General features: G+C 34.7%; 1 protein-coding gene across 3 annotated transcripts; it reads right to left on the minus strand.

Moving 5' to 3' along the window:
• Window positions 1-4,680: 4,680 nt before the first annotated feature.
• On the minus strand, window positions 4,681-75,989 carry CGRRF1 (cell growth regulator with ring finger domain 1). 3 transcript variants are annotated; one of them, XM_051978104.1, is made up of 6 exons: window positions 75,729-75,989; window positions 40,814-40,953; window positions 14,486-14,663; window positions 14,173-14,320; window positions 6,325-6,432; window positions 4,681-5,883 (listed from the first exon to the last, which is right to left on the minus strand). In XM_051978104.1, the coding sequence occupies exons 1-6, from the start codon at window positions 75,830-75,832 to the stop codon at window positions 5,548-5,550; spliced, it is 1,014 nt and encodes a 337-aa protein (XP_051834064.1). In that variant the 5' UTR covers window positions 75,833-75,989; the 3' UTR covers window positions 4,681-5,547. The 3 variants fall into 3 exon arrangements, with proteins under 3 accessions (XP_051834064.1, XP_051834066.1, XP_051834065.1); XM_051978106.1 differs by having other exon boundaries at window positions 75,875-75,987; XM_051978105.1 differs by lacking the exon at window positions 75,729-75,989 and adding an exon at window positions 64,533-67,747.
• Between the last annotated feature and the right edge of the window lie 26,116 nt (window positions 75,990-102,105).

Consider the following 102,105-nt stretch of genomic DNA (forward strand, 5'->3'; position numbering starts at 1 on the left):
TTCAGTTTTCATAGTTCTCTCTCTAGATGCAAGTAGCATTTTCCATCCAGTTTACAAGAATTGCCTTGGATCACTGAACCACTGAGCAGAACCAAGACTATCATAGTTGATCACTTACAATCCTTTGGTCACAGTTCCAAATTGCTCTTCAGAATGGAATGGCTAGATCATTTCACAACTTCACCAACAATGCATTAGTGTTCCAGTTTTCACACATTCCCTCCAACATTTGTCATATTTTCCTGTCGTTTTAGCCAATCTGAGAGATGTGAGATGGTACCTAAGAGTTGTTTTAATTTGCATTTCTCTAATCAAGTGATTTAGAGCACTTTTTTCATATGACTATAGATGGCTTTAATTTCTTCATTTGAAAACTGTCTGCTCATATTTTTTTGACCATTTATCAATTGGGGAATAACTTGTAATCTTATAAATTTGACTCAGTTTTCTCTACATTTTAGAAATGAGGTCTTTATCAGAAATACTGGCTGTAAATTTTTTTCTCCAGCTTTCTGCTTCCCTTCTAATCTTGGCTGCATTGGTTTCATTTGTGCAAAACTTTTTTTTTTATTTAATGTAATCAAAGTTCATAATGTTCTCTGTTTCTTCTTTGGTCATAAATTCATCCCTTCTCCAAAGATCTGATAGATAAACTATTCCTTGTTCTCTTAATTTGATTAATAGTATCACCCTTTACGCCTACATTATGTATCCATTTTGACCTTATTTTGGTATGAGGTATGAGATGTAGGTATGCCAAGTTTCTGACATAAATTTTCCAGTGTTCCCTGAAATTTTTGACAAATTGTGAGTTCTCATTCCAGAAGCTGGAATCTTTGGATTTATCAAACAGTAGCTTATGACAGTCATTGATTGTTGTGTGATTTAAAGAATGATTTAACACTCATGAATGTATCTAACCTACTGGTCCACCATTTTATTTCTTAGTCAGTACCTGATAGTTTTGATGATTTCTGCTATAAAATTATAGAATTTTAGGCCTGGTACTGCTAGGCCACCATATTTTGCAGTTTTTCTCATTAATTCCCCTCATATTCTTGACCTTTTCTTTTTTCCAGATGAATTTTGTCATTTTTTCTAACTCTACAAAGTAATTTCTTGGCAGTTTAATAGGAATGGCATTGAATAAATGGATTAATTAGGTAGAATTGTCATTTTTATTATATTCATATATAGTATATTCAGGGTGCCCATGAGCAATTGATGTTTTCACTTGTTTAGATCTGACTTTATTTGTATGAAAAGTGTTTCGTAATTGCGTTCTCTCCCATTTTTTTTACCCAGAGCACCACCAGTTAGATAATCTGTTAAATACTTTATTATGTATTAAAGATTGTATTAAACATTAGGGAAACAAATACAAACAAGATAATTTCTGGGCTCAAGAAGCTTAGATTCTAATGATATAAGACAACACATTCAAAAGGAACTTGAAGAAAAGTAGAAGAGGAGGAGTATTCATAGAACAATATTGGTTGGAAATGACTTCAAAATGTGGCTGAAGTCTGATTATGGTGAGATAAGCTCAAAGCTGTTCCCTTTTGTGAAGATACAAACCACAAAAATTTTTAAATACCACTAATAAATTTATAGTATCATGGTAATTAGATACAGCTGTAGAAAAGACAAATATCAAAAGAGAATTATAACTATCCTACCTATAGATTATAAAGTATTAGTTCTTTCAGCTGTATTTATTTAAGCTTATATTTCTATTTATTTATTATATTCCTATATATTTATTATATATAAATTATTATATAATACATAAATACATCTATTATATATAATATATATTTATAATACATAATATATAACATATAATATATATTTATATAATATTAAATATACTTATATAATAGTATATATTATAAAGCATATATTAAATATCACATATTTACATCATATAAAATTATTTATATATAATCATATATTTACATATTATTTTACATATAATATAATATATTAATATATCATATTATATATTTATATTAATTTTAACACAACATTAATGTTATGTATATTATATGTTAATATATTATGCATAACACATATTATATATTTATATATAATTACATATAGCATATATAATTTTATATAAATTATATTTATTATATATAAAATTATATATACTTATATATTCCTACATATTTATTATATATAATAATATATTTATACATATGGCTATATTTATATATTAATACATATACTTATAATATAATAATAATTATTATTATATAATTATATAATATAATCATAGGCTATATTTATTATATATAAAATTATATATACTTATATATATTCCTATATATTTATTATATATAAAGCATAGATTCCTTTTTTGTTGCAATTTTTAATCTTTTACATGTGTTATTCTATTTTATTATTGCTAATACTAATGTCATTTCCCCCCCTTATTTAAAACTATTTGTCAACTGGGACTTTGAATTATATTATTTTTAATAATAACAATAGCATTTAACTTTTAAGTTTTGTAAAGCACTTTATATCTTTATATATGTTAACTCATTTATTTGATCAACAAAACAACTGAGAGGTAAGTGCTATTATTATTCCTATTTTAGAGACGAGGAAATTGAGGAACACAAAAATTAAGTGTTTTACCCAGACTCACCCAGTAAAATATCCAATGCAACATTTTACCTCTTGTCTTTACAGAGTGATCTTTTCTATTGTTTGCTTAGAAACTTAAGAAGATCAGATTTGAGGAAATATATATAAAATTCCATGGCCAAAAATTCTACAGAAGAACATAATACAAAAGAAATTAGGGAGCTTTCAAGAATAAAATCCTGAAAACACAAAACAGATAAAATTTTAATAAGAGAAACAGGGTTGTCTACACAGAATGATGTAAGAACCTAATCACATTGAAAATAAAAGACTTTTTAGTTTCTAGGGGAACAAGAGGAAGATCACAGAATAAATAGGAACACTGCTTAGCATGAACAGGACAATCATATGGACGGGAGAAAAGACAAAACGACTTATGCATTTCTTCTTCCATGGAAGATGAGCTTTAGACTGAGAAGAACAAAATAAAATCCATTACTAGGAGTTGTAAAACAGGTCAACCTCATTTCATTTTCTCTTTGATAATTTGTTAAAATTGTCAAAAAAAAGAAATACAGTAGGAATAGTATATTCATGTCAACAAAGCACTAATGCTATACTTACAGAAAAGATGGAGGTACAGGGGTCATATAATTATATATTCAGGAGTATTTGCACGTACTTGAATAACCATTTCTAATAGTAGTCATTAATAACTATGTCAATGAGAGGTGGTTGCAACTCAGGGCTCTGGACTTTGTTTCTGGTGCTTTGACATTTTTACCAATGACTTAGTAGAAGACATGCTCAAGTGTTCATATGACAGAAAGCTGAAATGGTTAGCTAACATATCAGATGACAAGATTCAAAAATATCTTGACAAGTTGAAATATTGGACCTATGAAGTCAAAATTTAATAGAAATAAATATAAAGCCCTATAGCTGGGTTGCAAAATCAACTTTAAGGGTAACATTACTAGACAACAGTTCATATAAAAAAGTCCTGGGTGTTTTAGCTACAAACACAAGAGTGTAAAATGGAAGCCAAAAAATGCTAATAAGATCATAGGCTAAGTAAGTTTTTAGAACAAGAGAAAGAGAAGAATTGATATACTCTGTATTCTAGTTAGAATCCGTATTGTGCTTAGTTTAGGGAAATACATGATAAAAGGACTGGAAATTATGTTATATGAGGACTGGATGAAGGAACTAGGAATATTTATCTGGAAGAGAATGCATAGGATAGACTGTTTTTATGTATCTGTATAGACTGAGATATATATATATATATATCTGTATAGACTGATAGCTGTTTTTATGTATCTGAAGACTTATAGCATGCAAACTTGTTCTACTTGGCCCCAGAGGATAGAACTATGTCTAATGGTACATTTACTACATTGGCAACTTTTGACTAGATTTTAGGAAAAAATTTCTAACAATGAAAAACTTAAATGGAAGGGGCTATGAGACAGTGAGTTCTTCACTAAAAAATTGTAAGCAAAAATGTAAGACCACTTATCACTAATGATTTTTATTTAGATATAGGTTGTCACGTGACCCTTGAATCCTTCCAACTCTGAGATTCTGCAGTTCTGTAAGGCAGGGTACTAGGCCATAAGAGAGGAGACAATGATAAAGATATGATTCATATATTTAAGATTCTTAAATTCTAGTAAGAGACAAGACCATATACAAATAATTATAATATAATATACATATACTTGACTCACATTAAGGCTCACTGTTCTTCAATCACATAAAGGAACTAAAATCCAATCAAACAAAACAGTGTTTCTATGTACAATACCCTATGCTGAGTAAAGACGCTGCAAAGTTAAGATTTCCCTGAGGAGTTTACTATAGGAATAAACCATTTATAAATACTGTATTTTATTTATATTTATCCTGTACTTGTATTTCTCATTAAAATGTAAGGGCCTTTTCAAAAGGAATTGCAGTGAGGAGTTTTTATTAAGGACTTAGGAAGTTCTGCTTTATCTTCATCTTTTTAATAATAATGAAACTAACCCACTTGATTTCATTACCTTTAGAAAAGTCAATAAATAAATCAAGATACTCAACTTTCATAAGGGTTTGGGATTTATTCATGAATTAAAAACCACACAATATTAATTTTTATTTCTTCTTTAGGTGCATTTTGGTGGCTCCAAAATCTATTCTGTGGTAGACAGACAGTAGAGGAAAAACAGTGAAGTAATGCATCTCAACTCTTACAGGAAAAAAAAAAAAAGATTTACATTAATCGCACTGTTATTTTATAAAATGTGTCATTCTGATGCTCCGATTTTTTCTTACAGGAATTATTTCATTGCTCAAATTTCTTATCTGGTTCAAAAATGTTAATAGCTGATACAATGAAAACATTTTAAATACAGAATACTGTATTTCTGATATAGAACCTGCATCTAAAAACTGATTTATGTATATAATTATACTTGTATGAATATCAGTTACATTATCAGTACAAACATAATGGTATATTTAAAAGCTAACCAACTTTTAGGAAAAGGATTTGGCAAGATTTAGAACACTCTCTATTCCTCTTTCATATAATATAAGTATACAATTATTTTGTAATTAAATTTTCTCCTAATTACACATTAAAGAGAAAAAACTGTTAATGAGAGAAAATTTAATATTCCCTATTGTCTCTCTAAGTTTTGGATATCTCTTTAAAGAATGATTTAACACTACATGAAGTTATCAAACATATTTTTCAAAATGGCTGTATTTTTTATGTAATATTGTGAGTGACTGCTATTCTGATAGATTACTGAGAAGAATGCAATTTATATTGTAAACATATAGTGCAAATACGAAGTTAGAAGGTAATTCTTATCACTTACCAGCAACACTGCACAGACTTTAAATTATGATTGATTTAAAGCAAAAAAAAAAAAATGTCTCCAACTTCAGTAGACAAAATCTTTAAGAAGGAACACTCCCTTCACTTTTTGGTGAATCTTTATCTTGTTCTTTTTGACTGCAAAGTGCAAAATACTCATGGACAAATTGTCTACACATAGGGCACTGTTGAAAATACTTAACACAGCCATCACATAAGCATGTGTGTCTACATGGTAAGAGTACCCAATTCACCTTCCCGTTCTGGCAAACAACACAGTCTTTGCTATTTTCTTCATATTGTTCCATTTCGCTTTCAGCCAATCCAGCTTTTTCCAACAAATGTCTGTCAGTACTTTGTTCCCCTGGAGAAGATTTACTCAAGGATGGTGTATTATTATTTGCAGACATGAAAAGTTGCTGAAAAGCAAATAAATACATTTAAATATGATTAAAAATTCAATTCAGTATTTATAGTCAAAGATTATAAGATAGCCAAAATCAACCATGACCTAGGAAATGGATGATTCTTCAAGGTAGGAAGAAATGAAATGTGAGAAATTATTTCTTCTTCAGAATAAATCTCAATAGTGTAATCCCTATATTTTTGGTGAGTGAATCTTTTCCCTTTAAAAATTCAATTTATTATTTTTAATCTAGGCACACAGGTAATAGTACTGATAAGATTTATATTGGGCATGCATCATATGAAAATAAACTTTATATTAAAATTTTGACTCACAAAATCTACCAAGCAATTTCTACTAAAAGCATATAATTACTGTAAAACCCAATTATTTCAAATCATTATTCTGCTATTCTTGAAGACAAAAAAAGAATTATATATAAGACACAGCTTACCTTAAGGTCATGGAACTGACCTTGAGCCAGTAGTACATACTGATATAATATTCTGCAGGAAAGTTTGTATTTGTTATCAGGAATATGAATCACAGTCACCATTGAAATCTAAAAGCAAAATTAGTATTTTACTTTCTACTTGCATTATTCTACATATGCAGGGAAATAAATAGGTCAAAAATAAAATTAAAATGAAGATATATCAGAAATACTCTAAATTATTTTAATGGTTTCTTTGGAAATTAATTGACTCTTGACTATATTTTTAACTGTATTTAAACATTCTAAATAAATATTTTATTACAAATTAATTTAAAGGGTCTGTTTAATGTTAGAGTTTTTGGTACAGTGCATAGATTGATGGATTTAAAATAAATAAATCTGAAAGTTGGCTTCAGACAATTTACTAGCTTTGTGAACCTGGGCTAGTTACTTAATCTCTTTCCAAGTTTCTTCATTCTGTAAAATGGGGATAATAGTGCCTACTTCCCAGGGTTGTTGGGGCACAAAATGACAAAGATTGAAAAGCACTTTGCAAGCCTTAAAGTATTATACAAATGCTAATTATTATTAATATTTTACAAATATTTAAAAAAGTTACATCCCCTAAAATTAAATATAAAATGCATGCACTGAAAACATGACCTTTTTGAACACAAATAATGTTTTAAAAGAAAAAAAAAGGAATAGATTTCATAGATAAGGAATCAAATCCAAAATTCCAGACAATATGATTCTCTGGCAAGTAAGTTATCACAATCACATAGACATTAGAGAATTTATAATCAATCCTAATGATAGAAATTTCTCTATATCACTACAATAACTTTTGTGTTTTGTTCTCACAAGAATAGTCAACAAAAATTAAGGAAATTAGATAGTAAAATATGTAAATAGAGTTGGCTTCTATTATTTAAGAAAATAGATTGATACCCCTGAAAAATAAACCATTAAAATTTTAGTATTTTGCTTTTCCATTTTATAATAGTTTTGAAGGAATTCACCAATTTGGCCAACTTTATTATACTGTGCAGTTATGTCAAGATATATTTCAATGCTTCAATGTTTCAAGGAAAGTGTGATTTCAGTGACATGAATAATCTTTTTCAGCAGTGCATATCACAAGTTTTTCATGTCTTCTTATTCTAGATAGTTCTTGTTCATGTCCTTTGATAAAATCTTCATGAGGGATTTGTCCAATGTGCATGGGGCTTTTGTTCAACTTGTTTAGTATTTTGAATCTTACATGAATGGAAGCAATTAGTAATATAATTTGAAAGTGTAAACTGTCTGTTATGTTGCTCTTTTAATAACCCCTAATAACATATGAGAGACTTCACTTTTTATTTCTGAACTGTGATAGATTTGTAAATAATTATACTGGTCACTATAATTATTTAAGGCAATTTATGATGAGACAAAATAGTCAAGTCAATAACAAATCAACATTTATTAAACACTATGTGCTACATACTTTGCTGAGCACTGGGAATACAAAGAAAAACAACAAAACAAAAATAGTTCTTGTCTTCAAGGAGCTTACAGTCTTGTAGGGAGACAACAGCCAAACATAAATTGGAAATAATCTTATAAAAATATTTTCCCCCCATTTATTCTTTCTTTCTCTCTGTCCCTCAAAAGTGTGGTGGGACTAGCCACTGTCTCCCCCAACATGCCTTCTCTTTTATCACCTTCCCTACCTTCCCCATTTTCCTCTTATTTTCCTGCAGAGTAAGATTTCTATACCCATATTGAATATGTATGTAATTTTTTCTTTCAGTCAATTCTGATGAGATTAAGGTTCATTCAGTGCCCTTCTCTTCTCCCTCCTCATAAAAGCTTTTTCTTGCCTCTTTTTTATGGCAGATAATTTGTACCATTCTGCTTCTCCCTTTCCCTTTCTCCTAGTACATTCCTCTCTCACTCCATTAATTTCATATTTTACTCACATCTGTGCTTGCTATCTATCTATACTTCTAGCTGTCATAATAATGAGAAAGTTCTATTGAGTTACAAGTATTATCCTCCCATGTAGGATTGTAAACAGATAAGCTTTATTATATCCCTTATGATATCCCTTTGTTGATTACCTCCTTATGCTTCTCAGAGGCCTGTATTTGAAAATCAAATCTTTCTCTGATCTTTTCATCATGAATACTTGAAAATCATCTATTTCATTGAATGACCACTTTTTCCTTTGCAGGATTTTTTAAAAATAGATTTTTGTTTACAAGTTATATGTATGAGTAAATTTACAGCATTGACAAACTTTTGTTCCAATTTTTCCCCTCCTTCCCCCCATCCCCTCCCCTAGATGGCAGGATGACCAGTAGATGTTAAATATATTAAAGTATAAATTAGATACACAATAAGTATACATGGCCAAACTGTTATTTTGCTGTACAAAAAGAATTGGACTCTGTTCTTTGCAGGATTATACTGTTTCCCTGGGCAGGTGATTCTTGGTTGTAATCCTACCTCCATTGCTCTCTGAAATATCAGATTCCAAGCCCTCAGGCCCTTTAATGTAGAAGCTGCCAAATCTTGTGTCATCCTGACTGGCTCACTATACTTGTTTCTTTCTGGATGCTTACAGTATTTTCTCCTTGACCTGGAAGTTCCAGAATTTGGCTGTAATATTTTGGGATCTTTTTCAGGAGGTAATTGGTAGATTTTTTCAATTTCTATTTTACCCTCTGGCTCTAGAATATTGGGACAGTTTTCCTTGATAATTTCTTGAAAGATGATTTTTTTTTTGATCATGACTTTCAGGTAGACTAGTAATTTTAAAATTGTCTGTTGTGAATCTATTTTCTAACTCAGTAATTTTTCCAATGAGATATTTCACATTTTTTGCTCTGTTTTTTCATTTATTTGGTTTTGCTTTATTGTATCTTGATTTCTCATAAAGTCATTAGCTTCCATTTGTTAAATTCTATTTTTTAAGGAATTATTTTCCTCAGTGACCTTTTGTATCTCCTTTTCCAATTGGCTGATTTTGCTTTTTTTTTTTTTTTTTTAAAGCATTCTTCTCATTTGCTTTTTTTATTTCCATCTGTACCACTCTCAATTCTTTCCCCAATTTTTCCTTTACCTCTCTTCCTTTTCAGAATCCCTTTTGATTTCTTCCATAGGCTGAGACCAATTATTAGTTTTGCCAGAGGCTTTGGATATAAGAACTTTGACTTTGTTACCATCTTTTGATCTTCCTTTTTACCATAATAACTTTCAATGGTCAGAAACTTTTTCTGCTTATTTTCCTACCCTATTACTCAGGTTTTAACTCTTTATTAAAGTAGGGTTGTTTCCAGGGTAGAAGGTGCACTGTCCCAAGCTTCAGAGGTTTTATGCAGTTGTTTTCAGAGATCTCTTTTAGGAACCTGACCACAAGCACTCCTTTCTTCCCTGGAGCTGTTAGAAGTATCTCTGCCTCACTGTAGTTGTGAGATTTAATGTACTAAAGCAACAGAGTCCTGATTTTCTGAAGCTGGGCTGAGTCTGGGGTTAGGGCTGGAGCTGGAGTTGCATTTGTATGGCCTGAGCTGGGACTATACCCTGGACTCTCAGCCCAGTGCCACAGACTTTTTCTGCTGACCATCCAAGTCCTTTCTGATGTCTCCAGGACAAGAGGTCCAGAAGCCTCCAGCATAGCTGCTGCTTCAGAAGTTCTGCCTCGTTAATGTTGGGGCCTAGTCTGGGGCCAGTGTTTTGCTGTTGTGGCCTTTGCTAGGATTAAGCTGGTTCCACAAACCTTTTCTGTTATTCTCCATGGTATTTCTGGGCTGAGGGATCTGGGAGATGCCAGTACTACCAGTCATTCAGAAGTCGGGGCTGGGGCTACACTGGTTTGGCTTGCACCAGGACTGCATGCCAGACTTCCACTCTGATGTCACAGATCTTTTCTGCTGACCTTCTAACTTGCCTTCACATGGAAAATGTTCTCCTCCATCTTTTTGGGTGTTCTGGTGCTCTAAAATTTGTTTACAATTTTAAAAGATATTTGGAGTGGTTTGGGGGAGAGGCTGGATGAGTTCTTGCTTTTATTCTACCATTCTGGTTCTACCTCTTAGGAAAATATTTTGAAGGCAAATTCTTTTTGGCCTTCATTTCCAAGTTACATTTCCAACATGTAACATACACAGAGCTGACATGCATAACTATGTAGTATATGTGCTATAATTACTGAAAATGTTGATTAGGGTAAATCAACTATGTCACATGAGAAATATTTAAAGTCATTTATAGTTCTCAATCTTCAAAGAGTTACTGAGTTTAGACAGTTGTGAAGGATGAGATATTGTCTTCTTTGAAAATAAGGCAAGACTAAGGAAACAGGGTACTGAAGAAATTTCTGTATATGCCCAATATTAATCCTATTAAATCTTTTTAGAAAATTCATACTATGATTAAAATGTATATGCCTAGTGAAATATGCCTCTCAAAAACAATGAATATGAATTTATTGAGTACCTCTGAGTAACAATTTGTTAAAAAGCAGTATGTTAAATATTGGGCAGGGTATGATGGGGCGGGGATAGAGACATACATGGAAGGAGGTTACAAAAAATAAAAATTGGCCCTCAAAGAACTTATGATCTTTCAGACATTTAAGATCTTTCAGATAGAAGACAAGTACATAAATATCATAAAAAGCTCCATAAGGGTAATACAAAGAGCGTTACACATAGTCCCATTATTCTGAATTACTTGTGTGTATGTAGACATGCATGTTTTTTTTTTTTTTTTCCTGATACAATGCTTTAATTTTTATCTTTCAATGTCCTAGGATTAGCAGTGCCTGGAATATAGTAAACAATAAATGCTTGTTAATTGAGATATCATATAGTTTTGATTTGATTTGGCTGGTAGGCATAGAGAAGTTATCAAGGAAGACTGATAAAGTAGTATTGGAAGGCATTTTGATTAAATCAAATTTTGGTTTGCTGACTTTATGAGTCAGAATATGATAACCATGGAAGGATAATTTGATTTCTAATTTTTTTTCCTGAGACAATTGGGGTTTAAGTGACTTGCCCAGGATCACATGGCAAGAAGTGTTAAGTGTCTGAGGCCAGATTTGAACTCATGTCCTCCTGATTTCAGGGATGGTGTTCTATCCATTACACTACCTAGCTGCCGCAATTTCTAATATATTTTACAACTCAATTCTCAAAATGTCTTGACAGACACCATCTAATTAATACTGATAATACCTCTTGAGACGTAGACAAGCATAATTAACTCAAAGATATCCAATAGTATTTGAATTAAAATCTTTGGTCTCTTGACTAGTTCAGTGTTTTAGAACAGTAGTTTATCAAATGGGGACATGACTAGGAACTGTGTGATCAGTCAAGCAGAAAGCAGGAAGATGGATCATATTTTCCATTCCTCTCAATAATCAATCATATTATACATAACACAACTTCATCTACCCTAATCTTTTACAATACTCTTCTGTAGTGAGTTCAAATGTTGGAGTTCTTGTTCTTCTCAAAACACAGCCGGTTTAGCTTAGACCCCTCCGGATGTCTCCAAATCCAAAGGTTCTGTCCTTCAGCCTCTGCCTCTGCTTTCTTCAGCCTCCGACCAGCACAGAGATGGAATGAATCTCTTGTCTCCTTCACTTGGGGCTCGGCTAGCTTTCTGGTGAGTCTTTCAGACCAGCTTGGTCTCAGTGGGGAAGTGCAGGAGCCCAGCCACCAACTACAGTGGTGTGAGATGAAGATGAATCTGGTTGTCCACTGAACTCTCCACTCATAGCTTTATCCTCTGAAAACTCTTCTTCTGCCACCAGCCAGCCAAGTGGAATATATTCTGCCTTGCCTCAGAAAGAGGGCTTCTGGCATAATTCCACTGAAATCCGTCAAAGTGCTCTCTGTCTGCACCAGAGTCGCTCCTCTCGAGTCCAGCTGAACTCTCCTCTGCGACCAGCCAGCCAAGAAGAAAATGTATTCTGGAATAGATCTCTCATCATTGGCCTTATATCTGACTCTTCTGAGAGAATGGGATTATGGGTTTTCTCCCATAGTGCTCTCTGGCCCAAAGAGCTTCAAGGGAGGTGTGAACTCACAAAGGTACAAAGTTTACTTTGTGAATCTGGCAAACTTGTGAACTCCAATGAGTAAAGGTGTGAACACAAGCCTTGTATTAATTAGTTCTACTTAGTACCTTGTTTCAGGTTCTGCCCAAAACATCTTCTTGTAAGATTAGATCAACTCTAATTAGTTAGCAGTTTGTAAGGATTCCAACACTCTTCCACTCTAATCATTTCTTATATGCTCCTAATTTGAGCCTTGCCTTAGCCCTTAAAGAAGTTATAATATATCTGCAGCAGCTGTGCAGCTACCATTGTGCTCTTCCCTTTTCATTAATGTAAAGCATTATCTTAGCCTCCATTATTTAATCATCTTGTGGCTGTGGAAAGTCCTAGGATATAACTAGGAAGAACCTGTCTCCTCTCTCTTGTTTATTTTTGGGGGTGGGGTGGGATGGGGTGGGTGGGGAGTGGGAGTGGAACAGAGAGTAGGACAGGATAAGTAGGCATGGATGAGTTATCATCAATCTCATTAAGTTCTATTTTTCTTCAAATCTATCTATCTTCCAAACCTCCCAATTACTGAGGCGCATCATGCCTGAAAGTCACCTTGACACACAACCACTATCAACCTTCCTTCATCTTCCTGACCTTATATATCTAATTAGTTGCTAAATCTTTGTAGAGAGGTTTCCATTGAATGATTAGGTTAAAGGCCAGATTGCCAAAGGTTTAAAAGAGACAAAGTGGAGGACCAATTATGTATTACTTTCTCAAGAAGTTTAGCCAAGGAAGAGGGGAGATATAGGACAATAGTTAGCAGGAACAGTAGGAATAAGTGAAGGTATTTTTAGGGATAGAATAACATGGACATGTTTATAGGCAACAGAGAAGAAATCAGCAGATGAAAGAAATGAAAGACTGGAGAGTGGGGATAATAGTAGGGACAATGTGCTGGAGAAAATGGGAATGGATTTGAGAAAGGACATATGTAAGGAGTTGACCTTGGCAAGGAGAACTTCTTCATTAGATACTATGTTGTTTGCCCCAGTTATTAGAATTGCTAGTTACTCAATTCACCAGGATCTTTTGGGCTCCCTGATTTTAAATAGCAGTTACAGAAGAGAAGGTTTAGACTGATGAGTAGGTTCAAGCTAGTCAAAAGCCAATATCTGATCCAAAGTAGAGACTAATAGTAGGAAACCTGACTTTCCATATCAAAGTCTCCTGATAGGCTGCAAGTGGGTCATAGCTGATTGGATTCATTGGAAGTGCATTCCATAGTTTTTATTATTTATAAAATTTTTGTTGGTGCTACCCAGAAGTTACCATCAGAGGCATACTTATATATATAGTTAATATATACAACCCAAAACATATATTTTAATGCAATGTAAATAAGAAATTATTGATACACAGTGAAACTGTGCTTATCTTAGATTAAAAATAATAGCTATGAAGGATACAACTTATACAGAAGGAAAAATGTAGAAATAGAGAGTATTTTAATAAGGAGTTTTAAGTTTTAAACACCTAAATTTTAATAGTAATGCTAAAATTTCATTTAAAGTTTACTTTCAAGTAAATAAGAAAAAAAGCAAGCTACATCAAGAATAGTTGCAAACATATATGTCACACAGATTCTAAAAGTGATTTTAAAAAATCCAAACTCAAAGAAGTTCAAGTTTCAAAAGGAAATGGAACTAGCCAAATCTAAGGGTGAAAATAAGGGTTTCTTTATTTAACAAAATAAAAATTAAAAACTATCACTGTAACATTAATACTCCATGGGAATTTTAAAAATTACTTACAATATCATATAGTCCTTGGGAATCTTCATCAGCTAAAGTCAATAGTGCCACCAGTGGATATTGAGATCTAGGAACAACGCCAAAATCTTCAATTTTAGCATTATCTGGTAATTGACAATATTTTTCTTCTTTGCTATTCTTTTTAACACTTTTTTGGGTACATGTAAAGGGAAATTAACCACTGCCATTGCAAAAAATGACATGTAATAATTTAAAAATAAGAAAAATTCATTTAGCAAAGCCTCATTTTACCCACAAACTTCAAAGTCCAAAATATTCACAGTATTTATTATATATAAAGTCAAAAGGATACAAATGTTGTTCTCTAAAGATATATTTGCTATATATAGCATCTTCTAGTGCTTGTGGAGTATTTATTCTGGAAACATAAACATGTTTCTGCAGTGCTTCATACAATTCTTGAACATCACAACCCCAGTAGCAAGTAAGGATGCTTTCTTCTATACAATCAGGTGTTAATGCTATACCATCTATTAAAAAAAAAAATAGAACAAGAAAAAAAATCCCATTTCCTAATATATCCTTAGATGGAATTACACATTGTGAATGAGAATAATCCTTGACTTTTCTTGGTTAGGCTAATACCAGCTCTCCCAGCAATACAGAGGTTTGTGTTTCCTGAGTTGAATGAAAAAGGGCAAAGGCTACGAATTCTTGTCTCTCTCCTAGTTTGGTCCCCACAGATAAAACGTTGTCACCGAGACCTAAAGAAGAATTCCATTAACTTCATTTCAGGTAACAATCTCTACCTGTAAACTCTAGATGATAATTTGCATGTAATGAGCCTGAAAACAAGCATTTTTTTCCCCCAGTGTAAAGTCCCACTCATCATCACAATTGTTTTTCAAAAGGCTTGATTTATTTTTAAAAGCACTGCAATATTAACAACTGTTGTTTATGTATACCAATGGTATGTATTATCCAAAACAGTGTATGATATAAAAAAAATCATTTATACTTGTTTTTAAAATAATTTTCCCTTATATTTGAATATGTTTTCCTGGCTCTGAATACCTGGAGGCTAGTTGTAACTATGGATAACTTACTTAATTTCTGAGCTTGTTTAGTCGTATGTCAAAAAAAAATAGAGAATAATATTTAAACTACCTATCTCATGAAGTTGTTTTAAAGAAAAGACCTTCAAGTGCTATATAAGTGAGAACTATAACACAAGTGTGTATTATGATCATTTAATTTTGCATTTAATTCATATTAAAGAAAACAGTGACATAACACATATGTTCAAGCAATATTTACAGAGGGCCTATAACCATGCTATGCTTTGAGAGCCATTAAAAAATCTAGATAAGACTGTACCTTCTTACAGTTTGCAGTATTTTAAAGGGAAAGACATGTGTATTATGTGTCTTATAGAGTTATAAACCTGAAGTCCTATATAAGGCTTGAAGGAGAAGGGAGGAAGGAATAGATCAGTCAGGGAAAGCTTTATGGAGGAGGTGGCATTTGAATTCTGCTTTAAAAAAAAAAAAAAAAAAAAACCCAGGAATTGGAGAGTTAAAAAAAAAAAAAAAAAAGAAGGGAGGACATTCCAGGCATAGAGAACAGCATAAAAGAAAAAGAGGGCTAGTATAACAAATGTTGTGGGGTAGGAAGGGCAGAGAGATTGGCTGGAATATAGAGTGCATAAATGTTAGTAATACGACAACGTAAAGGTTGGATGTAACCAGAAGTGATCTTGAATTTAAAGAATAAAGAAGATTCTGGAGTTTTTAAGTAGAGGAATTATAAGATTTGACATATAAAGAATATTCTGATAAGAGGATATGATGTGTGTAATGCACAGGGAAAAGAATGGAGGTCAAAAGACAAGTTAGGAGATTGTTGAAAAAAATCAAGTCAGGTGACAATGGAGGGCTCTCTGAGGATGGTAACATTAGAAACAGTGGAAAAGTTAAATATAAGAGATTCAGAAGTGAAACTGACAGGACTTGGTAACTAAATGATAGGCTATGAGAAGCTAAGGAAAGGAAAAAATCAAAGACTTACAAAATGGATACAAAAACAAGGAACATAAACGGAGGTACCACAAACAATTATGAGAAATCAGAAGTAGATTAACTGGAAGAAAAGTTGGCTTTCAGAATGTTGATTTAGAGATATCAGGGGGTATCTTGGATAGAGATCTCTTATAAGCAAGTTGAGGTATGTGTCAGGAGGTCAAAAAAGGTCCAGCTTGGGATTTGAGCCTCAATTGCATATAGTTAGATTTGAAATAAATGAGATTGCTAAAAGAAGGAGTTAAGAGAAGAAAAAGATCAAGGTCAGACTACTGAAAAATATCCACATAAAAGAGTTCTGAAAAAGGATAAACATAAATTAATAAAAATAAATAAGACTTAGAAGTAGTTCAAAATCTGTTCATTTTTCCCTTCTCTAAAACTTTCTATGATGAGAACTTTTAAAACACCAAAACTTCTCTACAAGAGAAATACTAGTTAGTGGAAAGAATGTTCTTGTGGAAAAGCAAAGAATGCAGCTAAGTCATGTTAATAGAGATCTATCTGTCTATCTGTATATCTATCTATCTCCATTCAAGAAAATATATAATTAAGCAGAACAAAAATTAAGATTTTAATTTTTTAAGTACATGGTTAAAGGATACAATACTTTTCGATACTTCGTGAAATCGCTGTCTTAGCAATACTCACTCAACCAATGCAGATTTATCTATTCAGCCACAATTTATCCATCTATTGTTATGCTATATAATTTCTCCACAAAAGATACAACAAATATACTTGGGACCCTTCCTCTTATCTTTAAATTTTATGGTTAACAGTTCTAAAGACATGATTAGCCTTTTCTGTTCATATATGTATGTTTTTTATGCCACTTTGGCCATGAAAGCATGGTACATCAAAATAGATGTCTTCCCCTCCCTCCCCCAAGGCAATTGGGGTTAAGTGACTTGCCCAGGGTCACACAGCTAGGAACTGTTAAGTGTTTATAGTCCCATCTGAACTCAAGTCCTGCTGACGTCAGGGGTGGTGCTCTATCCACTACACCACCTAGCTACCCCTGTACTTTTTCTTAAAAAATACACTGAAAACTGTAGAGGGAAAAAAGATGAATGACAAATACAATGACTAGGATAAATAGATGAATTAAAAAATTGTATTAAGTGCTTATTTTATATTAAGCACTACAAATAGTAAATTAAAACAGCATGTACTTTCAAGGAATTCACATTCCAACTGAGAAAAAAGCATTACATAAAAGAGAGTTCAATTGCATTAGGGATGGGAAGGCCCAGTGATGCAGCTGAAATCCTACTAGAAGGTTCTTAAGAGTACACTGCAAGTTCAGGTGGTACCCAAGAGTCTAGAGGGCATAGAGCCAAGGAGGATTTGTATAAGGCCTTCAGATCCTTACTGAAGACTGCATATATTTCACATGCTGAAAGAATGAAAGAAAGACACAACAAAGGTAGCATTATAATGTACCTTTTTTCGGGCCAAAATCCTTTTTTTTTTTTTTTAAATTAAAGCTTTTTTATTTACAAAGCATATGCATGGGACATTTTTCCAATATTGACCCTTGCAAAACCTTTTGTTCCAAATTTTCCTCTCTTTCCCCCTACCTCCTCCACTAGCTGGCAGGCAGTCCAATACATGTTAAATATGTTGAAATACATGTTAAATCCAATATATGTATACATATTTATACAGTTATCTTCTGCACAAGAAAAATCAGATTAAGGAGGAAGAAAAAGAAAAACTGAGAAAGAAAACAAAATATAAGCAAATAACAATAGAAGGAGTGAGAATACTATTTTGTGTTCCATACTCTGTTCCCATGGTTCTCTCTCTGGCTGTAGATAACTCTCTTCCTCACTGAACAAGTGGAACTGGTTTGAATCATCTCAATATTGAAGAGAGCCACATCCATCAGAATTGACTGTTGTATAGTCTTATTGTTGACGTGTATAATGATCTCTGGTTCAGCTCATTTCACTTAGCATATAAATCTCTCCAAACCTCTCTGAAATTATCCTGCTGGTCGTTTCTTACAGAACAATAGTATTCCATAGCATTCATAAACCTAATTTATTCAGCCATTCTCCAATTGATGGGCATCCACTCAGTTTCCAGTTTCTTGCTACTACAAAAAGGGCTGACACAAACATTTTTGCACATGTGGGTCCCTTTCCCTTCTTTAAGATTTCTTTGGGACATAATCCCACTAGAAACACTTCTGGGTCAAAAGATATGCACAGTTTGATAACTTTTTGAGCATAGTTCCAAAGTGTTCTTCAGAATGGCTGGATCCATTCACAGTTCCACCAACAATCTATCAGTGTCCCAGTTTTCTCACATCCCCTCCAACATTTGTCATTATTTTTTCCTGTCATCTCAGCCAATCTGACAGGTATGTAGTGATATCTCAGAGTTGTCTTCATTTGCATTTCTCTGATCTTTGGAACGCTTTTTCATGTGACTACAAATAGTTTCAATTTCTTCATCTGAAAATTGACTGTTCATATCCTTTGGCCATTTATCAATTGGAGAATGGCTTGAACTATTACAAATTTGAGTCAATTCTCTATATATTTTAGAAATGAGGCCTGAAGATCCTTTGGATGTAAAAATGTTTTCCCAGTTTATTGCTTCCCTTCTAATCTTGTCTGCATTAGTTTTGTTTATACAAAAACTTTTTAACTTAATAAAATAACAAAATCATTATTGATAAAACCCCTTATAATTTTTATAGTCATAACTTATAAAACAATAACCAAAGCATGATTGTGATAGGATGTTTTTGGTTCAAGGTTTCTAAAAATTCAAGGACAGTGCTGATATTGTTATTCATAATTCTTTTCAACCATTAATCAAGGAAGTTATTTTGCCTTTATAACAATTATAGCAGAAAACTATGTTTCACACAAATAAGGTGCTATAAAGTAGTAAAATTTGTACTGCTTTGTTTGATGAACCAGAAAACTGCTTATTCATGTATAGCCAAAGCTAATAAGAAGATTTAAACATTTGTTTCAATGTAATATCAAGATAAGCCTAATGTTCTTATTTAGACTATAGTGTAAGACCAAATGTTCTATATATCTGAGACAAATATAGTTCCTTATCCATCCATGTTGAGAAAATATCTATGTTTTTTAAATAAAATGAAAATTATTTCTGCCAATGGGATAAGTGACCAATAAACTGGCCATGCATGACTTTTACAATTTTGCATGCAGAGCAAATATTTTGTAAATTGGTAAACATAAAAAAAACATTGGTTGATAAATCACCCGATTCTATCTTTTTCATAAATGCATCATTTTATCTCTCTGGGTGATAATACGAATTTGAAGACTGTGCAATGATTTGTGTACTAATTTCTTTTCAAAAATACCAAATATGCAGATTTTTAGGAAGAAAACTTATCAATAAGTGAATTTACTTAAATTATTTTCATCAAGAAAAAGTGGCATTTCTTTTTAAATTCAAACATGTTCCCCAAAGTAGGAAAAAACAGCATGTTTCACAATAATGCCTTTAGTACCTAAATGCTCCCACAATTTTGCAGAGTCTACCTTTTAAAAAAAATATCCATTTGCTATTTTTTAAAAAATAAAATTGACTTTCTTGAATTTGAAAAACAATACTAATTGTTTAATTAATATATCTCTGAACTTTTAGACATTTCCAAATGATTCTTCTGTAGTTATCTCAAATTCAATAAATTCAAACAGAATGTTATTTTTTCTTCTAAATCAGACCCTTTTCTTATTTCTTTTGAGGGTACCAGCATCCTCCTAGTTGTTTAGGTCTACTGGTTTGGAATCATATTTAACTCTTCATTTTCTTTAAATCACTTATTTAAGTAACTAACAAGTCTTACCAGTTTTGCCTCCACATCTCTCCAAACTACTTCTTTCTCTCTACTTACTTGGTCATTCCCTTTTTCCCTACTTATTTTTCTCCTGGATTATTATAAGAGTTTGTTAACTAGTACCCCTTCCTCCAGCCTTACCGTCACCAAAGCATTCTCCATATAGCTTCAAAAACGATATTCATAAAGCACAAGACTGACCATATCATTCAGCTTTTTCAAGAGGTTCCAGTGATTTCCTATTTCCTCAAAAATAAATAAAAACTCTTCTGTTTGGAATTCAAAGCTCTTCACAATCTAGTACTACCTTTGTAGACTTATTAATCAATCAATCAATCAATCCACATTTGTTAAGCATCTATTATGTGTCCACTGTGCTAAGCACTGAGGATACAAAGAGGCAGAAGATGGTCCCTGACCCTCAAAAAGCTTGTAATCTAATGGGGGAAACAACATGTAAATAAATACTTACAAAGTGCGCTATATAAAGGATAAATAGGAAATAATTACCAGAGAGCAGAATTAAGAGGATTTGGGGAAGGTGGTATTTTAGTTGGGACTTAAAAGAAGCCATGGAGATTAGTCACAGCAGAGGAGTTGAGTATTCCTGGCATAGAAAAAGCCAGGGAAAATCCCAGAAGCTGAAAGATAGAATATCTTGTTCGTGTAACAAACAGCAGGCTGGTGTCACTGGATGGGAGAATACATGTTGGGCAGTAAGGTCTAAGAATCCTATTAAGGTAGGAAGGGCCAGGTTACAAAGGGTTTTGAGTGTGAAACAGAGCATTATGCATTTAATCTCTGAAAAAATAGGGAGCCACTGGAGTTTATTGATTAGAGGGGTACCATGATTATAAATTTAGAAAAATCATTTTAGTGGATAGAGAATGGATTGTATACATATTACTTCATTTCACTAGTCTACTTGCTATTCTCCAGATACAGCTTGGAATGCACTCCCTTCTCATTTCTGCTTATTAGAACCCCTTAAAATCTATTCACATCTTCAAAATGAGTCTTTCCTAATCTCCCTTGTTTGTTGGTACATCAATCCCCTCCCCAATTAATTTGCATTTATTCTGTATATACTTTCTATCTACATGTATATATATGTTTTATATATATTTTATACAACTAATTAAATGCTCATATCCAAATGCTATGTGCTCAACTCAAATGCTATGTGTTATATGCAAAAACCAAACATTTTAGTTTCTCAAATAGCTGCTCCTGGACATCCTCAGACATAAAGGCAACTCTCCTTCCTATCAGACATAAAGGCAATTCTCCTACCTATCATATTATCTATGAATGTAATGAAAGTTGCCTTGTGATCTGACAAGCATAATTTCAACCATATCGATACATTTACATTGCATCAATGCTTCTTCTGGCTAACAAATCCTTTTTACATTTAGCAATTATATGTGTGAAGGGCACTTAATCCTGTTTGCCTCAGTTTCCTCATCAGTTTTTTAAAATGATCCACAGAAGAAAATGGCAAATCATTCTATTATCTACCAAGAAAGCCCTAGTGTCAGGAAGAGTCAGACACAACTGAAATGAATTCACAACAACAAATTATAAACTTCTAGATCTATATTTATGATTGTAAGAGTCTGTAATTCTTGGTAGCCTTTTAGCAGTTTGAGGACTTTCTTTTTTCATCCAGTTGCCTAGGAGATACTTCCATATGTTCCAAAGGCACCTTAGATGTAATGCGTCCAGAACTGAACTATCTTCTTCCACAAAACACTTCACAAGTTTTAATTTGAATGAATGAAAAAGGTGTTTTGTACACTTATTGTACACTAGGCACTGGTAAAAGTAGACAATTTTTAAAAAGTCTGTTCCCATTTTTCCTATTCTAATAAGGGAAGATAACATATCTAAGTGGTCCAGGACTGATGCTTTAGTATAGGAAGTGATAGTGGAATTATAAAATGGAAGGATGGGTAGACTGATACATCTTTTCCAAAAGTGGTAGTTTTTAGATTAATTAATGTTCTTAGAGCTAAAAATGGAAAATACGGAAGGGGTTTGGGAGAAACATAACCCAGGTGGGGGGGGGAGGTTTATATCAAATTTTTCTGAAAAAGATTTTAAATCCATGATATATAAAGAACTAAGAGAAACAAGATTCACACCTGTAATTAAGCGATCTAAGGATATGAACAAGTAGTTCTCAAAGGAAGAAATACAAGTTTTGATAAACTAATGGAAAAATACTCTCAATCATCAATAACTAAAGAAATGCAAATTAAAACAAACTTGGGGTTCTAATTCACTTCCACAGGATCGACAAAGATGAGAAAAAAGGAAAATAGTTGTTGGAGTAGGGGAAAGACAAGCACACTAATGCAATGTTAATGTATAATTAAAAAGCAACTTTGAAGTATATGCAAAAAGTCATTAAACTCTAACTCTGACCTAGTGATAGCCCTACTAAAACAGATACTCTTGGGAGTATATATTTGGTGAACCTGCTTCTAGACGTTAGTGATGATGCAAACTGTTTAGTGAAGAAAAGTCTTCTGGGGGCTGCCCGAAACCAAATGGGTTCCAATTCAATGCGAAGTAAATACTAAAAAGACTCCCACAGGAACAACTTCCTAACTCTCATTCCTAGAGATGCATGAAGCAAAAACTGCCATAAGACTTCAGGTGGAGAAAGGAGATAGTGCTTGCAACTTGTAACACAGACTATTTTTTATGAAGATATGAGTACATGGTTCTTTTATTGCTGCTTCTCCTATGGTGTCTGTTCTTTTCTGTCCTAATTGAAGAAGTAATGGAAACAAAACTGACAAGGGTAAGAACCCTGTGAGCTTCAAAAAACTGAGAGAGCTTTAAGGGTCCAGAAAGTGTTTACATCAGAGTTCCTGTGTAGTTGAGCTTGAAGAAGCAGCAACCTGATTGATTTCAGTCCATCAGTGGATTAAAGGCAACCAAAAAGGAATGATATCTACTGGTCATGTCACATTCAGAAGTGAACTTGGTGGAAGACCAAATGTTTTACAATAACTGATTTAATTTTAAACCCACTTTCCCCAGGAATAAAATCATGTAGGAAACAGTATGCCTCCAAGTATTGGGGGAAAAGATTTATACGCCTTACTATTTCTCCTAGGTAAAAATTCTTTTGTGAAAATTTATTGATTAAATGATACTGAGACACTAATGACTGAGGACATCAATGATATAAGGGAGATACTGACACTCATGATTGGTATTGGGGAGAAAACACCTGAATAGCAGCTCAGACTAAAAGTAGTGAAAGTAGTCTCACAGTCAGTTATTCCAGTATGTTTCCTTAAAAGTCAGACCATTCTTTTTGTGATAAAGTGTTTTCTGAATGTACACATTTTTTTTAATTGTACTCAGATTACTTGCCTTACTATGGGAACATTATATACCCACCTGAAAGTCCAAAGGATAATATTTGCCAGTGGTCTAGAAAAACTGAGTAATAAAAGCATGTGTTTAATTCCCTTTTGGGATCTCCCTATTTCTTTAAGGATTTTGCTTTTTTTTTAAGTTAACTTGCTTGTTTTAGAGAGGAGTGAAATCCAGAATTTTGGTGTATCCTGTTTAGAAATGTAGACCAAGAAATTTTGTCTGGGATAGGTTTCCTTTTATGCTGTTTACAGATGTAGAGGACTTTTACTGAACTAACCCTATTCTGTGAGTCTAGGTGGGAGTGCAATAGAGAATGAAGATCCTTATTACAAGAGAAAGAGCAAAGTGCTCCATCCCTCTATAGCCTTTTGAGTACTAGAGCTAGTTTTCAAGATCCAAACCAAATCAATTTAATTTCACTAAAGGTGAAGAGATGACTGCTAGCCAACTTTTAAATCCTAAGAGAACTCTATAATCTCCCAGAAATACCCTCTAGAATCTTAAGTAAGAGATTTCTGGGAATCCAATTTGCTAGTGAAAGAAGGTTTGGATTAGGATCTCCCAGAATTTATAAAAGTGTGTGTTAAAAATATGCCTAAATGGTCTGTGATCTTGCGGACTTGGAAGCTCCCTCCAATAATGCAGAGTTAATCAATCCATGCATTACCATCTTGCGTAAATCTTGTTCAGTCTTCCCATAAATTCACCAAAGGGCGATAACTCAATATGCTGGGGGCCTTTATCATTTTCTACTGATATGAAGGGAATACCAGCAGAACAATCTGGCTATCTTCACTATCATCATTCACTATTGCTATGTGACCAGCCCATCCTCTGTTCCTGTCGCACAATATTATGATAATGTCTTTTATTCCTATTCTTGGGAATTCCTCACTGATCTTATGCTGCAACTTGATCACCCCTAATGAGCTTTTCCACTGTCCTCTATGTAGGATTAATTTTTAATTCATTAGAAGCCACTTTATTTTATATATTATCTCCATAAAGCAATATCTATAGAATTTGGCATATTACATATTAAATGCAAAGTAATTTTCAAGAGGAAATGGCAGCAATAGAAAAATATAATGAATGGCCTCATTTAGGAGATGATGTATAGGATGAGCTTTGAAGGAAATTTGGAATTCTAAGAGGCAGAGGTGTGAAGGAAGGAATTTTAAGGCATGAGGGAAAGCAGGAAAAAAAAAAGAATATCATATGTGAGGAATAGCAAAAAAGCCAACTTAACAATACTATGGACTATGTGAAGGGGAGTATATAAGGACTGGAAAAGTGCATTGGAACCAAGGTTATAAAGGGCTTTAAATGCAAAACAGAGAAGCTTGTATTTAATCTTAGCAATAATAAGAACAATTTTTATTAAGAAGGGAAGTGACATGGTTAGAACTATTTTATGAAAATCAACTTAGCATCTGTGTGTTGGATGGAAAGGAGAGGAACAGATATGTAGAGAAATGATTCAGTATATAGCTTCTGCTGTAATATTAATAGTATACTAACTTCTTCTCAGCTTCCTTTGCTGGATTCTCATCTGGCATTAACTTCAGGGGATGGTAGATCAAGTGAAGATTTTTTTCAAGCTAGAATGAAACTTTGGTATATTTGTAGGCACCAGGGAATGAGCCAGAAGATAGAAAAATAGAAGATTAAAGAAAGGGAATTAATGTAGACTAAGGCTGCATTAGCCTTTTTGGAGGCTCTTTTTATAAGATCCATATTGAACTTTTCAGTGGTACCTAAGACAAACCTTGATTCATATTCAGCTTATCTCCTTAATGACCTAAGTGTTAAATGATTATAGTCTAGTGGTAATACTTACCCTCTTCCCTTCCTCTGCCTTTGATGTTTCATCCAATATGACAGAAATTTCATAACCAAAAGGGAGATATCTTTGGATAGGTAGAATAAAAAAAGACAGTTGGTTTTCTGTTCTGAAAGTATATTTATTTTTAAAATCACATTTTCTTAAATGGACAGAATTATGTAGGCATCCAGTAGATATTTCAGAAAGAGCCCGCTTACCCTTTATTATTCACAAAATAAATAGATCTCCAGTCTTTTGCAATGAAAAAGATAACTATACTGAATTACCTGATAGAGAGGAAAGGGATTATTACTAAATTAAATTACTTGTGAGAAAAATACAAAGGTCTCCATGCAAAGTATAGCCCATAGGAGTCACTAACATTTAAAAGTTGAGCAAATTCAATTCAGGAAATAGTTATTTATCTCCCTTGGATTTAGAAGATTCTGCTAAAGTGACATTTTATGTAAATACAGTACATCAATTGTATAAAGCCTTTAGGCAAAAAAATCTGTAATCTTATCTATTAACAAGTTTCCAGCAATGAGGCAGATTATAATTCATTTATGCTTATTTGTCCAGTGCATAAATTTACCACAGACCTCATCCTATATGACAAAAGTCTTTATCACTTTTTCCTGATGTTGCCAAGATACCAGTGGAGAAAACTAGCTGACCATGCATGTGACTAGCTTATTTTCTTTTTCAATGTTACATTTCTGTTATCTCTTATTCATTTTCTTAGAGAGTCCTTTTTTATTATATGTTATAATCTGATAAACCTGTTATAGTCCTCTCAATTCTCCCCTATTTGACGCTAATATTTAGTTCTTGAAAAACTGGGGTAAAATGTTGGTATTAAAAAATATGGGCTTTTGTTTCTGAGAGAAGGTTTAAATTTCCTGAAAAGTAATCTAGCCTTCCTTTAAGACTGGGTAAAACACATTGCTTACTTGTACTGTTTGCGAATGAATGAATGAAAAAGCATGTATCAAGTGCTTACTATATGTAAAGTGCTAAAGAATGGAGATATAAATATAAAAGCAAAGATACTTTATGCTCTCAAGAAGCTTACCTTCTGAAAAGGAAAACAACATCCACAACAGTAGTGGGTAGGGAATTTTTGGTTACAGAAGTGACCACAGGGGAGTAATTTGACATACTCCATGAAAACAATGGAGAAGTTGATTTTATCTTGGTTTGTAATTTTAGAACTGGAGGAATAGGAGGTGAGTAGGCAAGGAAAGGGTATATTCTGTGGCAAAGTAGCCATCAAAGCTGGTTTTTTTAATGATGGAAAAGAAAAGAGGAAAGTCAAAGTATGGTTACAGCCTTTTCTGAAATAAATGTTCTGGGAGAAGGAAAGTTTGGGACAGATATTTTTCCAGCACATGGTGTCCAGGGTAGGGTACTGAGTGCTTACTGAAGAGATATGGGAGTAGATGACCCCTAGGAGAGAGTTTGTCAGAGACAGATACATAATAGAAAGAAAGGGGAAAAAAAACCAAAGAAAATGAAAGGAAAAGAAAAGAAGAAAAGAAAGAAAAGAATGAAGAAAGGAAGACATAAAGAGCTGTACTGATGCTTGTGGGGTTTTTCTTCTTTAAAATATAATGGTTCTCTTTGAGAAAGAGCAGGTTTCTTGGGGAAGTTTTCTGGAGGTAGCCTTAGTATCAGTTCAGATCAATAATTACCCCAAATGCAGCCAGGTGTTAAAAGTTCAGATCTTTTATTGCTTCCTCCAAAATAGTCTGGTTAGCTTACAGGCCTCTCTCTCTGCTTGGCTCCAAGAACTCCCTCTGAATGGCTCCAAATCCAAAGATTTGTCCTTCAGCCTCCAGCCAGCCAGGTGGAAAATGGAATGAATCTCTCTTGCCTCCTAGAGAGGGCTTATGGGCTTCCTTACAGAGTGCTCCTCTCCAACCCCTGGCAATGTTCTGAAGTAATTCATTTGACTGGCTCCCTGAAGCTCTATTTATTCTCCTTCTCCAAGAGTGGATTGTGGAATACGAGGGAGTGGGATTATGGGTTTCCTCCCAGAGTGCTCTCTGGCCCTAAGAGCTTCTTGCTTATATGAGCTCTCTAAAGGTGTGAACATAAGCATTATTGTCTATCAGTTCTACTTAGTGCCTTGTTTCTTCTGGCCCCTAACATCTCCTTGTAAGATCAGATCAATCATACTGAACCATATTAAATTAGATAATTATTGTCTCTATCAACTCTAATGACTTAACAGTTTGTAAAGATTCCAACATTTCCCGCTTTCTTTTGTTTTAGAACATAAGGTGGTCATAACCTCCCTGACTTCTCAAGGAGGTGAGAATGCCAAAAAGAAGGTGATCATGCCTTTCCTGACTGCTCAAAAAAGGAGTGAAAACACCATAAAAAAAAGGTGGTCACGCCCTCCCTGACATCTCAGGAAGGGAGATGAAAACACCAAAGGAAATAGAAAATCAAATCAGATTAGTGGGTTTCTGAAGGGGCTCACTTGAAACAGGTATATATAAATCCATCAATATGAGAGGCATTACACATAATTACATAAAATACATAAGCACATAGCAATATAACACAGGCTAGTAGTAATATAACAAATAACATGAATGAACATGAAAATTTAAGTACTGCAATAGTCTCATCAACAATTTTTCATCTCAAGAAATCCAATGATTCTTGCTAGTTTTCAAGAACTGAAAGAGTCTTATCTTGTGTTAGGAAATCCAATGATACCTGAAGATTTTGTTCTTAGGTCTTCTCCTTTGCTTCCAGATTTTTCTCTTTTTCTATTTCTCTCTGATGGACAAGGCAAATATGGCTTGTTGGTACCCAGCTGATTCCTTCTCCACCTGTAGAGATACAAGCAAACCCTCTTTCCCAAGCAGTTAACCTATCTGGTCCCTTCCATTCACCACTTTCTGGGTCTCTCCACATCACCTGGCGATTATCTAAAGATAGTGGAGCTGCTCACACTGGACACTGCTCTTCTTGTGGGTTATAAAACCTGTCTGCTGGAGCCAGTGCATTTTTATCAAATTAAAAAATTAATGATATAGAGAACTAAATTTAAAAGTTCTCTAAGGTTACCCGTGGCTCCCCCTTTCTTTTGCTTTTGGAGGAGTGTCTTAATGTCTGTTTCTTCTTTTTACAATTGCCTGACCTTGAGGATTAAACGGTAAAATCTTATACTGTGCACAAAAGTGTTCAAAATGTTTGGAAGTATATGTGAGTCCATTATCTGTTTTTATTTCTTGTGGCACACCCATAATTGTGAATGCTTGGATGAGGAATTCAGTGACCACTCGGGCTGTCTCTTTTGCTGCTGGTATTGCAAAAGTGAATCCTGAAAAGGTGTCTACTACAACATGGACAGACGACCAAAAGATTTATAATGGGTCACATCTATTTGCCAGATTTCATTGGGTCTCAAACCACGAGGGTTCTTCCCTGGAGGGAGCGTAGGAGGGTGGAAAGGAAGGCAAGCTGTACAGCTTTTTATTATACTCCGAGCTTCCTCTTTTGTTATCCCAAATTGTAAATGTAAAGCTTGAGCAGCCTGATGGTATTTAGAATGGGATTCGTGGGCTTCCTGAAATAAAGGAGTACTGACTAACATAGTTAAAAGGTTATGTGCCTTTGAATTTCCATCAAAAATAGGACCTGGAAGTCCACTATGTGAGTGGACATGCAAGATATAAATTTTTCCTGGATGCTTTCTCACTTGCTCTTGAAGTTCCTTAAAGAGCTGATATATATTAGAAGCTGCAAATTTTATTTGGGCTGTGGCAATTCTTTGTACTGAATAGGCTGAATCAGATATTATGTTTATGTCTCCTGGGTAATAAATGAGATCGCATATAATTGGTTCTGCTGAGTGGATTGAAAAGGAGTTCTGACTACTCTTTTTATGGTTAAATCATGAGAGTATACAGCACAAATATTTTGTTTGGCTGCATCTCTAAAAATAGTTGGTCCTTTAAGAGGAACCTTAGAAACCTTCTCAAAAATCCATTGCCAATTATGCAATAGTCTGGTTATCTTTAATGGAGACCCATGTGCAAAATTTGGAGCCGTGGCCAATATTAGGGGTATGTAACAGTAAGCCTGATGCTACTACTTCTCCTGGTTGATAAATCACAGGTTGTCTACCTGTGTTAGTGATTAGGATATTAGCTACAAATTCTCCAGTTTCCCACATCAGTGTGCGGATGGCCACTGTTTTGTAAGCATCCTCAGGAGGTGAAATGGTCAAGCCTACTGCCTGGAGGCAAGGGATCCATAAGCTGGACAGGAACAGATTTCACCTCTCCAGGGGATATCTCAGTAGTCTTCACTACATATAACTCTGTTTTTCCTAATTGCAATTCCCCCTTTCCCCTCCAATTGCCTTTTGGCTGATTGATTGTGTAATCTCCTTCTTTCATCTGTAACCTCGGCTGCCATCTTGCCCCACTTGGGGCCCTGAAGTTGGGCCCTCCCTCTCATTTCCCTGAGTCAATCTACATTCAGAGGCCCAGTGAAAGCCTCAGTTACATTTTGGACATGGAGTTTTGGGTTTTATTCTCTCACCCTGTCTTCTCATTCTATCTCCATATCTACAATGAGCTCTCAAATGTCCAACTTTTCCACACTTAAAAACATCTACGAGTTTCTCTAGAAGTCCCTTGCCAAGAGGGACCTTGTCTTCCCATATTCATCATAGTTTGGGCATAATAAGCATGTGTCCACTGTGGCACAGCGTCTTATGATCTCCTCTAAAGGAGCATCTTAGTCTAGTCCCCATATAATTCTTTTGCAAATCTCATTGGCATTTTCCTTAGCCAGATGTCTAGTCATTATTTCTGTGGCAGCATTGTGTCCAATGGTTCTTATTACAGCTGTTTGCAAACGTCCCACAAAATCTGCAAAAGTTTCCTTGGGACCTGGCTCTATTTAATTCCAAGCTTTTACTGCAGCCTTAGAAATTTGCTCATACATCTGTTCTGAATTTTCTCCATACTGACCTTCATCAGCTAGCTGATCAAAAGTTATTTGTCTAATAGCTCCTGTTTGCCTATTGCGTTGGGCTTGAATCCTACATAATTCATGAAACTCCGAAAGCCACAACAAATTTTGTCCAGGTTCTAAACATGTCTTAGCTATGGATTTCCAATTATTCAGGATTAAGATTTCATAAGAGAAATTATCTAGTAACATCTTAACATAAGAGGATGTAGCCCCATAAAGAGTGCAACCCTTTTTCAAATCTTTAATTTTTTCCAAATTAAAAGGAGTGTATTTTCTCTCTTTTTGACCTGAAGAGTCAAGCTTTTCAATCACAGGATATGCATTTATAAAATCAGATATATCTTCTCCTTCATTTTTTGCTTTAATTAATACCTCTTCTAATCTTGTCATATTCTGCTTCACAGGAGATGCCTTAATAGGTGGTTCTGATTGCATTACTCCCTCTTCCCCTCCCCCTTCTTCTTCCACCCATGAAGGGTTAATTGAGGGGAGAAGGTCATGAGATGTGGAATGATCTAATTCCTCCCACTGTGAAGTATCACACTCAGAATTGTACTTGACTCCATTCTAATCTGATTCTTCCTGCTTTTCACCTAGTTTAGTTGGCACCTCTCCCTGTTGCTGTTTCTTCTTTTTCCTTATTTTAATACTTATAAAATTTCCTAAAGCCAGTTGTATTAAATTATATGTATTAAGTATGTCTTTGGATATTGAGTTAGGTCCATTTTTATTATAGAATTGATAAAGATCCTTTCCTACTAATTTCCATTCATCTGGATCCAATTTTTTTTTCCCAGAGAGAAACAAGGACATATGTTCTTTACAGTTTCTAAAAGTTCAGTGATCTGCTCCAAAATTATAATCAAACCTTGGCTTTCCATAACTTTGACAATGCTCTCTAAACATTTTCCTTGAACAGAAACAGAAGGCTATTTTCTGAACATCTGTCCCATCTTAGCTGAAATTCTACTTTAACTCTTTTTAACAAAATTTCTTTGTTGTACTTACCCTAATTTCTGGGTTGAAGAGTCTTTTCCACTGGATTAGGATCACAGGCTTTTCCGCTGGATCAGGATCAGACTTTTCCACTGAAATCCACTGAGGGTCCTCTCGGCCCCATGTTGGGTGCCAAAATAAGGTGTTTTACTTCTTTAAAATATAATGGTTCTCTCTGAGAAAGAGCGGGTTTCTCAGGGAGGTTTTCTGGAGGCAGCCTTAGTATCAATTCAGATCAATAATTACCCCAAATGCAGCCAGGTGTTAAAAGTTCAGATCTTTTATTGCTTCCTCCAAAATAGCCCGGTTAGCTTAGAGGCTTATCTCTCTGCTTGGCTCCCTTCGAATGTCTCCAAATCCAAAGGTTTGTCCTTTAGCCTCCAGCCAGCCTTAATGTCTCTGTTTCTTCTTTTTACAATTGGAATGAATCTCTCTTGCCTCCAAGAGAGGGCTTGTGGGCTTCCTCCCAGAGTGTTCCTCTCCAAACCCTGGCAATGTTCTGAAGTAATTCATTTGACTGGCTCCCTGAAGCTCTATTTATGCTCCTTCTCCAAGAGTGGGATTGTGGGATACAAGAGAATGGGATTGTGGGATACGAGAGAGTGGGATTATGGGTGTCCTCCCTCTCTCTGGCCCTAAGAGCTTCTTGCTTATATGAGCTCTCTAAAGGTGTGAAGATAAGCATTATTGTCTATCAGTTCTACTTAGTACCTTGTTTCTTCTGGCCCATAACATCTCCTTGTAAGATCAGATCAATCATACCGAACCATACTAAATTGGATAATTATTATCTTTATCAATTCTAATGACTTAACAGTTTGTAAAGATTCCAACAGATGCTCTATGTCTATCTTAGTACATATCATAAACTGAGCAACAGCTATTATTAATCTAGGTTTTTTTCTTCCTGATAACAGTTAAAAAAAATTAAACATCCTTCCAGAATTGGTGGGAATTTCCAATTTGTAGGAAGTAGGACTAAAGATGGAATCAGCTATAAACTCCAAATAAATCTCCAAAATGTCCACTTGGAGCTTGTTAACTAGTTGAGCTTCTCATTTTTTAGAGGTTTCTTGGAAAGTAGTTAAAAAAATATCATCAATATTAGTCTAATAAAAATATTAAGATCAAGTTTTTAGTTACCTACTATTGATGTTAAATGTAGGTCATGTGTAGGGAATTCTAATTTAGAAGACTACTTCACTTGTTTAAATGTTTTAATGAAGAGTAAAGTCTTTTATTTTATATACATAAACTCTGAAATTATTGTTTTAATGATAGCTTGTTGAATTGAAAGAGCCTCTCCCCAAATAGTAGAAATATTTTTTAACACCATCTTCCAAAGCTATTATATCCTTAAGAATGGCTGAATAAAATAAGAAAAATATGACTGATATTTCCTGTCATCAACCGATAATACAACAAAAATTTCACAAGTTAACATAAAAGATTATTTCAAGAGTGTAAAGATAGTTGCAATTCTATGAAAAAAATGAAGCCTACGGTGCCACACTGTGGTCTAAAGCCAAACTGGGCTTCTAGAAGTACAATTGTCATGGAGCCAAAAGTTCAAAATTCCAGATAAGAGTTTTTTGACCTTGAAGAATAATTGTCACAGCTAAGATTTCTTGTTAATTCGGCTTTAGCACAGCAATGATGGAAACATTCACAAAGTTTCATAATCCTTTCTCTATGCCAATAATTTCTTTTTAAAAAATTAATATTTTTGTATTTGAAAAAATATACTTTCTATCCCTCCCACCTCTTCTTGGCTTGAAAAAAAGGAAAAAAAAATCTTTGTAATAAATATGCAGTCAAGCAAAACAAATTGTGATAGATTTATACAAAATAAAATGTCTCAATCTCTGTCAGGAGTTGTACCAATGAGGTATACTTAATTGCCAAAGTGATGGTCTCTTCTCAGTCCTCAGCCTTTTTCTGACTGTTCTCTCTTCCAGATGCTCCCTTCTTTTTTTTTTCATGATATGGTTGCCCTATTAGCATGATCACTCCTCAATCTCTTTTGTTGGCTCATCATTCATATCATTAACCATAAAAGCTGTTATTCCTCATAGCGTTCCTAGACCCTTTTCTCTGTTTTCTCAATACTCTCAGTATTTAACTATTATATGTGCATACCATCCCTAGCATCTCCCCTGAGTTTCACAGATCCCACATGAATTATTGAACATTTCAAATTAGATGTCCTAGAGATATATCAAACTGAACACTTTCAAAACTAAACTTATTTTTTCTCCTTAACCTCACCTCTTTTAAACTTCCTTATTTATTTTAAATACATGATATCTTTTCAAGATTCCAGATTATTCTTAGTGCCTCACTCTCCCTCAATTCACGTATTAACAAGTCTTACTATTTCTACGCCATAACATCTCTTGAATCCAAACCCCACAATCCCTTCTTTCCACTCAAATTTGGATCAGGGGCTTGTTTTTTCTAACCTAAATAATTAACAACTTCCAAATTGTCTCCCTACTTCATGTCTCTCACCACTTCATTCCACTGCTGCCAAAATAACTTTCTTTAAGCATAGCTCTCTTTATATGAGTCCTCTATTCACCCAACTCCAGGGCTTTCTCTGCCCTTCAGAACAGAAATTATTAATCTTTTCAGCAGAATAGTGTTTTTAATGCATAAAATACATTGGATTCTAAAGAAAGTCAATTACACTTAAATACAGTTATCAAAATATTTTTAAAAAGCAAGTTCATCAACCTTAGGTTAAACTTGTTCCCTCATCACTGCTCTAGAATTAAATGTAAACTCTACCCTCAACTAATCTTTCCAGCTTCAATGGACATTTCTTCCCTCCCATAAGGCATTCTACCTTCCATCTCTGTGGGAGATTGTATTGGCCACTTCCCCAACTTTGCCTTAAACTACCTTTTTTAAATTAAGATGCAGTTCAAATACCATCATCTCCATGAAGATTTTCTTGATTCCCTCAATTACTAATGTTTTTCCTCTCAAAATTTTCTGTATATTTAAGTTTATATATGTTCTTGTAATTTCTCTTCTTCACATGACAACTTTATGTTAATTGTATCAACGCCTATAATACTATAGAACTTCCTCAATGAGAGCTATAATGGATTTGTTTCGCCAATACATGTTAGAAAAATTTAAATGAATGCCTGTTGTCCAGAATGACATGCATGCAGTAAATGGGTAGACCCTTGAAGTGAGCAGACTAGATTGGATTTGGGAAACCATTTGGTACTTTCAATAATCCTAAGTAGTTGCTCCTTGACACATATACAAAATTTTCTAAACAAATATTAATTCTATACTAGATAACTGCATATCATAGAACACCATGATTTCTAAACTCACATCACTAAGAACATGGTTCCATTGAAGTGCTAAAATATGCTATCAGTTACTGCTAGAGATCTTTCTTCAGGACTCTGTCAAAAGATTGCTTTCTTAATAGATAGCATGAAAATCATATTTCAACCTTAGTAAATATCTGAATTTTGCAGAGTTTCAATTATAAATGAATAATATCAGGAGCAAGAAGGGTAGGTCATCAAAATGTAATTACGATTTCAAGATTTTCTCCCTATAAGCACTCATATCTGTATCACTCAGCTAACAATTACCCACTACATGTAAATATGCATTATATATATATGTTATATGACCTCAACTAGGTTATACATAAGAACAAAGGCCAAATCTTGCACTATGTGCAATAGGCATTCAAAAACATTTGCTAATCATTATGTTAAAATGACATAAAAACGATATTACATTGTGCTTTGCCACTATACCCTACTGACCATGGAGCTTTTCCATCTAGTTTGCAGTTGAAGCTTCTTAAATGTATTATCTTGATGATTAAAATGTAATTTATGTGAGCATTGGGCTACCTCCATTTTCTAAATGAATTCCCAGCATTTGGCTCAGTATTTTACATATATACTAAGAGCTTAATAAATGCTTTCTTATTCATTCATTCATAAAGTTATGTTTCTTTTTGATGGTACAGTGATTGTGATTAAGATCTGAAATAACTATTGCAGGAAATCAAATGAGATAGTGTGAACAAAAAGACTAAAAACTGTTAAACATGATATAAATTTAAACTGGTTTAAAATTTTATTGTTTTTTTTTTTTTTTTTTTTTACTGTATTTGTGTTTGGAAATCTCCATTATAATAAACTTTTCATGTTTGTACTGCTTCAATATTTATTAATTTCTACGGAATAAACTGCATTCTTGATTTTATTCTTTAAGCCAGGTAAGAGAATATCAGAAAGTTCTTGACATGTGAGGAAATATGCTAATTTTAATGCAATATGGTCCCAATATTCATTTCATGTTGTTCCCTTTGCTTTAGCATACGTGATACTGCCCTGAGTCATACCTGTTCACTCTCATATCACAGTCATATCATCTTAAGAGTTAGACATGATCTCTGAGATTATCTAATGCAATTCTTTACCTGAAATAAATACATAAAGGAGAAAATAGACTCACCATTGTCAATTTGGCATTATACGGATTCTCAAACAAATTTTCACAAAAGTTTTAAACTGTCTTATAAATGTTTTAGGAAAGTTGTTTTTAAAAAATTTGTAAGACAATTTATAATAGTACATGATAGAATCAGAGCTGGAAAAGATCTTAAAGATCACCTAGTTTCAACTCTTCATTTTTTACAATGACTTGACCAAGATCACAAAAACATAAGTAGACTCGAAAACTCACGTCCTCTGATTCCCTATCTAGCACACATTATACTGTACCACACTATCAATTTAGTCACTGAAATAATTAATTTAATTATGTTGACTTTTACGAACTATCACAATAATACTGCTAGTGAAATAGTACTGCTAGTGAAAACATCTTTCTATCTCTTGAATGAAATATTCCTTTCCTGCTCTGTGAAGTTTCTAGTCTTTTCTTCATCTGAAGACAACAATATCCCCCACCCACCCATTTTACAGAGAATAAAACTGATAGGTAAGGATTTCCCAAATGACTCAAGAGACAGAATCCAAATAGAAACTATCTTCATATGCTACATTTATAAAATCACAATTCAAAATGGGGGAAAGGGGGATGAACCTCTGCTCTGTTTAGAGTTTTTTTAAAAAACCTTTTAATAATGTATTATAATCAGGAACTTGAAATAAAATTAATTTTGATTAGCCCTCATTCTCAAATATTATAAAGTTGTACAAGTTTAAGGTTTACAGAATAACCAATAAATACATCTAATTGAAAGTAAGCCACTGTTTAATTAAATCTTTGTATTTAGCACAACCCTATATTAAACAAGTACCTTTGGCATATTAACATTATTAATGAGACCATCTCCTTCTTAAATTATTCTGATTCCTCACTGCCTCTAATCTAAATTTATCAGGATATACGATTTCAACCATGTGAATACTACTTCCATTGAGTCAAAATGCATGATTCAGTAAAAACTTTCCTAAGTTACTCTGACAGGAAAATAAATATCAATCACTCTGAAAGCCAACCTTTTTTGAATATCACTGATCTGGTTTTCTACTGACAAACACAATCTGTGTGGCCATACCTGAAGAAGCCTTTTCTTTTTGTTGTTGTTGAGTTGTTTCAGTCATGTCCAACCCCTTGTGACACCATTTTGAGTTTTTCTTGGCAAAGAACTGGAGTGGTGTGCCATTTCCTTCTGCAGTTCATTTTACAGATGAGGAAACTGAGGCAAACAGTTTTAAACCTTTTCAGTGTTGTTAAAATTGCTAGAGCTTGTGCTCCATTAATATAGCCTTTGAGAACCTAGAGTCATATCTATTCTATGATGATGCAGAAGAATAGGACATTATTGAAGGAGTTCCTATTTATTTATTTATTCTGTTGGAGTTCAAATGTTGGAGTTCTTGTTCTTCTCAAAACACAGCCGGTTTAGCTTAGAGCCCTCCAAATATCTCCAAATCCAAAGGTTCTGTCCTTTAGCCTCTGCCTCTGCTTTCTTCAGCCTCCAACCAGCACAGAGATGGAATGAATCTCTTGTCTCCTTCACTTGGGGCTCGGCTAGCTTTCTGGTGAGTCTTTCAGACCAGCTTGGTCTCAGTGGGGGAAGTGCAGGAGCCCAGCCACCCAACTACAGTGGTGTGAGATGAAGATGAATCTGGTTGTCCACTGAACTCTCCACTCGTAGCTTTATCCTCTGAAAACTCTTCTTCTGCCACCAGCCAGCCAAATGGAAAATATTCTGGAATAGCTCTCTCTTCACTGGCCTTATATCTGACTCTTCTGAGAGAATGGGATTATGGGTTTTCTCCCATGGTGCTCTCTGGCCCTAAGAGCTTTAAGGGAGGTGTGAATTCACAAAGGTACAAAGTTTACTTTGTGAATCTGGCAAACTTGTGAACTCCGATGAGTAAAGGTGTAAACACAAGCATTGTACTAATTAGTTCTACTTAGTACCTTGTTTCAGGTTCTGGCCTAAAACATCTTCTTGTAAGATCAGATCAACTCTAATTAGTTAGCAGTTTGTAAAGATTCCAACATATTCTATCATGTTTATTCAAACACTACCACATCTCACACCTCTCACTTTTAAAGAGATACTTTAGGATGAGATATCTAATTCTTCCCTCTCAATAGCAAGATTATCTTTGATGTTATGTTATCATGTTACCATTTTATCTTCTTTTCATTTTTAGTTAAAAGTCAATAAACTATTCTTAGCTAAAATTCAGATCTAGTATTTTATAATACCTAATACAACATTCAATACATACTAAATCAGTTATCTGTTGATTTGATTTTGCTCATTTCTAAGAAGAATAACAATTTACAGGGGAAGAAATAATAGATGGGGAAACTATTCCTCTCAGCTTCATGCCATCTCTAAATTCATAATTTGATTTTATCCAAATCATTGATATGTTGATTGACATATCAAAGAGCTAGTGGGAAGAGTTAGTAGGCCAATTTGACAGCTGTGTAGTAGGTGGACTAAAGAAGAGAAAGAATATATACAGAGAAAGCAATTAAACCACTGAAAAGTGATGAGGCTCTGAGTTGGTGTGATGGCTGTGGGAATGGAGAGAATGGGAATGAAAAAATGTCATGGAAGTAGAATCTACAAGATTTTTCAACTAATGGGAAGGAAGAGTCAAGGATAGTTATAAGATTACAACTTGGGAGAAAGGTTCTGATAAAGGCCTCATTTCTAAAATATATAGAGAACTGACTCAAATTTATAAGAAATCAAGCCATTCTCCAATTGATAAATGGTCAAAGGATATGAACAGACAATTTTCAGAAGATGAAATTGAAACTATTACCACTTATATGAAAGAGTGTTCCAAATCATTATTGATCAGAGAAATGCAAATTAAGACAACTCTGAGATACCACTACACACCTGTCAGATTGGCTAAGATGACAGGAAAAAATAATGATGAATGTTGGAGGGGATGCGGGAAAACTGGGACACTAATGCATTGTTGGTGGAGTTGTGAACGAATCCAACCATTCTGGAGAGCAATCTGGAATTATGCCCAAAAAATTATCAAATTGTGCATACCCTTTGATCCTGCAGTGTTTCTATTGGGCTTATATCCCAAAGAAATACTAAAGAAGGGAAAGGGACCTGTATGTGCCAAAATGTTTGTAGCAGCCCTGTTTGTAGTGGCTAGAAACTGGAAAATGAATGGATGCCCATCAATTGGAGAATGGCTAGGTAAATTGTGGTATATGAATGTTATGGAATATTATTGTTCTGTAAAAAATGACCAGCAGGATGAATACAGAGAAGACTGGCGAGACTTACATGAACTGATGCTAAGTGAAATGAGCAGAACCAGGAGATCATTATACACTTCGACAATGATATTGTATGAGGACATATTTTGATGGAAGTGGATTTCTTTGACAAAGAGACCTAACTAAGTTTCAATTGATAAATGACGGACAAAAGCAGCTACACCCAAAGAAAGAACACTGGGAAATGAATGTGAACTATCTGCATTTTTGTTTTTCTTCCCGGGTTATTTATACCTTCTGAATCCAATTCTCCCTATGCAACAAGAAAACTGTTCGGTTCTGCAAACATATATTGTATCTAGGATATACTGCAACATATCCAACATATAAAGGACTACTTGCTATCTAGGGGAGGGGGTGGAGGGAGGGAAGGGAAAAAATCGGAAAAGAAACGAGTGCAAGGGACAATGTTGTCAATACAAAGTAATAATTAAATAAAAATTAAAAATTAATTAATTAATTAATTAATTAATTAGAAAAAACTTTGACTAGAACTAATGGGAATCATTAAATAGTTGAATGGAAAAATCACATAACTTTCAGTTTTCTTTTTGAGAAATGAGGTCTTATTTAAAAAAATGTGTTAAAAAAATAAAAGATCAAAAGATCACATCACAAGGTAGTATTTGGATACTGGAAGGACTCAAGATGGAATGAAAGATGTAGAGAAATAAAATTTTCAATCTCTTGGTTGCAAAAAAAAAAAAAAAAAAAAAAACAACTTGGGAGAATAGAGGTGCTTGGAAGACAAGCAAGCCTAAGGCAGAAGATAATTGGTTTTTAGATATATTGAGATTGAGGTGCCTGTGAGGCAATAAGGCAGCAGAGATGTCCAAAAAGCAGCTGACGATGTAATACCATAGTTTTTAAAAAGTTATTAATTTTATTAATATGTTGGGAATTATCTATATAGAGATGATAATGAATCCATAAAGGCAGATGAAATCATCAATGGAAAGAGAGAAAACAAAGTCCTGGAGGATACCTTACACTCAGGAGAGAGAAAATGGATGATATAGCAAAGCCGACTTAAAAAGAGCAGGCAGGCAAAAGAGGAAACAAGATAAAGCGGTCAAAGAAATAAAGGAAGGTATGTCCAGAAGGTAAAAGTGATTAACAATATTAAAAATATTAAAAAGGTCAAAAAACAAAAAAGATAGGGACTGAGAAAGATAGAATGAACTTGGGAGTCAATGAATTTGAAAACTGACCCTGTCACTTTTCTGTGTGACTTCTAGGTCTCAATTTCTTGACATATAATATGATTGGTTTGAAGTGGATAATTTCTCTAAGGTCTCTCACAGTTTTAAATCTAAATTCCTAAGGCCTCTGATAATTCTAGATCTAAATCCAATGAATTTTGGAAAAGACAACCAGCCTTAATACATTCTGACAGCGGCACAATAAATAAATAAATACATTAAAATTTTACTTCATTGATATCAGAACTTGTTCATCAATATAGTGTTCTATAATTTAGTTGATCAGAGTTGACTAAAACTCAAAAAGTCAAGTGGCTTGTCCATGGAGGCATAGTTAATAAGTATCAATGGCAGAAATAAGCTCAATCTTACTACTTTCATTTCTAGAAGTCTATTCACTATCATACTTCTTTAATCAATTAAAAGCACCAAGAACCTTAAATATGAATTAAAATTTAGGAATACTATATAATATGTGAAAGAGTGAAAAGGGCTAAGAGAAAGGTATTGGAGACAAGGGAAGCTTTGAGAAATAAAGACTAACTTGTGATTGAGGCTGAAGTTGGATTAGTGATCACTAAACCAAAAGGATTCTTGACTTGTTTCATCTCCTTTTTGGATACTCTTGTGTTGAATTCTATCTCTTCTGAATTTCTCAGGATTACTGGAACCTCCAAACCAAACCTAAAGAAAAATAAGGAAAATTAAAGTAAAAACAGTTTAAATTCTAAAAGGAGTCTTTAATGCTAAATTTTCAAAGTATTTTACAATAATTTTTATTATATTCTGCATTTAACATTGCAGAAAAGCAGCAATTTGCACTGTTAGACTGTATATTCATATGTTTAGGTAGATCTGTCCTCTAATCAATGTGGGTATTCATTCCAAAAATGCAGATCACAATTAATATATGCTTACTCATTTTGTGTATTCTTGTCCATATCCTTCTACAAGTCTACTACAGTGAGTCTACTTATCATTCTGGGGTATCTCCTCCCAAGAATACTTGTAGTCTGTTCATTTTGTATATCTCATTTTTGCCATATGACCACCGCCTCTCCTTTTTTTCAACCTCATATTTCTTTTATGAAGTAATTCCTCTTTTTTAACATGTTTCAGCTCACTCATGCTCAATATATAACTTTACACTGTCTTTAGCTCCATATGAGAATGTATCATCCTATGACTCATGGCACATATCACATGGAAGTACCTTAGTATTTTTTTTTTTAATAGTCCTTTGGTTCAGGGACAAGCTTGAGAATCATTAAAAGAATGGCAGTTTCCTAAATTTCCTACATTTCTATGTTTATTCACCTTTAGATATAACTCACTGTCTCTTTGCAGTAGTCATTCAAAAAAAAAAATACTGCAAGACAAATACTGTCTGTATTACTTATCATTTTTTTATTTTTTATGTTCTGAACTTTAGGCATTCATAATGTTATTTTTGTAATGTTAAATCAGACTCTTTAAATGATTATGATCTAACTGAAAAAGCTTTGCAAGGTTTCAGGGTTTGACACAATTGGATCAATGCCAACCATAAACCAAAGTTTTATGAGGACTTTATCATTTGTGGGAATTCCTTTTTCTTTTTATTTGGAACTTGCATTGGTAATGCTTCCATGAGAGTGGTGAGCAAGCACATATCTTCCTAGATATTAATGTTAAGAGAATAGAAAATGGTTATCTGTGTTATATCTTTCAAGGAATCTTGAACAATGTTTACCTGTATGTGGGAGATATTTTGTTTGAAAACAATCTTTTAAGGCAGTATTTTGCTCTACCAAGAAAGATGTTTTTCATAATCAAAAACCAGTTCTATGGCATAGTGTATTCTTTATGATTGTCAGTTAATGATGTGATAGTATAGATATGGACTAGTATGTAATATTGCTTGCTAAAGCTTTTTTTTTTTTTTTTTTTTTGCCTTCTAATGTTCTCATGTCAAGGATGTCCTGAGTATATATGTAAATTATTTTAATAAAAATTTTGTATATATGAAACATTACATACATAAAATTTTAAGTTATGTTTTCTCAGTAGCCTTTAGGGAAAGGGAGAGTTAGTGAAAGGACTTATATTTTCCCCATCTTTTTCATATTTTTTTCTTTTAGATATTCTTGAGAATTAAACCACTATAAAGCCCTAATAATTGTGTCATCTCATGCACAGATTCTTCTATGCACACTTGGTCTAATGTACCTACTTTTACCATATTAGTTTTCTTCTTTATCATATATGCTTCTTCTAAAAGCACACCCAGAATTCAAATGTAATAGCTCCATTATACCTTCAAAGAAATTGTTCTAAAAATTGCTGCTTAAGGAGGATTCTGGGAAGATGTAGAAGTCAGTCAGTAAATTTCCAGATTTTTCCCACAAACAGAACAAATTTGTACTTCAGGGCAAACATAGACTCGTGAAAAAATTAAGGAGACTTGAAGGCAGAACAGGGCTCCAGGAACAACCCAAGAAGATCTAAAGAAAGACTCCAGGCTAGGATTAACCCATGTGAAGTGCAAACACCTCTAGAATAGCTCCACAGAAACACTGAATGGGAAGCCTTGGAATTAGCTGGGTTTGGCTGAAGCCTCAGCAGGAATCATAGAAACTTTCACCTCTTGAGTTATATGTAGAGTCTAGGGTCAGTGTCCAGGAAAACAAAGGGAATCTTGGCTGATTAGAAATGTCAAGCCCAGCTAGGTTGAAGAGACAGGGTTCTGGGCACTTATCGGCATACCAGTAAGTACAAAAGTAGTGGGGCAAGGATGTTGCTGGTGGTGTCACTTGTAGGAGGGTAGAACTTTAGGTTTAGGGTTCCAGTCAGAGGGGAAAGCTCAAGTGACGTTAGAGGCACTATACCCCTACTCCACCATTAAAGATGCTTAAACTAATATTTATCACTTAAAAAAAAAAAAAAAAAGAACCAGCATAGAAGAATCCAACCATAGAAACTTTCTATGGGAACAGGGAAAACCTGGGTTCATTTTTAAAGGAGGATAATGAAGTAAAAAAGACTTTCTCTAACCCCAAAAGTAATGTTAAATGGCTCCCTGCCTAAAATTTATAGAATTCAAAAAAGAATTTTAAAATCAAATGAGAGACATTGAGGAAAAACTAGCACCCATCCAAGAAAAATAAGATTATGAAAAAAAAAAGTTATTCAATTAGAAAAGGAGATAGATTTCCAAACAATTAAAATTATATAAGACTTATCAGTAACCACAGTAAAAAACTTCAGGTCCTGGAATCATGTCTACCAAAAATCAAAAGAAATAGGCTTGTGGCCAAAAATATTATATCCAGTAAAATTATCTATGATAAAAAAAAGATATCTATGATATCTATGATATTCATTGATAATGAATAAGAAAAAAAATGGACATTTAATGAACTTGCAGATTTTCAGGACTTTCTATCAACCAAACTCTAAAAAGAAAACAGGAGCCAATATCAAAGATCAATTTCAAGGAACTCAACACAGATAAATTATTTATGTTTCTAAAATGGAAATATTTACCACATATTTAAGACTGACATCAGTAATAGGGTAGCTCAAAAGAACTATTTATCTGGATGAGGTGAAGAGGAAGAATAGAGACAGAGGTCTTAGAGGGGAAGGAGGGCTCATAGTTTTGAAAATCTATTCAAGTCGGGAATGAGTTAAATAGGCAACACTACATATATCATGAAGGGTATAGCACCCTTCAAAATTTATAAAGAACTAATGGGGGAGGGAAGCAAAGGATGGGGGTAGAAGACAAAGGAGGGATCCGTGGAGGTTAAATAATAGCAAGGCAAGTTAAGGAGCAGAATTAAAGTACATGAGTTAGCAGGGATAGGAAAGAGATATACACAAACCCTACAACAGGAAGCAGGAGTGAATATAGATACATATTTCATATATATATATATACACACACATACACACATGTATGTCTATGGATGGATATGAATGTATATGTGTGTATATATGTATGGATGTGTGTGTACATGTGTGTATATATCTATTAAATATTTGTGCTTAACCATAGCCTGTATACTTGGGGGGGAGTAACGAGGATGAGAGGGGGAAAAAACAATAAAGTAAAAAAATAAATGCACAGCACAGCACAAAAGAACAACCTACAAGGTAGCAAAGATGGACATCCATGAATAATATTTCTTTTACGATTATATATCCTTGAATTGGAAATTTATTGTTATATATTTTGAATCCTCCTTGATGTTCTGCTAGGTATATGACTGTTCTGTTTTGCTTTGTTTTCCTTTTTTGCCTTTCTTTTTTCTTTTTTTTTTAAATAAACAAAAGGAAAAAAAAACTGATCTTTTCCAATTTTTGTTTTTCTTTCTTCCAATTTTATATTTAGCTGTCATCAATGATTTTTTTTAATTGGCTCTCTCACAAAGCCTTCTTGAAAACTAGTTTTTCTATCCACTATTTCATGCTATTATATGAGGCAACTAAGGTTGATTTCAAAATTGTTGCTATAGATGTGAGTAGGATTCCAGAACTACCAGCCCTCCTCCTCCATCTAATTCCTGAGATAATTTAGAATCTGGACTGTAATACCTGGCTATTCTCTGCGGAAATGAAGGCTGACCTAGAGACCTCCATAAAACGAACCAGAACACTACATTTTGGTGACATCACGTGGGGCTAAGGATTTAGATCTATGACCCAGAAATTAGGGTGAGTACAAAAACAGACAAGAAGGAAACTTTGTGAAGGGCTTAACTAGTGTTTCAGCTGAAGTGGGATAAATGTTTAGAAAGGAGCTTTCACGACTGCAAGGAATACAAGTGTAGAGTGCATAGTTAGACTGATAAAAAACCAAGGTTTAATTGTAACTTGGAAGCAGATCATTGAACTCTTTGAAACATTAAAATACACATCTCCTTGGTTCGCTAAGGAAGAATTAGATTCAGACAAATGGAAACTAGTGGGATAGGAACTAATAGAATATTACAATGATAATGATCCTAATTCAATTCCTAAAGAAACATTCTATACATATAACTTAATACATTTGGCTTTAGGAAATTACATAAGTTAGAAATAAGGAAAAAGAAAAAATGCAAGAGGGAGAGTATACAAACTAGGTGAAAAGCATAAAGAATTAGACAAGAAAGGAATGAAGTACAGGGCTGATGAAATTAAGGAATGTGGTGCTTCACAGTAGGAACCATTAGGGCATTCCCTATCCCCTGATCTACTCTCTTCAATTAATCCTTCATGCGTGGAGGGGGGGGAGGGGCAGTGACACAATCAACACCACCTATGAAGCAGCCTACGACAGGATTACAAAAGGCACTAGTTAAAGCTAAAAAAGGACATCTGATTTAAAAATAAATGCATACCCTGTTATTCAAGAGTTTGACTCTTCAAGTTAATGAAGGAGAAGATACACTCCTTTTGATCTGGAAAAAATCAAGGATTTGAAAAAGGGTTGCACTCTTTATAGGGCTACATTGTCTTGTGTTAAGATGGTACTAGAGAATATGGCTTATGAAATTTTAACCACTAGTGATTAGAAATCTATAGCAAGACATGTTTAGAACCTGGACAAAACTTGTTGTGGCTTTCAGAGTATACAAGCACAAGGAAATAGGCAAACTGGAGTTAATATACAAATCACATTTGACTAACTAGCAGGTAAAGGTCTGTATGCAGACACTTTAGCACAGATTAATTACTCTTTGATAGCATATGAACAAATTGCTGCTGCTATCAAAGCATGGGGCTTCCTCCTAGGACGAAAAGATGGAGGGGAAGCCTTCGCAAAAATAGAGCAAGGTCCAAATGAATAAACTTTTGCTGATTTTGTGGGACATCTTCAGACAGCTATCATACAAATGATTGGTGAAAATTCAGCAACAGGAATAATTATCAAACAACTTGTTAGAGAAAATGCTAATGAGGTTTGTAGAAGAATTATACTGGGACTGCACAAAGATGCTCCTTTAGAGGAGATCTTAAGATGCTGTGCCACAGTGAGCACAAATGCCTTTTATACTCAGGGTTTGATGCAGAACATGGGAAGACAAGGTCCCTCTTGGCAAGGGACTTGCAGAGAGACTTGCTGGTTTCAGTGTGATAAAGTAGGGCATCTGGAAGTTCAATGTTGGCATAGAGATAGAGTAAGAAGACAGGGTGAGAGAACAAGACCCAAAGCCCTATATCCAAAATGCAACAAGGGCTTCCATTGAGTCTCAGAATGTAGATTGACCCAGAGAAATGAGAGGTGGGGCGCAGGTCCAAGACTTCAAACAAAAAACAGGTGGGGCCTGATAGCAACTGAGGTTACAACCAGAGTGTCTTTAGAAATTCAATACTCTGATATGATCAATCAGCCAAAAAGCAATCAGATGGGAGAAAGGGATTACAATTGGGAGAATACAGGCTTTTTAACCCAACAAAAGAACAGTGTCCAGTGCGAGCAGCTCCAATATAATCTCCAGGTGATTTGGAGAAATCTAGAAAGTGATGAATGAAAGGGACCAGAGAGGTTAACTGCTTAGGGGAGAGGGTTTGCTTGTCTTTCTACACATGGAGAAGGAATCAGATGAGTGCCAACGAGCATCTTGAGAAAGAGAGATAAAGAGAAAAAAATCTTGAAATAAAGGAGAAGACCTAAGATAAGACTGTCTCAGAACTTCAAAACCAGCAGGAATTAAGCTGCTGAGACATAAGCCTGATACAAAACTTCAAAATCTACAGAAATCATTGGATTTCCTAACACAAGATGAGACTATTGCAGGGCTTCAAAACTTGCAGGAATTCTTGGATTCCCTGATACATGTGAAGTAATGGACAACAGATTGGTTTTAGACTATTTCTAGGACTTACAGACATGTATAATTCCTCATGTTGATTCATGTTATTTGTTACATCACTATTACCCTGTGCTATATTGCTATGTGATTGTGTAATATCTCCCATGTTGATGGATTTATGTATACCTGACTCAAGTGAGATCCTTCAGAAACCTGCTAATCTGGTTTGATTCCCCATTTCCCTATGGTCAGGGAGGGCGTGATCACCTCCTTTTTTGATGTTTTCATCCCCCTTTTCTGAGAAGTCAGGAGGGGGCGTGATCACCTCCTTTTTGGGGTTCTCACCTCCTTGAGAAGTCAGGAAAGGTATGACCACCCATGTTCTAAAACAAAAGAAAGGGGGAGATATAGAGAGCCAGAACTCTGGAGAAGCGTACTTGAAACGAGTTGACTCAGAGAACTTGATAAAACAATGATTGGTTTACTGGAGGTCTCTGGGGCAGGCTTCCTTTCAGCAGAATAGTCACCACGAGAATAGCCAGGTGTTAAAGTCCACATTCTTTATTATCTTCTTAATAGTCTAGTTTCCTTGCCTGGGACCTGGGCTAGCTTTCTTGAGGTCCTCCAGAATGCATCTTGATTTCTGTGGGAAAGGCAGGAGGACCACCATGATGGTCTCTGTCTGAAGTCTATCTCAGTCCCAGGGCTTATGCTCCAGCCTCCAGCTATTGTCTTCTCTGGTTCTGTCTCTCTGAGTCTGTCTCTGAGCCCTTTGAGTCTGTCTCTGGTTCAGATAGGCCTTGGTCTCAGTGGAGAAATGAAGGACAGGCCTGCCACCATGGTGGTGTGGATGGAATGAATGAATCTGGCTGAATTTGTCCCAGCTTATGTATACTATTATAATTACATCATCATAACTGTGAATCTTGTAGAATAGTTGTCAATCTTGCAGAACTATATAAGTACTAAGTACATGTACTGAACTAGAGAACTATTAATCACCATGCTAAACTAGATAACCATTATATTATCAATTTCACTATCTTAATACCTTGTAAGAATCCTTGCTTCAGAGTTCTGGCCCATTACACTTTGCAAAATTCACACTGGAGACTTTGCCAGAAGAGGCCAGAATGATTCTTTGAAGAACAGCTCTCTTTCTACCCTCTGATCTGTTTGACTGAAAAAGAGTAAATTAAGCCCCTAAAATGGTTTTGGAGTGACACAACCCACAAATTTTTGGCCTACAACACAGTTCCAAAAGAAGATACTTTGGAAGAACTTCAGAACAGGCCTGTTTCAAACCAGTACAGGACAGTCTGTTCAGCCCAGACTGCAGTATAAGGAGCTCAGGGCAAGGAGGTGGGGTAGGAAGTGAGAGAACTGCAGTGTCCAAGCACCAGGGAATTTTCTATGAGGCTCTTAGGCTACTCTGTCCTAGTTGCAAGTGGCTATTTAGCAGATTTGCTGTAAAGCACCCCAAAACAAATACAAAAGGCAAATTGTAAGCCACTAAACCCTGAGATTACCCAGCTCCAGAAGTCAGAAACACTGGCCCCAGAGCAAACTAAAGCAGCTCTCACTCCTTTGCCTTAAGAGCAGACCTCAACCCTTAAAAAATGAGTCAGGAATTCAGGTTAAGGGAAAAATCTTCACTCTTTATTCTCAGTAGAGGTGAAGAAGGATTGCGATAGCAATATGGGCAGTGAAGAAGGATTGCGATAGCAATATGGGCAGTGAAGAAGGATTGTGATAGCAATATGGGCAGCTCCAACAGGAAGCCAGCTAGCAGTCTCTTTCTGCTTCCCTTTCCACTCCTCTGCCTCCACCCACCAAAAACGTCATTTCCTATACAACACATCAGGACTTGCACAAAGAGTGGGCGGGGGCCATTCTTTCCCCAAGCCATAATAGAGTATGGTCCAATTACTATTTAGCCTCACGAGCTTGGGACCTCAGTACATCAATTCGAACCTCAACCCATTACAGATGACAGATGATCCAATATATGTTAAACGTGCAATACTTCTATACATTTTTATACAAATATCATGCTGCACAAGAAAAATCAGATCAAAAAAAAAAAAAATAAGAAAACAAAATGCAAGCAAACAACCACCACAAAAGTGGTTTTACTCCACAATCAGTTCCACTGTCCTTTTTCTGGGTGCAGATGGCTTTTCTTCATGACAAGGCCATTGGAACTGGCTTGAATTATCTCAATGTTGAAAAGAGCCATGTCCATCAGAAATGCTCATCGTATAATCTTGCTGTTGCTGTGTATGACATTCTCTTGGTTCTGTTCGTTTCACTTAGCATCAGTTCAGTAAGTCTCTCCAGGCCTCCCTGAATTCATCCTGCCGATCATTTCTTACAGAACAATAATATTCCATAACATTCATATACAATAACTTATTTAGCCATTCTCCAATTGATGGGCATCCATTCAGTTTCCAGTTTCTTGCCACCACAAAAAGGGTTATCACAAACATTTTCATACATATGGGTCCCTTTTCCTCCTTCATGATCTCTTTAAGATACAAGTCCAGTAGAAACAATGATAGATCAAAGAGCATGTGCAGTTTGATAGCCCTTTGGGCATAGTTCCAAATCGCTGTCCAGAATGATTAAGTCAGTTTACAACTCTACCAACAATGTATTAGTGTCCCAGTTTTCCCACATCCCCTCCAACATTTGTCATTATCTTTTCCTGTCATCTTAGCCAATCTGAGATATGTGTAGTGGTACCTCAGAGTTATCTTAATTTGCATTTCTCTGATCAATAGTTATTTAGAGCACCTTTTTAAATGACTAGAAATGGTTTTAATTTCATCATCTGAAAATTGCCTTTTCATATCCTTTGATATGAATTGGACAATGCCTTGAATTGGAGTGACACAAAATTTGTGCCACAGTGGGCACAAATGCCTTTTATAGCCAGGCTATGATGCAGATGTCCCAAAATCCCAACATGGGAAGACAGGGTCCCTCCTGGCAAGGGACTTCCAGAGAGACTCGTAGATGCTTTCAGTGTGGAAAAGTAGGGCATCTGAAAGCTCAATGTTGGTATAAAGACAGAATGAGAAAACAAGGTGGGAGAACAAGACCCAAAACCCCATGTCCAAAATGCAAGAGAGGCTTCCAATGGGCCTCAGAATGTAGACAGATTCAGGGAAATGGGATGAGGGGCCCAGCCCCAGGGCCCAAGACAAAAAACACTTGGGGCATGATGGCAGCCAATGGTACACCCAGAGAGTGCCTAGAAGTCCAGTACCCAGACATGAATAATCAGCCAGAAAGCCATATGATGGGAGAAGGGGATTACACAATCCACCAGCCAGGAAGGAACATGATGGGAGAAAGGAATTACAATTGGGGAGAATAAAGCTGTATGCAGCTGACACAACTGAGATACCCCCTGGAGAGGTGAAATCTGTTCCTCTCCAGCCTATGGATCCCTTGCCTCCGGGCACAGTAGGCTTGACTATTTCACCTCTTTTTTGTATGTACAAAACAGTGGCCATCCACACACAATGTGGGAAACTGGGGAATGTGTAGATAATATTCCAGTCACTAATACAGGCAGATGATGTGTGACTTATCACCCAGGAGAAATAGTAGCATCAGGTTTATTCATACAGAATCCTAATAATCAACCTGGTGATAGTCACCCAGATTCTGACTCCAGACCACAAAATCCAGAAATATATTAGACGGCAGCTGTAACAGCTGACCGACCTATGCTCACGATCTATACAAATGGCCTACCATTAGAAGGATTGGTAGACATAGGTGCAGATCGTACAGTCATTAGAGGTGCCAATTGGCCCAGTCACTGGCCAAAGATTAAAGCAGACACCTACATGTCTGGAGTAGGAGGATAAATAGCAGCTGAAGTTAGTGCTGCCCCTGTGAGATAGACTTTTGAAGGCAAAACAGGAGTTTTTACTCCTTTTATAGTTGAAAAAATACCCATCAATCTGTGGGGAAGAGACGTTTTACAGCAATTAGGGTTAAAAATGAGTACTTCAGTTTTTTAAGCAGGGCTGCTGTTGAAGGCCTGCCAACACTTTCACCTGTACCTATCCAATGGAAAACTGATACACCACTGTGAATAGAACAGTGGCCCTTAGGTAACAATAAAATTCAGGAGCAGCTTGAACAAGGGCACTTACAATCTTCTCTAAGTCCTTGGAACTCCCCAGTATTTGTTGTAAAAAAGAAATCTGGAAAATGGAGGATGCTCACTGATTTAAGAAAAATGAATGAACAAATGGAAACTATGGGAACTCTTCAGCCTGGACTTTCATCTCCTACTCAGTTGCCTAGAGAATAGCCTCTTTGGGTTATAGATATTAAGGATTGTTTCTATTCTATCCTTCTGGATAAGGAGGATATGAAAAGATTTGCCTTTTCAGGGCCCAGCATTAACTTAGCTGAGCCTTATAAAAGATATGAATGGACAGTTTTGCCACAGGGAATGAAAAACAGCCCCACTATGTGTCAAATGGATGTTGCTGCTGCTCTTGCTCCAGTAAGAAAAGCATTTCCAAAAGTTATGCTATTACATTATATGGATGATATGTTGGGATGTGTACCTGAGGAACAAATGCTAAAAGCATGTTTACAAAAGACCACAGAAACACTAAGATACTACAAATTGTACATAGCTGAAGAAAAAATTCAAAGACATACTCCTTTTCAATATTTAGGATATGAGGTATACCCGAAGGTGCTTACAGTACAAAAACTATCCTTAAGAACAGAGAAGCTAAACACCTTAAATGATTTTCAGAAATTGATAGGAGATATCCAATGGATGTGACCAGTGTTAGGCTTGACTACCTATCAGTTACAACCATTATATGACATTTTAAGGGGAGACAGTGCTTTAAATTCACTACGCCAGCTTACAAAAGAAGCTCAAGAGGCTTTAAGAAAAGTTGAACTGGCTTTATCCAATGTAGTTGAAAGAGTCACTAAAAACCTTTGGAAATATCAGTTTTTGCCACACAAGAGGCACCCATAGCAGTCCTTCATCAAGAAGACAATGTGTTCACAGAGTGGGTGAACCTCCCCGCACAACCAGAACAAAGCCTTACTCCTTACCCAGTGCTTGTGGCTAGAATTTTATTAAAGGCCATTAAGCGAGCAGTACAATTATCTGGGATAAGTCCTGACAAGATATACACCTTTTACACCAATACACAAATTAATGTGTGCTGTGAGACCATCCCAGAGTGGCAAATTTTATTAGCCATGGCTCCAAATTTTACACATGGGTCTCCATTAAAGATAACCAGACTTTTACATAATTGGTGATGGATTCTTGAAGAAAAAGTTTCTAAAGTTCCTCTTAAAGAACCAACTATCTTTACAGATGCATCCAAACATAATATTTGTACTGTATACTCTCATGATTTAACCATAAAAAGAGTAGTCAGAACTCCTTTTCAGTCCACTCAGCAGAACCAATTACATGTGATCATGCTAGCTCTCACTTATTACCCAGGAGACATAAATATAATATCTGATTCAGCCTATTCAGTAGGTGTGGTACAAAGAATTGCCACAGCCCAAATAAAATTTGCAGCTTCTAATATATATCAGCTCTTTAAGGAACTTCAGGAGCAAGTGAGAAAGCATCCAGGTAAGATTTATATCTTGCATGTCCACTCATATAGTGGACTTCCAGGTCCTATTTTTGATGGAAATTCAAAGGCAGATAGCCTTTTAACTATGTTAGCCAGTACACCTTTATTTCAGGAAGCCCAGGAATCCCATTCTAAATACCATCAGGCTGCTCAAGCTTTGCATTTACAATTTGGGATTACAAAAGAGGAAGCCAGGAGCATAGTAAAAAGCTGTACAGCTTGCCTTCCTTTCCACGCTTCTACACTGCCTCCAGGGAAGAACACTCATGGTTTGAGACCCAATAAAATCTGGCAAATGGATGCGACCCATTATAAATCTTTTGGTTGTCTGTCTTTTATCCACATTGTGGTAGACACCTTTTCAGGATTCACTTTTGCAATACGAGCAGCAAAAGAGACAGCCCGAGTGGTCACTGAATTCCTCACACAAGCATTTGCCATTATGGATGTGCCACAAGCAATAAAAACAGACAATTGTCCTGCATATACCTCCAAACATTTTGCATACTTTTGTGTACAGTATAAGATTTTACACACTACTGGCATACTCTTTAATCCTCAAGAACAGGCAATAGTAGAGAGGAGAAACAGAGAAATTAAGATGCTGCTCCAAAAACAAAAGAAAGGGGGAGCCACAGGTAACCCAGAGAACTTCTAAATCTAGCCCTTTATATTATTAACTTCTTGAATTTTGACAAAGATGCACTGGCTCCGGCAGACAGGTTTTATAACCCACCGTAAAGGCAGTGTCCAGTGCGAGAGATAATCCCCAGGTGATGTGGAGAGACCCAGAAAGTGGTGAATGGAAGGGATCATATAGGCTAACTGCTTGGGGGAGAAGGTTTGCTTGTATCTCCACAGGTGGAGAAGCAATGAGATGAGTGCCAATGAGCTGTATTCACCTTGTCCATCAGAGAGAGATGGAGCAGAGCCTTCCAACAAAAGAGGAGATCCAAGAAACATTGGGTGGTTCTGTTGCTGACTGTGCTCACCACTGAAAGAACATGGCAGTTATGGCGTTTGACTTATGGACATCAAAAATTGTTGGACTTCAAGACCCTCAGGAATCATTGGATTCTCTGAGACATGATAAGATTGTTATAGGACTTGAAAACCCTCAGGAATCATTGGATTCTCTGAGACATAAGATTGTTGTAGGACTTGAAAACCCTCAGGAATCATTGGATTCTTTGAGACATAAGACTTGAAAGCCCTCAGGAATCTTTGGATTTTCTGAGTTACAGGACTTCAAAATCTGCTGGAATCATTGGATTCCCTAACACATAAAAAGACTTTTGCAGGACTTCAAAAACTTGGGGGGATCATTGGATTCCCTGATATGTGAAGCAATGGACAATAGATTTGTTTTGGACTATCTTTTGGCTGCTGAAGAAGGTGTATGTGTGACTGCTGTTTACATATCCTCCTTCTAGGACTTCTGGCAATTTTTTACAACACCATGTTGATTTATATTGTTTATTATACCGTTACTTGCGTGTACAATTCGTGTTTGTTATACCACATCAAGCCTGCACTGACTGTGGGGAGAGTCATCATTAATAGCCTCTGCGTTATTGCTATGTGCCTGTGTAATACCTCCCCCATGCTGATGGGTTTGTGCATACCTGTTTCTAATAAGATCCTTCAGCCCAGAGACCTGCTACCAACCCCCACTTCCCTTTGGTGCTTTTCATCTCCCTTCCTGAGATGTCAGGGAGGGCATGATTATCTCCTTTTTAGTGCTTTCACCTCCCTTTCTGAGAAGTCAGGGGGGTCATGATCACCTCCTTTTCAGTGCTTTCACCTCCCTTCCTGAGAAGTCAGGGAGGGTGTGATCACCTCCCCTTGGGGGCTCTGACCTCCCTCAGGAGTCAGGGATGGCATGACCACCTATGTTCTAAAACAAAAGAAAGTGGGAGATGTAATGGGCTGAGGCTTGAGTTGATGTACTGAGATCCCAAGCACGTGAGGCTAAATAGTAATTGGACCATACTCTATTAATATATATGGCTCCCCGCCCACTCTTTGTGCAAGTCTTGATGTGTTGTATAGGAAATGACGTTTTTGGTGGGTGGAAGCAGGGGAGTGGAAATGGAAGCGGAAAGAGAGACTGCTGGCTGGCGTCTTGTCACAGCTGCTCCCATTGCTATTGCGACCGCCCTTCACTTCCGATCCCCCTCTGCTAGCTGGCTTCCTGTCGCAGCTGCCCATATTGCTATTGCAATCCTTCTTCTCTGCCCATATTGCTATCACAATCCTTCTTCACCTCTACTGAGAATAAAGATTGAAGATTTTTCCCTTAACCTCAATTCTGACTCCCGCTGATTTTAAATACGTAGTCATCACAGTCATCTAGGGGAGAGGGTGTAGTGAAGGAAGGGAAAAAATTAGAGCACAAGGTTTTGCAAGGGTGAATGTTGAAAACTGTCCATTTATATATTTTGAAAACAAAAAGTTCTAATTTAAAAAAATAAAGTAACTCAACAGTAGGGCCCCATCCCTTGGGCAGATCATCAATAAATTTATTACTCTAAGGTCTGCTAACAGAGAGACCCTATTTGTACAACCATTGAGCAGCAAGGTTCCATCTCTAGGATAGGCCAGCAGCTAAACCCCACAGGTAGAAGACACTAACAAGGAGGTTCCACCCCTTAGTACAATCCAGAAAGGAAGTCTATCCTCCAGAAAGCAAGCAACTCAGCCTTGAAGCCCAATGAAAGGAAGCAGTAAGATCCAGAGCCCTGCCACAAAAGTTGGGACTCCAGAGTCCAACTATTACATAAAAACTCCAAGTCACAAAAAAGACAGAAAAAATGAACAAAAAAATGAAAAAGAGTTCAATTGTAGAAAATTACTATGGAAGATTAAGACATAAACCTAGGAAAGTACAACAAGACATAAATCTAGAAAATTATAACAAAATGATTACATATTGAACCTCAAAGAAAAACCTAACTTGGTTTCAGGCTCAAAAAGAATTCCTAGAAAAGCTCAAGAAGGACTTCAAAAAGAAAATTAGAGCAACAGAAAAAAAAAAATTGGAAAAGAAATGAGAGCAACGCAAATGAATCATGAGAAAAGAGTTGATAGCTTGGGAAAAGATATATAAAAATTTGCCAAGGAAAATAACTCCCTAAAAACTAGAATTGGCAAAATGGAAAAAGAAATACAAAAGGTCATTGAAAGAAATAATTACTTAAAAATCAGAATTAAATAAGTGGAAACTAATAACTCTATGAAACATCAAAATACAAAAACATTTAAAAAGTAAAAGAAAAATGGAAGTGTGAAATTTCTCATTGGAAATACAAATGACCTAAAAAAGAGATGTAGGAGAGATAATATAACAATTAATATACTGTCTGAAAGCCATGATAAAAAAAGAAAGCCTAGATAATATCTTTCAAGAAATTATCAAAAAACTTTTTCTGGTATATTAGAACCAAAGGACCAACTAGAAATGGAGAGCACCCACCTGAAAGACATCCCAAAATGAAAACTCCCAAGAATATCATAGCCAAATTCCAGAGCTCACAAATTAAGGATCAAGTATTGCAAGCAATGAAAAAGAAAGAATTCAAATAATGTGGAGCTACAGTCAGGATTATGTAGAATCTAGCAACTTCCACATTAAAGAATTGTAGGGGTTGGAATATGATGAAGGTAAGGGGGCAAGAGCAGAATCGATTATGTTTCAGCTGAAGTAAAAAAATCAAGGGTAACAATCATGATCTCAGACAAAGCAAAACAAAAATAGATTTAATTAAAAGAAATATAAAAGGAAACTATCTTGTTGAAAGGTACCACAGACAATGTAATTATAGCAATACTATAATATATGCACCAACTGGTATAGAATTTAAATTTCTGAAGGAGTAGTTGAAAAAGTTACAGGAAGAAATAAATAATCAAACTATACCAGGGAGAGAAATCTCAACTTTCCTCTTTTAGAACTAGATAAATCTAACCAAGTTAAAGAGGCAAATAAAATTCTGGAAAAGTTAGATATGAACAGATTCTTGGAGAAAACTGAATAAGAAAAGAAAGGAATATAACTTTTTTCTCAGCAGTACATGGTACCTACACAAAAACTGACTATGTATTGAGACATAAAATCTTCACAACCAAATGCAAAAAAAAAGCAGAATTGATAAACACAAATCATAGTGCAACAAAAATTACATTCAATAATGGACAGTGGAAAGAGAGACTAAAAATTAATTGAAAATTAAATAGCCTAATCCTAAAAAACAAGTGGGTCAAAGAACAAATCATAGAAACAATTGATAATTTCATTAAAGAAAATGACAATAATGAGACAATATATCAAAATATATGGAATGCAGCCAAAGCAATATTTAGGGGAAAATTTATATAAGTCATTTCCCCAATGGGCAAAGGATAAAACAGTTTTAAAAGAAATCAAAATTATCTGTAGTCACATGAAAAAATGTTCTAAACCACTATTTGGGGGGGGGGGGTGAGAGGCAATCAGGGTTAAATGACTTGCCCTGCATCATATAGTAAGTATCAAATATCAGGTCATCCTGACTTCAGGGCTAATACTTCACTACATCACTTTGCTACTCCTCTAAATCATTGTTGATTAGAGAAATGCAAATTAAAAGAACTCTGAAGTACCTCATCATACTTATCAGAGTGGCTAATATGACAACAAAAGGAAAATGTTGGATGTTAGAGGGGATGTGATATTAATGCACTGTTTGTGGAAAAATGAACTGATCTAATTATTCTGGAAAGCAATTTGGAACTATGTCCAAAAAGCAAAGCTATGCATACTCTTTGATACAGCAATACCACTGTTAGATTTGCATCCCAAAGACATCTGAAAAAAGGGAAAAGAACTTATTTTTTAAATAAAACTTGTTAATTTCAAAACATATGAATGGATAATTTTTCAACATTAACCCTTGCACAACTTTGTGTTCCAATTTTCCTTCCCTTCCTCTACCCCCAACCCTAGTTAGCAAGTAATCCAATATAAGTTAAACATGGTAAAAAAATATATATTAAATCCAATATTATGTACAAGAAAAATCAAATCAAAAAGGAAAAAATGAGGAAGAAAATAGAATGTAAGCAAACAACAACAAAGAGTAAAAAAGCTGTTGTCATCCACACTCAGTTCCCACAGTGTTGTTATAACTATATTTCAAAACAACTTTGAAAGCTAAGGAAAAAAATGCATTATTGAAATGACTATTTATAATATCAGAGGACCATACACAAAACATGCTACCCACCATCTTGTGATAGATTCAAGATGCAGAATGAAATGTATTTTTTGAACATAGCCAAATAAGGAATTTGTTTTGTTTGATTATGTATATCTGTTACAAAGAATTTTTCTTTTACCTTTTTTCCCCCAATGTGTAAGGGTAGGAGTTAAAGACAATGAATTTTTATTTTAAAAGTTAATTTTAAAAAGAAATAACAACACTCAGATCACATATATATCCAATTATCAAAGTAAAACAATTTTTAAAAGGCTCAACTAGAACTTAATGAAAACAAAGTGTGTCATTTTATTTTGAAATAACATAGCATTTTCCCATTTAAGTATTTTATCTAATATGAAATAATAAAAAGCCAAGTTCTAATAATCAATTTCTTGTGAACTTCAGATAATTAAAACGACAAAAATCGATACCAGAGAATCACTAAACAAGTCGTGGTACATAAATGTAATTGAGAATTACTAAGTAGAAAGAAACAATGAATATGATAAATGTAGAGAAGCAGAGATTTCTATGAAATGCTACAAAGTGAAGCAAAAAAAAAAAATCAGGGAAACAATATGCACAGTGACTATAACAATGTAAAGCAAAAGGTCAAGAAAACAATAAAAATTGAATATTATAAAATTATAGTCAAAGTTTTCCTTTAAAACAAAGATATAGGAAAGTACTTTTCCAAATGATTTGTAGAGATGGGATTCCAGAAATGTGGAACATTGTATATAAGATCAATCTGTTTTAATACATTGGTTAATTTTACTGAGCTGTTAGGTTTTTTTCCTGTTTTACTGTTTGATAGAAAGGAGTAATCTCTAAGAAGAAAGAAGAATATATTTAGGAAACTTAGGTGATATAAAACACAAAAGATTTAAAAGAATTTCTTAATATCCATTTAAAAAAAACCTCCAGCTAGATATATATTAAGTAAAAATTAAAATAAATTTTGAGTATCATCTTTTCCATCAATAAAACTTCTCATGTCCCTCCTATATTTGTATTTTTGTCATTGGTATTATCATTCTTCTTTTTAAAGTGTGCATTAAGGCCCTAAAGCTAAATCATTTTAGTTCCCTTCTCCTTTTACCCCTAACACACACACACACACACACACACACACACACACACACACTCACCCACCTCAAGTCTTTCTCTCATCAATTATTAGTTGCATTTATTTAGCATGTGAATCTTTCTTTTCTTACTGAGAAACAGTGTAGTTTAGAGAAAAGAGGAGTGAAGATTTGAGTTCAAAAAGTTGTTGCTGTTGACATTGACTTCAACTCCCAGAGATTCAGTTTCTTATGTGGAAAAAATTTATAATTTTTATAACTAATTATAATACTTATGATTACTGCAATAACAAGTAATTTATGAGGCACTATATGTTTGGTATTATTATTACCACTAGTTAAGGCCCTTATGACCTCAGGCCTAGACCATCACAATTGCCTTCCAGAATATCTTCTTAAATATGAAAGCACACAAACTCTAATGTTCTAAAATATTAAGAAATAATTGTTCTAGTCTTCAAATGATTGGTGATATCATTTCAAGTTATTGTCAATCACAAAAAATAAGCTTTTTATGCATTCACAGACATATTAAACAGAGGATTAATCTAAATGATCTAGTAGATTGCAGTTGTCTAGTAAAGTAAAATTAGCTTAAAATAATTAAATAGAAGGATAATTTTAGAATAGACCATTCAGTTGCAGGTTAAGTAAGAAAACAAATTTGAAAACAGTTTGTGTGACAGAGAATCTGTGTCTATACAAGTAGAAGTTTTCCCTTTGATTACCCAATTATGTAATGAATTTGAGAAAATCTGCAAAATAGGACCCATATAAAAAAAGGCAGGCATGTTTGTATACAAGTAAGTTAATAGAATGATACATAAAACATGTTACTAGTTTGGAAAAAGATATAGTTCCATTAGGGCTTGGGAGAGAAGGAACTAGTGTTGACAATATAACTGGAAATTGTGACACATTATTTGGAAATTGGACACATTACAGAGAAGTGTAAAATTAAGAACATAACTGTAGTATGCCAGGATGAAAGTGAAACATTGAATCAAACAAAAAGAAATGACCACAATTCTAACTTGTGCTAGGATTATTTAGGGGTCGTAGGAATCAGCAGAATGAAGATTAAATTAAATTAAAATTGCTTGTGACACTGGAAGAAAACTTTAATAAAAGCAGAAGTAGAAACAATTAAAAGCATGGCTAATCATTCAGCAGGTATTAATTAAACTAGTGGATCTTAATTTTTAATTTCCCAAAAGCAAGAAGACAGACAAGGATCCTTGGCAAGGACCAATCTAAAGGTTCTTATTGTGATGGCTATAAGATTATCCAGTAAATGCCAACTGAAAAGCAGAAAGAAAGAAAAATCAGGCTACAAACAAACTTTGGCACCAATGTTTTCTAGAATTTATAAAAACCTCTGCCAGAAGAACTCTTCAGAAATACAATCCAAAGCCAGTGTCCAAGAAATGGCCAACCTGTTTAGGGACACATGAAGCAGACTGACTCCTCAGACAAGGCTGTAACACAAGTCAAGAAATTACTACTTTGTCTTCTTCCCTGCAAAAACTCTTCTATAAGACCAAGCCCAGTTTCTGCCCAATGAGATCTTTCCCTGCATGCTTTAGGAAATAATGGCACAAAAGGGTCAAATTGGTGTTGCTGAAATTCAGCATTGGTTAGTAAGTTATTCTCCTTTAACATTCTAATATAGCCATTCTAGAACTTATTGATCTCAGGTTTTCTTCATTGAAGAACCAAAGAGCTTTATGTTTATGTGGGTTATATCTATCTATATTTACTATATTAGAAATTAAAATATTTTAATATTATTATTAAAATAATTTTGTTCTCACAGACCCTGTTAAAAGGACTAAAGAGGTCTCAAAGTCTGGTCTCTTAAGAATACTAACAAAAACCATATGATCATCTCAATAGATGCAGAAAAAGCATTTGATAAAATCCAACATCCATTCCTAATAAAAACACTTGAGAGGATAGGAATAAATGGCTTTTTCCTTAAAATAGTCAGAAGCATATATTTAAAACCATCAGTAAATGCTAAAAAAGTTATCAAATTGTGCATACCCTTTGATCCAGCAGTGTTTCTACTGGGCTTATACGCCAAAGAAATACTAAAAAAGGGAAAGAGACCTGTATGTGCCAAAATGTTTGTGGAAGCCCTGTTTGTAGTGGCTAGAAGCTGGAAAATGAATGGATGCCCATCAATTGGAGAATGGTTGAGTAAATTGTGGTATATGAATGTTATGGAATATTATTGTTCTGTAAGAAATGACCAGCAGGATGAATACAGAGAGGATTGGCGAGACTTACATGAACTGATGCTAAGTGAAATGAGCAGAAACAGGAGATCATTATATACCTCAACAACGATACTGTTTGAGGATGTATTCTGATGGAAGTGGATCCCTTTGTTAAAGAGAGCTAATTCAGTTTCAATTGATCAAGGATGGACAGAAGCAGCTACACCCAAAGAAAGAACACTGGGAAATGAATATAAACTGCTTGCATTTTTTGCTTTTCTTCCCGGGTTATTTATACCTTCTGAATCCAATTCTCCCTGTGCAACAAGAGAACTGTTTGGTTCTGCACATATATAGTGTATCTAGGATATACTGTAACCTATTTAACATGTATAGGACTGTTTGCCATCTAGGGGAGGGGGTGGGAGGGAGGGAGGGGAAAAATCAGAACAGAAGTGAGTACAAGGGATAATGTTGTAAAAATTACCCTGGCAAGGGTTCTGTCAATAAAAAGTTATTTAAAAAAAAAAAAAAAAAGAAACATTTGTGAGCCAATTTAAAAAAAAAGCATCAGTAAGCATAATATGCAATGGGGAAAAACTGGAACCTTTCCCAGTAAGATCTGGAGTGAAGAAAGGTTGCCCATTATCACCATTATTATTCAATATTGTATTAGAAACGCTAGCCTAGGCAATAAGAGTTGAGAAAAAAATTAAAGGAATTAAAGTAGGTTGTAAAAAATTACCCAGGCATGGGTTCTGTCAATAAAAAGCTATAATTATTAAAAAAAAAATACCACCTAAAAGTAATATTACTGCATTTGCCTCAGTTGCCAGGTACCTAAAATTGGGAAGCAAGACCAAGAAAGCAACCTATAGAATAATTCCTTCTATTAACAGTTCAAGTACATTTTACTTAAATAGCTAAGTATTGTAAATGTAAATATATTCTCATTTTTATACTTATGTTTTCAGAATGGTTTAGTTAAAGTAGACTCTATGACAACTACAAAAAGACATCTGAAAGGTTTTATACTGTTTGGTATATCACATTTATTAATAGTGACCAAGAGCCTCATTTTGGAGGCCAAATAACAAAAGAAGCCTATAAAGTTCTTAAAATGCATCATTACTTTCTTCCTATCAGTTTGTGTCTGACTCTTTATAACTTCATTTGGGGTTTTCGTGGCAAAGATACTGGAATGATTTGCCTTTTCCTCATTTTTACAGATATGCGGTTAAGTCACTAATCAGCAGGAACAGCTGAAACCCCTCTCCCCAACATAACTGTATGCTGAAAATTAAGGTGGTCTGGCTTTATGGTCTCTGATCTTTTCATCTTCTGTAAGCTTCCTCTAGTGGAGAGATATTGAAAATCTGCCCTTAAAAGCTTTTAAAATTCCTTCCAGCAAGGATTTCTTCAATTTATCTTTAAGGTCCAGGCACTTTCTCCAACTTCATCTTAAACGCCACCACAGCTCCCTCACATTATACACAAAGTATCAAAACTGCCCTCTCCAAAATTACCCACAATTTCATCACCAAGTGTTCTTTTGTCTTGATTTCCTTGTAGCCTCTGTCAGTGTCCATCATTCTTTTTTTCTTTAATGCTCTTGTAAGATAATGCATTCCTCCCACCTGCCTGAACACTTCTCAGTTTCCTTTGTAGGGTCTTGAGACAGGTAATGCCCACTAATGGTGAGCATCCCAATATGCTTTGTCTTAGGCCTTCTTTCTCTTCTTCATTATTTTGGTTGATGAATTAATCAACTCTGATGGATTGAATTATTACTTCTATGTGAATAACTCTCAGTTCTACTTGTTCATCTCTAACCTCTCTCCCAATCTTCAGATTTGCATCCCCAGCTTTTATATTTAACATCTTGAACTGAAAGTTTCATAGACAACTTAAATTCAACATATCTCAAACAGAATATTAGTTTTTTTTTTTTTTAACTCGAAACTCCCCCCCCCCCCCCCACCCCCACTTTTTTACTGTCAGGAATAAAACCACACCATCAGTGACTTTTAAGCATGCAACCTAGGAGTCATTCTGTGTGGCTAAGTCCCACTATTTTTACTTTCTTAGTATCTCTCATATGTATCCCTTTTTCTCCTGATAATGCCTACATGTTGTTATAGATCTTCATCAACTCATACTTTACTACAAAAGCCTGCTGGTTGGTCTTCTTGCTCCAATTTATTTTCCAATCAGTTGTCAAATGGCCTTCCTAGAGCGTCTGTGACCTAGAGATCATACTACCCTCTCCCTTTCCCTTTCAACAAACTGTAGTGGCATCCTATTAACTCTAGGATTAAATATAAAATTCTTTACTATTCAAAGCCCTTTGTAATCTGCACCTATCCTATCTCTTTAGTCTTTTTATATAGTACTCACCTAAACCTACAGATCTGAACACTACAATATCTATGTCCCTATACTCTATGAATATTCACTAGCTGTACCCCATGCCTGGAACTTTTTCCTATCCTTCCTCATCTTCACCTCCTAACTTCCCTGGTTTCCTTGAAGACTCCGGTAAAATCCTACCTTCTACAAAGAACCATTCTCTATGCCCCCTAATAATAAATTCCTTAATGTCAAGGTCTTCCCTTTGTCCATTATCTCTCATTTACCCTAGCTATATCTTGTTTTGTACCCAATGTCATTTTCATGACAATCTTTTCCATGACAAATTCTTTTGTCTGTTGTTGTATCTTCAGGGTTCAACAGAGTGCCTGACACATAGTAATTGCTTAATAAATGTTTATTGGATTGACAGTTTTTGTTTTTTATGTAACCAATTAGAATACATTACTAAAGAAATGTCAGCCAGGACCTGTTCCACTTCATATCTATGTTGTTCTTTAACATAAAAATACTCATGTGCTCTTAATTTCCTAGAACTCTTAGCAAGCCCCTTTTCTATTTTAGTACTTTAAACTTTTTGTTTTCTGTATTGTTCAAAGAATTTCAGTAAAGCTTATTTAGGGAGGAAAAAAAAAAAGAACTTTGCAAATATACAAGGGGCAAAAAAAAAAAAAAAAAAAAAAAATTCAGCCTAAAAGGTAGCTTATGAAGTACTCAATTTTTGCTTTACATTTCTGGGAATTTTACGTTCCTATGGCTCATGACGCTTGTGAGGTGTTTAGTGCCCCTTTAGCGAAAATCCCTCGCCCTGGTGACCACGGTGTCCCGGGCACCCTTTCTTGTCTCGCCTAGATGCCGCCGTCTCCCCACTTTCCCCCGCCCGCCGCCGATCCTAGACTACCCTTACCATCCCAACACCAGGCCTGCAGTCACGACAAAGCAAGTGAAGACCAAGGCGATATAGAAGAGTGGTGAATACTCGTAGAGCATCACCAGAAACACTGCAGCCATCGGATGAGCGAAGCGAGAACCTCAGCCCTGCCAGGCCCATCTGCCAACGCCGATCTGACTGAAATCTACTCAGAGATACCGTGACTATGGAAAGCCAGTGTGGACAAACCTGCTGCCTTCGCGCTCGCACGGTGTCTGGTTACACCGAAATTAGCTAACTGGAGTACCTGAAGCTGTTAACCAATCAAGATCATGTATTACTCTCCCTTCACTCTCCCTTCACTCTCCCTTCACTCTCCCTTCACTCTCCCCCCCTCCTTCCCTCCCACCAATATGGATACACGAGGTTTTGAACATGGCTGCGGTGTGGATTCATTTTGTTTGGAAACAAAACTAATTTTTATAAGGTTATTCTTCCACTCCCTTCTCTTCTTCTTCTGGCTTTTGAAGGTGAGAGAAGGGGTTAGCAATAGGGGGGAAAAGGTTGCTGAAAGGTTTTTTTTTTTTTTTTTTAATTCACATATTAAGAGAATAGGAAATTCAGAAAGAAGCATAATCAGGACAGTATTTCATTTAAATTCAAGAAAAATTTATTACATACTTTTTGTTTTTAAAGCAAGCAGAATGGAGATTCACAGTATTACAGATTGTATTCTGCTGCGTGTACAAGAACTTTTTTTTTAAGCATTTAAGTTAAAAATTAAACAAAAAATTTAAAAGAATATATCCCTTTAAGAGATTATGGTTGTATTAAAGGGCAGGGTGACAGTGCTGGTAACTTTAACTCTGACAAAAAAGATAATGTCATTTTAGACAGCTATTTAACCTATAACCTAAGAGATAAAATAAATGATGGTATAGGGAGCCATTTTGGTTAGTGTAACTAATGTCTTTCTGCTTTGGGCCCAACATTCCTGACTCTTGTAGAAATAAAATTATCAGTATTAACTCTTCTCTCCTCTCCCTGAACTCTCTCCCCACCATTATCACCCACACATCCCACCTCCTCCATGCAGAAAATTTGAGAAAAAGAGAGAAACCTAGACAGAGATGAAGAGAAAAGAGAAAGTATAGGGTAAAATCTGTAGAGTTAAAGGGGGGAGAGGGGAAGAGGAAAGAATTATACTCCCCATATGAATTATATTAAAACAATTAGTATAGATTCAGAATATCAGTTTTTAATAACTGTGGCTGAGGGAATCAGACTGACCAACTAGCCAAAGAATATTTTAAAATTCCAATTGTTCTTTTACCTAAGACCATCTTGATTCTGGAGAGCTTTCTTAATTTTAATAAGCTTCTGGCTATTGTTCAAAAAACTGAAAACCTAAAGAATAAAAATATGTTTGAACACTAGGCTTTTATTTCCATCTACTGCATACTTCCAGTTTTGCTGGAAGGAGTTAAATCCTGTTGAAAACAAAGATATGAGGCAACAGAATGAGAGGATGGAATTAGGATGAATTTTTATTTTGCTTCTGTTTTCTCTACTATCGAAAACAATCTTCAGATAAAGAGAGAAAAAAGTGGTTAATAAGGAATTGATAAGATAGGATAAGCTATCTGTCTTCTATCATTTCATGTTACAAGACCGGAATGAATTGCATACCAGGATTTGAAAAAATCAAGAATTAAAAATACTTTAGGATGGTAAATAGTGAATACAGTTTTTGATGTTCAAATAAGGAAGACTGATTCTTCTAACTCTACATGATTGAATTTAACTTTGATTATTATTCAAATTTTAAAACATATTGTTAAAGCTATAGTTTGTGAGCCCTTGGAAAGTCAAATGATAAAAACTAAGCCAGCATAGGTTTGTTAGGAATAGGAAACAGGAAAACAAATAGGTCACACCAAAGCACTTTCACTCCTTTTTTCTTTATGATTACTAGACTGGTATTTTGGTGGAATTAGTAGCTAGGATTCAGCTGGATTTGAGAAATCTTTATGTGCAACAGGTAGAGACATGACATATGATACTATCAGGCAATTTTAGAATATATTGAATGGAAAGACTCAAGAGTAATCATTAATGGGTCAATGACTATATAGGAAGAGGTTTCATTATAGTTTTCTCAGTATGTCTCTTTAGCATTTTTGTTCAACATTTTTGTTAGTAACTTAAAGGCAGTGATAGAAAGAATACCTGTCAAGGTTCTTTACCATGTGAGTTAGGCTACTTTTTCTCCTAAAAGCAAAGAAAACTGTCCTTGAATCTTGGTTGCTCTAGGGGCTAAGATTTCAACCTAACAGTCTAAGAAAGCAGCTCATAAAGAGTTAAGCACACCTCAGGCTTGACTTGATGAACCTTCTATATACTCTTGGAAGGTCACTATATCCTATCTTACTGGTCTGTATGGAGTTGAGGGCTAAGTCTACCTAAATTAATGCTATATCTTTGCTAAATATCTTCTCCGTTCCAGAACTAAGTATCCTTTTGTTATCTATTAAATGTGCTGCCAGTACCTCATTTCATTCCAATCTTGAATCTAAAGTACCAGATCAGACTGAGTAAAAGCTTACAATACTTTAGCATAGTCAAAAGCAGGATTGGGTCAAAATGGTATCATGACTCACATTTAGTTTAAGTGGAAGAAAGGCAATGCAAATACAAAGGATATTGTAAGACAACAGCCCGATAGCAGTGTGGCACTCTGTGGAAAGGACTCTTTTAGTGGCATACAGAATCTTCTCAATGGAAGAGAAAGGAGGCCCTCCCAATGATGCAAAGCAATTAGCTCAGTGGATGGATGATAAAGGAGGCTAACAGAAAGACTAAAGAAAGCATCAGAATGACATAGAAAAAATAACAACAAAGTTCATATGGAAAAACAAAAGGTCAAGAATTTCAAGGGAATTGATGAAAAAAAAAAATCAAATGAAGGTGGCTTAGCTGTACCAGATCTAAAATTATATTATAGAGCAGCAGTTACCAAAACCATTTGGTACTGGCTAAGGAATAGATTAGTTGATCAGTGGAATAGGTTAGGTTCAAAGGACAAAACAGTCAATAACTATAGCAATCTAGTGTTTGACAAATCCAGAGACCCCAGCTTTTGGGAGAAGAACTTACTATTTTGACAAAAATTGCTGGGAAAATTGGAAACTAGTATGGCAGAAACTAGGCATCCACCCACACTTAACACTGTACACCAAGATAAGATCAAAATGGGTTCATGATCTAGGCATAAAGAATGAGATTATAAATAAATTAGAGGAACACAGGATAGTTCACCTCTCAGACCTGTGGAAGAGAAAGGGATTTATGACCAAAGAAGAACTAGAGATCATTACTGATCACAAAATAAAAAATTTTGATTATATCAAATTGAAAAGTTTTTGTACAAACAAAACTAATGCAGACAAGATTAGAAGGGAAGCAATAAACTGGGAAAATATTTTTACAGAAAATATTTTTACTGAATTAACCCTGACCGTCCTCCTTGGCCTAGGAGCGGTAGGAACGGGGACGGGTATAGCCTCCCTCATACAAAAGGACTCATTTCCAAAATATATAGAGAATTGACTCTAATTTATAAGAAATCAAGCCATTCTCCAATTGATAAATGGTCAAAGGATATGAACAGACAATTCTCAGACGAAGAAATTGAAATTATTTCTAGCCATATGAAAAGATGTTCCAAGTCATTATTAATCGGAGAAATGCAAATTAAGACAACTCTGAGATGCCACTACACCCCTGTCAGACTGGCTAGAACGACAGGGAAAGATAATGTGGAATGTTGGAGGGCATGTGGGAAAACAGGGACACTAATACATTGTTGGTGGAATTGTGAATACATCCAACCATTTTGGAGAGCAATTTGGGACTATGCTCAAAAAGTTATCAAACTGTGCATACCCTTTGATCTAGCAGTGTTACTACTGGGCTTATATCCCAAAGAGATCATAAAGAAGGGAAAGGAATCTATCTGTATGTGCACGAATGTTTGTGGCAGCCCTCTTTGTGGTGGCCAGAAACTGGAAGCTGAGTAGATGCCCATCAACTGGAGAATGGCTGAATAAATTGTGATATATGAATATTATGGAATATTATTGTTTGGTAAGAAATGACCAAATTTCATTTCAGGATGATTTCAGAAAGGCCTGGAGAGACTTACATGAACTAATGCTGAGTGAAACAAGCAGGGCCAGGAGATCATTACATACTTCAACAACAATACTATATGATGATCAATTCTGATGGACCTGGCCATCTTCAGCAATGAGATGAACCAAATCAGTTGCAATGGAGCAGTAATGAACCGAACCAACTACGCCCAGCGAAAGAACTCTGGGAGATGACTAAGAACCATTACATTGAATTTCCAATCCCTATATTTTTGCCTGCCTGCATTTTGGATTTCCTTCACAGGCTAATTGTACAATATTTCAGAGTCCGATTCTTTTTGTACAGCAAAATAACGGTTTGGTCATGTATACTTATTGTGTATCTAATTTATACTTTAATATATTTAACATCTACTGGTCATCCTGCCATCTAGGTTTGGCAATTGCCAATGCTATAAAATTACCCATACATATAACTTGTAAATAAAAAGCTATGGGGAAAAAAAAATCCTACAACACAAGTTGTGAATCCATTCCCCAATTGTTGACCATTCATTCAGTTTCCAGTTCCTTGCTTCTACAAAGAAAACTATTAAAGATTTTTTTGTAAATAAAAAACAAAGAAAGCATCGGGTCCAGAACTCTCTTATCATTAGTATTTCTATAGAAGTTTTTCAGCATAAGGGAAATGAAGATGAACTAACCTGGCATATTCAGCAACTACAAACAAAGTTCTTGTTTTTAAAAAAGAATGCCATGAAGGCAGAACAGTTGCTGCAACTGGTAACAGCAAAATTAAAAGGAGTGACACTGATGTGGGCCAAGATTTACATGCTTCAGATAGGAACTCATAGGCTGAGGGCAAAGAATAGTCTCTGAACCAAATGGGTCTTGCCTTGTTGTTCAATCATTTCAGTCATGTCCAAATCTTCATGATCCTATTTTGGGGTTTTCTTGACAAAGATACTAGATGGTTTGCTACTTCCTACTTTAACCCATTTTTACAGATAAGGCATATAGGATTAAATGACTTGACCAGGATCACATAGTTACTAAGCATGTAAGGCTATATTTCAGCTCAGTATGATTAATTTTCCTGACTTCAGACCTGATGTTCTATCTACTCTGCCATCTAACTGCCCAAGTTTTCCTGGAAGGAGTTAAATCCTGTTGAAAACAAAGATATGAGGCAATAGAATAAAAGGTTGGAATTAGAATGAAAATTGGAAACAGTTATCAATGTGAAGAAAGTTTCTGGCCTATCCTATAACTTATTGCCAATCCTTATTCCTTCAGAGAAGTTAGAGGATGAGTGAATTCTGACCACCAAGGACCTGAAGAAATTGCAGGAAAAATTTAAACAGAAATTTGATGAGTCACTGGAACAATGGCTGATGAAAACCTGCTCTAATATAGTTAATGTAGAATTCTTTTTCACTCCAGAGTTTTATGGCTAAAGCCAGTTAAATCAATTGGTGGTACAGAATGAAGCCTACCTAGTCTTTTTTAAGTGATTAAGATGAATAATTACTAACAAAGATTCCTTATGTAGCTTGTTCTTCATTATGGATGTGTAAGAAAAGGGGTGAAATTTTTGAAAGATGAGTTTGAAGGACTGGATCTCTATCGCTCTGTTGGGGGTAACCATTCCTTTAGGGGTAATTAGTCCCTAATTGTGCCTAATAGGCACAACTCACTCATTTTCTGTCATTATTTAGAAGTGGACAAATTATCTATTGATATTTAAGTAAATAATCATAATGATCATGTGGACAACTAGTTGCTGGTGCAAATAGGATTCTGCAGGTGGAAAAAGAAATGCTTTCTTTGTGATTGCTGAATGAAACAAAGGATTAAAAAAGCAACTGAGAGCTAGAGTATGGTGATACCGTGAAACTGTATAATGATATTCAGCAATGGAGCCCACAAAGGTCCTTTGTCTCTAGCTAACACTAACACATCTAAGGAAAGAAGCATCATAAGCTCTTGGGATTTGTACTTGTACAGGCCTTTTTGGTAACCTCTAGAGCAATTACTGTGACTAGACTCAAACTGAAGTCCCTTAGCTATTTTAGGAATTAATATTAAATAACAGGTCTTAAAGTAGAGGTGTGTGTGAAAAAGATATTTCTTCACTGGTAATAAAGACTAAGGCCGAAGCACTTCATTTTACTAATTCTCTATATGTCCCGTTGAGGCAGGCAGATAGCACATGACAACAGAGTAGATTACAGGGAGGTAAATGAAAATAGCTATGTTTGACCTGGTCAGAATGACAGATTGGATAGCTCAAACCAAAGGTAAATAGTTTGTTTTTAATCTCATTAGGGCTTTGTTTTTCGGTCTCTAACTATGTATCTCAAACTAGTCAGGAACAGGTTATTTTCACTACTGTTCCCTTTCTGACCTGAAAACCTTCCTATATAATGCCATATTCTGGTGAGCAGAGATTCTAAAAAAAAAAGACTCCATTTTTGGAGAGCATGGGTGTTCATAACTATGTTGTTGACCCGATGTTAAGTTGGATGTAACAGAAGAGCTTAAAGTTGCATGACTGGTGTATAAGTAAGTCTTGAGGGGACAAGTCAAATAAAATCTTCATCTATATTAGTTATTGGGTGGTAGCTGTAGGTCTTGCCAAGCAGTCTAAGATTTAGAAAAGACTGGAATGGATAATCCTTTTCCAGGCAAGATCCATGGATACTGCCAATGTTTTCTCCAATGTCTGTGGGGTATATCAGTATTTGAGTTATATTATATTCCTTCTTGAAATGAAATAGGTTGATGTCCTTTGGAGATCGGCAGAAGTTGGGGAGTGGCCCATGCCCTATTGTGCTAGGCAGAGATAATATGATCCCAAGAAAGAGATAATTCTGCCCAATGGGGTTCTTTATAGTAGAGTACCCACTTCTCTTAAATATTCCTTCTTCACTTGTTCCAACTGGAAAACTAGCACTCTTTCTGATCTCAGATAAGAGATTTGTCCCTGCTAAATAACAGCTTTGTTTTCATGCCTCTGAGAATTGAGAGTGGATATACTGCCTCCCAGAAGCCATGTTCATATCAAATAAAAGCAACTCTAGGCAAGGGAGGACTCTCTGGTCTAACTATTTCTCAGATACAGCCTTCAGGAAGACTCACCTAAGTAGGATGGACTCTTCTTAGAGAGAATTCTAGTTGATTCTCTCTGATGTTTCTTAATTCTGTCCCCAGGCCTTCAGATCTTTACCCACCCAGAGACTCTCATATACCCTAGGGAAATAGCTCAGATCACCTGTATTCACCTTATGAATACAAATCTTCTTTCACCAGGAATAGTTCCAAAAAACTCTTCCCAAAACAGGTCTGGTGGACCAAGAGGTAGTATTGTTGGAAGGTGCTTTGCTTTCTAATAGCTTCCAGTTACCTAAAAGGTCAGCCCCCAAGAAGTCAGTGCCTCTTAAGAGTTGACAGATATCCTCCAACCATTGAGTCACCATACTTGCCCAAATACATTTCTGTACATAGACATTATCTATTGACCTTATCAATGTATCTATACAAAACCAATTATCTATTGACTTTATCCCTAGTGGACATCTTTTTCACATTACCACTAAGTAAAACTGAGTTTACTTTTGTTTATTAACTATTAAATGAACACATGTCTTATTTAATTTCAATTTCAAACCCAAACTACCACATTGGCCTGAGCCAAGCAGGCCTGACATACAATAAAGGGATAGATGGTATACTTGTCAACCTTGTAGATGACAGAAAACTAAGAGGGATAGCTAATATGTGAGGCAGCAAATTCATGACCCAAAATGATCACAGCAGGCCAAAAGGATGGGCTAAATCTGGTAACAATAATAATTGACATTTACATAGCAATTTGTTTGTAAAACACTTTAAATATATGACCTCATTTGATCCTCCAAACAATCCTAAGTATTATATTACAGATGAGGAAAGTGAGGCCTAGAGAAGTTAAATGAATCTGACCATATCCAATATATTCAGTTATCTCCATAGCATGATAAAAGCCAACAACTCAAAAATTTAACTGCACCAGTGATATGTGACTAGACAATTCACCCTGAAGAGACTCAGCATTTCTGAACTCAAGGTGAGTCAATGGTATGTGTGACATGGCAATCCAAAAAAAAAAATGTGATATTTAAGTTACATCAGAAGAACTCCATTGTCCAGAATGATGGCAGTAAAAGCTCTGAAATACTCTATTCAAGTCAGATCACAATCAGAATAATGGGTACAGTTCTAAGTGTCACACGTTATAAAGAACATTAATAAACTGAGTATACAAAGGAGGATTGACTGGACATGAGAATTCTGGGGGCCATGATATATGGAGATCAAAGGAACTAAGAACTTTAGCCTAGAAAAACAAAGAGAATCAAATTCAAAAATATAAAAGGATGTCATGGGAAAAAAAGATCAGATTTATTTTGCTTGCACTCAGAAAGCAGAAGGTGGAAGAAAAGGGATTAAGTTGCAGAGAGCCAGATTTCATTAGAAAATTTAACATCCTAAAAATGAGAAAAAAAAATTTTAAGTAAAAGGAGCTGTTATAGAGGACAATGGGTTTCCTGGCAAGGGAGATGAGGAATGGTGAAGATCTTCAATTGGAAGATAAATGATTACTTGGTTGGCTGTTTTCAAAAAAGTAATTTTATTTGAAATCATTCTTGAATTTCTTTCTGTTATCCCATCATTTCTGGAGAGTCCATAGGATTCTTTCATTAGGCATTACTGGTTCATTTTTCTTTTTCTTTTAAAAATAATTTTTCTTTTTTCTTGATATATATTTAAGTGTAAATTTTTGAGTTTTATTCATTTTTTTCTTCTCTTTTTAGAATCATTTCTATTGGCTAATTTACATGTTCATTGAGCTTTTATATTCAGGCTTTTTTCTTTTTAAGGCATTTTAGTCTTTTCCTTATTTTCCCTTTCATTCATTTTTTGCCTTTCTTCCTTTTCCCACTTTTCCAGCAACATGGTATAGAATGGAGTCAAAGGACCTAGCTTAAAATTCTACCTTTGACAACTACTAGAGTGACCTTAAGCAAATGGTTTCTTATTTGTAAAATTAGAGGGTTGGGAACTTCCAGCTCTAGTACTAGAATGATAAGGGACCTAAGGTGAGTGGGTAGTTGGCTTAGGCACAGATCCTGTATTCCTTGCAAAGGGGTTCAGGATGGGTTCCAGGCTAGATCTGGAGTAAAGAGCAGGGGTGTGTGTGTGTGTGTGTGAGAGAGAGAGAGAGAGAGTGAGAGAGAGAGAGAGAGAGAGAGAGAGAGAGAGAAAGGGGGAGAGAAAGGGGGAGGGAGAGAGGGAGAGAGAGAGAGAAATGTTAGGGTAGAGGATGAGGGAGGGAACACAATCAGTCCTGGTGATTTCTAGCTCTATTTGTTAAGTCCAAGGGACTATTTATCTCTTTTCTGTAGGTTTTAGGCTAGCAAACCTAGCATGTTTTTGAGTTTGCCCAATTCCTTCTTATACTCTCCTTCCTATCGTTGGATATCAGCTATCACTTGTAGGATGGCAGATTGGGGGTCTCTATCTCTAAATCCAGGTCCTAGCAAGGAAATACATTTTTAGGCCACGAATTCCTTCTTTCCCCTCCTCCTTTCTTTCACTTGACTGGGCAAAATCAGTGTCTTCTGCTTTCTGTATAGTGGTGGGAGGGTAATAGAAGCATTTAGTTAGGAATCATTACAGTTACAAAGCATTCTATGCTCTGACTGGGTCAGAAACTTGTGCTCACAATGGCAAGTAGAGTCATGGTGCTATGAGAACTTTAGGTATTAAAGTTCTCCATTGTTAATTCATGAGTTCTTTATATTGTTCAGAATTGGGGGTAGGGGATGGGATCATCATATGAAATCAGCTGTAATTAGTCTACTTTTGTCAAATTCTTTTGTTTTGGGGTTGGCAAAGAGAAGTAATGCAACCACCTCTTCCATCCTCCCATTCTTGACCTATTCAGCTATTCATACGTTTTGTTGGTAACATAACTAGATGATTACCTATAAATGATATTATATGATATTCTATTCACCAAATCTCAAAATTGGAAAGGACCTTAGGAGTCATTAGAGGTATAGGATAGACTACATGTTATCTGAATTCTCTTTTGAGTGTGAAATTATATCTTTAAAATCATTTAGAGGTTCAGATCAGCAATAAAGAATCTTTCTTTTGTTTGGATTCTAAACAGGGTATTTTTCCAACAATGGAAAATTTCTGGATAAATATGTTTCCTGATTTTGTCAGTCTATAGTCACAACTACGTGCATTTTACTCAAATTCTTTTTAAACATCAATAAATAAATTAAAGTGATATTTCATATTCCATATGCCTTTCAGATCAACTGTGAATCTATAGGAATGGGGTTAGTCATGAAAGATGACATTTCTCCTAATTATCAAGGATACCTTAACATAAGGGCATAATACTCCCAAAGATTTTAAAAAGACTATAAAAGTAGGCATATAAGTAACAAGTGTCTGATGTTTTCTTTATAATCTCTGATCTTTTTCATATATGCCTTTAAAAGTTCATCCCTTCTAGCTTGGATTTCTTTTCTCTGTCCTAGTCATCAGGTCCAGTGACCCTTTCCAACTTCATTGGTATCTCTGTCGTCCTTTCGGTTTCAACATAAAAATGTTCTTCATATGATCTGACTTTCCCTAAACTACAGAAAATTCTTTTCTACTTTCAAGGCTTTTAATTTTCATTTATATTCTGCATTCTCTCTCCAACTAGATCTCACTGATATTTGAAAAAGGTAAAAAAAAGAAAAAAAAAAAAAAGGACCATCTCAAATGAATAAAGGACAACAATTAAAATGTTACTTAGGCTAAAGAATGAAGCACTTAGAAATACTAATTATTGTTTCAAATTCCTGAGAAAGGACGTGGGATCCTATGGGCCGAGTGCAGGCCAGGATAGGCTCCCCAAGGATTTCGGGGCCGCGTCCCTCTTTTCCTCCCGCTGTCATTCCCTCCCCTAGAACTCGACATCCCACCGCGCTCGGCCTAGAAACCGGCTCCCCCTTTATCCCAGGCCCCTTACCATCCCAGCACCAGGCCGGTGGTCACAATAAAGCAGGTGAAGACCACGGCGATGTAAAAGAGTGGTGAATACTCGTAGAGCATCACCAGAAACACAGCAGCCATCGGGTAAAATGGGCCAGGATTCGAGCCCTGTCCAGCACTGACCGAATGAAGTATCCCGGAAATCCTTTTGACTATAGGAAGCCAGCATGGACAAACTTCTTGGCTTCGCGATCTCTCAGTGTTGTTGGTTACTGTGAAACCCCATAATCTGAATGCCTTGAGTCTGGGAACCAATCAGAACATCGATTGCCTGAGAGTCCCGCCTCTTTTGCCCTGGTGAGTGGTAGGATAGTAGTAATAAGGAAGTTCAGAACAGTAGGGACTTCGAGGTGACATCATGAATCCCGTTTTACATATGTTGAGTTAAAAATTGTCTAGACGACATCAATTTGAAATGGGAGATTGGAAGTTAGCATATAGATTAGGGATTGGAAAATAGATTTGAGAATCATTAGCATAGAAATAATCATTGAAATCATGGAGGATCCTGGACAGAATCATGAGGACTACAAAGAGGGTAACCTAGATGAAAATACAAGGGAGACTAAAAGTAGTTAGAGTTAGGAGAGAGTAGTGCCAGAAAAAAACAAACCAAAAACAAACAAAACCTAAAGAATAGAGGATAATGGACAATATTGAAGACTTCAGAAAAGTTGAAAAGAATGAGAATTGAGCTTAAGAAATCATTAATAATTTTGGAGAGAGCAGTTTTTTTGTTGAATGATGAGATTAGAAGCTAGCATGTAGTGAGTTAAAAAGAAAGAAAAAAGAAAGGAAATAGTGGCACCTATTATTATACATGACCTTCTTAAGGAATTTAGCCCCAAAATGGAGAGATATGGGATGAAAACTAGTGGGGAGGGATGACTCAAATAAAGGTTTGTGGAGAGGTAGAGAGACATGGGCATGACTGTGGGCAGTAGGAAAGAAGGCAGCAGACAAGGGAAGATTGAAGATAGATAAGAGAATCTTAGGGAAGCTGATGAGATTAAATGAGGGTTTTGTTCTGTTGAGGAGAAGGGATGAAGGAGGAAATAGTCAGCAGAAGGTATATGAGTGATGTGAAATGAGGAAGAAAGGATGAAGGAGGTTTTGTTGATGTTTTGCAAATGGTCTTAATTTTTTTCAGTAAAATAGGAAGCAAGGTTCTTACCTAAGAGAATAAGGGAAAGGTTAGCTATGGGAATTTTGAGGAACGGAAAAATTTAGAAGAGCTGCTGTAATAAGTGGAATAAGAAGTTAAAGACATGTTGACAGAGCAAGATCAATCATAGGATGATGGGACAAGAGACTCAAAAGAAGAAAGTAGAGTTGAACTGGTTCACCAAGATTCAGAATGAGGAAGGGAAAATAGTGTAACTAAGGGTTATCTGGCAAAGAATTGAGGAGTCAGAAATGTGTGGACGAGGAACAAAGTTTGGAGTTGCAAGGAGAGAGGACAGTATGACAATACCATGATTAAACAAAGGAATTTCAGAGTTGATAAACATGGAAGTACTGCATTTGTAGATGACAGCAACATCAAGAATATAGTCTTTGTGTGGGGCTGAGATGAGGTGAAGGAGTACATTATGAACAATAAATAAACTGAAGAACTATGGAATTAGAGTAATTGAGAGAGTATCAGTTTGCATATTAAAAACTCCCTAGAATAAGGACAAGAGTTGAGAAGAAAAGAAGAAAAGAAAGGGAGTTTCCTGGATGTTAGGAAACAATTGCCAAAAATTTAATAAAGTGGTACATATGGATTGAGTGAACCTCAAAAGAGGATAGGTTTCTAAGTGATTGTGATAGATCAAGAACTTGGAAGACAAATGTATTTTCACTGGATGACTGTGATATAAAATGTGTACATGAATCAACCCACCACATCCAGATGACATACAAGTGGCATATATGAATCTCATTTCATTGAACCAACTTTTATTGACTTAGTTGCCTGTGGGTCATCTAAAAGAAAAAACTGTGAGAAATAATACAAGCCAAGAAGATAGTATTGTTAATGACTCAAGTGTCAGTCTTCTAAAGGTACTGTATCTTTGAGACAATGGCAGACGTTGGAGCTGTGCAATAAAGTACTTGACAGGCTATTATTAATCTTACTAATGGTACCAGGAAGTAGCTGGTAATGCCCAAGGCATATAATTCTATATTCATGAAAGTTCTGTGGACATAATGAGTCAAGAAAGGATTCTAGAACTAGAAAGAAAAGTATTTTACTGATCCAAGATGGATGAGAGATGTGAAACTTTTGTTCAGTTTGCAAAGTTCTACCAATGCATATGGCTTTTGGAACTTATTTGCATTGATTGCCTGTTTCTAGAAGGAGATAAGAACATAAGTCATATATTGATTATGACATACTGCTTTCCTAGGCATATTCCAAGCATATCCAATAAGAAATCATAGAATCTTGATAGTTGTGAAAGTATTGAGAAAAGTATTTCTCAGTGCAGGACTTCCTGCAAGGATCCATTCCGACCAAGGTAGTTACTTTAAAAGCATAATACTCAGATGTTAGTTCTGTTTGATATTAAGCAATGTAGGAAGCAATGAATTCATAAATAAATTAGGGATGCTGAGACCAGAACAAAAATCTCAGTGGAACTAGCATATAGCTTTTTTACACATATGTACAGTTTAGTCAGGAATAATGTTAATGGCATTATGCTATACCTATTGTTTGAGTGTAAGCCACATCCACTTTTGACCTGTTTCCAGGTCTCTTCCCAGAGACCACTTTACTCATGCCTCAGATTGAGAGAGAAGTAAAAAAAAAAAAAAAAAAAAAAAAATTACACCTTGCTACATTATCAGAAAAAAAAAAAAAAGAATTTTAAAGGAAATAAAGGGGAATGTGATGATCCTATTCACTGTCAAGATTTCTGACAAGGTGACAATGTCCTGTTAAGAAATCTTAGCATTCATGAGGCACACAAATTAGCAGAAGAGTCAGTTCAAATGAGCAAAAGAGTCAATTGTTAAATTTCTGTTGTGAGCATTTATATTTCAGAATTCAGCAACATTACAAATAGGGACTTAATTTATTGATTTCTTGATTTTCTAGATGTAAGAAAATGAAGGAGAAAATGTTAATATACAACTTAAATTTAATAGTTTTTTGTGTGTTTTCGGAGAACCAGAAAAATTTACTATGATGGAATAGAATGTTTTCATACCTAATTAGTTGTGGAGAGGCCAGTTTTGTAAACTTAACTGCTTACAAAATAGCTCCTGGACTAGTGGAGAGTTCACACAAAAAACTTTTTACCAATGGAATCAGTAAAGAGAACTCGTCACATTCACAAACTGGGAAGACGAGGCTAGGAGACACACACTACAGTAAGAATTTGCCTGACAAATCATTCATAGATTGCCCATCCAGACAAGGAATCAGAAACAGATATTTCAAAAGAAGAAGACTCTCTGCGATGTATCCCAATAATTAATCCAAATGCGGAGAGACAGCTGAATCCAGTGGCAACACCTTTTCTGCCTAATACTTTAGCCATAAGAACTTCTTGGGGACAGATAATTCCGTCAGAACACATTATTACCAAAATTACCCTGGCATGGATTCTGTCAATATAAAGTAATTATTAAATAAAAATTTAAAAAAAAAAAAGAACACATTATTACCTAGCCTAGCCCCCTTATATTTAGGTAGAGAAGACTAATTCAGATGAAGATTATGATTCGTCCATATATACCTGGCCTTAGGTATAGTAGCAGGTAGATCAGCTCCCAGTAAATAGACAACATACAATATCCCAGATAATACTAGGAAATGGTTACATATTTAGCCAGACAAGACTGCTAACTTTATAATACACTATATATCTTGAATGTAATTTCAAATGTGCACGGATTTATGTTTGTTCAAGTATGATTTTGCTTGGTAGATTTTCATGTTATGATTTTTGCTTTGCATTAGCAATATGCCTGTTTGTTTGTTTATCTTGCTTGGTTTTCTATTGGATTTATCATACTTGTTAGGAGTTCTGCCATTATTATTTCTATGCTCATTTGCTTTTGGTTTATGCATATGTATTTTCTGGTGTGAAATATACACATGAGCATAGAAATAATTACATGCATGTTAATTTAAACTGGTAGTCACTGAAGCAATCTGTCAAGTGTTTCTTTGCATTGTGCTATGTCTGTTGTGACTGGGGAGTGGGTGTTTTGGCATGGTTTTTGGTTTTTGCTGTGCATGGATATTCTAGGGGGACTTTCTGGGGTATTAATAACTTTTATCCCATATTTTGATATTATTTTATATAAGTACAGAGATTAGGCTTGTTGAAGCTTGTTTTGCAAAGGTATGCAAAATTACACCCCTCAGGGAAGAATATAATTATTTGCTTGATTACAAAGACCCTGGGAGTTATAGTTCTTCCCATCATGGGAAGAACAGAATCTAATGAATGATAATTTTCCTCAGAGAGGAGAATAATTTTTTTTTAAAGGAAGTTTTGAGGAACTCTTGAAGGAGAATGAGGAAAAGAAAAGAAGAGGTGGTAATTGTCTCAGATTATAAAAAGAACTATGGCAAGTGGTTCTGTAACAATATCTGCATCTCCCTTCTTCAAGAACATGAGAGATGACCTTTAAATGGAAAAGCAGAGAAGTGAATGATGATGATTTTTGACTTTTTCCTGAGAGGCTTAATTTTCCAATTCTCTCCTATCTATTAATCCATACTGACTATGGGCACATTTAACCTCTCAGAGTTCTAGGCAAATTTCTAAGATTTTAAGGTGCAGAGAAAGTATTAATCTGAATTGGTAAAGGAACTTTTCTCAACCAGGAGATAATTATTAAAATATAATTTTAAATCATTAATATTTATTTATCTGATTAATTACAATTTATTATAAAATTAAATTAAAATATTAAAAAGACAAAAACAAACATTACTTGCCTTGAAAGTGCTTACAATCTATTTTTGGACATTCATTCTAAAGTCATATAACGAATGGAGAACAGGTTCATGTTTTAGAAGATTCCAAGTCCAAATCCATCCTCTGAAACTTCTATAACCTCAGTTAGTTATATAACTTTAGACAAATCATTTAACCCCTCTTAAGTCTTAGTTTTCTCAGTTATAAAGAAGGGATAAGAACAGAACTTTCCTCCCAGAATTTTTGTGAGAATAAAATGAGATAATTTATATGAAACATTTTGCAAATTTTGAAATGCTGTATTTTGTTGACTTATTATGTTGACTTATTATTATTTTGGGGGGAAATAACATGTACGCAAAATTAACTATATAATATTTAATTGATAGTAAATAATTACCTGTAGATTTTCTAAGTGGTATGGTGGATAAAGCAGTAGAACTTAAGTCAGGAAAACCTGAATTAAAATCTTACCTCATATACTTACTAGCTGTGTGACTTAACCTTGTTTGCCTCAGTGTGCTTATCTGTAAAATAAAGATACTCCAAGATTATTGTAAAGATTAAATGAGATTATTGCATAATATATCATAATAACACTTAGAGTGCTTGGCACATAGTCAATGTTATAAAATTAGTTATCATTATTATCTTATGATGGCCAAAACTTGAGTTGAATTCTGAAGAAAGCTGGGGAATTCTAAAAAAATAATATGAGGAGGGAATGTATTTTAGGCTTGATTGCAATCTGTGTAATATTATATGTTTGTTGTTGTTCATGCTTGGAGAAGACCAAATTGACATCACTTAAGTTGGAGCCAATGTATCCAATTATAGCTGATCAGACCAATAAAGCTCTGAAGGCTCTATCACAGGTAGACAAATATAGACAAATAGTCTATATGAACATCTGGAGTGGGAATGTCTCTAAATTTGCACATCTCACATTTCTTTTGAATAACTGCAATTCTGCTTTGTTTATAGAGCATAGCACCTTTTTTGATTCAAGCACACCATTCTGAGTGTCTAGTGCCAGTGTCTCCCATGTCTACCAAAGATCTTTAGAGAAACCTTAGAAAATCCTTGTATTACTACTTCTGACCTCTGTAGGAGCACTTGCCTTGTGTGAGGTCTTCATAAAACAGTCTTCGAGCAAATGTATGTTTGGCATTCATACAACATGGCCAGCCTGTCAAAGTTTTGCCCTTTGCATTAGAGTCTGAATACTTGGCAGTTCAGCTCAAGAGAGGACCTCAATGTCCCATACCTTATACTGCCAGATAATCTTCAGAATCTTCTTAAAATAATTCAGTTGGAAGTGATTCATTTTCCTGCCATGGTACTGATATATTATCCAGATTTCACAGGCATACAACAATGAGTCAGCATGATGGTTTCAGTTTGGCAACCTAATACCTTTTCTTTTTCACACTTTCCTTTGAAGCCTTCCAAACACTGAACTAGCTCTGGAAATGAATGTATTAACATTGTCATCTATGTGTACATCTCTGGAAAATATACTGCCAAAGTAAGTGAGTTTATCCACAGCATTCAGAATTTCTTCTTTTAATGTGGTGCTGGTTGATATAGAACCTCTGTTTTCTTGGTTTTAATTTTTAGGCCAAAATGAGAAGAAGCATCTGTGATTCAATCCATACTTTTTTACCTCTCAGGCTTTTGGTGCATTGAATGTATACTCATCTGCAAATAGCTATCAGCTCTCCATTCTAGTCTTAGTTTGTAGCTTTTTTCAAGTTAAAAAATTTATCAGCTGTGCAGTAGATGATGGTACCATTTTTATCTTTGTTGAAGGCATCTGATAACATTGCTGAAAAGATCAGACTAAAAAGCACACAATCTTATTTCATTTTATTGATGATTGGAAAAGTGCATCTTTTATTATCTGATATCCAGAACTCATGCAAGTATAATGTCATGAATGTGATATAAACACTGATGAACTTCTCTGGGCAACCAAATTTTGCCATGATTTTCCACAAACCCTCTCATTTGACAGTATCAAAGACTTTTCTCAGATTGAGGAATACTGTGTATAGACCTCTGGAGAAATACTTCTGGCATTTCTCCTGGACTTATAGGTCAGTAACCATATACCAACCATTCCTTGGCTTCTTTTGAAGTGACATTGGCTTTCAGGGTGTTGATCATCTCCCAGGTGTAGAATCAATCTATTAAAGAGGACTTTGGCAAGAATCTTGCCTACAATGACTAAGAGAAGGACACCTCTGTTACTGTCACAGGATAATCGATTTCCTTTTCTTTTATAAAGGAACAATGAAGACATCCTTGAATTGCTGGATGATAGCCTCCTTTTGCCATATAACTTGGAAAATTTCAGTCAACTTTAGTATGAATATTGGAGTCCTGCCTTGTAAATCTCAGCTGTAATAGAATCAACATCAGATGCTTTGCCACAGGAGAGGAGCCTAATGGTATTCAAAACCTCTTCTTCAATTGGAAATTTGGCTAGAGAAGGATTGACTTCAACCTGAGATATATCATCACTGGTTTCAGCCTTGATTAAGGGTTTATTGAGAACACTATGGAAGTGTTCGTTCAGAATCATGTCCTTATCACTAATCAATAATATAGCACTATTAGCCCTGGATCATTAAGTTTTACCATAAGAGCAATTTGCAACTATGCTCAAAAAGTTATCAAACTGTACATACCCTTTGATCCAGCAGTGTTACTATTGGGCATATATCTCAAAGAGATCTTAAAGAAGGGAAAGGGACCTGTATGTACAAAAATGTTTGCAGCAGCCCTTTTTGTAGTGGCTAGAAACTGGAAATTGAATGAATGCCCATCAACTGGAGAATGGCTGAATAAGTGGTGGTGTATGAGTGTTATGGAATATTATTGTTCTGTAAAAAATGACCAGCAGGATGATTTCAGAAAGGCCTTATATATAAGCCAGAAAGAGACTTATATGAACTGTTATTGAGTGAAATGAGCAAAACCAGGAGATCATTATACACTTCAAGAACAATACTATATGGTGATCAATTCTGATGGATGTGGCTCTCTTCAACAATGAGATGAACCAAATCAGTTCCAATTGTTCAATAATGAAGAGAACCAGCTATACCCAGTGAAAGAACTATGGAAAATGAGTGTGAATCACAACATAGCATTTCCACTCCTTCTGTTTTTGTCCACTTGCATTTTTGATTTCCTTCTCAGGTTATTTTTATCTTATTTCAAAGTCCGATTTTTCTGGGGCAGCAAAATAATTGTATGGATATGTATACATTTATTATGTTTAACATATACTTTAACATATTTAACATTCATTGGTCTATTTGCCATCTAGGGGAAGAGGTGGGGGGAAGGAATGGAAAAGTTGGAACAGAAGGTTTTGCAAGGGTCAGTGTTGAAAAATTACCCATGCATATATCTTGTAAATAAAAAGTTATAATAAAAAAATAAATAAATAAAAAAGTTTCACCATAGATTTTTTTGTCCATAAATAACAATAGATTTTTACTATATCATAAAACTGAATTCCATTTGCCTTCTTACTGTGCCAAAAATCCACTTACTAATGACAATCTTAGATATATGCTTTACATTTTCACAGTTTGTCTTTATTAAGTCCCTTAAAATAATTCTTGATGGTTGCATGATATTTTTCTTAAATTTTATATGTCAATTTTAAAATTTATTTCATGATTTTTTGGCAACAAAATCCTGAAAATATGACAATTTATTGAATATCTTCCCTTTCCCCCCCTCAGGATTACGCTTAATTTTGCTGGGTATGATATTTTTAGCCACAATACTACTTCTTTTGCTCTTTAGTACATAGTGTTCTAAGATCTGTTCTTTTAATGTACCTACTGCTAGATCTTGTATGATTCTAATTGTGATGGTAATATTTGCATTGTTTTTTTCCTTGTTATTTGTAATATTTTGTCTTTGATCTTGAGGTTTCAAGATTTATGATACTCTTATTGAATTTTCTCATAGAATCTCAGATGGTGATCATTAAATTTTTTTCTTTTTCTACTTTTAACATTTCAGAAAAATTTTCTTTAATTAATTCTTGTATTTTTATGTCAAAGATTTATTTTTTTTTTTGGATGTAGCTTTTGGGTAGTCTAATTCTTCTTAGGTTTTCTTTTGATCTCTTCTCTAAATCTGATGTTTTTCTTATGAGATTTCTCACATTTTCTTCTATGTTTTAATATTTATATTTTATTTTATTATTTCTTCTTCTCTTATAAGTTTGCTTGCCCCTTGCCCAATTTTAGTTTTCAAGGAGTCATTTTCTTCTCGAGGATTCTGCATTTCCTTTTTTAGTTGGTTGATTTTCTTTACACAGTTTTTCTGTTTTTCTTGGATTGTTCTTATTTTTTCCTTAGTTTTCTTGGTTCTTTCTCAATCTCTCTTATTTGATGTTTAAAGTTTTTTTGTGAATTTTTTTTGGGCAGGTGACCATTTGATGTTACGCTTTGGGGTAGGATAGGCTTTTAAATTTCAGTATTCACTGCTAAAGATAAACCTGAGTCTTCCTTATTCACATAGTAACTTTCTGTGGTTGGGTTCTTTTTCCTTTGTCTGCTCCTTTTATACCATATTGTTGGTGTAATTACTCTGTTAACTGGGGTATGGTATATGATATATCTGGCTTTCAGTTCTCCCTTCTGGTCTGGAACTCCCAACCCATTAACTCCACCCTCATGTAAGTGCCCACAGCCAGCAGTGTCCCTGCCACACTGTTTCTGTAGTCACTGGGTTTGTTCAGGTTCCTTCTCACCCAGAGCTATCTCAGCAGCACAGCTGTGTCCGACATTCCTTATCATCAGATGTTCATTCAATCTTCTGATTCAGATGCCAGACTTCCCATACAGTCTAGGAAGTGAAAATTCTTGTGGCTTTGGTGGAGGCTACCTCCCAACCCAGCTGGGCTCAGGGCTTAACATTTGCTATTTCAACTGAGCTAGCCTGGATGTGTTTATATTTCATATGGCCCAAACCTCCATCTTGGTATCTTTCATCATATCTTCTTTTATTGTCACAAAAGAACCACTGTTTGGCCCCAATTCTTATTTGTTTTTAATTGCTCTACTTTTGCCCTGAAGCACAGTTTTGGTTTTTTTTGTGAGGGAAATATGGAGAGCTTGGAATTTCTGATTTACTCCTCCATCTTCTTAGAATTCTCTCAAAACATTTCTAAATGTCCACAAAGATTCAGGAATGAAGAGGGAATTCAGGTGAAAGTAATAGTGAAGAGGCAGACTTAGGATATTTTGGACAAAACCCTGCAGCACCATGTAGTGATTTTGAATTGATGTTTGAAGTGGCACTATATTACAAAATCGATGGTGCATGAAAGAGGACAGGAGAGTAAGTGGATTGAGGGGACTATATGATGTACCTGAGTCAAGCTGAAAGCTAACAAAGAGTGGAAGATGATTCTTATACTGTCTCACGAAGAGAAGAACCTATAGGAGAGTATAGTAATAGAAATTAATAAACATAGCTTGAGGTATAAAATTCTAAGCACTATCAGTTTATTAACAAAGCATGAATTTATTGATAAAAAGGATCAATGAATATCTCTAATAGGATAGAGGCAAAAAAGTTAGCAGAAGCAACTTTCCCCTCCCCCTCCACCCTTTTAATACAAAACAAAAAACAAGATTGGGAAGAACAACATGATTAGTGGTAGGGCTGAAAACATCATGGGGCCAAGATCATTATGATAGGATTTTTTGAGGAATATCAACCAGTACTCATATGAGGCTAGTGATCACTTCCCTCTGTCCTTAAGGAATGATGATTGATTTTTGTGATCTAATTGTATCCTATAATTTTTGCTAGTGTATTAGAATTAGCAGATTCTTTGGCACCTAGAAGTTTTGTTTAGGGTACAATAACTTTCCTTAATAATGCAAGGACAGTCCAGGGACAACATATCTCTTAGAACTAACTTCAGGGTTTAAATATTTAAAATACCACATGTCCTGATATTTATCTAAGAGATAATGGTATGGAAGATGACAATTCTTTCTTTTTAATTACAGTGTCTTGTCAGACTCATCTTTAAACCAGGTCAGGAGGGAAAGCTAAATTCCTGAGCTTAACTAAAGGACATAGGAAGGGAACTTAAACAAATACAAAATCAATTACAATATGAAACAAATACAATATGGAATCATTTGCAAAGTAGAAATAATTTTAATTTCTCAAGAGTATGTGAGGAGAGCTGAAAAACTGAAAAGGGTAGAAAAAGATTGAGGCCTTGCTTTAGTGATGGGAAATGATTTTACTGTTGAATATTGTAGACTGAGAAATTTTCTGTGAAGGAAAATGGAAATTTTGTGCAACATGTTATCTGGGATATTTAATGTTTCAGAGGACTATTTATTCTATCTCAGAAGTCAAGTGAAAGTTGTAATTTCTCAAACAACTAGCATCTGGGAAAGTAGACCAGCAGGGGCATAGGAAGGAGAATTGGAGGCAAATGGGGGAAAGCCCTCTCTGTCATCTTAATTGCAATTTTCTGCAAGTGAAACCAGGGAGAAAAGCCATTTTGGGGCGAGAGTCTAGAAGGTAGTTCCTAAAGGGAAAGGCTAATCATAGATATCCTAGAAGTTTAGATTGCATCAGAAATACAAAGAATAGAAATGCTAAATAATTATAATGGTCTTCCACCAGAGATTGATTAGACTAGAAGGGGACAGATAATTGAATGAGAGAAGTCCTTCCTAAAATGAGGCAAAAAATAATAAAATTTTGAAAAATTAATGAATAAGAAGGGAAGCAAAAAACTGGGAAAACATCTTCACAGTTAAAGGTTCTGATAAAGGCCTCATTTCCAAAATATATAGAGAATTGACTCAAATTTATAAGTAATCAAGCCATTCTCCAATTGATAAATGGTCAAAGGATATGAACAGACAATTTTCAGATGATGAAATTGAAATTATTAGCACTCATATGAAAGAGTATTCCAAATCATTGTTGATCAGAGAAATGCAAATTAAGACAATTCCGAGATACCACTACACACCTGTCAGATTGGCTAAGATGACAGGAAAAAATAATGATGAATGTTGGAGGGGATGCAGGAAAACTGGGACACTGATGCATTGTTGATGGAGTTGTGAACGAATCCAACCATTCTGGAGAGCAATCTGGAATTATGCCCAAAAAGTTATCAAATTGTGCATACCCTTTGATCTAGCAGTGTTTCTATTGGGCTTATATCCCAAAGAGATACTAAAGAAGGGAAAGGGACCTGTATGTGCCAAAATGTTTGTGGCAGCCCTGTTTGTAGTGGCTAGAAACTGGAAAATGAATGGATGCCCATCAATTGGAGAATGGCTGGGTAAATTGTGGTATATGAATCTTATGGAATATTATTGTTCTGTAAGAAATGACCAGCAGGATGAATACAGAGAGGACTGGCGAGACTTACATGAACTGATGCTAAGTGAAATGAGCAGAACCAGGAGATCATTATACACTTCGACAACGATATTGTATGAGGATGTATTCTGGTGGAAGTGGATTTTTTTGACAAAGAGACCTAACTGAGTTTCAATTGATAAATGATGGACAGAAACAGCTACACCCAAAGAAAGAACACTGGGAAACGAATGTGAACTATCTGCATTTTTGTTTTTCTTCCCGGGTTATTTTTACCTTCTGAATCCAATTCTCCCTGTGCAACAAGAGAACTGTTCGGTTCTGCAAACATATATTGTATCTAGGATATACTGCAACATATCTAACATATATAGGACTGCTTGCCATCTAGGGGAGGGGGTGGAGGGAGAAAAATAGGAACAGAAATAAGTGCAAGGGATAATGTTGTAAAAAAATTACCCTGGCATGGATTCTGTCAATATAAAGTTATTATAAAATAAAATAAAATAAAATATTAAAAAAAGACTATATGATGAAAAAAAAGAAAAATTAATGAATAGGACTAGTTGAAGAGAAAGAGAGGAAAAGAGGATATATTTGACTGAGAGGAGAAAAAAGGAGGAGAAACTTAAGTAAATATAGGAAAGAAAAAGGAAATAACATAACTTCAAGTGAAAAATGGTGACAAATGAAAAGAGGGAATGGGGCAAGGGAAAGGGAGCCACTGGGAAAAGAACATTTAAAAAGGATTAAAATAAAGTTTCTAATTGAACATAGTACTCTGTTTAGAAAGAGAGGAAGAATTATTACTCCAAAAACCCTTAATATTAGAGCCAAATGGAGGAAAATGCAAACCTAACTTTAATATCTTTAAGTATGAATGGATTAAACAATCCAGTAAAATGAAAAGTGATCAATTTACTAAAAATTATCAAGCTATAAATCAAATAACCAAAGTAAAATGGGAGATACTAAAATTAAAGAAGAAGAAATAAATTATTGGAAACAAAAATAGAAATGATAAATAGAATGAAAATTTGATTCTTTGGAAATACTAATAAAATGGATAAATCTTTAGCTATTCTTATTAAATATAATAAAGCAGAAAAATCAAATCAATAAAATAGCAAATGAGCCAGGCAAAATCATAGTAAAACCAGAAGAAAAAAAAAATAATCAAAATATGTTGTGCAGTTATATGCTAACAAAACAAAACACAAAAGAAATAGAATACCTTTAAAAATATAAAATACTCAAAGGATTAGAACATCAGATAGAGATCACAAATGACTCAATTTCAGAAAAGTCAATACATCTAGATGTAAAGAAACTACCAAAGCCAGGGTGGTAAGGAAATTTAGTCCTGATGGATTCACAGGAGAATTCTATAAAACTTATAAGGAATAATTAGTAACTTTTCTTCCAAATTACTATAAAAACTGAGAAAGATGTTTCCATACCAGACTGCTTTTATGAAACAAATACAATCCAATAATTAAAGAGATATTTTAAAATAGATACCTTTATATATAAAAAAATAATAAATATATATAACATTAATATATGTAATAAATACATATAATATATAAATAAATATTATATATGAAAATATATATAATAAAAATAATTTAAAAGATAAAAAGAAAACTAGATATCCATATTGTTAATGAATGTTGACTAAAATATTTTTTTAAAATCCTGTCAAACAGGCTGCAGAGATTTAGCCAAGAAATCATTATGGCCAAGTGGGATTTATTTCAAGGATATAAGGATAGTTCAATATTAGTAAAACATTTAACACAATAATATTAAAGCCCAAAACATCCAAAACCACATGCCCATCTTAATGCAGAAAAAGTTTTGACAAATGACAGCATTCTTTTATGCTAAAAGCTCTATAATATACAGTCATAGAGTGATCTTTTCCTTGGAGTTTTTATTTTAGGGTCTTTTTCAGAAGGTGTTCAATGAATTCTTACAACTCCTATTTTACCTTCTGGTTCTATTACTTCTGGGCAATTCTCTTTGATGATTTCCTATAAAATAGTATCTAGGCTCTTTTTTTCATTATAATTTTTGGGTAGTCCAATGATCCTCAGGTCTAATAGATCTCCTAGATCTATTTTCCAGGTCTGTTGTTTTTGCAAGTAAATATTTGACATTTTTTTCTAATCTCTCTCTTTTTTTTTTTTTTTTTTGGTTTTGCTTGACTGATTTTTGATGTCTCAATGAATCAGTCATTTCTATTTGTTAAGTTCTGATTTTTAGTGAATTATTTTCATTAGCTTCCCCCCCCCCTTTTTTTTTTCATTAGCTTTTTTTTACTTCTTTTTCTATATGTCCAATTGAGTTTTTAAATGAGTTGTTTTGCTCTGTGAAATTTTTTTCCATTTCATTAATTTTTTTTTTTTTTTAGTGAGTTATTTTCTTTTCCAATTCACAAATTCTACTTTCTTGGGAATTCTTAACTTTTTCCAATTCATAAATTCTGTTTCCCTGCACTTCTTGGGAATTTTTTACCTTTTCCAATTCACACTTCAGGAAGTTGTTGCTCTCTTGCATAGCTTCTCTTTTCTTTCCCCATTTTCCTTCTAGTTCTCTTTTAAGGTTTTTAATAGTCTCTTCTAGGAGAGCCTTTTGTGTTGGGAACCAACAATTGCCTGAAGACTATCTGCTATTAGTCTCCTCGGGATTGAAAAGCTACTCTCTTTCTATATAGACACTATCAATCATCCTTTTGATTTTTTTTTACTCATTTTGTTAAAGCCTGCAGGATCTGCCTTCAGGGCCAGGAGGTTACCAGCTTCCTCTGCAGAGCAGTGATAGGTGTATGGACAGGTAGCTGTCCTGCCAACCTGTTAGAGAGAGCAGCGAGGTATGGGAGTGCTCTGGAAAAGAGTTCTCCCTGGAAGTAACTCAGGCCTGTACTGCTGAGCTGCAGAAGTGCCTTGTAAAGAACCCCGGATTAACAACTGCCCTGGGCCCAAACGTGAGCAGTAAAAGTTTTACTACCCCAAGTCAAAGCCTGCCCTGGGGCTGTGGGTATTAGTGTCTGAGCAGTGAATAGCCCTGCAGGGACTGGAAATGTCTCTGCCCCAGGAAGCACAGTTGTGCTGCCAAAGTTCTATTGTCCTAGGCTGAGCCCTGCACTGTGCAGATTAGAGGCTGCCCCAGGCTGTACCCCACTGCCATGCAGATTTGTAACTGCCCTGCAAAAGCCCCGAATTGTAGAATATGGCTGCAGGGCTGTGTTATGGGTCTGCCTGAGTCACTTCCAGTTTTGGGTGGTTATAGCCAGATCTTGTTAGGTTCTGGCTTTTGGCTTTAATTTTTCTGCCAGTTTACTGCTTTATAATTAAGGCAAGAGCAGTTAGCCTATGGCAGAGTCATCTCTATAACTTCTCTAGTCATAGAGATCACCCCTGCCCTTGGTCTGCTCAGGAAGCTAGTCTCTCCCTGCCTGCGCTGATTCCTAGCCCCTCAGGACAAACCTTTCCTGGTGATCTTCCAGATTATTTTCAGCTGATGAGTTCTTGTGCTTCTAATCTTCATGGGTTTTTACCAGTCAAGTGCTATTTTTGAAGCTGAATTTACTGTTGGTTGTGAGGGCATGAGAGGAGCTTAGAAAGTTGCATGTGCCTTCTCCTCCATCTTGGCTCTTCTCCACCCCCGCCCCTCCCCTCCCCCCAGGCTCTCTTCCATAGCAGGGATCATTTAAAAATATCACAAAGTAGTGATGGTGAGGGCAGATACGTGGTATCTAGTTGGCAAAGTGGATAGAATACTGGCCCTGGAGTCAGGAGAATCTGATTTCAAATATGTGTCTCTGGGTAAGTTACTTAAATCTGATTTCCTAAAAAAAAATCTATGTAAAATCAAAGGCAAGTATCATATTCAATGAATACACTAGAATCTTTTTCAATAATTAATTACAGGAGTGAAGTAAGGAATAACCTCTCCACACTGTTATTTAAGATAATTCTGGAAATTCTAGCAATAACACTAGGAAAAGAAAGGCAATTAAATTCTTAAAGATAGGTAGAGAGGAGACAGAACTATCTCTATTTGCTGTTGATATAATAGCATAACTAGAACATCCTAAGAAGTTGACAAAGAAATTGATCCAAAAATGAAAAAACAAAAGTAGAAAGGAAAATACCATTCCAAATAACGATAATATATTCCCAAGGATAGCAATGCCAATTGGTTGGGAAGTGATGAGATTGAGGAAAGTGGAAAGGGGATAACTTTTGTATATATTGTGCTGAACACTTTACAATTAATATTTCATTTGATCTGTTATCCCCATTTTACAGATGAAGAAACTAAGATAAAAAGAGGTTAAATGACTTGTCCAGGATTATATTTAGTATTTAAGGTCAGATTTAAACCTAGGCCTTCCTGATTCAAGACTCAGACTATCTCACCTATCTGCTTCTAATATATAATTTTTTCCTAATCATTCTCAGACTTATGAATACCCACTTCATTTCCATTTTTTTTGCTAAACTCAAAAGTATTGCTATAAATATCTTGTTTTTTTTTTTTTAATTTAATTTTATTTAATAATAACTTTATATTGACAGAATCCATGCCAGGGTAATTTTTTACAACATTATCCCTTGCACTCGCTTCTGTTTTGATTTTTCCCCTCCCTCCCACCACCCCCTCCCCTAGATGGCAAGCAGTCCTATATATGTTAGATATGTTGCAGTATATCCTAGATACAATATATGTTTGCAGAACCGAACAGTTCTCTTGTTGCACAAGGAGAATTGGATTCAGAAGGTAAAAATAACTCGGGAAGAAAATCAAAAATGCAAATAGTTCACATTCGTTTCCCAGTGTTCTTTCTTTGGGTGTAGCTGCTTCTGTCCATCATTTATCAATTGAAACTCAGTTAGGTCTCTTTGTCAAAGAAATCCACTTCCACCAGAATACATCCTCATACAATATCGTTGTCGAAGTGTATAATGATCTCCTGGTTCTGCTCATTTCACTTAGCATCAGTTCATGTAAGTCTCGCCAGTCCTCTCTGTATTCATCCTGCTGGTCATTTCTTACAGAACAATAATATTCCATAACATTCATATACCACAATTTACCCAGCCATTCTCCAATTGATGGGCATCCATTCATTTTCCAGTTTCTGGCCACTACAAACAGGGCTGCCACAAACATTTTGGCACATACAGGTCCCTTTCCCTTCTTTAGTATCTCTTTGGGGTATAAGCACAGTAATAGCACTGCTGGATCAAAGGGTATGCACAGTTTGATAACTTTTTGGGCATAATTCCAGATTGCTCTCCAGAATATAAATATCTTGTAATGAAGTCTCTCTTTATGCACTCATTTAGGGCTAGATATGGGCTCCCATTTGAGTTCAAGATAGTCTGTTTCAGCTTGCCTTTCTTCTCTTGTGTGATCTTTTGTAACAAATACTTGCTCAAAATTAAACAAAATTAAGCTTTAATTTTATTTTATCTGGAGATAAGAACCATTATAAAATACAAGAATAAACAAGTTTTAATTATACTAGAATAGTCAGAAAGTGATGAGATTAAGGAAAGTGGAGCAAGTTTAACTTTGCTACATCCTATAACATGACAAAAAAAGATATCCAAGAAACAGCAAGTTCTGTGCAAGTAGTTTACTATTTAAGGAGATCAGTGAACTCTCCTAATGATTATGTTCAGTTACAAACAGCAGTCACTTTTTTGCCAAAGGTAATTGCTGGAACTTGTCCAACTTTCACTTTCTCTTCTATGATAAAATAAAAAATTCCTAAGCTTCCTTGATCCATTGAGTTTCTAGCTCCTTTGATCATTCAGTTGTACTTTCAGTAGGAGAAAAAACCCAAAATCATAAAACAACACTACACTTCCCTTATATATAAGTCCATTTGTTAATAAGAGGCCAAAAACCATGATCCTTCTCCCTCTGTCTTTTATTTTATTAAGGGTATAAGTCTAGTAATGGCATATTTGAATCAAATAACTAATATACAATTTGGTAATTTTGGGGGAGCATATAATTACAAATTGCTTTCCAGAATGGCCATACCATTTTACCAGTCCACCATCATCAGCATTCTTGTCTTCATATATTGTCTCCTACAATATATTTGTCATTTTCCTTGTCATCTTAGAATTGTTTTATTTTGCCTTAATTTTATTAGGAACGAAGGATTTTTTTGTCATGATTGTTGATAATTTCATATAGTTGAGAATGTCCTATTGATATGTTTTGTTCTTTCATTTATTGGAAAAGGCTCTTAATAATGGGGATAGGGAATAGATTTATGTCTAGGCTAACACCCAGTAAGAAAATTCCCTCTACTAATGTAGGTTTGTACCTTTTCTGTAACTTAGCCTTAGAAAGTTGCTTAGAATTGCTAGTAAAATGCTGAAAGAATGAAACTGAAGTCCTGCCTTAGACATTTACTATTTGTATGCCTCTCTGTGTGACTCAGTTTTTTCCTCTGTAAAATGAGATGATAATAATAACATACTTCAGTTAGTGATTGTATCAAATGAGATAACATGTATAAAACATCATAAAAATCTTATTTTTGTTGTTCAATCATTTCAATCATGTCTGACTCTTCATGAAGTGATTTTTCAGCAAAGACACTGAAGTGGTTTGTGATTTCCTTCTTCAGTTCATTTTTTCAGATGAGGAAACTGAAGCAGACAAAGTAATGTGACTTGCCCAGGGTTACACAGCAAGGAAGTGTCTGAGACTGGATTTGAAATCAAGACAGATGAGCCTTCATGATTCCAGATCTGACACTCTATCCACTGCACTTCCCAGCTACCTTAATATCATATCAATTATAATAATCTTACCATAATTATTATGACATAATATTTTATAACAATCACTTTTATTAGCAGTACCAGGTCCTAGGCCAAGAACACAGTATACAATGAAAAGCAAAATCAGTTTTTACCCTCAAGGAGTGGATACTCTAATAAAAAAAAAATTATATTGATGCAAGTTCAATGAATAGGCTAGCACAAGATGCAAGAAAGAAAGTTACTGGCTGGCCTGAGAACATTGTATCAGAGAGAGGTTGTAATAAAATGGAATTCCCTCTCCTGACTTCTAGTAACCGAGAAATTTGACCTTTATGTATAGCATTAAGCAAAAAATTAAATAAATAAATCACAAGAGAATAGATTTAAAAAAAGAAAAAAAAATTACTAAGTATATTGTGCCAGTTCCCTTTTGATGTCCTGACCTAGTTTCCCCATTGTCCTATCTGCCTCAGGTTATAACCTTTCCCTCTTAATGTTTGATTTAGTTACTCTGCCTCAGGTTATAACCATTCTCTCTTAATGTTTGATAGGATAAAGGTCTTATATCTTAGACTTTAGGCTATACTTATTCCCTCTTAATGTTTAATGGGATAAAGGTCTTTATCCATTTTAGACATCATTAGAATATCTGGAACCTCTCCAATACCTCCCATTATGTCATCCTAAGTGCCTCCCCCCATTAGGTTATCCCCATCCAGGTACCTCCCCCATTATGTCATTGTTCTTGTTATCCTATAAAAAAGCTTGCTGTCTGATAATTAGTGCTGGATTCTTTGAGATTATAGTCTCGTCCATCCTTGGGACCAAGACCCATTTGGTCCCAGGATATCTCTCCATTTAATAAATTATTATATTGGTCTCTAATCTCTGTCTTGCTCAGTTTCTCCGGCATTACAAGTAGAGTACTGAGAGGTTAAATGACTTATGACAAATCAGATAGTATATGTCACAGGAAGAACATGAACTCATCACTTCTTGGTTCTTGAGACTAATTCCTATCACCCTTTGAGATTTCTTGTGTGGGTATTTTGTCATCCTCTGAGTTGATATTCTGGACTTTCCTGTTACCATAGTAGCTTTCTATGGTTAAAACTCTTTTCTGTTTCTTGCTTATTTTATTTCTTTTTCCTATTTTGTGACTTTATTATTTTTTGTCAAGCTTCACTCCTGGGATACAAGGGATACTATTCCAAATTTCTTGTGTAGCTTTAAGCTTTAAGCTACACAAGGGGCGCCTGTGTTTGATATCTTGCTCACAAGGAATAGTCCTGCTCTCTTCTACTCAAACTGTATTCTTTTATTGGGGTAGTTAGAGGGGGCATACATGGATGAAGAGTAAGTATGAATTGACTCTGATGTGATGATATCAAAGTAAAAGACATTAAGGGGTGGAAAAGGGATTGCACTGGGGGAAGAGGAAAGAAGAAGTAAAATGGGATAAATTAGATCACACGATGATGCAAAAATCTATTACAAAAGAAGGAAAGAAGAGAAGAGGGGGATGATTATTGTCTGAAGCTTAATCTCATTAATTTTGCCTCAAAGAATGAGTAACATATTTATTCAGTTGAGTATAGAAATTTATCTTTCCATATAAGGATGGAGGAGAAGGGGGAAAGAAAAGGGAGGAACTGAATAGAAAGGAGGGCAGAAACACTAGGAGAAAGGGGCAAGCAAAAAGAGGAAGAGTGCTAGAAGGGAGGGCAGATTGAGGATGGGATATGTTAAAAACAAAACACTACTGAGGAACAGGGTGAAAAGAGAAAATGAAGATATATAAAGGGGAGAAAATAAGAGGGAGGGAAATACATAGCTGGGGATCATGACTATGAATGTGAATGGGATGAACTCTCCCATAAAATGGAAATAGATAGCAGAGTGGATTAAAAACCAGAATCCTACTATATGTTGTTTACAAGAAACACATTTGAAACAGAGAAATACATACAGAATAAGGATAAAATACTGGAGCAGAATTTATTATGCTTCATCTAAAGCAAAAAAATCAGAGGTAGAAATTTTGATCTTACATAAAATAAGAGTAAAAATAGATCTAATTAAAAGAAATAATGAAGGAAACTACTTCTTATTAAAGTGTACCATAGACAATAAAGTAGTATTGAGACTACATGTATATGCATCAAATGATTCAACATCCAAATTCTTAGAGAAGTTAATCCAGTTACAGGAAGAAATAGACAATAAAACTATATTGGAGGATTTCAATATCTCCCTCTCAGAATTAGATAACTCCAACCACAAAATAAACAAGAAAGAAACTAGGGAAGTTAATAAAATCTTAGAAAACTTAGATGTGATAGACTCTGGAGAAAAATGAATAGAGACAGAAAGAAATACACTTTTTTCAAAAATTGACCATATATTAGGGCATAAAAACCTCACAATCAGATGCAGAAAGGCAGACTAGTAAATGCATCTTTAAAAATCTCAATGCAATAAAAATTACATTCAATAAAGGGCCAGGGAAAGAGAGGCTAAAAATCAATTAGAAATTAAATAATCTAATTCTTAAGGAATGAGTGAGTTGAACGGTAAATCATAGAAACCATCAATAACTTCATCCAAAAGAATGACAATAATGTAACAATATACCAAAACCTATGGGATGCAGCCAACGCACCTCTTTGGGGAAATTTTATCTCTAAATACTTACATGGATAAAATAGAAGAGAAGAGATCAATGAATTGGGCAGGCAACTAAAAAAGTTAAAGAAAAAAAAGAACCAATTAATACCTCCCAACTAAATACCAAATTAGAAATTCTGAAAATTAAAGAGATCAATAAAATTTAAACTAAGTAAACTATTGAACTAATTAATAAAGCTAAGAGTTAGCTTTATGAAAAAAAAAAACCAACAAAATAGATAAACCTTTGGTTAATTTGATTAGAAAAAGGAAAGAAAAATCAAGTTACCAGCAGGAAAAATAAAAAGTCAGTCAAAGTATCCTGACTCAAACACCAGTGCTCTTCTATTACATTGAGTTTATTTCCTAATCTTAACTCTACACATTAATGTATACCCTTGAATAAATCACTTGGCTTCACAGAATATGAATGTTGGAAGAGATATCAGAATCCATGAAGTGCAACTCAAATACCAAATACATGCTTTACTATAATTTCTTCGAATATCAGTTTGAGTATCAGGAAGAGTTGCCACCAGTGAAGAAAAAATTAAAGCAATAATTAAGAGCTATATTTTCCCCACATCTTGTTGCTGACAATCTAATTTTGAAATGGATGAATATTTACATAAATATAAATTGCCTTGACTAAGAGGACATAAATTATTTAAATAGTCCCATTTAGAAAAAGAAATTGAACAAGCCATCAATGAATTCCCTAAGAAAAAATCCCCAGAATCAGATGAATTTACAAGTGAATTCTACCAAACTTTTAAAGAACAATTAATTCCAATGTTATGTAAACAGTTTGGAAAGATAGGTAGAAGAAAGGGTACTATCAAATTCCTTCTATGACGTGAATATGGTACTGATACCTAAATCAGAAAGAACCAAAACAGAGAAAGAAAATCATAGACCAATTTTCCTAATGAATATTAATGCAAAAATTTTAAATAAAATATTAGCAAAGAAGTTATAACAACTTATCAGTTATTATCAGATAATACATTATAATTGAGTGAGATTTATTCCAGAAATGCAGGGCTAGTTCAATATCAAGAAAAACTATTGCCATAATTGATCATCTCAATTACAAAACTAATAGAAATCATATGATAATCTCAATAGATGTAGAAAAAGCTTTTGGCAAAATACAGCACCCATTCCTTTTAAAAATAGTAGAATGCATAAGAATAAATGAAGTTTTCCTTAAAATGATAAGCAACATCTATCTAAAACCCTCAGCAAACATTATTTGTAATATATAGAAGTTACACACATTCCCAATAAAATCAGGGGGGAAACAAGGATGCCCACTGAGGCATCAATGCCCAATGAGGAAATAAAACTATCACTCTTTACAGATGATGATGATGATTTACTTGGAGAATTCTACAGAATCATCTAAAAACCTACTTGAGACAATTAACAGCTTTAGCAAAATTGCAGGATATAAAATTAGCCCACAGAAATCATTAGCATTTCTATATATTACTGACAAAACCAACAGCAAGAGATAGAAAGAGAAATTTCATTTAAAATACTTGTAGACAAAACATTTGGGTATCTGCTGTCAAGACAAAGCCAGGAATTATATGAACACAATTACAAAATACTTCTGACACAAATAGATCTAAACAATTGGAAAAATATCAATTGCTCATCGCTAAGCTGAGCTCATATAATAAAAACGATAATTCTATCTAAATTGGTCTATTAGTTCAGTGACACAACAATCAAACTACCAAAAAATTATTTTATAGAGCTGGAAAAAAATAATAAAATTCATCTGAAAGAACAAAAGGTTAAGAATATTAAGGGAATTAGTGAAAAAAATACCAAGGATGGTGGCCTAGCAGTACCAGACTTTAAAACTATATTATAAAGCAGCAATCATCAAAACCATTTGGTACTGGCTAAGAAAAAGAGTGGTGGATCTGTGAAATTAGGTTAGATATACATGACAAAATCAGTGACATTAGTAATCTAGCATTTGATAAACTCCCAAATTCCAGCTTTTGGGATAAAAACCCAATATTTGACAAAAATTAATAGGAAAACTGGAAAATAATGTTAGAAATTCACCATAGACCTACATCTCACACCCCATACCAAAATAAGTTCAAAATGGGTACATAATTTGGGATAAAGGGTAATACCATAAGCAAATTAGGAGAGCAAGGGATAATTTATCAGATCTTTGGAAAAGGGAGAAATTTATGATCAAAAAAGAACTAGAGAACATTATGAAATGCAAAATGAACAACTTTGATTACATTAAATTAAAAAGGGTTTGCACAAACAAAACTATCACAGTCAAGATTAGAAGGGAAGCACAAAGCTGGTAAAAAAAATTTTTACAGCCAATGTTTCTATTATTAGGCTTCATTTCTAAAATATATAAAGAATTGATTCAAATTTATAAGACTATAGTCATTCCTCAATTGATAAATGGTCAAAGAATATGAACAAACAATTTTCAGATGAAGAAATTAAAGCCATCTATAGTTATATGAAAAAAATGCTCTCAATTGCTATTTATTAGAGACATGCAAATTAAAACAACTCTGACTTATTTTTTTGATAATTTAATTGGAATCTTGTTGAATATATTAATTAGTTTGGATAAAATTATAATGTTATTATATTGTCCCTCTCTGTCCATGAACAATTAATGTTTCTCCAATTATTTAAACCTGATTTTATTTGTATTAATTCTTTTTTTATAATTTTATTATATAAAACTATATATGTATAAAACTATAGTTCCTGGGTTTGTTTTGCCTTGTGTACTTCCACATATTTTATATTGTCTAGAGTTATTTTAATGGGGTAGTTTTATTATTTCTTCTTTTTAAAATTTTGTTTTTTATTTCTGGGATAAAAACCACATTTCTATATCATAATACAATTAAAAAAAGATAATTACACATGAAACTGCAAATCTACTATGCATAACTTGTCATTCCTTTCAAATATACAATCAAATTGTCATTTAAATTTCTTTTTTAAAATTCCTTCCCTCACCCTAGATAGAGCTATCATTATACACAACTAGATATATGTATGTATATGTGAATAGACACACATTTCATATATGTAAAATTATTATTAATTATAATTTACATATGTAAGTTATTCTATACATACTTCTATTTATATATTCTATTTATTCTTTCTCTGGATATAAATAGCACCTTTCTTCATAAGTCCTTTATACTTAATTTGAATATTCATAATAGTCAAAATAACTTACTTGCTCAACGTCATTCTTCATACAATCTTGCTATTACCACATATAATGTTCTCTTGGTTCTGTCCATTTTTCTCTTCATTAGTTTGTGTACTTCCTTCTATGTTTTTCTTTTCTTTTTTTTTTTTTACTAAGGCAATTGGGGTTAAGTGACTTGCCAGGGTCACACTGCTAGGAAGTATTTAGTGGCTGAGGCTGGATTTGAAAAATCCTGATCTTCCTGACTTCAGGGCCAGCACTCTATCCACTGTACCATCTAGCTGCCCCCATGTTTTTCTAAAATCATTGAGCTTATCATTTTTTATAGCACAATAGTATTCAATCACTATAATATACTACAACTTATTCACCTATTCAACAATTTATTGGCATACTTGAAATTTCTAGTTCTTTGCCACCACAGAGAGAACTGCTGTAAAAGTTTTAGAACCTATAGGGTCTTTTCATTTTTTCCATAATTATCTTCAGAAATAGACCAAGTAGTGGTAGTACTTGGTCAAAGTATAGATAATTTAATGATTCTTTGGGTGTAATTCCAGATTGCTCTCCAAAATGGTTGGATCACCAATTTCACCAACAATGAATGAATTATACCCATTTTTTCATGCCCCTTTCAATATTTGTCACTTTTCTACCATTTTATTCAATCTGGTAGGCATGAAATGCTCACTCAAGTTATAGATTAGATCTTAGATCTTTTCTTGTCTTAAATCTATGATCTTTAACAGCAACTGCAACAGCCTCTCCCATTCAATCTATGAATATTATTATCTATAAGAAAAATGTTATCAGAAATATTTAGAGAAACGATAGAAGATAGAAAGAATATTAAGAAAATTTTGTTCAGAGAACAATTTTAGCTTTTATCCTGTAAAGAGAATGAAGAGAATTCTTGAGAAGAGACTTTTAATTGGTATTCTTTGCAAACTGAATGTTGAAACTCTGGATTCTGAAGCTAACTGCAGTTAAAGATGGCTTGAGTTGTCTAACTATAATCTTTTCCACAGCTTTGTAAATAACACGTAAATAATGTTTTATGTGTCATTTGTTACATGAAGAAGTTATGTAATCATAGATATTTAATTCATAGGCTATTAAGTGTTTCTATATATGAAGATAGAGGCACAATTACTTCTGAGGAAAAAGGTTTCTCTAGTTGATGAAATATTAAATGAACTGCAGTGAAGAATCAAGATAATCAGAAATATCAATTTTAATAATCGATAAGGAAATATTTAAATACACACTGAGATTATCCTAAAACTAGGGAATATAAGGTGTCAAGTGGTATGCTGAGGGATAGACAGT

Source organism: Antechinus flavipes, chromosome 2 (assembly GCF_016432865.1).
Source record: "Antechinus flavipes isolate AdamAnt ecotype Samford, QLD, Australia chromosome 2, AdamAnt_v2, whole genome shotgun sequence".
Taxonomy (NCBI): domain Eukaryota; kingdom Metazoa; phylum Chordata; class Mammalia; order Dasyuromorphia; family Dasyuridae; genus Antechinus; species Antechinus flavipes.

Excerpts from the sequence above, each read along its gene's own strand:
- CGRRF1 (XM_051978104.1), bottom strand. The coding sequence starts at position 75,832 with ATGGCTGCTGTGTTTCTGGTGATGCTCTACGAGTATTCACCACTCTTT. Across the intron at positions 14,664-40,813 it reads AACTTCAGCCTCAATCACAA|ATGGTATAGCATTAACACCT; the intron begins GTTAGTCTTTAT and ends TTTTTTTAATAG. Across the intron at positions 14,321-14,485 it reads ATCTTTAGAGAACAACATTT|TGTTAAAAAGAATAGCAAAG; the intron begins GTATCCTTTTGA and ends TACCCAAAAAAG.